The sequence below is a fragment of the Sesamum indicum genome, linkage group LG8, assembly GCF_000512975.1.
Source record: "Sesamum indicum cultivar Zhongzhi No. 13 linkage group LG8, S_indicum_v1.0, whole genome shotgun sequence".
NCBI lineage: Eukaryota > Viridiplantae > Streptophyta > Magnoliopsida > Lamiales > Pedaliaceae > Sesamum > Sesamum indicum.
In genome coordinates, this window is record NC_026152.1 from 17,960,163 (window position 1) to 18,097,416 (window position 137,254).

The following is a 137,254-nucleotide window of genomic DNA, read 5'->3' on the forward strand; positions in this document are numbered from 1 at the left end:
AGCAAGAGGACCAATTTTGTACTGTAACAAAAGGAAAGATGCAGAAATAAGGATAGGATTGTGACTTGGTGATCTTTTCTTTTCATTTTGATTAAAAAAATAAAATAAAAGTCGGAGCAGTCTCTACTCTAATCACCATCACGGATCAAGATATATCATTAAAATTATAGATCACTTATAGAAGTACTTACAGATTGCTCATCAATACGACCCTCAAATCAAACAACGAATTGAGCCCATAATCATTTAGTTGAAAGTGATTCGTTCTTACCGATTGAACCAATAAATAAATACGATTGTGAGGTTGGATGCCGAAAATGGTTATTATATGGGCTCAAGTAAACTTGAGCTTTAGGCAAACATTACATCAGCCCACTAGCTGCAAAATTCAAGGGAAATAGAGTGATGATTGTGGGTGCAGACAACAATGTCGCTGGATCACAACAAGGTTTCTTTCAGTTTAAGGTATATGTGCAAGAATGGGAGAGTGCTCAAAAGGTTATTGCTTCATTTCCTTCTATACAGAGCACAATCAGCCAAGCAGGTCTTTTGAAATCTTGTCAAAGATGATCAATGCTGCCTGAATTGTGTGATTGCATCTTAGGATGTATTACATGCTGGAAACCGAAATTTATCAGTTTTCATGTTAGAAAACATTTGTATCAAGACAGGAGCTCTGAACGGATGCATTCATCAAGAAGATCAGTACGTACAAATCGATTTATTTTTCATGATTTTTATCAGATATTATAATTCTCGATTATTTTGGGTCGAAATTTAGATGGTTGATGTTGCGGAATTAAAAGGGATTTTGGGTTTACTAATAATCAGTAAAATTTTGAACGTTCAATTAAGAGAGCTCGAAATTAATAATGATTTCTTTATTCTTTCTTTAGTAGAAATGTAGAATTACTAAGGATTGATGGTCAATCTTTTGGAAAAGTACTCTCCAAGACTGAATCAGTGAAAATCTGAAAAAATATGTAAGAAAATCTTAAGTGTTAGATTAAATGAATAAAAGATGTACATGGAATTGTAAAATAATCTTTTAGATTGTGATATTTAACGGAAATATCTATTTATTTGGGGAGACATGCTTCTAATTATTTTCTGATATATTATATGATTTATTTATTCACTTTTGGTTTTAAGACAAGTATTGATTAAATAAATCTATTTTTAAATTTTAGTAATTCACCAATAATAGAACCCAATATTTTTTATTAGCAGTATATCGATCACAAATTATAATTACACCATGAATTTCAAACATTAATAGTTAATATAATAATTATCAATAGCTACTATTGTAATAGACCAACAACTATTATTAAAGAAAATTAACACTTACGGATATGATGAGACTCAAACTCACTATATCATATGACTTCGATAAAACCCTAAAAGAAAAGGACAAGACACAGACAAATGTGGTAATTCTTGTTGCAGAAGCAATTGTGTGATTTAAGAAATTGAAGCCACTTATGTTGACCAATTTGCCCTTTTGGAGGGTTACATAAATATGATTGGATGCTGGAATTTATGTATGATTCCAAATTGGGATCAAACGTCCCTTTATTACCACTTGCCTGTTTGCAATTATTATGTATGATTAAAGACCAACATAAAATTCAATAATTATTGCAAAAAACGATTAAGATTCAAGAATCAAGGTGGATGTTACTTGCGTGGGCAATAATTCAATTATAATATAATTTAATTACATTATAAATAAAAATATTAGTATTTCATTCATATTATATCGTATTTTGATAAAACGATTTACTATTTACATAAATTGCATGAAATTATTTAGGAATCAGATGTAAATACACGACAGGTTGAGAGTATAATTATTACCTGATTGTCTTTGAACAGTGCAATCCACTCATAATAAATACATGAAATTCTTGAGAAACTATAGAGTAAATTATAGCTAAATAATAATATTAATTAATGATATTATAATTAATAATAATGATATTTTACTTTTTATTTATTTTGGTTTCTTCAATTTTAATTTATCCTCAATTTCCTATCCTTGAAGAAATCTAACATCATTAACATTCACATTTAGTTGCGAATGAAATGAATGTCCTAACTTCCAATTTTGCCATTTTTTCTATTTCAAAAAAAATGTGTGACCTCTATCTATAATAACTAATCGCTGCCGCATGTTATTTTTGTATTTATATAATAAATAATTATTTATATTTTAAAATATATTATAAATAAGAATCAAATATATAAACCAACAATGAGATAAAATAGAATTAATTTAGATATTTTATCGATAAATAATAAAATATATCATAAGAGGCCATTTTATTACGTTTTATAGTTTAGAGATGTAAACGTACTTTATGCATAGTTCAGGGATGCAAAGTGTATTTAAACCTAAAAAGAAAAAAAAATTTATCGTATCAATTTTTGAATACCCAGTCTACCTTTTATTTTATTTTTTTATAAAAAAAATTGATCAAATTAATAATTTTAATATTTTTTAATAATCTTATAATTATATTTTTCCCCTCTTAACTATCCATTACTTCACATTAATCTCTGACCTTACTTCTTCATATTTTATTACAATTTGTTCTTCTTATAATTTTTCACCAAGATTCTTTTTATGTTCTCGTGGGAACTGCATGCCACGTTAACTAGTTATTTAAGCTACAAGACTAATATTTATTAAATTACGGAAATGTGTTGGAGCTTGGGCTTGGCGAATGATTCTATTCCAAAGCCCAACCATACTTATGGTTGAGCCCAATTAGTAAACTTGGGCTAAATTATAATATAGGCCCATTCCCTTAATTTTTAGGGTAAATGCAAAAAGTAATTTAAATCGAATAGGGTATATATAATTATTACAAATTATTATTAATTTAAAAAGATCAATTTTTTTATTATTATAACTATTGATGATTCAACTAGACCTAATATCATATAGAATTAATTCAATTAAAAAAAAAATTCCTAATTGGAGCCAATAAAGCTATAGGCCCTACAATACAAAAATGCTGAGTTCGAGTATGCTAAATAATGGTATATATTTATTTTTTCTCTAAGTTGAATTTTTTGATATTTTTAATTTGAATGTATTAAATAATGTAACGGGTCATGTTTTATAAAAGAAAATATCGGAATTTTATTTATTTATGATCTGAACCTCAATTAATTAATTTACCCTTGTCCTTTTTTTTTTTTTTTTGTTACAAATGTTTTCTTATAAAAAAAAGGATAAATTTCAATTTGTAGTATGCAACGTGTGTAATGAAATGAGTGCTATAATTCCCATTCTTACACATACAAATCCCACTCAATAACGCTAAATAGCATGAAATAATTGTTGTCTTTTTCCCCCCCAACTTTACAATTATTCCTCCAAAATGATCAAATTGTTGTATTATATATATATATATTACATGCCCACATTTTTTACTTAATTCTCCAATACACTCTTTTGATGGTGGATTTGATGACACATTGGGGTACCGTTGGGCAAACGATTGGCCAAAAGTCTAAATACCCCAACTTACTATTACATTAGATGGGTTATTCTGATATAATCCAAATTCTTTCCTCTCATGATTTGTTGAATATTGAAGTGTTTGAGGATGTAATAAGAAGAATCAAAATCAGAAGCCTGTGTCACGTTGCTATTGATTTAATCAAACGAAAAATTGATTGTATGATGTGTTGTATTAAGATGTTGATAAGTATTCCTACATAAATATAACTCATAACTCTAAATTAATATACTTATATTATTTTTGTTTAGGACAAATTCCAATTCATACTAAAATTTTTTAGAAAAAAATAATATTAGCATTCACAGTGTCCTGAATTTTTATCTATATAAAATTCAATTTCTTCTCAAGATTGCTACGCATTTATACCGCCAACTTTTCTTTTCTTCCTTTTTCTCTTCATTTCAATTCAATGGCTCCTTTAAAACATTCTCTTCTCATCTGCCTCACCGTGCTCTGCATCATTCTGCTACATTCGGGGCCCGTTTTTGCTCAGCAAAAACCCGTTTTCGCCTGCGACGTGACGGACAATCCAGGGCTGAAGAATTTCAGATTCTGTGATCTGTCACTGGGCCTGAAAACCCGAGTTGATGATCTGGTGAGCAGGCTGACATTGCAGGAGAAAATCGGGTGGCTCGTCAGTGGTTCAGAGGGAGTTAGCAGGCTTGGAATTCCGGACTACCAGTGGTGGTCTGAGGCTTTACATGGAGTCTCCTACGGCGGGCCTGGAACCAAGTTTTCCAGCCCCATCCCGGCTGCTACTATCTTTCCTCAGGTCATTCTAACTGCCTCAACGTTCAACGATTCCTTGTTCGAGACCATTGCAAAGGTAGTCTGTTCTTGATGCATTAGTTTTTGATCCTATATATGCTGTCTTGAATAATCTTACAAGATCATAGTCATGTTAGATATACTAAGTCTTGAAGAGTTATGATGCCTGCAGGTGGTTTCCACTGAGGCAAGAGCGATGTACAACGCTGGATTAGCAGGGCTGACATTCTTTTCCCCGAATATCAACATATTTCGGGACCCCAGATGGGGTCGAGGCCAAGAAACTCCCGGAGAAGACCCCCTGCTTTCCAGCAACTACGGCGCAGCTTATGTAAGAGGTCTGCAACGGACAGACGACGGTGACGAAGAAAGACTTAAGGTTGCTGGTTGCTGCAAGCATTACATTGCTTATGATTTGGATAACTGGAAAGGGATCCAGAGATACAGTTTCAATGCTGTGGTACTACTTGAAAATGGACCATATACCTATCTTGTTGATTCAAATTCTCCCTCCTTTGTTTTCCTAATGCAATCATCGATGGGATGTATTTTTTTTCGTTACACGAATTAGGTAACACAGCAAGATTTGGAGGACACGTACATGCCGCCATTCAAGAGCTGTGTTCTTTATGGAGATCCTGCCAGCGTGATGTGTTCGTATAATCAAGTGAATGGTAAGCCAACGTGTGGCAATCCTGAGCTGTTGGTTGGTGTGGTTCGAGGCCAATGGAAATTGAACGGGTATCTGTTGTAATTCTAAATCTTGAAGTTCTTATATACAGCATAGAAGAGAATATAACATTCGAAACTATGGTTGCTCGTGTTTTTGGTTGCTGTAGGTACATAGTTTCGGATTTCGATTCGCTGAATGAGATGTTCAATTCCCAACATTATACCAAAACTCCTGAGGAGACTGCTGCTTTGGCTATGAATTCAGGCCTGTATTTGGTCTTGAAGCTTTTATGATACAGAATGAAGAAAAAGGACTTGACTGATAGCTTGGCATAAAGGACATGATGATCTTAACTTTCTTCGTGCAGGCGTGGATCTGAACTGTGGATCTTTTCTGAGAAATCATGCTCAAGCTGCAGTAGATCGTGGACTTCTGAGCGTGACGGCTATCGACAGAGCTGTGTCAAACAATTTTGCCACATTGATGAGATTGGGGTTCTTTGATGGGGACCCAAGCAAACAACTTTACGGAAATCTTGGCCCCGAAGATGTGTGCACCCCAGGAAATCAAGAACTTGCACTTGAAGTTGCAAGACAAGGGATTGTTTTGCTCAAGAACACTGATAGCTCACTGCCCTTATCCCCTCAGGCCATCAAGTCCTTGGCTGTGATCGGCCCCAACGCTAATGCAACCCACACCATGCTTGGAGATTATGAAGGTAGTTGGACATTCTTCTTGTTGTGAATATTGATGACAAATTTAGTATTTCTCACTTGAGTTTGGAGCAATTTGCAGGTGTACCTTGTAAGTACACGACTCCATTGCAGAGCCTAACAGCCTCTGTCCCGACAGTATATCAGCCAGGATGTGAAGACGTTTTGTGTGGCAGTGCTCAAGTAGAAGATGCCAAGAAAATTGCATCCACAGCTGATGCTGTAGTTATAATTGTGGGTTCAGATCTATCTATCGAGACAGAGACCGTGGACAGGGTGAATATAACTCTTCCAGGACAGCAACAAACTTTGGTAACTGAGGTTGCAGAAGTGTCTAAAGGGCCTGTAATTCTTGTCATTATGTCTGGAGGGAGCATGGATGTACAGTTCGCGAAATACAATCCAAAAATTACTAGCATTCTCTGGGTTGGCTTCCCTGGAGAAGCTGGTGGAGCAGCAATTGCAGATGTGATCTTTGGACAATACAATCCAAGTAAGCCTTCCTAATCAACTTTTCTTCCTAAAACAATCTAGCAAGACTGTTGACACTTTCACAATACTGCAGGTGGAAGACTAACTATGACTTGGTACCCACAATCATATGTAGAAAAGGTTGAAATGACAGACATGAATATGAGGCCTGACCCTGCCAGAGGGTACCCTGGTCGAACATATCGTTTCTACAACGGACCTACGGTCTTCAATTTTGGAGATGGGCTCAGCTACTCTCAATTCAATCACCAGTTAGTTACAGCTCCAACGCTCGTCTCCATCCCACTGGAAGAAGGGCATGTTTGTCAATCGTCAACATGTAGGTCCATCAACCCTGTTGAGCAGAGCTGCAAGAATGCATCCATCGACGTTCATCTGAGAGTCAAAAACGTAGGAAACTACAGCGGAAGTCACACTGTTCTCTTGTTCTCAAGTCCCCCACAGGTTCATAATGCACCTCGGAAACACTTGATAGGATACCAGAAGCTGCATTTGACACCACAGGCAGAAGGGCTGGTTAGATTCAATATCGATGTTTGCAAGCATTTGAGCATTGTGGATGAAAACGGCAACCAGAAGGTGGCGTTGGGAGAGTATATTCTTCATATAGGAAGCCTCATGCATTCTTTGCATGTGGTGATTTGAAGGAAAGAGAGGAAAGGAAGGGAAGGGAAAAATACACAAGATTGGATTGAAGAAGAAGAAATAATTCAATATAATTGTCACAAGTTTGTTCTTGCATTGATTCCTTGCAATGCCAACTTGTGTAATGATATTATGAAAAAATAAGTGATGCGATGGTTCTTACACGTTCATTGCCACTTTTCTTTCAGTTCCGAATTATTGTTTCATGTCTGCAGATGCAAATAAAGTATATAACTACTGGATTGAGAATTAGTTTATAATAGAAGCATTTTGGACGTGATAAACTAATACTAAAGTTTATAAACTATCTGAACTAATCAGAAAATAGATAAGGAATCAACAATGAATGCATTCTCTAGTTTAGCATCTAAAAGACAATCTGCAAAAAGCTATGTATGGATCTCAACATGAAGGCAAATCATGGGGTGGGGGAAGTAGTCTAGTTTGAGCTGTGTCCCCATTTCTCACTACTATAATTGTACTCATTCCCCAGCTTTGATGCCTCTCCAAATGGCAGTGCATGAACCAAACCCCTGCACATCATAAACCAAATTTGCATGGTTATACTTAGGTTTGAATCTTCTGGCACAATATAATTCTTCCAACATGCCTTAGATGACACCAAGCCATAGCACCACTGAAGTATTTCAACATGGGAGAAAATATTTAAAACTAACTCACCTGGATTATCTGCCCTGAATCTGATGGCAACCCAACCGTTATTAGGGATGCCTACCGTTGTCTCCTGAGGAGGGTCAACAAGATTATACCCCAAAGGGTCCTTTTCCGGGTCAAAGTTCCCAAATCCCCACCCCACGACATAGAAGCCATACCCATGTAAGTGAATTGGATGGTTATCACTGGCCAGCACATTAGTCCCCTGCAAAATCAGCTCAACACTAGCATTGTACTCCAAGACCAAAGCCCTGGTCCCAAAATCCGGTGTAAGAAGATTATCAGGCAAGTTCTTGCCTGTATAATCAAACTTCACAGGAGGATTTCTCGGAAAGTTCCCCTCGAAAACACCACGGATGTGATGGTAATAAGCTTGCAGGATGTCAACTGAAGGCTGGACAAAACTAACGTTGTTCAAACTGGCAGAGAACCTTTTGCCAAATGGACCCTTGCACGAATTTCCCCTGCAGTCGATCAGGTTGACAGAAACTGTGAAAAAAAGATGAGTGTCAACCTTAAGTGGAACATCAATAGGGTGCTCTCTGCTAGCCAGGCTTCTCAATCTCCTCGAAAATTCAGTCGATGCTTGTGTGGAGTTATAAGGAGGGAGTCGAGGAAAAATAGGAGACGAAGAATGATCGGATGCTCTTCCATACTGCAAAATCCCTGTCGTTGTAGTCTTGTCAAAACCGGCTCCAAATGCACTTGAATAAGCTCTAGCAGCCATGTAATATAAATGACTAGACTGTTGATCTGCTTCCAACAAAACGTCCATCGACTGGCCTGGAGTGATCATGATGTAGTCCGTTTGAAACGGTTGCGTGTAGAATCCATCCGTTCCCACCAAGGTAAGTTTGTGTTGCGCGACGGAGAAGAAGACGTTTTCGTCCATGACAGCGCTGACTATTCTGAGGAGATATCTTTCTCCATGCTTCACATTCATTCTAAAAGTTTCTACAGAAGTAGAGGTGAATTAATGAGGCTTTCAAAGGGGACATACTAGTGCAAACAAAGTTGGATTACCTTGTTTGGAGCATGGATACAGATCACCAGGTTGTCCATTGATAGTGTAAGCATCAGACAGTATTGGTTCTCCTCCAGTCTTATTTGCATTTCCTGGTATGTCCATCACGTTCTTTTTCCACCATTCCCCTGCTTACCAGATTTGCAATATTTAAATGCATTAGAGAGCTATATCCCTTTTTATATTTATAAGTTAATTACAATGATCTTTCCGGAAGTTTTATTAACACTAGCCGATGTCACCGTGGTCTTGTCATCGTCACCTTCACCCCATTATATATGTCCTTTCATATCATATACTCCACAAATTAATTTCCTAATCTCAAGCAGTTTTTATAACATCATGAATGCCATAAAACCAATCTGGTACACTTGATATAACTTCACAAAGTTTAATAATTTTTAATCCTTAATTTAGTCTAATTTGCATGGCAGTCGGATCAAATTACCTAGAATAATGGGAACCTCAGCATAAGGCTTAGGAAAAGGATAACTAGTCCCAGGCTTTGGATATACAATGATCATTCCATGTACAGTTGCTCTTGCCCACCCACTGTGTGCATGCCACCACATAGTTCCTTCTTCTGTTGTCAATTGAACATTATAAGTGAACTTCTCCCCTGGCCTAATAGGACACTGGTTAACATACTCCGCACCGTCCGACCATGGATTTCTCGGCTGTCTCACTCCATGCCTGAAAAAGGACATTCAAACCTCAAAATTTCAACAACTTTGAAAAATTCTTGTCTGAAACAGGACAGACACAATCTGAACTCTGCTGCATCAGCACAATACAGAATCGATGAAAAATGCATGTACCAGTGAAGTGTTATATTGTATTTAGCCTTGTTGTGGAACTGGATGATCAATCTATCCCCTCTGCTAGCTGTTAGAGTCGGGCCGGGGAACTTTCCGTTCACCGTCAGGATTTTCTTTGTGCTGCACAGCCTAGTGTATGAACTTGACTTCACCTGCAGCAATGAGGCTTTAAGCATACGTGATCAAGAAGAGGATGAATGGTTGCTGAGACATACAAAAGCTGTACCACAAATCTATGGTGATGAATTCTGCCATAAGCACTTTGAACAAGAACTGCCAGAGTGAACACGACAGCCAACATTCCTGCAGGCTTTGGACAGTTGTTGACTCCCATCTTCATCATTTTCACAGAAGTATTCCTGTTTCTCTTGAAGGAATGTTCTGATTTTGAATGTCCAGCTTTTTCCATGCTGTTATTACCTGCCATCATTTAATGTGATTCTTACTTCCTTTTCTATTTGAAATAAGTGATGAAATTTTGAATGAAAATTCAGTGCATGATGGCAAGAATCCAATCATTTATTACAATGCAGTAACTGAATAATTGAGTATTGTTATGCAATAAGGAAAGTGGATATCAACTATCCCTTGACTACCAAGTTTGCATTTCAATTGGTATATTTTAAATTTTTAATAAGAAATCGTTGAATTTGTTTGTAAAGGGCCCTTTGCCCAAATTATGTAATTTTGACCCAATATTGAAATTTCATAAATTTGAATTTTCTTTTTGTAGTGTAGAAATTTCTCATAATTGCTATTATAGGATAGTAGATTTATTATTAACCAAAATAAATTGGATGAGTTACTAAGTTGAATAAATCTTGCCAAATCTAATTATAAGCACTATTTCTTAGAGCTGGACATGTATAACCAAATCTACCAAAAAAAAAAAAAAAGAAACAAAATCAATTACAAGCAAACATTTTCGAGCTCGAGTCGAGCGAGCCTAAATATTTTTGTTTGAAAGTTCTCGAGGTGCCCATTAAAAAAAAAAAAAACGTTCCCTAATAGGCTCACGAGTTTTTTTCTATTTTTAATATTCGAATTAGTAATAATAATTATATCATGAATCTCAATAATAATAATTATTATCGATTAATGTATCAATTATCACTGTATAATATTCATAATTAACTAATAATTATTATTGCAATAAACACCTCTCCACATAGATGGAAAGGAATTTGAAATTATTATTATTATTCTTTGTAAATTCATTGTTATTTAAAGATATATAGTAATGTTGATTGATATCATATATGAATATTTTGCATATTTTATAAAATAAATGTTTATTATATTCAATATTTGGAATTGAAGTTATGTCATCGTACCATTGTTTAGATAAGTAAAAAGGTGTCCCTTTAATTTTCAAAGTAAATAAATTAAATTTTGTGTCATTTTTTTTAATTTTTTTTTGGGAGCGAAGAATAATAAAATATCATATCAATTACGGCTTTTTTGAACAACCAAAAAAATATAAAATCATGCTTAAGAAAAATATTTCTCAAACTCATACTTACATTATTTATTTATTTTTTTTAAAAAAGGGATACAGTTTTAATTATTAATATATATATTTTGACTTAGGAGGTCATTTTTTTTTTTCATTTCTTTCAACTAAAATGGTGATTGGGAATGTGGGAAAAGTGAAAACAGCTTTCACCATCGGCGTCGGTTCCATTTGCATACTGGCGGCGGCGCGTGGTGGGTCCACCACCGCTCGTGCGATTTGACCCGCTTTCTCATGTCAAAGTACTCCCTTAACCAAAAATAGTTGTACCCTCTTTTCTAAAAATAAAATTTGTTATTATATCTATAAAAAATGTATCATATCAATTATTAAGTACTCAATTTTATTTTTAATATTTTTTTTATTAGAATAATAATTTTAATATTTTTAATAATATTATAATTATAATTGTATTTATCCCAATCCACTACTTCCCGTTTTCATTTCATATTTTTTATCATAAACTTCTAAATTTTAATAAATTCATAATTATAATTTTTTTTTTATTATTCCACGTTTCTTTCTTCTCACGGACGTCATATCCCCTCACATATCAATTGTTTCTTTTAACAATTTTTTTTCTCTTTATCTCGCACCATAGCTTTTTTTAATATACTCATGGGAACTGTGTAGAACGACTAATAGTCTAACATATTTTAAATTTAAACATAAATTTTATATTAATATTATAAATCAAGAAATATAATTAAAGTAAACAAAAAAAATACGAAACTACTATAAAATAAAAGATAATAACCTGTGAGTTTAGTATTTCCAAATGCTTAATTTTTGGGTAAGATATGAGGGAGCCCGTTCTAGCAAAATAAAATTCAGAAGAGATTTAAAAAACTAAATTTATTTATTTATACAGTATTGTCTTTTATTTAAATATTTTAATTACTTATTTTTAAATAAAATTCAATATTTTATAAACTTTAAAAACATCTTCGTGTTGAGTTTAATGAAGTCATCAAACCTGCAATTGCATGGTGTATAGGATTAGGATTAATTATTCTATATTTTGGTGCCAAACTTAGAAGACACGTTCCGTTTTCATTTAATAACCAACGCTACTCAAATAGCAATAATAGATGATATAATATACTAAAATTGACTATATATGAAAGAATGCATCGTGATTTTAATTATCAATCATCAATATCATCAATAATATCAAATATGTATAATTAATTAAGAATTATTGTTATAATAATTCCATAAATACTATTATAATGGATTAGTGTCTCCAGATTGATAGGACTCTAACCCATAACCCCACCTTTCGATTTAAGACTAAAAATGCAAAAATGTGGTTAAGGAGTAGAATTAACTTTGAAATCTTGAACCCTAAAAGATATTCGAATTGAAGATGGGGAATTTGTCCCATACACATCCACTCTTCTAAGAAGAAAAAAATAAAAAATGAATTGAAAAGAAGAAAAGTGAGTGAGGTGTGAGGTGCTCAATCCAGTTCTTGTTCTTGTTTTTTTTGGGTCTTTTGCTCTGTCAGTGCTATAGAATAATGCAACTGGTGGTAAGTGGCAGTGAAAGGAAGAGAGAACCTTTGACTGAGCATTAATCCATTCTTCCTTTTTCTTTGCCAAGATTTTCAACCCCACCCACTCCCCAGCTCCACCATTTTTCTCTCTTTCACGGACCGTTGAATGCTGCATCCTCAAATATTTTACTCGAGAAATATCGAATTCCACTATCAGATTAAAGAAACAGAGAAAGGAAAAGGGAACAGCCCGTCTTTTATTCTTTTCTCTTTCTTTAGTTGTTTGCATTCTTCAAAAATCAACTCTGATTTACATCACTGCTTTTGTTTTCTTCTTCTGCTGCGGTTTCTGTTTTCTTTTTTTGACTTGTGATATCAGTTCTTGCTTCTTGGGGCTGGTTCAGCTCAGCTCAGTTTTGTGGGGTTCTGATCAACAGCTTTTATTTATTCCCCTTTTCCTATTTTGCTTTGTTTTCTTTGATTTTGTTTAATTTGGTGGGGTGGATGATTATGTAGCGTTGAGTTACGGAAGTGGGAGTTTAGTGTAGGATTTAATGAAGAATTTAGGTTTTTAGGTGGTAAGTGTTTCATGGATCGGTCAATTCCCACGATCTTGTACTCGGGTTTTCTATGCTTTGTGCTGGTCTTAACGATATTTTCGCGGGTTTCTGCAAACGCGGAAGGTTTGTGTTTTGGTTTGTTATTATTGTTCCTCCATTGTTTTGTTTTTAGTTGTTTATCTCTGATTAGGTTTTCACTTTCTCTATTGGGGAACTTGATGTAATGGGTATACGTTGACTTGAACTGAGTTCAACTGAATGGTAAAATTTGCTTATGTTAAAATTAGAATTTTTTGGATTTTGTGATCAGTGCGCTGAGCTAAGACTGGTAAAGGAATTATTCTCCTTACGGATATGGAGTAAATTCCTGACTTTGATTTATAGAACGTCAGATCACAAATAAAGATATAATTGCAGTGATTAGGTGAAATTCGGAATAAATTCTCTTGATTTTTCTTGATGCTGCCTTGTGACATGTAACTGACTGTGAATTTTTTTTGGAGGAAACTGTTGTTTCTGTGATTCATACAGTTGTGCTGTTTTTTTGTAACTTAACTGGAATATTCAAATTAAACCATGTCTGAAAGCTGTGTTGGTGCAGGCGATGCCTTGAATGCCCTAAAGAGCAATTTGGCAGATCCTAATAATGTTCTTGGGAGTTGGGATCCGACCCTTGTCAATCCTTGCACTTGGTTTCACGTCACATGCAATAGCGACAATAGTGTTACACGAGTGTAAACTTGCTTTTATATCTCATTCTAGTGGAGCTGCTTTATTTCCATAGAAAGTAGGACCATCAAATTATTGAATATTTTTGTGTTTGTCTATGCACAGTGATCTTGGCAATGCCAATTTGTCTGGTCAACTGGTTCCACAGCTTGGTCAGCTCCCGAATTTACAGTACTTGTAAGTCACAATTTTTCAGACTAAAGTTCACCTTGTTATATTTATGCTAGTCTTTGTCATGTTAATTCTTACTCCATAGCTTCTACATATTAATTCACGACTTCCTTTCCACTATTTGCTTTAATTTTCAAGGATAAAAAGGTTCTATTATTTGTGTGAAACTTAGGTTTCTCTTCATGGGAAAAATTATTGTCTTACTCTTATATTTCTGTTAATTCTACAATATGTTTCCTTTTGTTCACTTGAATGAAGAAAGCTATGCCTTTAGATACGATTCTTTTCCAGTACTTACTCATACTGGAGTGAGTCTCACAGTGACATTTATTGAATTTCTGTTGTAAAGCTCTCGCCCGTTTTAACTTAATAGACAGCAGGAGTTTATGCTTTAGTATGTTAAGAAGGAATACTGGGAAGAAAATATAGCAACTAAGAAGAATGATAAGAAAGAGGAATACCACGAACATATGTTTGAACGTTTTGTGGAGACTTTCCATTAGTTAAGCCCTTTTTATGAGCTAAGCCGCATGCGATTTGTTCATAATTCTGTAAAGTGAAGCTCTTGCCTTCATGGAGAAAATGGTAACATTCTCCCATATCATGTGTGTGGATAAGGCATTGATTCTTGCTGGTTGGAATAGACCAGTTTTGGGCCAATGTTTTATGCTTCAACACATTGTCACCATAGTTTTCTACGCTAGATTGTTGGATGTAGTCCCTACTGGAATAGATCACAAAAGCTATTTGTTACTGGCTAAGGTGGTGGAAGATTAGTTTTGTATTTGTGGTGGCTGAACGTGCTGCGGAGATCACTTGATCGATGGTTGGGTCCGGAAACCATCCTGATTTAGAAAGATTTTCGAACTAGTCAGAACAGACTCCTACTATGAATTTGTATAGCATACTTTTACATCCTTTCTCATGCAAGTGGTTGACATTTGAACTTCACCTACATGCTGACTCAATATTCAATAATAAGGTCATGGCTGGATCTACAACATGCATGAACTTATGGGCAGAGTTCAGCATGTGTTCAGTACATGACTGTTACTAATGCTGCAAGAGAGGCGTAAGAGCAGTATTCTTGAAAGGTCTGTAAGTGTGGAATTCCTGACCTGTCTATACAGTAATTATGATGTTGCTATCTGATTACTCACGGTACCAGTCTGTTCATAGATTGTATAATTGGACCGCCGCCCTTCTTGTTATATGTTTTACATTCAGTCTTGGTGGTCTGAGAAAGAACCAAGATATTATGACGGTCAATGATAAAGAAAAAAGATGAAAGAGGAAATTTAATCTCCTAATTCTGCAAAAATAAATACCATCAGTGTGCCCATCTGACATTGAACTGAATTAGGACATCTAGTGTCCAACTGTACAACTACATCCAAGAGTAAAGTAAAAGTTAACTATGATATTATGTTAAATCCTAAATGACACTTATAGAGATGTATATTTTATTAGATTCCCAGATGTGACTCAGAGTTGAAGCTATCATGCTATAGACGATAGGTTCAACTTTACGTGTCTGCAGCTCTGTCTTTATCTCTGAATTTTACTTACATATCATCTGAAAAATCCCCCCTCTCCCGTCCCCAACCCCAAACAAAAAGAGAAAGAACAAAATCTCTCACTCTCTTTTTCTCTCTTCTCGCAGGGAACTTTACAGTAACAATATAAGTGGAAGAATTCCTAATGAGCTCGGAAACTTAACAAACTTGGTGAGCTTGGATCTTTATCTGAACAGCCTCAGTGGTCCAATCCCTGACACATTGGGCAAGCTTCAGAAACTGCGTTTCTTGTATGGGTTTCTCTTTTTCTCGTTCCTACTTGTGTATATTTGTCTTTACGTTTTCTTGAGATCCTTTTGCTTCTTAATGTGTATGTTTTCCATCTGGAAATAGGTGACATACAGTCTACGGGTAGAAGTGTTGAAGTCTTTCCTTCCATGCTTCATGGAAAATTATTTTCTTAAACTTCATTTGAGTAGTGAATTTAGAAGGATGAGAAAAATGGAAACCACTGTTGTTCCTTTGTGACTATTAAGTTTGAGTTGACTTTCGCCTTCATTATGTAATTTGTATTTCCAGTTTAGTTATTTAGTGTCTAGTTTCCTATGCATAGAAAATTGTGCCAAATTTCACTATTATTGCATTGCCCTCATGCCAAAAGATCGACTTTAAGTTGGTAGGAATTGCTTAAAAAGAGAAATCAACAGTGGTAGACAATTTTCATGTGTATTATTAATTGTTAAGATTTCTTCACTTTTTTGTAAGTTGCTAGTCGGATGCTACGATCAATCTTGTAAGAAGGGCTTTTATTGCAGAGCATGACTACTTCTGATAGCAAAAAAGATAATTGGCAAATGGGGATAATAAATGCTTAGGGAAAGGGAAATGAAAATAGTTTCCTGCAATGCAGATTGCCGGTGACACTTTTACCATACAACTGGAAGAAATACCTGAAAATTAAGCATTTGGTTTTCACCTTATTTATGTCAAAAGAAATTGAGGAAGTTGCAAAACACAAGGCAGAGGCTGCCTGAGTTCTATGTTACCCCTCTCAGGTAGATGGTGGATGGCTATGCTATGTGTAATGACAGCAACTGCATCAGCTTCTCTTTGGATTTGTTTGTTTTCTTTTGAAGCTTAACAATGTATTTTTACCCCATGTACTACATAGGAGGCTCAATAATAACAGTTTGAGTGGAGAAATTCCCAGGTCTCTGACTACCATCTTCACACTTCAAGTCCTGTGAGTAGGAAATCAATAAATTTCTTTTATCTGGTGATTTTTACTTTTTTTGTCTTTTGATGAAACAAATTCATTTCTTATTTAAAAATGCAGCGATCTTTCAAATAACCAACTCACGGGAAAAATTCCGGTCAATGGATCCTTTCAGCTTTTCACACCTATCAGGTTTATGACATTTCATTTGCTTTTACTGAGGTAGACAGATTGATTGGTATTGGTGTTATTGCTGATTTCTTCATTCCTTTCAGTTTTGCCAATAATCGCTTGGAGCCTCTCCCTGCATCTCCACCTCCTCCAGTTCAACCAACAACTCCATCTCCTTCTCGAGGTTTGGCAGCCATCTTTGCCTCAACTCTATTAGTTTCCTGACCCATTCTAGAAGGAAAATGGAACTTTAATCAAGTAGATGAATACAACATCACTAGATTATTTTGGTACTGGATCTAGAAATATATGCGTAGTGCTACTAAGATTCTGTAAAATGCATTCACCTGAACACTTTTCTTCAATGAATATAGTACCATTGTGGAATTTGATTTACTATGTGAAAGAATAATATAAGCTTATGAATGAATTGCATTTGTAGTTGGAAACAGTGCTACTGGAGCTATTGCTGGAGGGGTTGCTGCTGGAGCCGCCCTTCTATTTGCTGCTCCTGCAATTGCACTTGCATGGTACCGAAGAAGGAAGCCACAGGACCATTTCTTTGACGTTCCTGGTCAGTTGATCAAGAATTGGCTTTTTTAAAAGTTGACATACATCATATGATCTCAATTTTCACTTAGTTTTGTATTTAAATTGCAGCGGAGGAGGATCCAGAAGTTCATCTGGGACAGCTCAAAAGATTCTCTCTACGTGAACTACAAGTTGCAACAGATAATTTTAGCAATAAAAATATTCTTGGTAGAGGCGGATTTGGTAAGGTTTACAAAGGCCGGTTAGCTGATGGTTCTCTAGTAGCAGTCAAAAGACTAAAAGAGGAACGTACTCAAGGTGGAGAGCTGCAGTTCCAAACAGAAGTAGAAATGATCAGCATGGCCGTGCATCGAAATTTACTTCGCCTGCGTGGCTTTTGCATGACACCAACAGAGAGGCTCCTTGTTTATCCTTTTATGGTCAATGGAAGTGTTGCATCATGCTTAAGAGGTAGGCTTCATCTGCTTTTGGAATTTCTTTTACTGTACTTGGTCATCTATTTTTGTAGGGATTATTTTTTAGAATGATCATCCTAGAAGTAACTGTTTTACATCATAACCTGACCAACTGCAGCTGATCTAGACTGGTATAAATGTCAGATTTGTTCAATTTGGATTATCCTCACTATCAATATGAGAAGCTTGAATTGACTGTATAATACTAATGTTGATTTTGCTAATACTATACCCGATATACTACTCAAGATGTTCTTTTTTCAAGTGATTCACATGTTCTATAGCAGCTTGAGTAGCTTAAAAAATTCAGAATGTTGTTTGGTTATCCATACAACTGTATAGACAAAAGCAACCCCATTCCAGAACATAAATGCCAAGGAAGTTTTTGGCATCTTTCCCTGATCCGCGATGTGCTATTCTCTTCCTATCCATGTTTTGTTTCAACTATATTATTTCTCCTCTCCCACTCCAACTTTACTCCCCAATTTTTTCTTCAACCATGCAATTTCATATATTAGATCCAGATAGCAGATATACACATTCAAATAATTGAGAAAAATGTGCTATCCCATAATTATGTTATATATTGAAAATTTAAGCTCACAAATTGGGTGTGCGACCAGCACCATTAGTGATATATGGCGGTTTAACAGCATAATTATATTTCTGTTCCGTCATATTTTCCAATAGTACAATTTTGTCCTTTTGGTTCAGTCCTTGTCACTATTTGTTCCTAATACTGACAAACTCATCCTCGCCAACTATTAAGAATTGCTATTGCAGTTACAGAAATGCAATGGAATAGAACTATAAAAAGTTTGAAATGTTTAAGGATGAAAAAGTTTGTATGTAAATGTGCGTTGCAGTTCAAACTAACCATTTTTGTTTAATAATGAAAATGAGGGGCTAAGTTTGATTGGAGCTGGGACATGGATTAACATTTCACTGGCAGCAAAATAAGGGATAAGAAGTGTAATTATTCTGCAATTTAAACAGTTGCTTTTCTAGCTAGCTGTAAGAAGAATGTGCCATTCAACTGTTATTGGTATGCCTGTCTGTGGAAGCAACTGGGTGAATTTCTTGCAGCCTTGTTTTTTATTTAGATATATATAGAGGGATTGTGGATTTCCTCATCCTCCACAAGTCAATATTAGTTCATAAGATGGTGTATTTTATTTCACCAGTCCACTATCAATTTAGAATTATGTCAATCTTTGAGACCTACCAATTCTTCAGCTGTTCTTTGGGTTTCTGGTCCATGTGGAAATTACTTGTGTGATAATATAAAATGCCTCTACCAACACCCACATTCACCAGTCATATGAAATAGCACCAATTCCATCAACATCTCCAGGTTTTTCAGCTTTTATGCAATTCTACTCTCATGCAGTGGTGCCGTATGTGTGTGTGCCCATGAAGTGGCAAAGTTGTTGAACAAGGTAGTGCATAAAATTCTGTATGCATATTGGTTATGGTGATGGTTGAAGTGGATAATATTTGTGTTAATTTGCTATATTGTATCAATGTGGTAATGCTGCTGATATGCTATTGTCCAAGTAGTATAGACTTCTGCAGTATCACTCGAATAGGTCCACTATGGCCTTCTGGCTTGTATTATTTCTGATGGACTGTTTGATGCATTGTGCTAGAACGACCTGAATCACAGCCTCCACTTGATTGGGCAATAAGGAAACGCATAGCACTCGGGTCTGCAAGGGGACTTGCTTATTTGCATGATCATTGTGACCCGAAAATTATTCATCGTGATGTCAAAGCTGCAAATATATTGTTGGATGAGGACTTTGAGGCAGTCGTTGGTGACTTTGGGTTAGCTAAACTCATGGACTACAAGGATACACATGTTACCACAGCTGTACGTGGAACAATTGGTCATATAGCTCCTGAGTACCTCTCTACTGGTAAATCTTCAGAGAAAACTGATGTTTTTGGTTACGGTGTCATGCTTCTTGAGCTTATCACTGGCCAGAGGGCATTTGATCTTGCTCGGCTTGCCAATGACGATGATGTTATGTTACTAGATTGGGTAAGCATTGACATTTCAGAAGCACCCTCATACTCTTTTGTTTCTATAAGCTTCTCTTACTCGGTCTCTGTTAAAAAATAGAAAGTGAAATGCTCATGCTGTATTGTGGTTATGATTTTCTCTTTTGCTTCCCTCACAGACTTCATCATTTTGAACTTCCGATTTCAGTTACTGCATCATGACCTCTCTGAATTGATTAATGCGAAAATATTTGTACTGATTCAGGTCAAGGGACTTCTAAAGGAGAAAAAGTTGGAAACATTAGTTGATGCAGATCTTCAGGGTAATTACATTGATGAAGAGGTGGAGCAGTTGATTCAAGTTGCTCTACTCTGCACACAGAGCTCTCCAATGGAGCGCCCCAAGATGTCGGAAGTTGTCCGAATGCTGGAAGGTGATGGCCTGGCCGAGAGGTGGGAAGAGTGGCAAAAGGAAGAAATGTTTCGTCAAGAGTTCAGTCACACACATCACCCCAACACCGATTGGATAATTGCTGATTCCACTTCTAATATCCGACCTGATGAACTGTCTGGGCCTAGATGATCTTTGGTTGTTCAGTTCTACGGTGCACATTCGAAACTCTAGGCGGCCCTCCATCTTTGATTGATATTTTTTTGTATATGATTTATTTCTTTTCTCTATCTTTTTTCTTCCGTTTTGTTTTTTCCGCTTTGTTAGCATTCCAGTTTTCATTATGTTCCAGAATTTTGATGATAAGGGAAGGTCTATATTCTGTAGGTCACTTTCAGGTGCGATCAAATCCATTGCAGGTATGGTGGTGGAAGCACCAATGTTTTTTTTTTTTCTTAAACATTTACCAGTGTACTCCATTCTTATGTGTGGAATAGCTAAAGGTTGTTAATAAATAATAAGCAGGTTCATTTTGTTAGGGGGCAAAGATGCTATTCAGCAATTTTTATGAGAACAAAGTTCTCACTTTTTATTAGGGATTGCACTAACAAAGAATCACAGGTCTTTTGTGGATCAAACTTCACAGTCAATTTGGGAATGTGGGTTTATGGCCGTCCAATTGCAAGTTGCAACAACGTTATTTCCCAAATATTATGTATTTTATGTCGCTCTAACAATCAAGAGTTTCAAATAATTTTTTCCATCCAAGAATTTCAATTCAATCATCATGCCTGCCCAAGCAAGAGGTACGCATTGTACACAATAATAACTCAATATCATCTCATATTTGAATCTTACATTTCAATTTTACAAGCCCCGCATTATCAATAAGTACATTCGACATCTTCTGAATGATGGCAAAGATCTGATAAGATGATCTTACTGCCTGCATCACATTTTACACCTCTTCTAACCCACACTCATAACGACATCCAACCAATCTATATAGGACATACTCCTGAATAATGGCAAAGACCTGATACGATAGTCTTACTGCCTGCATTACATTTTACACCACTACGTGACCCAACACAACCAAGAAAATGGTAACAATAACAATACAACACCATGAGGCACTCAATTACTTGGAAAACGAAAACTCCGGCCTGTCTCCAGACCACCTAGTCTGATTGATGAAATATCTCCAACCAAAAGGGAACTTGCTAAAGCGTCACAACTGGAAGCAGATGAAAGAATGTGATCCAACATAACACAAAAGCCTGATCTCCTCCTTGCACTGAAACAAAATTGTAGTTGTACCTTTTGCGGGAAAAATAGAACCAAAAAGTTCACGTACAGAGTGTTTGTAATTTCTGTTCTCGCAAACGGGGGGAAGGCTTCACTTTCTGCTGCTTGTTCCAGCCCGTGGTTTGCCTTTCACCTCAGCCTCCTGCCATGAATAACAGAAGATAATAATAATGTGCAAACTTGCAGCAGTAAACAGTTGTGAGGTCAAATAAAAGAATGTCAAACATAATTCAAAATGATAAAAAGAAGGTACCTGGGGCAGATGTAGGTAAATATAGGTCTTTGCTGTTGATGGATTATGATTTTCAGCACCCTTGCTCCAATCATAACATACCTGAACTTGGAACAGTAGACAATTCAAATCCAGACATATCTCAATTTATTGAATTACTGATATTAATAACAATGCAAGTTCTTTGTTCCTTTTTTCTCCCCTTAATGAATTTCAAGACATGATAATGGATATATTTTATTGAACAAGTAGCCAAGACATACCGCATATGCAAATATTGAACCATCGTTGTTGAAAGTGCTGCAAGGTATTGGCTGATTGCACCTCAGCATAGCCTAGAGAATGATGAAATAACTAACAGTATTGGGATGGATGTCTGTATAGAGAGTTGCATAGAACAAAATGAAAACTGAAGCATATGTTATATATACCTTAAGCCTCTGTTTGCTATCTTTGTCCCAAAAGTTAAAGGCTCCATCAGATCCAGCAGTGGCAAAAGTGTGATGTATCTGATGTGCAGCAATAGAAGATTGTTTAGCGGAGAAGTATAGAACTAGTAGGACATGTGACACAGAAAAACAACTTTTTCATTAAGACTTCTTCAGAAATTACAGAATGTTAGAAATTTGTGAACGCAGGAATATGATCAAAATCTTTCCCAAAAGCTTAAGAAAAACGCAAGACAACTTGTTAGGTTAAGAGTTGAGAGGGAATAGATAACTGAAACAATTATGAGACTTTCTTTTCAGTGAATTATGAAACACTGCATTTATAGAGAATCCTATCTATTTATCATGCATTAAAGTCCATTGATGAAAAAATAATATCTATTAGATTAATACACAGATTGCTAGTATAATTTGAACCCACAACCTCAAGTCTAGGACCAGCTTTGCCAAGTGAACTGGCCTCCATTGGAATTGAGAGTATTCAGTTTCGCAGTTCTCAAGAGTCAGCATTAACTTTGACTTCCAAAAAACAAGAGAGATAAGAATTTATGTTGGCAATTTTCTTCTAATAGAACAAGTGAAAACACACAGCAAAACTCTGATGCTGTTTTTGGTTGTACATTTTATGAACCTCTGTTTTTGGTTAAGCTGATGGTGTTATCTGAAGTGTAACTCATGAAAACAAGAAAGGGTGAGAAACCGGTACAACCTCCATTTCATAAGAGACCAGAAACACTACTCCAGTATATAATACATTGTAAATGATCAGAATCAGATAAAAAGATGCATGGAGTCATGGACCATTCTGCAATCGATTCAATATAGAATACTGGATGGTGGACAAAAGGCTCAGTATGATATTCTTTTCCTGATAAGGAGGGGGCAATAGCCCTTTGGTACATCAAGGCGAACAGAAATTATATAAGTGATTAAAAGATTTTAGGCCACTAACAACTTCAAAATTTCACCCAGGCTCCCTTAAGCGAGAACTCGAGAAGTGAAAGGAAGAGAAAAGGCTGAAAAGCTGGAATGCCAAAACATCTAGCTCAATGAACATTTAAATAAAACAACTTACAGGATGAAAATTCAGTGAATTCACGGAGTAAATGTCATTGCCGTCTCTGTGGCACTTGAAAGTAAAGTTTTTACTTGATTGTGAATCATCAAGATGGTGTACACCGACTCTCCCTTCAATTGAGCCAACCTACAAACATATTGTCAAATCTGGCAGTATTGGTGATGAACTAATTCACTATAAATAGTGATTGGATTAACAATAATGCAACCTAAGAATAGGTTTCTGATCATTTAATGTTAAAGTTTGAAGTATCCCCAAACATGCATGGAACACAGTGAAATTAGTAAAACTGAACATCTCAGCAAGCTAAACAAAGTCAAAAAGCAAAGAGCATCAGACCGATTAAGAGAGATTTATTCTTCCTGTTCTCAGTTCCAGAAAATCTATAAGATTAAGTACTCTATCATGTAATGTCTTCAGAGCATCAACAAGCCTCTTAAAGAAATAAAATGATTGAGGAACAGGTGATTGTTTTCTGTAATCTTGTCCTTCCTTTTCTGTTAGACCTGAATTGCTTAGCTGGTGATGAAGAATCAATAAAGGACCATTTTGTCCGGTAGGTAAGAATTTGCCTTCATCCTCATTTGTTGTCAATTTTAGAAAACAAAAATATCTCTCTGTTAGCTTCGTAGGCAAAATAAAGAGAATTCAAGAGAAAGGAAAGACCATAGAATGATATACTTCCCAGCATACATGTGGACATACTTGAAAGTTACCAAGTAAACGCATTGAAAATTGCAAAGCACGATATATTACTCGATCAAATTTGTACTATAGTGAAACATACAAAGCAGCGAAGCTTAAACAACCATATTTAAAATATAATATTATATCACTCATTAGTGTACTTATGTGTCAAAATCCAAATGCAAATGGAAATATCAGTAGTTGAGTTGAATAGGAATAAAGATGCAATTTTTTGCATTGTATTGTTGCCCTAGATCATACCAAATTGGATGCATTCAATTAAGATTGACACCAAAGAAAAGACTCAAGTCTCGGCATAGGCAGACATCTTCATACTTTAATGTTATGCCAATAGTAACATCATTATAAGTGCCACCCAAGCTAAATGACAATAAAGCATAATAGATACTTATGCAGACAAAGACTATTCGCATAATAATTTCCACGGATAGGAAAACTTACTAAGAAGCCTTGCTGATCAGGGAAAGCAGCTAAGCACCTAGTCTGGTACTTCAGCGGTGACACGACTCTCTTAAACTCCGACTGCCATATCCCAGAAGGAGTTGATCATGTTTGCAGAACTCAGTACCCCAAAAATCTCATGGCATATTTACTACGATTTATCAATCAAAGATATGTAAAGCTCAGAAATATATACAAAATCCAACTCCTCTTCTGTTTTCAGCCTCGGAGGAAAGAAACTAAAATAACAAAGACTATGCAAGAGGTATTTTGGGCTTTCCGAATAGTTATCCCAGTCTTGTATATACAAAAGCATCAGAACAGCTGCAGACAAGTACAGCCTAGAACAGAAAAAATGGTAAAGGAAACTTAAAAGATTGTCATACATAGTTTGAAGGATATTCAATGTTCTATCAACCATCTATTAAACGACTTACTAAGGCATTAAAAAAAATACAAGATCTGAATCAACACACTATTAATATAATTGTAGAACTTGACATTTGAATATAGTATTGGCAAGCATATGTCGCTGCTTTCTAAAATGAGCTCAACCGATACCTCACACTCTTTTGCACTTCATGAAACATATTAGAATAAGCACAAAGTCAAACATAAAGTAGAATACCTGAGGGTTCTGCAGGTTGAAAACTATAAGATTTCTATCAGCAGTGCCAACAACCATAAGAGGATGTCTAACAGTAAGCGCATAGCAGCGTTCGGGAAGCTGTTGCACCCAAGTGGGATTTTGCTGTCTCAGATCCCAATACCTAAAAATAAATACCAGTTTTACCAAGAGTAAAGCTCACCTTTCTATGTGTAAGAAAATTGCATGTAAGAGAGGACAGGTCAGATTGCTACAGGCCTAACTAGAGGTGGAAGTGAAAATATTCACGGTGAAGATGTTAACAAAAGTTAATATTGTTGGCCTGGAAAGAATAAGTGTCCAATAATCCTCCCTGGATCACTATATCAAATATAAACTTAGTTTTGATAAAATAAGATGTAAAAGCCCAGAAGTGTCGTAAATGAACCGGGGAGGAGATAGAACCACTAAATAAGATAAGAAAGCATTAGTCTGGATACGTATAAAGTCTCACAACAAAGAAACTATCCACTAGCCCCTTCCTCTTCAACTATACATGCATTGTAAGAGGCGCAAAAAAACACAACATAATAAATAAATATAGAAGAGCAATAGATCTTGATAGTGGACAAAGGAATGACATTAAGAGAATAAAATAAAAAGTTAACAGTGAGAATCAAATATAAAAATACATGAAGCAACAGAAAATGCCCAAAGATTATTCTCTTGTAACAAGATTACATTCTGTTGCTGAGCTACATAGATATAATGTGAATGAAGCTTTTTTGCAACGGATAGAATCCTTCTTCAAGATATATCCCTCTTTTACATGTATATTACAGAAGGGCATGCCTCTCATATCTAGATGCCTGATAGGGATTGATCGTGGTTTAAAGTGAGTGGAAGCGCTTTGGAATTGACACACACATTAAATCAAAACAAGCAGCTTAAATGATTCTATAATCTCGTAGTAACTATAAAAGGCATAGACAAACTACCTAAGTGTCTTGTCCCAGCTTCCTGTGACTAAGAGATTCATTTCCGGGATCCAAGCAAGCTCTTTCACTGGAGCATCATGCATGGCCACAGTCACGGGTTGGCCACCAGATAATAATGGCCACATTTTAACTTGTTTGTCACAGCCTCCAGAAAAGACAGTTGTCCCATCATCCTTCCAAGTTGAACATAAGACCTGCCAAAATTCCAGAATAAATAACTATGGGGACAACCAAATCATTTGAGTATAACCAGAAGGCTATATTGATGACGTATTACCGGATGGTCATGTGAAATTGATGCCTTAGGAACAGTGCTGACACTGGTTCCTGATTTCATTACCTCCCAACATCTTACCTAAAAAGAATTTCATAATTATACCAAGTTAGCTCTTTGGACAATTAAAGCAACAAAGGAAGCTTCTTTGTGGAACTCCCCTCACCACGTCCACCATAAAAGACAACATCACAACAAACACGAAGAAAAGCTTCACATGATGAGAATTCCTAATTTGGGGCTCATATAGACCAACAAAGCTTATAAGGAACTGGAATAATAAATATCTAATTTAGTACGAAAATTTGATGTGCATTGCCTTCAAATGAAGCCAACACGGCTTTTGAAATAATACACTGCAGGAAGCTCCCAAGAACTGCACTCAATTTCATGAATTTCAATCCCTTTTTACATTAATAACGGCCTTGCGCCAGATAAGATCAAAACAGAAGGAAACTAACAAGCAACCACATCCATTAAACTTTAGGGGAAAAAAGAAAATGGACAGAAGGAAGAAAACAGAAATTGAACACAAAACTGGCGAAAACGAAATTACCTGATTATCCCACGAAGTAGCAACCAAAAAATTGGCCTTAGGACTAAAGCTCAGGCTCGATACTGAATCACTTGGCGGTTGTACCACCTTCAGCAAAGCGCCCCCCCAAAAAGAAAAAATTAAAATGGGGAAAAAGAGCAAAACTCGAACTCCACAGAATGCGGAATGTAGAAACCCGGTGAGAAAGTAAATTGCAGTTAAAAATGCTCAAATTTCCCAAGAAAAGAATCACATTACCTCAGTTGAACGGTTCGGGTTTACGTTCGTCGAAGCAGCGCCGAACGTGGCCATATCGTTAAACCCTAAATCCTAACTAATAGGACAATAAAGCTACAGAATATTCAGAGCTTACTTCTCAGAGATGAGAATGACCAAAAATCCAGCACCGCATTCACTGTGTGTTGTTTGTGTATTTGTATGAAAAAGGTTTCAGTGAGAGAAGACCGGTAAGCGAACCGCAACATACTGCGTTGGGAAAAAGCTATGAATTATATGTAATTTTCCATCTAATTAAGAAAAAAACCACAGAAACAATTTAAAAGTTAATAATTAATATAAAATTAATGTGTTGTGCCAAAATTTGATATGGAAAAAGTTTTCTGCACCCACAAAATCCAGTTTTTGGGTAGGGTCGGACTCAGACCCAATATTTTTTTACATTTATTTTTTCTGTAAATTATACTAGTTAATTTAAATTTATTTATTTTATTTTTATTTTTTCATAATATATCAATAAATTTAGAATGATTGGGATCAATTCGCAAATAACTCTTTTTTGATAGAATTTTTTTTAATATTATATCCTTTATTATGTCATTTACAAAATAATCTTATGAAAATATCAAATCTACATATTTAATAGCAATCGAATTTAATATTATAAAACTTTAAAATTTAATTTTATCACTTCAGATCTTCAAAATATGATATATTCGGATTTATAAATCGCACAAAATTTTTTATGTGTAGCTAATTTAAAATAAATATCAACATCAATTTGGTATCTTTATATTATAAAAGAGGATTTCAAATTTGAATGTAATATTTAATATAGGGTTAAATGCAATTTGTCTGATTGTGATATGTGAATGAGCAAATACCCTGTGACAAAAAAAAGAATTAGCAAATTAACTCCATGTGATTTCAAAAATAAAGCAAATTACCCTCGTATCAATGGTTTAGATATAAGGTAATTTGCTTCATTTTCCAAATCACAGAGAATAATTTGCTATTTTATTTTTTACAGAATTTTTTTTTACTGATTTCTCGTATCACATAAAGTAAATTGCATTTTTTCGCATTCAATACATGACTCCGTTTTCTTACATAGATAAATAAACCACTAAGTTTGCCTCTCCTTTAATTAATTCAATTATTACGGACGGGTTTTGTGCACGTCCATCCAACAATTTCATGGTATTAACAAGTTCTCAACCACGCTTTTTTCTTGTTTTTCTACCATTTCTTGATTACTATTTAAGTCAATAATATGAAAATGTAAAACAAAAATAATATGCAAGTGGGTTGCATGAAATTTTCAAGTAATCGCCCCCAAGTTCCATGCACACGTTGTCTTATCAAAAAAGTTACTAGAGCTGGCTTTTCGGATGCCTGCGTTCCAAATAGCGATTTTCTCTCATTTTAATAGCTCAAAAGGTACGTGTGGGTAATTTGTTGACTCAATGAATAATTCTTGACTATATTTCCCAAATTATATTGGAATATTAATTATAGGATGTTCACACATTCATGCAAATTTGAATCTTTAAGAATGCAGGTTTATGCCTGAACCCTTGGTCTTTCTATATAATTTGTGTGAAAAATGTCAAACGTTCATGTTTTCTGCTGAAATTTCTTTATGGGTCAATGAAATTTAGGAGCAGATGCTGTTCTTGGAAACATTTTTGTTTATATTTGTTGCCCTTTATTTAATTTTCTGTGACATTTGAACAGACATATTTTTATGCCAAGAAGAGAAAAAGTCAGTACATTCATGCATATGTATATGTTTTTGTTGTTTTAGGTTTTCGTCTGAGAAAAGAAAAAGTCAATTTTTCTTCCTAGTTTTTACATATTTTAATTCAAAAAAGTAGGCGAGGTGGGGTGCTTTGTTCTACACGTTGTTATATAATGTCTTCTTATCATCAAATGTTGTCGTTTCTGGGCATGTTTGTTTAGTTTATATTTTCTTGGAAAGGCCTGGTATTTTCTTGCCTTTTTCTCAGGTTGGTGGAGCTGTAATGAAATTTGGTTAAGTTAGTCAGAAGTTCTATTGAAGTTTAATGAAAGTTTTCCACATCTAAGTTGTTTAATGAAAGTCAGGCATGCTTGGTTTCTGTGAATAGAGAAACAGGTGTTGGAGTTGTCAAAGATCCTCACTTTCTTATTAACTGTGTGCAAGTGGACTAGAATCTATTATGAAAGTTTAGGCCTCTAATGTTGTCCAATACTCTAATAATGTCCAAAATCAGAAAAGTACGTCGTTCTGTCTGTCTGAATATTTTTTGTGATTGATTTTCTTGGTTCTATGGAAATTGGAGGACAAAAACAAATTGCCTTGACATTTCTAACGAGGAAGATGCATTTGTTTTTGAAGTGTGATTCCTTCTGTCAATGTCAAACGTAGATTGATGTGGTCAGTTCCACACGACACGAATTCTCTTCATAGTGTGGCTGGTTACGGATATATAGGTCATTGACATTGGGCGATGTGAGGGCTGTGTTAGTAGGCTAATTGTTAAAAAACTTGGGGTGGGCTGGGAGGATATGCAGATCTCCTACTTGTGCATATATACTTATGAAAAAAGTAGTATAAAATGCGAGTAAAGAAGGGGTTCTTACTCCATTATATCCCAGATTAGACTACGAAAAGAAGGTAGTTTGCGTTTTCCAGAGAATGCCAATGATCTCTCCCTGTAATTGTTCTTTGCCAAAAACCATCAATTGTTGTGGATTGTGAGATTCGTTAGCAAGAAAATATGCTGCTTTGTTTCCTTCACGTAAAACGTCTGTCAACTTCATTTCCATTTTGGTTCTGCAAAATAACAGGCTTTGGAAAGAAATTAGGTAAGAGTTCTTGCAACTACTAGTCTAAATTTCTAATTACTTAAACATAGTCCAACGGTTGCTATCAAGAAAAGAGACCATGAAGTCTGCACGGTTTCACACACGGCGATATGAATGATGCATGGGCATGTGTTCCTTTCACACATGATGCGTGGATGTAAGTTGATAGTGACACCATCTCTAATCATGAGTATAAATTTCACATGCAGCTTGTACGACATGATCGTAGCCTCTGAGAGTACTGTGTAGATACTAGTAAGCAGAAAAGATGTGGAAGATTTTCTCCTTCAGTTTGATGCCCTGCAAAACTCTTTTGCAGACTAGAGCTAGGTAATGTGTTGGATTGGCCTTTACTTTGTTAATGATTGTGATTTCTTGCTTACAATTGCCTCCGTCATCACTCATTGATATGAACTGGTTTTGGTGCAGTCTAACTGTGCAGGAGACTGAAAATGGTATGTACTAACATTAATCTGGTGTAAAAAAATTTTACGTTAATTCTCCCTTCTCCGGTCATAGTTCTTAAATGGTTGCAACGATTTCATGCAGTTACTGATTTTCGTACAAAAGTTTCCCGTAATCCCAAAATGGAGATGCTACGGTGCAACTATTTGTTCCCTGAGGTTCTACACTCATCCTGTCCTACAAATTTGATTCTTGAAATTCATTCATGCTTTAGTATTCACGTTATAATAAGCCTTTTTGGCTGTTTTGTATGAGTGTATGTTCCTTTACTGTATTCAGACTAGCTAAATAATCAGCTGAAGATTAGTTCTTAACAGCTAGTTGTTATCGTGAATCTGAAGTTAATCTGTACTACAGATCTCCGCCCGAGAAGCTCAACACTTGAAAAAGTATCCTAATGCAGAAGTTATAAGCCTTGGAATTGGTGACACCACAGAGCCATTGCCAGATATCGTAGCTTCAAGCATGGCTAATGTAAGTTTCGCTATACTCCATCAGGAAAGGTTTCTGTCTATGTGCTAAACTTCATTCATCAACTGACTGCACAAGTGATAACTATATAATACATCCTTCTTGAGAAAATGGTCATTAATTATGTCTTAATTTCATCAAGTATGAGCGTAGATTAAGGAAGAGAACATAATGGAATGTTTTAGTTGCTTGCATTAAGAAAGAAGTCGAGTATTCAATAATTTCAAATTATTGTCTTACAGACATTCTGTATTTGCAGTATGCATACAAACTTGCAACACCTGCAGGCTATAGAGGGTATGGAGCTGAACAAGGGAGCAAGGTATCAAATGACGAACTGAGTCTAACCTACTTCTATGCACTGTATATATTGTTGATGCGTCTATCTGCAGTTTTAAGTTGGTAGGCCTTCGATTTAATACAGTTCAAATGCAGGAACTAAGAAAACGAATTTCAGAAACACTTTACAAAGATATGGGCATAAAGGACACAGAAGTATTCATATCAGATGGTGCACAGTGTGATATTTCTCGTCTTCAGGTATCAGCATTCAGTGTAGTTGGAGGTGTACTGGTTTATCATGTTCTAAGAGTTTACTGTCAATGGGACTGTATGAAATTCTTGAAACAACATGATTCAACTCAATGATCTCTGCTGTCAATATACACAGGTACTGATTCTCATTTCTTGTGTTTTTGTTGCAGTTGCTCTTTGGTGCCAACATGTCCATAGCAGTTCAAGATCCTACATTTCCGGTAACACTATGAAGCTTCATTTCTTTACTGTTTAATTTTATATTGAAGAAATAATATAGTATCATGGACTCATGAATATGCAGCAACTCTGGTAGTCAAAACTTTCATTTAAACCATGTCAAATGCTTATGAGAAACCAGGAAGAACTCATTTCTGTGTGTTAATCACTTATTTATATTGAAACTGGAACTTCAGAGTTACTCTTTCAGTTTCACCTACTGTGAAATTCAGGCATATGTAGACTCAGGCGTCATAATCGGCCAGACTGGTGATGTTGAGAAAGAATCAGGGAGTTATCAGAAGATTGAGTACATGACATGTGGACCTCAGAATAGTTTCTTCCCTGACCTCTCAAAAACAGCACGAACAGACATTATTTTCTTCTGCAATCCAAACAATCCAACCGGCCATGCAGCATCTTGGCAGCAACTAGAACGACTAGTGCAGTTTGCACAAGAGAACGGGTCGATTATTGTGTATGACGCAGCCTATGCAGTCTATATCACAGAGGGAAGACCTCGATCAATATATGAAATTCCTGGTGCCAGAAAGGTAAAGATATTGCTTGAAATTCTATGTTTCTTAGGCAAGGCTGCAACTCTTCTGCTCTGATGTAGAAGTTTTCACTGCAACAGGTTGCTATTGAAGTCTCATCCTTCTCCAAGATTGTTGGATTCACAGGGGTTCGTCTCGGTTGGACTGTGGTACCTGAGGAGCTCTTGTACTCAAATGGATTCCCTGTCATAAAGGACTTCAATCGCATAGTCTGCACCTGCTTTAACGGTGCTTCCAGGATAGCTCAGGCTGGCGGGCTGACTGCTTTATCCCCAGAAGGCTTCAAGGTGAGTTTCCAACACCAAATACAACATTAATTTGGATGCAAGTGCACATCATTCTGTTGCTTGGAATCGATTTTCATGTCCTAATCTTGGCCTACATGGACAACATCTCTCTTCAGGCTGTACTCTCTCTTGCTGATTACTACAAAGAGAATGCAGAGATACTGTTGGAAACTTTTAGATTACTAGGATTAAGAGCTTATGGAGGCATAAACGCGCCTTATCTTTGGGTACATTTTCCAGGTTCTAATTCTTGGGATGTGTTCAATGAAATCCTTGAGAAAACACACATTATAACAGTTCCAGGGAGTGGGTTTGGTCCAGCAGGCAAAGAGTTCATCAGGGTCACTGCTTTTGGCCACAGGGAAAAGATTTTGGAAGCTTCAAAGAGGCTGAGAAGGCTTCTCTCGTAGACACCTGGATGTTATATACAGAACTTTTTCTAGAGTTAACAGAAAGTTATGAATATATTTTGTATTGATCCTGTGGATAGTTGTCCAATTATGATTTTGCTACAAGCAATGTACACATGTGAATAAAAGGAATAAATATTTAATTTATCTGAACCTTCTGCAAGACTATTTGAGACTGCTGACATGAAATTTGAATTATGATCCTTGGTTTACATTTTATTTTGTTGATGCAAGTTCTCATTTCATTGGTCATTGCTTCAAACAAATGAACCATCTCTTCCAGTTAAACTTAGACAGGATGTACTAGAACAAGATCAAAATACCACTGGTTTCGCGAAAGCAACTTAAAGACGTAAGGGGCAGATAGATCAACATTTTCATGAAAGATCAAGCAAACAAGAATCCCAGCCAATATCCACACGAGGAGTCAGGACTCCTCGTTGCTTAGAGGAGATCACCAAAATTTTTGTAATCTGCTCAACTCTAATCGAGATATATGGTATAACTAAACATTCATGAATGGATCAATCTACTTCAACAGGTACCAGAAGCAGAATATTTATATTGCATTTGTAGAAGATATTATATATTTAGACATAATCAACAGTATATTTACGTGTATATTTACCACTGCAAGGTGCAGTAGATACAAGAGTCATAAATTACTTCAAGGCTCATTAACTGACCTACCCAAGCAGCAAACCAAGATTAGGAAAAGGTAGATCAACAAAATCTCTTACTAGCGCTAGATATTGAGGATTTGACAGCTAACAAGCTCAGCAGATCCAGCAATCCTACTGGCAATGACTTTCCAAATACTCCCGGAGGATTCTAACACATTTTGAGAAAGTTCTTCCAAGGATTCGCCAAAAGTAGCAGATGAGGTAGATGGTGCGGAATCAAGTTGATGTTGCCTGTCAGCTTGCATAACCAAGATATTGTGGTTTACATCTTTAGTTACCACATTTAACTTTCCGAGAAAACTGGAAAGTAAGTATGGAGATTCTGAATCGGTGAGGTCAGGAATAGGTACATCTCCTTCAATGGTCTTCCAAGCATCATCTTGGTGATCGTACACTTTGATCCTAGCACTATCAAGAGAACTAGAAGGATCCAATGCATACAAGTCCCCTTCAACAGTGACACTTAATTTAGTTCCTGCCTGCTTAGCTGGCCAACCCTCTCCCATACCAACGGGCATTTCAGCCCATGAATCTGTCTCTGGATCATAGACTTCTCCTCCAACATCAACAAAGAAGGGCCAGCAATATAGACTTTGAGGAACATATAGTTTCCCCCTATATGATGTCATTCCAGTTGCAATAGGCTTGAGCAGGTCAGCTAGAAAGGCAGTTGGTAGTACCTGTGCTTTTGAAAACGGCATGCTAGGTATCTCTGTCCATATACCAGAGCGGGGATCGAAAACCTCTGCTGATTGAAGAGGAGTCAGTCCACCTCGACCACGAGTAACACCTCCGACAACATAAAGCTTGTTGTTTAAGACACCCGTCTTACAATAAGCTCGGCCAATGGACATGGGAGTCACTTCGCTCCAAGCATTTACAGTTGGATCATAACGCCAGACGGATTTCATGGCTGATGCCCTGCAAAATCCACCCATGACGTAGAGGCAGCCATCAACAGCTCCTATAGCACAACCACAAAATGGAATTTCATCCAATGCATCTCTCCTCCCAAGCCAGCCTCTTATGGTATCTGCAATAATGCTCGAACCAACCATGTGCCACAAACGAAGGCCAGAGAGACCCCTTCTCATCCCATCTTCAGCAGAGACATTTGGCATCAGAGGCAAACGTTGCCATATACGGGAAACTGGGTCCAGGGCATGCCAGACGAGCTTTTCACCACCAAGCTTAGTCAAAATGTAGAGCCACTCCTCTGTTGTGCCTAGTTCTTTTCTCAATTGATAAAGTTCTCCACTCATTAGAGCAGCTTTCCAGCTTCTTGAGACCAGTTTAGCATTGAAATGACAAATTCTTGGGAGTCTGGCAAGAATCTGAATTGATATCTCATCAGGAAGGCTAGGAATCAGTCGTGGATTCTCATCCCAAAAGCTAGACGATGTCTTCTGTCTCTTAGAAGCCTCGCTTTGAGACACCTCAAAGGGCTCAGTCGCTTTATGATTATTCAAACTCAACCTAGCTCCCATTGGTGATAATTTCTTCACCTCCTATAAAGTGAAAGGCGCCAGTGCCCACCGAGTTTGCTTCACTCTTCTACTTTATGTGCAATTCCATGTTCTTGATAATTCAGATAACCAACAGCAAATCATTATTCACAGTAGATAGAAGAAAGTTCAGAGAACAAGAAAGAAAAAATATCAAGAAGCATAACTAGAAATCAGATCCAATGACCACCCTCATGGAATAGACAAGTTGTTCCTGGATGTGTTTGTTTCAAGTAGGTGTCTTGATACAGGCAAAAAACCCGCCTAATTCCTTGTCAACATTGACTATTTATGAAGGCCAGATCACATAGCAGATAAAATGGAATACAAACATCCATAACAAAAACTACTAAAAATCTCCAATACACTATTTCAGATGCCTTATGATGACAGAAGTGCAAAGTATTTGCTAAAAGAGAAAGTCATAATATAGAAAATTACCTTTTGGAAACTGCATAACACAAAAAACAATTAGAAACTAGAATAGATTTTTTCAATACACTCAGTCATGAAGTCAACATGATATCAGAATTCAGAATTCCCAGTTAAATTCTGCAGGGAAAAAAAAAACAAAAACCGAAGAGAAATAATCAAACACCTCAAAGTTAATAGCAACCAAAATTCAGAACCCAAAAACTCTAATCCGCTGCATCAAACAAATATAGCACACTCACCATAAAAAAAATTATCAAGATTTAGCTTTCACCCGCCTACATTTCTTTAACGATTGAAAACAAAATCACAAATTTCTGAGAAAACGAAGACAGCCCAGATGAAAAATCTCGGAAATGAAATTCCCCAAGAATCAAAAAAGCAAATCAGACTCCCAATCAAACAATAATCCAACCCCACATCCGCAAACCCCAAAAATAGAACAGAAAAATGATCAAATTTTAGAAGAATCGTTCCTTTACCTGGTTACAGATGATAACAAAAACAACCCACAAAATTCAAGAATCTTAAGGAGAAGTTATGAGATATTCAGAGCGAAAAGGAGTCTGAAGTTAACATGTGGTTGTGTTCAGATTCTTGTAATTGGGCAAAAATCCAAGGAGAAGGGACCCTTCCCTCTTCGACAGACTCTCTGCGGAGATTTTGCCTTCAAGCTATTATTGATTTTTTCTTGCGGCTGCGTACCGCAATCACATGATTCATCGTAATGCAAATTTTGCATTAGATAATAATTATGTTTTTAATGGATTTTTCCAATTTCATAAATGTTCAATTAACATAATATCAGAAAGAAAGACTTTTTGTTATGACTCAAAACAGTGTAACTAGGAGGAGGATATGCACTTGGACGTGTTGAAGTTTTGCATAGTTGTAAATTGATCCCTCAACTCTTATATATTACTTATTACAACCAAATAATACCTAATAATAACTTGGGATAATCAGTCCGCTCTTTAATGTTTGGTAAAATTATATAGATTCTTATAGTTTGAAAAATTATATTTAGTATTCCTAATGTTTGTTTCCATCCAATAAATAGATCCATCAATTAGTAAATTCACGAAATTTGTTGATAGAAAAAATAAAATATAATGAAAATCTATATTTATTCCCAATTGACTTATTACAAATTTATTGTATGTTAAATAATTTACTTTTCACTAAACGACTCTTATGCATCTTTACAAGATAACGCATGTGATGAGGTATATCTTCACCCTCATAATGATAATTTGGCAAAAAAAATATTTATTTAGCTTACAATAAATCTATAATAAGTCAATTGAGTGTTAAATATGATTAAATTTTTTTATTGATTTCAACAAGTTTCGTAAGTTTTACTAATGGACTGATTTATTTGTTAGATGAAAACAAACATTGAAAATAATAGATTTAATTCTTGAAACTATAGAGAATTTATATGTAATTATACCACGCTTCATTGGAGGAAAATGCAATTTTGGGCATTCCATCATTATGACCCTGTCTACTTAACAAAGTCAATAATAGGAATTTTAAATGAATAAATGTCCAAATTAAAGAGAGATTAATTTGAATTAATTAAGGTGCACAAGGTACAAGGGGGGATGCCTTAATTACACATGTATTAGAGTTTGGTACAAGTTTGACTAATTAATAATTAATCTTTTTTTTCCCTTTCCTTTTATTGATTATTATCCATTAATTATTACCTTCTAGACTCTCAATTGGACTATAAAATTGGACATATTGTCATTTGGAGACCTAAATTATTAAATAATGACTTACCAAATAAAATATAGCCATCTCACTTTGGTATCACCAAAAAACTATTTTATAATTTATTTAAAAAAAATCAATAATATCTCTCAAGTACATAAAACGATAATATCATATTTCTAGCTATTTGAGATGAGAAAATTTGCATATTATTGCTAATCATAATTGAATAAAAATCTATCCGCATACGGATTGAAATTTTTATTTCAAATTGTGATGTATTGTTTATTTAATTTAATATATACATACCACTTATGCAAATACTGTATTATTTATTGTATTCAAACCAAAATTTATATATGTCTCATTTTAAATATTAAATGAAATATTTCTAAGTGTGATATATATCTGTACTATTATATACTAAAAGGGAGAATTAGAAAGTAACTATTTTAGTTGGCAGAATATATATGGACTAAAATACCCTCAAATATATTTATTTATTTCAGAGAATAACCATTTATTTGGCCCATTTGATTTATTTTCATGCACTTTAAATTAATTTTTTTTAATCAATTTTGATTATTATTACATGATTGACTTGAAAAGACAAAAATGCCCAGGAATCAGGGTCCCATTATCGAACTGGTAAGGGACTTAAGTGGCCCGGGCCCCGGGTTCTACTGGGCTTATCTTTTGGGCCGATATCCCAATTCTAGAACAAACTAGCACGCTTTTATTTTGGTGCAGTGCGATTTTAGTTCGTTCTACTGAAAAACTGGAGCGAGCTCACTTGTATAATCGACTTTCGCCCACGGTTTAAGCTTCTGCGACTTCTGAGTGGAGTGATGAACGGAGATTCACGCAGTACAACTGTATAAAGCTGAACGTTGGAGTGGAATGTCTCCGGCCAAAGACTCCGTCGTTGCTTTGCCACGGACAAGAAAGCAGCGGAAGCGTTTCAAGCGAAAAGGTTTGCAGTTTCCAATTTCAACAAGTTAAAGAGGAAGAAGAATTCGAAGTTTTATGATTAGTTTGCCGTGTTGAAGGAGAATTTCGTGACCATGCGTTCGTTTTTTCTTGGTTTTGATAGTGAAAATCAAGGCAAAGAGGAGAGCCCAGAAGTTGGAGAAGCTGAAAGAAAGAGAAAATGTTACTCCGCTAGTGAAGAAGTACTGGCTTCAAAGATACGATCTTTTCTCCATGTACGATGTGGGCGTCAAACTGGATGAGGAAGGGTGGTTCTCTGTCACGCCGGAGGAGATTGCTGCCCGGCAGGCAGAACGGTGCGCCGGCGCTGGAGTTGTTATTGATGCCTTTGCGGGCGTAGGAGGAAATGCCATTCAGTTTGCCAAAGTGTGAGTTTTAAATACTGTAAGAGTAATTTATGCATAGACTGAGTGCAGAAGAGTTGGAGGTTTACACTTGATTACTCTGGCTAGTAACTATTTGTTATCTGTTCATTTAGTATATGGAATCGTGGGATTCTTGCTTTCAGTACTACGACCGCCTGATCAAAATTGCAGAAGAAGCTTGTAACCAAGAATATCTGTTGGTTGATAAGGCATCAGGAATTTCTTTTATGTTTAGTCTTGTAGACGTGAACTAAGTTACAGTTGATGTTTATGGTTGGTGTCTTTGCTCTTTCATTTGTGATAGTCTCCTTTTCACACTGGCAATCTGATGCAGTAATTGGAGTAATACTTATCTACAACCCTTTTTCATTAATGTGGATGATTGGCCATTTGATTTCCATCGTATAGTTGGAACATAGAACAGGAGTGAAAATATTGTGAATCACCATACAATTCTCTCAGCTTGCCTCCTACATGCATTTTCCCATTGTTTTCCATTTACTTTTTAACAATAGACTAGCAATACAATTTTATTCAGGTTTTCGTGGCTGTTGAGTTGGCTTTGCTTGTAAATCAACATGCTTGTCGCCACCAGCACCGCCTGCCAACAACTCCAGGATTGCTAGCTTCAGCACTGGTGCTGCCAGCACTTCAACTTATGATGTCCACAATCACTTGATTAACACCATACTTGTATTGTCAGGTGTCATCGTGTTGTTGCTGTTGATGTTGACCCGAACAAGGTTCAATTGGCATTTCATAATGCTAAGATCTATGGTGTAGAAGATTGTATTGATTTTATCGTGGGGGACTTTTTCCAGCTTGCACCTTTCTTAAAGGTACTTCTTTTATAGCAACTCTGGTTCTGAAATTGATGTATGGGTGAACCATAACTAATGCTTAGATAACGTCTGAACTACTCCTTATCTAGGCTACAAAAAGACAGAACAATGCAGCTAATTTAGATTGTGTGATTGTTACACAATGGTTCACTTGTTACATATGGCATCTTGGTTTGGAGAGTATGATATTTAGAAATAACTAAAAGTGACTAGCCCAAAAATAGCTGATCTATATTCATAGTCTACGAGGCATCTATTCGTCTCCAATTTACCATTTATCTAACTTTTTGATGCTTGAATTTGTAGTGTTTCAGAAATAACAGCATTCTCTCTAAATTCACATTTCTGGTGACTTTTGTTAGGGAGATGTAGTGTTTCTTTCACCACCATGGGGGGGCCCATCATATAAAGCAAAAGAAAATTTTACTCTCGACTTACTGAAGCCAAAAGATGGGTATGTGATGATAACAGTTTCTTTACCAATCATCAACATGTTTATGATCAGTTAATCTTCATTTACATGTTCCGAATGTATGTATGCACACATTATTCAGCTTGCATTGATCTCGTGTGAGGTGCCGTTGCATGAATACTTTGGAATTTGAATGTGCCTGGAGGCTTTTGTAATGGAAACACCCTGCAGTTTTCTCTAACAATTCCCCATGTTTTTTTCTATTCACAGCTTGAATCTCAATTTGATAAAATCCCATATTCCTTAAGTTCTTATATATTTACTTGGGTTTTCATGGGATTTAGGCAATTTTCCATGTGACTTTGTTGAACTTTCTTCCGTTTTTTGTTTTCCTATGGCTAAGTTTTATAGTATTAAGCTGTATACCATGTTTTGCAGCCATTCCTTGTTCCAAGTTGCTCAGGCAATAACACCTAACATCATTATGTATTTGCCTCGCAATCTTGACATGCTCCAAGCAAGTGAGCTTTCATGGCTGTCTTCTCCTCCCTTGGATGTTGAGGTACATGTTCCTTTACTTCCTAATATGGGTTGGATGCCAATCAAAACACAGGCCCTCTTTCACGTCAAGCCTGGTTCTTCCTTTGCAGATTGAAGAAAATTTTGTAAGAGGGAACTCAAAGGGAATAACTCTGTACTTTGGGGACACTGCATTACATGGCTCGGTACTTAGCTTTCTTTGATTGATAGTTTGACAAATTTGCATTTTTCAGATAAATTAGAGTGGGAATGTCGACAAGAAAGTTAATAGTCTAATGTGTATATTTATTCATTTGCATAATTGACTGCTAATCAACCAAGAAACCACCACCCTTTTTGGTGAAAGTTACATTCTCCTTTGTTACTTGTATCTTTGGTTTGAAGAAACAGATTTCTTTAAATTTGATATGGAGAGAAAGACATTATAGGTGCGTCTGACAGGATGCATTGTAGACAAAGATTGTAACATCGGTGAATAAGATAGACAACTCCTCTTCAAGAGAAGATGTCTTAACTCCAGCATATCAATCAGTAGCCTGGGTACATATTCATCATGTTCACAATCAAGAACAAGTCTCTGTAGGCTGCGAAGCATGAATACTTAAATTGTGCTGAAGCCTTTGATGCCGAGCGCCAGGAACTTCAACAGAGTCGGACATACTATCTCAACTGGAGTCGTTCCCAGAAGTATGTCTCAGAAGTTCGGTTTCCGGCACTGATGCATGCATCGTTCTCTCATGGATGTAGCAAGTCAGATCCTACCATCAGAACAACTGCCTTTCACCAGAATAAGACTTCTGGTAATGATGTTATCTAATAGTCCTTACTCACTTCTTCCAAGCTATTGAGCATACTAAGCCTGACAAATCCCTCTGCAACCCACGGCTGTATTTCCTTATATATCATTATCTTCAGTAAGAATTCCCATGTAACAGAAGCATACTTTCTTAAATACAGCACTAATATTCAGTCAGATTTATGGACATGTGCGCTTGTTCAAGTTAACATGTGGTTATGCAGACAGAGAAAGAGAATCACCTTTTGTTTATAAAAGTAGTCCAATCAAACTATTAAGCCTTATAAAATCATCAACATGTTTATGACATATACATGCAATCGATGAATTTATAAGAATACATAAACTTCATCTGTTTTATTAACAAAATCATCATTAAAATAAAAAAAAAAAAGGTGATTGTTCAATTAGGGCCAGCCCACCTAGTTTTTGTGGACCAAGGGAGCACCGGCCTGTTATCCTTCCACTGCAAAGAGCGGGAGGTTTTCGCTGCTCTGTGAAACCAGCCTGACGCATTACCCTCCACTTTAAGAGCCATGAAGTCCAAACCTTCAACTTGAACCACATAGCCCAACTCACTGCTTGGAACGGGCAGGTCAATAATTAGCCACCTATGACCCAACTAGTTAGACTAGCTCAATGTCCAACCACCTTGTTGCCCCCACTTGGGTTACAAGCCCACGCAACTGAGCTCAACGAACAGCATTTGCAGTCTGCTTGCTTATCACTACATCTGATACTTGATTACCTAACAATGTGGGATGGATTATTATATATTCCCTAAAGTTAGTTATCTAATTATAAGAAATGGTTTTGATCTCCATTACATCTCGACTGGACTGTGGATTCATCGTTTGGGTAATGACTATAACTCATCAAAAGGGACATTCCTTCTGTGATCAATGTCAACGAGAATCGTTGTGCTGGTCGCTCGTTTTGCTTTCTTTTACCCATTAAAAAGAAAAGTAGAAACAGATAACCTCGACCCATATGGCCCCAATCCTGGCAAGTGAACTGTGTGTATTAATGACTATTGGATTTGACGTTTGCAAAAGCAGCCATAATTAGTGTCTAGGCTGAAACAGCATTGATGGTCAGAGGATATGCCTTAAAGCTCTGTCGTTCCATATTAAAATCCGGTAGCTGAGTTCAATTCTTGGGCATTTGCTGCTGCATGAGCAGATTGAAGGTGGTCCCTTAAACATGCATGAAAAGGAATTCAAAGGGCTGAGGCAGGCGGATTGCTGTTGTGTTTTCTCTGTTCGTCACTAGTGATTCATAATTGTGACTATGGTGGGGACTTGGCATTTTTAATAGGCTCTTTCTCAATTTAGTCTTGTCAATTTAAGTCATTATATGCAATTTTTTTTTGTTTAATACTTAATTAAAAATGTATAGACATACACGGGAAACTGCTAACGGCTCCATTACTTAAGCAATTCATGGCGCGATTACGTTAGAATTAAGTATTTTTTATCCAACGATCATTGTAGCATTTAACAGTCATGGGCTCATAACTAAAGGATGTCGAGTGGGCCTACGCAAGCAAGAATTTGCTGCTTGTCTTGGGCAAACTTTACAGCATGTACCCCACTTTCATCGAACTCACAATGTCTTATTGCTTTCAAGGTGGTCCTAATTCAGCCCTTGGGAAATAAATCTTCAAGTTATTACAGACAAAATTTAAGTCAATTCTCACAATGTCCACAACCCTATTGTACAAAAACATTTCATAAATAACATGTGTATATAACGTGTAATAAGAAATGCAATACTAAATTAAAATAAACATAATGTTGGGTCACTAAAAGGCTCAACATCATCTCCGGTGTACGCGAGTGTGTTGGGTGCATAAATATAAATATAAGTATATATCTATCAAAAGTAAATAATACTATCCAAAAGTTCCTATCGTACTTGGGAGTATTTGTAAGGACTTAAAACAAGCGTTTATAAACTTATTAATGAAAATAAACAAAATTAATATTCTTACTTTATCTATTTTTGAACTGATTAAATTAAATTAATTTAAATCAAAACTTATAAGCATCTCCCCACTAACTTCTGCAGCTTATTGATAAAATTATAAATATTAAATTATTCTAAACACTCAAACTTACTTTTTTCACTCATAATTTTTATTTTTAAATACTCTTGATTTTTTATTATTTTTTAATTTATAATTTTCTCTATTACTTATTACCATCGCAAAAGTCGAAATTATTGTAAATACCCATTTAGGATAACGTAAAAGAAGATAATTAATTTGGGACATTTTGATTCCAAAATTTCCTTTTCAATGTAATTATGAGAAATTAAGTCAGGACAGCTACTGAGGACTCATAATTCATGCATTACTGCCGGTTTTCAGTCCCCATCCTGAAATAATTACATTAGCGGTATATCACCCATGCATCATTAACTTCTGTGCTTTTATTACCATGCACATTAACTTACACATACTCATCATATATCCGCAATGTCACATTTTCATGATGCCCAACAAATTCTAATTTGGATCCAATTCTAGTGATCTATTTTAAGTTAATTATGTGATAGTGAATTATATTCATTATATAATCATTGTGCAATATAAAAATGTATGATGAATTATATAGTAAATGTAATAATACTTATCATGTGGCCAATCGAGTCTCTATTCAGACCAATTCGAGTCAATTATTTTTACATTGTCGATACAAAATATAGCTCGTCTAAAGGGATATATACGGGAGCAAATGGATGTTGAGTTGTTACATCGTACGTAATAATGTCATTTTTTACTTTAATATTCATTATATTCTCTACCAGCAGTTTGCAGGGTAACATGAATTTTTGCAAAATATATAACCTTTTTCACCCAATTCATAAAGACACACCATTACTCCTCAAACAAACACACAGAAAACACACTAGAGCCTCATCCTTATGTCCACTACATTTAATAACAACCTCAAAAAACATTGCTAGGTGCTATAACACACACACACACACACACTATATCTAGCACTAATTGCATTCTTCTTAACACACACACACACACAGAGAGAGAGAGAGAGAGAGAGAGAGAGAGAGAGAAACAATGGCGATGAAGATGAAGACAGCCAAGAAAATGAAGGGTTTCATGTGTCACTCTCATGCATCAACTGCAGTTTGCATGAGCCAAGACAACCGGTCAGTGGTCGTGCCAGACAGAACGCTCGTCGATCATGTCAGACTCATCAACAGCACCAACTACGTTCGACTAGGGGAACAACAACGTCGACGCTCGATTAGTCACTCCTCGTCGGTCGGGACGAGAGCATTTCCTGTTTGTCTGAAAACAGATCAAGAAAAGGTGGCTCAAGAAGCTACTACTACTACTACTTCACTAGCAATATCTGGTCATGACAATGTCTTTCAGGTTATTTTTCCATCTTTTTGCACTCTATCATAATTAACTTCCGAGTTCCTCACAAATCATATTCTTGTTTGGAGAAAACCATATTATAACAAATATTAATATATATGCTGATTATTTTTATTGAATTATATGACAAATATATTACGTACGCTATATAATTAATTCGAATTTGGCCAAACGAAATTCGGGGTTAGAATTTATTTATTTATTTTTTGGGATTGGATGAGGATTAGGATAATTAGGTGATAATTGTTTGGTGGCATGCAGGTGGTTGTGATGAGAGTGTCGATTCACTGTCAAGGGTGTGCTGGTAAAGTTAAGAAGCATCTGTCCAAAATGGAAGGTAAATTTTTGAAATAATTTTGTAACTCAATAGTTAATACGTTGTTTATTTATTTTATTTAATTGGGATTATATTAAAGCTTTTTCTATATAGATCAATTATTTCTCAATCATCAAGAATTCAAAAAGCTGACAAATTTTAATTTGTTGGTAGGACAACATATAAATAGTACATATGTTATACTGGTTGTCTTGATGCATATATACATATGAAGCAGATGACAGCAAACAAATTTCTAAAAATAGCAAAAATGGATTCAAAGTATCAGTTTGACAGTCAGACTACTGAGACATTTTACCCTTAATTTCTGAGTAAACATACATAGCTGTCCTGGGACTCCTGTCTTTCTTAATCCGGTCGGTCAGGTAAAACCAATTTGGACTACTACATATATAGGACACAGGTGGTTGATTTTGTACAGATCCTTACATCATTTATGGAAACTTTTGGGCACAATTCAAATTTTGAAATGATTCTTTGCAACTAAAAATAAAAGAGACTTGACACTATTATGATTTTGGGATGGTCTTGAAAATAACACTACTTTTTTCTTTTTATTTGCGAGAATTTAAATGTCGAATATCATATCTTTCTGTTTGGTAACATAATTTAATATTTTATTGGTATTTATACTCGTCTCTTTTGAAAATATGCCAATTAAGATGTATGCAGCGTTATTACCCATTACGTCATCTAAATATATTTTTTGATATTTTATTTTATTATAATATGTATTTCAATAAAATCAAATGTGTGTCTATATCGATGTATGTAAACCACTTATCTAAATGTAATTTCCATTGGTTTATGATATATAACAAACACAAGTACTTGTGAAAGAATTATTACAGTAAGTAACGTCGGAATTTGAATTATTGAAGGGGTGACGTCATTCAGCATTGATCTAGAGAGCAAGAGGGTGACTGTGATGGGACACGTGTCACCATCTGGGGTGCTGGAGAGCATATCAAAGGTGAAGAAGGCAGAATTCTGGGCGTGTTGATGAATTCTATTTCAATGTGTTCTATGGAAGAGAGGGAGTGGCCAAATACCAAAGTTTGAGTTAAGAGGGATTGCTTTTGTTCTAATAATAATAATATGTTTACTTCTGTGCTACCCCTCACAATCAAATTCATCTACTGATTTTTTATATTAATGTATATATATATACATATATTCTCATGCTTATTTAATTTATTTAGATAAATTAATACAAATTGTTAAATCTATAACGAATATAATCCAACAGTTCATAATTTAAAAATTGTTGCTTTGGGAGGAGATCGATTTACTATAAGCGACATGTATGGTGAATATCGACCGATCATTCTTGTAAAGGGATCTTATAGTGAGGCACTAAATGAACAAACTCTTGAAGATAGCATAGCCGACTCTTACGTTTTAGAGTTCCAAGATAGGAACTGAACGATCGGTGTGGGGTCAGGACGGCCTACGTTAGGCCTGCGTGTTCATCATGAGGATTTGTGCTGATGAGGCGTTGGCCCATGAGCATACTTTCTATGAAATGTGTTACGAAATTGAATCGATGTAGAAATGAGTTTGAGCTGCAACGATGATTTCTGAATCGATTATAATTAGTGATTTTGGTTTAATTTACGTCTCAATGGACTGCGTCAAATGCTTGTACCAAAGGGTCAGGATTGCTCACAGAAAGCTACAGAGGGAAAAGAAAAAGTAAAGAATTTTTGTTTACTTTCACTCTACAATTTTTAGTACTTGAGGTGAAAAGTGAAAAGGCCAGAAACTTGAAAAGCCAGTCAAACTATGAGGGTTAGTCCAAAACTAAAACTCTTACATCATTTTCCTTTTACATCAACAAATGTATCGTATGATTCCATTAAGGTGAAAAGAAGGTATTGTTTTGCATCCGGACAAGGAACCATCACCAACAAGTTCAAAAGGATTAAGGTTGCTGTTTTATTTTGATTTCTAATTTAATTATACTATATATGCAGCATATATTTGTGATCAATGATAATTATCAACCAATCAATGTTATAATTTAATCAGCATTATCCATTTCTCTCCATGACTTCATATGAATCTGTCTTTTCCTCCCTCCAAACAGTATAATATACATTTGGCATGTCAATGATCTGCTAGTCTTCATCATCTTACCTCAAATCTTATCATAGTCTGCACTTATCAAAATAGATGAGCCTTACTTCTCTCTTACCAGACAACAATTGAAGCCACAAATCATTACCAAAGACTGCGCCCCGTCTCCATCGTTCTCCTTTTTTGAATGCAACAAGTGGTTGTCCTCAAAGGGTCTTTGGCAGTTCAGAAAACTGAAGAGTCACTACACTCGCCACAGCTGACTGAGATGTCGCATTTTACGTATTATTTTGTTCATTGCGAGCCGTTAATATTAATGGATGGGAATATCACAGACTTTGAAACTTCAGCATACTAATTTGTGGAACTAAACGAAGGGCGGTAGAGTAGTTGTGCACTTGGATTTCAAATATGTTATCAGTTGCTAAAGTCAACTTATTCAGATTATAGTTTATGCTATAGATTAGTACTGTCCTCAATAATTCATGATTAAATAGTCGTGTCGACGTTAACTTAACTACTTATAATACCGAAGACCGTATGCCCTTTAGGGAAATTTGAATGTAGGTTTTTATGTGGACTAGATTCATTCCTATCTGGGATGACATGTCTTTCCATCATGTTCTTCTCTAGTTGACTTTAGATTCTTGCAGCTTATATAAGCTATAGTTTCTGCATCATCTGTCATGTACTGATAGAGTATTTCAGTCGCAAGTTCCTCCAGGTGATAAAGTCTTGCATGAATTTGCAGCATTCTTGGAACCATTTCAACATTTAAACGTGAAATATTCTTACTATTAGTAATGAAGATCAAGTGCATAAAAATATTTTCGTATCGACCTTTTTTAGCTTAAGGTCATATATCTGTATTCTTGAATATTGTGATCATTGATCTGTTTTTGTTTCTTTTTTCTTCACAGTTGATCTGTTTCTCCGCCGCAATGACTGGGAACCGTGTTGCGGATGAGTCCGACACTGCGAATGCAGTGTCTTCACGTCGCCATGCAGATAGCACGCCGTATGTTCACAAGGTGGGAGTGCCCCCCAAGCAGAGCTTGTTTAAGGAGTTTAAATTTACTTTCAAGGAGACTTTCTTCCATGATGACCCGTTGCGGCCTTTCAAGGACCAACCAAAGTCGAAGCAGTTGTGGCTGGGAATCCAGGCCGTTTTCCCAATTCTTGAGTGGGGAAGAAGGTACAAGCTTTCCATGTTCAAAGGTGATCTCATTGCTGGACTTACCATTGCAAGTCTCTGTATCCCTCAGGTACTCAAGAATTTCTCGGAACTGATTCTTGTTTGCTCCTCAAGCTCCCTTTGTCCATTTCTTACATTTCTTGATTTTCAGGATATTGGATATTCAAAACTTGCAAATATGGATTCCCAGTTTGGGCTGTGTAAGTTTCAATGCAGAAACTTAGCACTATTTAGCACAAATCAAACAGTCTGATCACACCTTAATTTTGTGCCCAATTGCAGACAGTAGTTTCATTCCACCCCTGATTTATGCCATCATGGGCAGCTCAAGAGATATTGCCATCGGCCCAGTTGCTGTGGTGTCCCTCTTGCTCGGGAGTATGCTTCAGGAGGAGATTGATCCCAGGAACAAACACGAGTATGAACGGCTCGCATTTACAGCTACATTCTTTGCTGGAGTTACTCAGTTCGTCCTAGGATTTTTCAGGTCTTGTTCTTTCTTTGTTGTCATTGCATGAGAAAGAATCATCAGCCAATCTCATGTCATACATAACGTTCTTGCTGGATTTCCTGTCTGGTTTCAGACTGGGATTCTTGATCGACTTCCTGTCCCATGCTGCCATCGTTGGGTTCATGGCTGGAGCAGCCATCACCATCAGCCTTCAACAGCTCAAAGGTTTGCTCGGCATGAAGACTTTCACCAAGAAATCAGACATAGTTTCCGTTATGCGGTCTGTCTGGACCAACGTGCATCATGGGGTAAGAATCATTATGCAAAAACACAATCGCACTTAAGCTCTTCCATAATACAGCTTCATTTTTTATCATCTTAAACTGGCCTCTTTTTATGACAGTGGAATTGGCAGACTATAATCATAGGAGTTGCGTTCTTGATTTTCCTGCTCCTCGCCAAGTACATTGTATGAAATACCAACTCTGGCTGATTTTCCTAATTCAGCTTAATTATTCCCATGAACCCCAGGATTAGTTTTTTTCTTGGAATATCAGGGAAAAACGAAGAAGAAACTGTTCTGGGTTCCTGCTATTGCGCCATTGATTTCAGTTATCATTTCAACCTTCTTTGTTTTCATCACCCATGCAGAGAAGAAAGGAGTCCAAATTGTGAGTATTTCAATTGCATCGATAATTCAGAAACACTCATGCAACTCAAGCTAACAAACCTTTTTACGATGTCTGAAGGTGAACCATATTGAAAGAGGAATCAATCCTCCATCTGTGAGTGAAATACATTTCACTGGCAGTTATATGACGAAAGGTTTAAGAATCGGTGTCGTTGCAGGGATGATCGCCCTTACGGTACAGTGCTAAAAAGACAACAAAATTCTAACTCAACTCTCATTCCTGGTGTAATATTATTACATCAGTAAAACTGATCAAACATTAATATACATATGCCATAGGAAGCTGTAGCAATTGGTAGAACCTTTGCAGCAATGAAGGACTATCACTTGGATGGTAACAAGGAAATGGTGGCGTTAGGCACGATGAACATTGTTGGCTCCATGACTTCTTGTTACGTAGCCACAGGTAAGTTAGAAAAATAGGTTTACACGAATGCGTTTCTCTAAAATTTTTTCAATATCGGAATTGCACCTGATTTCTCAAATCCTGACAGGTTCTTTTTCACGTTCGGCTGTGAACTACATGGCTGGATGCAACACGGCCGTCTCCAACATCGTAATGTCTTGTGTTGTTTTGCTAACACTGGAAGTGATCACCCCACTTTTCAAGTACACCCCCAATGCCATTCTGGCCTCCATCATCATATCAGCTGTGGTGGGATTATTCGACTACCAGGCGATGATTCTCATATGGAAGATCGATAAGTTCGATTTTGTTGCTTGCATGGGAGCCTTCTTTGGCGTTGTCTTTGCCTCTGTTGAGATAGGCCTTTTGATCGCTGTAAGTGAAACCATAAGCAGTTAAAACTAATTTAAGAATCTTATAAGTTTATACCAAACACTTTACAACATGTTACAAGCTCTCAAAACATCTTATAATATATTTCGAAGAGTTTATAAGCTCACCAAGCATCATTGAACGCTTCCTGCAATTCAACAGGTTGCTATATCTTTCGCCAAGATTCTTCTCCAGGTCACGAGGCCACGAACTGCAGTTCTGGGTCGAATTCCAAGGACTACAGTTTACAGGAACATTCAGCAGTACCCGGAAGCAATAAAAGTTCCAGGAGTTCTGATTGTGAGAGTCGATTCTGCAATCTATTTTTCCAACTCCAATTACATCAGGGAGAGGTATGTATGTATATATATATATATATATATATATATATATGTTGATCCACTCTAGAGTCTAGAACTTTTATTGCAAAACACACGCTACATATACACCTTGGAATTTTCCATTGCTGGCCGTAACGGCTGCAAAAACTTGGTAAGTGCAGGATACTGAGATTGCTCAACGACGAAGAGGAACTACTGAAAGAAAACAACGAAGCAAGAATTCAGTATCTGATCATTGAAATGTCGCGTATGGATCATTCTTGGCTTCATTTCAGGCAACTTTTCTGCTCTTACATTATTGGTGAAACTGAGACTAAAGCTTTTCTGTTTCTGTTTCAGCTGTAACTGACATAGACACAAGTGGGATTCATGCCCTTGAAGATTTACATAAGAGTCTAAAAAAGAGACATACACAGGTAAAATTAGTCTCTGGCAATTCACCTAAATCTTCACACACGTCATACATACACTGTATGATACAGCACCCAATCAGAATTTACCTTGATCTGTTGTGATTATCGGCATGCAGCTTGTTCTTGCAAATCCAGGGCAAGTAGTGCTGGACAAGCTCCACTCGTCTGACTTTGCCAACATGGTCGGAGACGACAAGATTTTCCTCACTGTTGGAGATGCTGTCATGACTTTGGCACCTAAGATGGAGCCTTAGATCATTTTTATCGACCCTATGGCAATATGCAACTGATTTGTGTATTGAGGAAGAAGATTCTAAATATTTATTGGACTTAGGAAACTAGTTTTACTCTATTCTGGAGGTGGTGTCCATGTGTCCAGAAACTCCGCAACTGTACATATTTTTCCTTGCATATTCTCCTGATTTCATCCCCTTTCTCTGGCTCTGTGTAGTCCAAGTTGAAGTAATAGCCTTTGATGTGCCAGGCACGACAGCGAAACAAATCCATCCAATAAGGAATTTTGCACTTGGTAATTAAAATAATTTTAATATAAGACTGGTATGAGTACTACCAACACTTGGAAAACCATGGGATGCTAAGAGTATAATAAGTAAATCAAACATCCATCGTGCATACAGCAGTCAGCACAAAGTCTCATCTCCAACACTAACAAGAAGTAGCCCAGATCGGCTCTATGTACCTGTGCTCTCGACATATATAATCTAAAAGGACTAGCAACACAATTTAACTCTTACTAAATAAGCAACATCACTAGAATTAATCACACGAGAATAGACCAATTTCAGAAAAAAAGGACCGCCATACGCTCTCAGAACAAGGCAAACGATACAGCAGCAACCATGGTAAGCACGAACGACCCGATGGAGGTGGTCAGTGTGGAGGAACCTGAGCTACCAGGAGCTGGTGCTGGAGCAGCTTCATTAGCTCCAATGCCGGTGGTTGGAGCCCCGGCAATGGAGCTTGGAGACAGTGCCAATGGAGAAAGAGCTGTAGCAGACAGCAAACAATCATGTTAGGAGATCTGTTGTATGTAATAAGCTTTGTTCTCAAGAAGAAATGCAGTAAAAGACAACACAGCTTGGAAATCAGGCCTGAATTCAAGTATACTGCAAAATATCAAATTCAAATACATTGATCAACTCATGCGCTATCCAGAAGAAATGCATATACCTTCTTCAAGTCATTTAGTTCGGAAACAATGATTTATAAGCAATTTGCTTACAAAAGACACTATAAGTCGAGCTGATAACTTATAGTGGTTTCTGCCGGGGTATAAATTAAGAGGGCGTACCTAAAAGGACAAGATTAAGTGCGTGCATACAATAGTTTCTGCTCTTATTGAAGGAAAAATTGCACGCTCGGTTGTATTAAGGATCGAGATGGGAAAAATAAAAAGTTAAAAGTGACCCAAAAATAAAAGATTAAAGTGGGAGCATCATGGGGGAAAAAGCTTATCATTGACAATATACCAATAAACTGTAAAAATAAATTGCCGGGAAGAAACATACAACTTTTGGCCTAAATAAACTTAATTTAGGCAGCCCAAAATTAGATGTTGTCAAAAAAAATAAAAAAAACGCTTCTCAGTTTATTTTCAAAAGAAAACCGACAAGCACTTAAAAAAAGTTATTTCAAACAACTCTTAAATTAACATCAGCATTGCTCACAAGCACCAGAGTTTCTCAAAAGTGGGAGCCCAATAGTACAATGAATTTTAACCAGTTGTGAAATCCCCAGACAAAGGAAAAAAAACAAAGGCAGTTAACTGATACAATCACAAGAGACCTATAAATGACATGGGCCTTCACAAATATTAGGCCCGCTTTCCTATATTATCAAGGAAGGCATCAATAAATGACAGAACTACACAATCACGTGAAGACATCAAGGTCTCCAGAAGCAGATAATGAAGACAGAACTGAGTAAATAAAAGATACCTGAAATTAAACTAAACCAAGAAAATTGAACATTCCAGACACATCATCATAATAAATTCACTCCATTCGCAGACAGAAACCAAGAAGCAAAGGGGAAATAGAAAAGAAATGCTGATATAATTACAAACATGACCAAGATTTTAATTCTAAAAAATTTACAGTGATTTAGAAAGAGAGAAAGGAAAAAAATTGTTTCCAAGAACTGACATCTTGTACTCTTTACTGTATCATATTCGATTAAATATAAAACTGATTCTATATTGCGAATTTTAACGATAAACTCGTATCAGTGAGATACGAACATGTTATGGGGATAAATTAGAGGAAGTTGACAAGATTTGTATGTACCTGGGGCAGCGCCAATGCCAGTGCTTACTGTAGAAAAGAGAAAATAAGGAAGAAACAAAGAACACTGTGTTAATTTCAACATGCATAGGAATAAAATATTTTTAGATCATTTGTTTTTAACACACACAGAGGGTGAGGGAGAGAAGCTCGTAACTAGAAATGAGTATTCCACAATCTAGAAAGTGAATTTTTTCTCCTATGAAAAGAGAGGAAAAAAAAAAAACCAAAAATACAGCCACCTTTAATTACATTCTCAGGAAATCAGAAAGTCCTAAACTCAAGAATAACTAAGAAAGCTTTTGGAGGAAAAAATTGAAATAAATAAAGAAAACCCAGATCATCAAACCATGAACGATAAAGAACTGAAGCTAAACAAACTTACGGCCGCAGTTGCTAATGGAAGGTGCAGAAACATGGCAGGCAGCATGCAGCCCCAACGCCTTGCTCACATTCAGAGTGACCCCCAACTGCGCGCTGTTCTTAAACGCCTCGCAAAGGCACTCCGCGTCGGTTTTGAGCACAGTCTTGAGCCCCGAACAGCACGTGCCCTCCGGCTTCTTCGACGTGCTTCCCGCCGTCACGTAAGACAAACAGTCCGCCATGTTCAAGACCAGACTCGAGCAATCCACCGCCGGGGCCGGGGCCGAATGGCCTGCAGCGGAGACGAAAACTGCTGCGGAAAAAGCAAAAAACATGCAGAAGAGAGGGAATCTAAAGGCCACTGCCATTTTTGAGAGACTCTGAAGTTGAGAGAGAGTGGAAAACTGCAAGAATTTAGACTGGAGGGGGTTCAATTCAAAGGTGATGAGGGGGTGGGGGCTTCTGTTGTGTTGTATGCTATATGTAAGAAGGGGCGGGAAATGGGAATAGTGGAAAAAGCAAGGGTATAATGGGAATGTGAGTGGGGACACGTGGAGGGCAGGTGTGGAAAGAGGTCTGCGGTTCTGCCATCGATTTTAGGGTTCTACCTTGGAGTGAGAATTTGGGGAGTTCAAAATAATGATGGCTGTGACACTCCAGACAGACCCCACATTTTTTAATTATAAAACTAATATTGTATTTATTTATTTATTTAATACATAAATAAAAAGAATAATTTAATTTAAGTATTCTTTTTGAGATTTTATGCACTTCACATAAATTTTTTATAATTCGATTAATTACATTTATTATCCTTAACGTTTGTTCTTATTTAACTAACAGATATTTAAATTAGTTAAAATTAATGAAATTTGCTGATATTAGAAAAAAATTAAACAAATATTCATATTTATCCACAATTAAATTATAATTAATTTATTATAAGTTAAACAAATTTTTAAATTAAACTACTTTTATAAATGTGAAAATCTACCTCCTCACATGCATTAGTTTGTAAAAATTTATAAAAGTAGTTTGGTCAGAAAAAAATTTGTATGACATACATAAGTTAGTAATAAGTCAATTAGAATAAATATGAGTTTTCACTCAATTTTTTTTTTGCTAATACCAATATGTTCAATAAATTTTAATTAATAGATAAATCTGTTTATTAGATAAAAATAAACATGAATAGTATTATAATTATTTCTTAAATAAAATGTGAAATCTAACATGTTTTTCCGTTTCGATAACTTTACTTGACCTTCAATTATACTGTACCAATATTTGTGTCGATTGTTCAAATATTTAATATATTCACGAGTAATAAAAATAATTTCAGCGTCAAGATCATTAATAACTCATACTCAAAATTCATAAAATTAATATTTCGACGTCTTATATTATATTAATAATTATACGGTGCGAATTTTTTTCCCCATAAAATCAAAGGTAAAATAGAAGAGATTCTCATGTGATTTGACTTAATTATAAATATTCTCTTATTGTTTAAAAATTATAAATACTATTTATAATTTTTTTAAATAATTAAAAATATTTTGTAATTATGATAAATTAAGGGAGCCAATTGCAATTTTATTTGTATTTTTAAGAGGAATAAAATGGTGGTGGTGCAATAGTGCAGTGAATATATTCCTTGGGAACATTCTAGAATTCTTTTCTCTATCTTTATTCTTTCTTCCTTTCTTAGACGCCACACGCTATCTTCAGAATCGTGCTTTCAATTTCCAGATGTCTGGATGCTTTTTGAGCCATGTATGTATGTATGTATGCATGCATGCATGATCTCCCCCTCCTGGAAGAGTATATGATTCCCCTTTTCATTGCTATGGTTCATCAAAGTTCACTCATTAATGGAATTCTGTTAACTTTACTCAACTCTTGACCGTGCTATGTTGATGAGATCAATACCTAAGCTGATTGTTCAGTTATCTGATATGTTCATAGTTAAACACAAACGTATAGCCAATAGTCCTACCCGCTTTCTTCTTGGAAAAAAGAAAGAAGGGTGGTAAAAGGTGGGGGGGCCTCCGTTTCGTGCTCCGTCCATCGACTCCCAACAAAAAATGAACTGACTTTTTGGAAAGTCGTCAACTTTTTTCCAGCTATTCTTGCTTGTTAAGGTAACTCAAGATCTTTTTATTGCAAATTTTCGTGTTCCTGCTCGTATTGTATTTTACATATACACGTTGCGATGTAAAAATATACGCCAATTGTGATCACGTGGAATGTGTTTCCATTGATCTGGAACCATTGCATGCATATTACACATGAGGGAGGCTACAATGCATTATCTTGTAATCATGTCAATATGACTTATTGACATATGATTTTGAAGTTGCGTTCGGATGGAAGGATTTAAATTTAAGGAAAAAGATTTGACGAAAGGACTAAACTCAGTTGAATTCGTTGGAATGGTTTGAAAATAACTCAAAATAGGAATTTAAAAATTTAAAATCCATCATAATATGACATTATCAGACAAGCTTAATCGATTTGTTATTATGAATGTAATATCATTTGCTCCGAATCTATTAAGCCAAACGCAACCTGATAGAACAAGAGTCCAAAGATGGCTAGTATTGTCTGTCAGCATGTCACTAAGAACACAAACATCATACAGTAAATGTGGAAAAGAGCAAATCTCTACTGCTCTAGCTAACAGAGATTCTAACCCCAAGGGGCTGTACTAACAATGACCGTCAGCGACAAGGATTCTGAACGACTTCATTACAAAGAATATCATCCAAACCAAACAACTTAAGTTATGACATAGCGGATTTCCAACTGATCGATGTGATGAACGTAACAAAGGACATGTTGCCAATGAGCACCAAGTAGTTTAGAAAATTGAAGATTCAAAAGTTTGAAACACTAACTGTATTCACAAAGATGGAGCAAGAGAAGATGCAGATGGAGAACTGAGTCACATCGTTTGAGGAGTGGACTGTCTTTGGACAATAGATACAATAACAGCCACATCGTCAAGCTTCCCACCAGTGTATCCAGCAAAACCGGCTGCTTGAGCTTCATCAGCGAATGGACTTCTCCCAGACATAGAACTACCAACATCTTGTGCTTTTGTTGCCAACAACTCTGCAATTTCCTGAAAGTTTTGATAAAAACCGTGAATCACGGACTGCGATGATTTTGACATGCACCCTAAGAATTCATGGATTCGTATTCTTAAATAATGTCCAATTTAAAATCGGCGAATTACCTAAGATGGAAACTTTTACTAAATTTAAGACGGAAATTATGGTGAGCTCTGCCTCACATTTACAAACATTTAATTAACATCTAATTCTTTCATTTCACCAACCAAACAAACAAACAGACACTTATTCTCAAGGATTCAAGATTTTTATCTTTTTTGTATGTTTTGCTCACTTGTGTGCAGCTTGTAGAGAATCATTTTTCTCCTCTAGGAAACTGCATATTTTCTGCAAGAACTACTGTACCTCCAGCTTTTTATCAGCTGCAAGTGAATTCACGACTATTGACGAAATTTCTTGGTCATATAAATTGTCGAGAAGTCCATCGGTTGCAGTGATGATCATATCATCTTCCTCTAAATCAACTCTGTACAACTGAAGCCAAAAGAAATCGAAAAAATAGTAACCACAATTCACGCAACAACTAATACAACTTTTACCCCTTTTTTTCCTAAATGCAATTCTTTTTTATAGTTTAGACAGAGCATACCTCAGCAAGATGAGAGGGGTCGTCGCCTGTTTCAATTCGCTTCGTGAAATGAAATGCATGGACCATAGGTGAAGATCTCTTGTAAACAGCACCATGCCGCAGAACAATAAATCCTGAGTCTCCAACATTGGCCACATGAAGATCCTGACCAACAAGTTGAGCAATCAAAACTGTTGAGGGCCCAGGATAGTGTGTTTCAGCAACACTGAGATTAAGCAATTCCATGGGATTGTTTAATGAATCTCCATTGTGATCAGCGATGAACTTTTCACAGTTTTTCATGAGCTCTCGAGCATAAACTCCTTGTTTGGTCCCTAAAGAGAAAGAACAGCATAATAGTTATCTTGACGTATTTTACTATTTTAGGATGCTGACTCAATTGGGATATCAAGAATTTTCTTCAGGATAAAACTGCCTTGTGTGAACTCACTGGCTGAAACTGGTTAATAGTTCAAAGACAGAAAACTTTCAAGAGTGGAAGATGCTAGAGAATTACAGTAAGTACTATGAGGATGGATACCTTCCAGTGACCACTGACCAACTCCATCAGCTACACCTAGCCATGTTTGACCAGCAATGAAATACGCATCCTCTCCACCTGTCAACACCTGGAATTTATTATTTTTTGAATTACTCACTCATACTGTTGTGACAACAGAAAGATAACTAACTAGTCACATTTTCAGTAAGAAATTTCCATTTAGTCCATATGTTGGCTAAAGCACTTAACTGGTTGATACAGCTGCAACAATTCCGTCTTCTCGATTTACACTTTAAACCATGCAAACTCAAACTTATGTATACATATATTATATATGTCAATAGTTTTAATAAAATGGACCTGAAACTTCCATCAGTGGCATATCTAGGAAAAAATTTAGGCTACTTTATTGCTGCTTGGTTTGATCCCTGTCCGTCTAGCATTAAATAAACCGATCTCTTGTAACTTAAATTATTTTAAGAAATGAAGATCAAACTTTTAAAACGCACAAAGAAACGAGAAGGAAATGAATGGAAATCAATCCCTGTGTTTTATTGATGTTGCAATAAGTTTTCACTAGGGGCATTATCTTTCTCAGACGGGTGCCAGCAAATGCCATAAGTAGTAAACCGGTGTCAGTTTCTAGTTCATGTTTAGCCCCTAGCCTCTAATAGAAACATTTTGGACTCACTTAAAGAAGTGGTTGCATAACATGGTTGAACTCTGAAATGGAGGCTAGAGTAAGAAGGAAATGGTCATGAGATACCTTAGAAGGATGCGGCAACAAAGCAGCACCGGAAGATAAAACAAAGTTCGTTTGCAAGATTTCCTGGCTGTTAAGAGCAATGTATCAGATGTCCACACATCTGATAAGGTGTTATTATCATGCAGAAATATTAGACATCAACTACCAAAGTAATCTTCTGAGGAATGGTATTCAATGACTTTGCACTCCCAAAAGTAGATACAATAAAACAAGTGATCAGATGTCAGATACAGGGTTTCAGTGATTAGCGGAGAATGCCTGGTTATCAATAATACAATGGATCACAAAAATGCAGGAAAGCAGATAAGGGCCGTGCCCAGGGACAAACCTCTCTGTAGCAGATTCAGTAGATTTCAGCTCTGTCAGTTCATGTCCTGATGCTTCTACAAGTTTACGACTCTGCAGATTGTCATTGACTTCTGTCCCTTCTGATTCGAGAATTAAGTTCTGAGGTACGTCATTAAGCTGTAAATATATTTTTGTAAGCACTCAGATTCTTTGTATGAGGGTAAAACAGATTACTTTTTTCTCAATGCTCAAATATCAATAGGATCAGTGGGCCAACTGCAAAATATCAAACATAAAATCTTCAAGTTATGAATAGGAACAGATGATGTGGATGTATTGCTAAATGATTGGTCATTTCCAGTACCATCACTATCTCTTCTAAGTCATATAAGTTGTAGGTGACATGTAGTTATAGTTATAGGATGGAGCCTAAAGAATTTTGGTGAGCACAGACTCAACATTTCTTAGTCCTGGTTTGTTTTACTAAATTCATGCTTTTAGCTAAAAGAACTAATGTGCACATTGCCAAATAAATGAGACAATTATGATATGGTATGTGTTTGAGACTTGTCAAATGGTTCAACTAACCACTGTTAGGCTCTCAGCTCCATCATCTTCCGCAGATTCTTCCGAAATGTCAGTACCAGTTTCCTCATCAAGCATCGGTTCAGCTTTCAACTGAGGAGACACAGTATTTAAGGGGATCACAGCACTTTCGCTTCCATCTTCAACAATCTCGTTCAGCACCCCACTCTCAGTTCCGGACTCCTCAGCCTCATTGGGAATAGGAGGGTATTTGGCCTCAGTGTCATTCATGTCATTTTCATTGCTATCACTATCTACCACAGTTGTCATCCCAAGGGCCCCAGTTTGATTCATTTCACTGTCACCTCCCTTTCCCTTTGTCAAATCTTGCACCCGAGCTTGCAAATTCTGATCCTCAATCTCTTGAGACAAACTTATAGCTGTTTGTGACTGAGGGGGCGGAGACTCCAAGTCATTTTCTATACTTTCTCTACCACCTTCAACGCTTTCGTTTTGCATCTCGCTTTCCAAATTCTGATGTTCAGAATCTGCAGATGCATCCGTAGTAAGAACACTCTCTATACTAGCCTGAAAAACATCATTGTCAGGTACAGCAGTAATTGGCTTGGGCATTAAGGAAATCAATGTGGTTGACTCAGCAGTATCCCTTTCCAACAATTCCACCTCAGTACTAATATTCTCCATTTCAGAACTCTTGCCAAGTATGGAGGCATCCGTTGGACTTGAATCCCCACATTCCTCATTCAGAACTTCCTCCACGTTTCCAGTGTGCTCCATGACAAAACCAGGAGTAGAAGTAACGCCAACAGTCTCCTCTTCCAATACTTCCACCGTAGCAACACTATTCCCATTTTCAGAATTCTCATCAAGTATAGAAGCCTTGGCCACCAGACTTGAATCCTCATGCTCCCCATTCAGATCTTCCTCCACATTCCCGACATGCTCTATGTCAATATCAGGCGGAGAAATAACTTCTATATCTTTACTTGAATTCAAAACGGGCAATTCACTGTCATTTGAACCTTCCAATAATTTCTCACGCGAGTCATTGTCTACTTGAATGACACTAATGCTTCCACTGCTAATAACTATTGAATCAGTCCGATCAGCCACCTCAGTCAAGCCAGAGCTGGTTACCTCTCTATCTGCTTTCTTCACAATTACCTCTGCTTCATGATCACCGTCCAAAACCTTCACCACAGTATATCCGTCTTCCCCTTCCCTTTCTATCTCCTCCTTCACAGTCTTGGACTCTTCCATTTTCACATTTTTTGCAGCTTCACTTGGATCCCCAAACCGAAACAAAAGACTACCATCCGCATGCTCTGCCAAGACAATCAACAAAAACCAGAAGATCACAAACAAGAATTCCACAAAAAACTGGAGCTTTATTTCTTTTCCAATTTTACTTTTGCTGAGGTCCTCGCATTGTCACCCGAGTTCCATTCACCAAGAAACAAAAAACAAACCACCAAGAGAACAAGAAAGCAAGAAGCAGATTAACAAATAGCAGGAACAAACAAACTCCAAGAAAAACTAAAAGAAAAGGCCTATATTACCATAATTCAACAGAAAGGAAATCACATAAGACTGTAAAAAACAAGAATGTGAGGACAACGATGAGGAGCAAAAGGCATACCGTGAGTTGAAATGACATCAAAGTTTGGAGAAGAGGGTCTGGAGAACAGAGTGAGATGAAGTGGTCTTCTTTTTATTCCATTAATTCTTAAACTGTGGGAGGGAACAAGTGCAGAAGAACAGTAATGCTTTGGAGCCAAAAACAAATGAAATTTAAAGTTGGTGTTAAGAGATTGAAAATCCAAGAAACTGCAGAAAAGATCAGCCATTGCTGCTGCTGACAAAAGGGCTGTTGAGTGTATGTTACATAATTACAAGGAGAAAATTATTATTAGTGGTATGTGGAGAGTTTCTGCTGAGTTTGGGAAAATCTGTGTGTGTGTGGATGGAGAGAAGAGGCGAAAAATTTAAGGGCTGTTTGTGTTTGGAACAAGTGGATAAAGAGAGAAGGTCTGGAAAGAGCTATTTCTGTCTACAAAATAACATATTACGTGCAATTTCATGGCAAATAATATCAGTCTTCGCTTGGAAAACTCTATTATTTTTTCAAAGGCTGAAATACATTTTTTACCTTGTAAAATTTAGTTTAATTATAACTACAATATATTTATTTGAAAATTTATGCATATTAATTTTTTCTTTTTTTAGTCTAATTACACTATATCCTCTATAAAAATATAATATAACGTTTTTTCCCCAAAAATCTTTCAAAATAACACTTACATTCTTTAATAACTTTTCGTTTATAATTATCCACCTTTCTATTAGAGTCTGAACAAAAAATATGGACGTCAACAAAAAAATTTATATAAACTTTACCTTTCATTTATATAAAAATAATATACATAAAGTTATAATAGTGTAATAATAATAAATTATTATTCTTAAATTATAATTATTGCATAACAAATAACTATCATGAATGAAAAAACCAATCATTTTTTAATTTTGAATCTTGGATGTTTGGAGATAGTATTTATCTTGATGTCGGACACGTGGTTCCAAGATTTATGCCAACACGATAGTCGCAAATCAAGAAATTAGTGACTTATGTTTTTTACCAGCCAGATCTAGCTGGCATATGACCGCATTGGCGCCCTTTTTAGGGTGAGCTAACACTTTGTCCGTAGATTAATGTTGACACATCGTTTGCAGTGGATGGGCCGTGGGCTTGTTGATTTGGACTTGTGACCGAGACTGGGTTGGTTCGCCTGACGTTCAGCTCACTGACAACAAGTGGGCTAGCAAGGTTTGGGTTTGTTGCCATAAACATCCGGTATCATTGTCAATAAATTGTACAGAAAGCTAAATAAAAAGTAAAATTAGAAATTTATGTCAATATTTTACTAAAATGTTAATATTTTTCGTCCAAACTTCAACATAAATGATACAATTTTAAACAAAAAGTACCAGTATAATTTCAAAATAAAAAATTAGAAAAATTATAATTTTACATTTTCAAGAGAGATCTAAATTAAATCAACCCTAATTTTAAAAATGGGTTTAATGAATTTATCCCCATGTGATATTGCAAATGATCAAATTACTCCTTGTAAAAATAAATAGCAATTTATGCCCCTGTATTTTGTGAAAAAAAAACCAATTTACCCCCTGTCTAGGGAGGTAAAATGCTTAATTTTAAAAAGTACGATGGGGTAAATTGCTATATTTTAAAAAATAAGGAGGTATAAATTGCTAATTTTTTTATAGAAAAATAATTTGCACATTTACAATATCACGGGCGATAAATTATAATTTTTCCCTTTAAAAACAGTGTGAACAGTGAAAGCGGGCATGATTCCGAATATTTTTGTAAGGCGAACATCAATTTTTAACAAAAATTTTACAACAAGATTAAGAAAGGAAAAGGAGACCAAAAACATTAAATTTTGTTGGTGGGATTGAAGTAGTAGCACGTCTGGCTATCAACAACTCTAGAACTGTGTACTTTGCTCATGTATTTTTGCACATCAATTCCCAACTCAGAGATACTGAAAATTAAGCCCAAAAAATCCCAAGAATTACGAGCCCTTCCAACACAAGAACTTGTTTGGATGAAGCTGTCCACGTGGATGGAACCCCTGTGGAAGGTGTGGATTAACATGCTGATCTCATTGGTCAGAAACCTATCCACTGGAGTTGCCTAGATTTTGTTCAAGATTTCACTTATCCTACTTGGCTCCCACACTGCTCTCCTTTTGATTCCCTTTAAGTCCAAACTCATAGCTACTGACTGTCTCTTAGATTTTGGCTTTCAAGCTCTAATTAGCTATATCTAGAGAGAAACAAGGATGGCTTCCACTTCTGCTGCATTGGTAAATGGCTTGGGATCTGCCTTCTTGACCGGTGGCAAGAAGAGCCAGGCCTTGTTGACCGCCCCCGTTGCCGCCAGGGCCGGCGGTGATGCGCCTACCAAGAGGTTCATCGTGGTGGCTGCCGCCCCAAAGAAGTCTTGGATCCCGGCTGTTAAGGGTGGTGGTAACTTGATTGACCCTGAGTGGCTGGATGGCTCGTAAGTCATTTTTCAATGTTTTTGTGATCTTTGATGAAATAGTTTCAATTGGTTGATGATTGTATGATGAACCAACTGCAGGCTCCCGGGCGACTACGGTTTCGACCCGCTAGGCCTAGGAAAGGATCCAGCGTTCTTGAAATGGTACAGGGAGGCTGAGCTGATCCATGGCCGCTGGGCGATGGCTGCTGTGGTTGGCATCTTTGTCGGCCAGGCATGGAGTGGCATCCCCTGGTTTGAGGCCGGTGCAGCTCCTGGCGCGGTCGCTCCATTCTCGTTTGGCACTCTCCTCGGGACTCAGCTCCTGCTCATGGGGTGGGTGGAGAGCAAGAGATGGGTGGATTTCTTCAACCCTGAGTCGCAGTCCGTGGAATGGGCTACTCCCTGGTCAAGAACTGCCGAGAATTTTGCGAATGCAACGGGTGATCAAGGGTACCCTGGCGGCAAATTCTTTGATCCCTTGAGCCTTGCTGGTACACTGAAGGATGGAGTTTACATCCCTGACACTGAAAAGCTGGAGAGATTGAAGGTTGCGGAGATTAAGCATGCTAGGATTGCCATGTTGGCCATGCTCATCTTCTACTTTGAGGCAGGGCAAGGGAAAACACCCCTTGGAGCCCTTGGCTTGTAAACTGTTGTATAAAGGAAAGTTGGCAATTTAGAGAGCAAAATTGGAGATGGATTGATCATTCATGCTTTGAGATTCCCCTCAAGAAAATCTATACTTCTGTAGTTTTTGTCCGATTACATACATTATTGCATAATGAACGAGTTATCATCAATTATATAACGATCATCAGTCACCAATCACGGTACAAGTAGAACAACACATATGCAACTAACAAGGCCTATGCATGTAAAGTTCACGATACATTAGGATGACCGTGAATGTCTTCAACTCAGAGGAAAGGAAAATCGATGAATTGGGAATTTGAGCAATACAAGTCTAAAATTTTGAGTTTTCGAATGAACATTAGTCTCCAGCTCCTAGACAATGGTAAAGCAGTCTTCATTCTCCGCATAATAAACATACAAGGATGAGAAAATAAAAAGGGAAGAGGAAAACTATCAATTGGTGTTGCAAAAATATGACGGTGTTCTGGTGCATCATTCGCTCCCCATAGCCATCAAGAATTCACCCTCGCAAACCACTTCGCCCCCTACATATGCTTTTCCTTCCATCTTTGCTATTCCAAAGCGTTTCTGCAGCTTGATGAGGTTCATTCTCATCACTAAGGTGTCTCCTGCAATTACTGGCTTTCTGAATCGCACTTTGTCAATTCCGGCAAAGAAGAAATTATCACGTGAACCTCCCACTTCTGGTTGTAGCATAACCAAGCCACCAACCTGAGCCATTGCCTATATAAAGCAGTAACACATTCATCAGTAAGTCCTGCGAAAACATACAAGCCTGGGACAAGAGGCGTTATGGGAAGTAACTTGGTGTACGAAACAGTAGTTACAGCATGCTACCACTATCACTATTCTCCATTAAATTTAAGCCAATAATAAAAAAAAATAACACTGCTACAATTAAACCTCACTTTTGAAGAATTATTATATTGAAAAGAAGCGACTTAGTCACCTAAATCTAGCTACGTGGCTGGACATCGGATCTTGCACTAAGCTCAAAAGAAGTCGAGTGTGGACTCAAACTTTACCTTCATCTAACTAGCTTTACGCACTTCATCATCTCACCTTAGTAGATAAGCATGCATCAACCACATGGTATTCACCAAGTAAACTTATTTAAGCAACTTTTCTCAATGGGAGAACTAGGACAAGAAATTAAACTCTGAAGCATTAGTCTCATTGAAAAACAAAGTATTATTTGTATAGTTCCTCTAAAAAGAGTAATTAACTTTCCTTCAAATATTAAACATTGTACTCCTCTCCCTCAAGCTTTCACTCATAGGCTGCCTAGATTTTTATAAGGCAATAGAGAACGAAATGAAATCACTAGAATAGGTGCACTCTGGAGGAGAAATAATGAATGACCCACAGATAGAAGGTTTTAAGCCATCTTACAACAGCTTTCCACTTTCTCCCCTGAATTGTTCATGTTCTAGGACAGATGATCAGATAGCATCCGGCAATGTGTGGTTAGACTTGAACTAAAAGCAACAAAGAAATATTTGAAGTCTCTTTTTATTTAGGAAAAGGGAATCTCAGAACTATCTCCAATGGAGATCTTTCACACAACATAAGTTATTCCCCATAACTCGTGTACAATTGTGTGTTCATGTAATTTGCACACAATTCAAAATTCAAGACAAATCCTTAAAATTGTGTGTTTTTTCCTCTATGACTTATTTATACACTAGCAATCACAATGCAATGTGTTTGGTACATCAAAGACTCCCAGCATTCAGACATATCAGACAATCATGATTAGCATGAAATGACATCAATCGTGCATGAACCACCCAACACCAATGCATTGGAGATGATTCAAACAACCATAATCACGCGCGATGAAAGAAAAGTTACTTTGTGGTCCAGATAAGAGTAATAAGCAATATGTGACATTTTTATCTTATTTTGGAAGAAACGTGATAGTTTACCTCAACCATTAGCACGCCAGGCATAATCGGCCTCTCAGGGAAGTGCCCAGGAAAGAAATTATCATTTATGGTCACATTCTTGATAGCCACAGCTGACACGCCAGGTTTGTACTCAATCACTCTATCCACAAGCAAAAACGGAAATCTACAACCCAAAACACAAAACCCAAATGATAAATCGAATCAACATTAACATAACATCCAAATGAACCCTTATCAAGATTAGCTCAGGCCGTCAATCGAACATGTTTACACTAACCGGTGAGGCAAAATTTCACGAATCTGATTAATGTCCATAACTGTGGGAAATGCAGGGTACTCTGAAAAAAGAAAAATCACAAAAACACATAAAACTCAAACCCATAAAAGTGAAGAAAACAAGACCAAAGAATCAAGATTTCATACTCAATTCAATTGGGGTTTCTGCAGAGTCGGGGGAGGGAGCGCAGTTGGCAATAAAGCTTTTGTGGGCCTTCTTGAAATGGGTCGAGACGACATGGGATCTGGAGATAACACGAGGTTCCTTCAAGGAAACAGAGAAAGGCAGAGGCGTATCAACGCTCTTCTTAGGATTTCTCGATGGTGAAGAAGTGAGAGATGATAACAAAGACTGGGAGATAACTGCGGAAGCCATTTTCGAGCGAATCCTGAGTCGAGAGATTTGTTTAAGTAGAATGCAGAGGTAGAAGAAGGTAGGGAGGACGACGTAAACGAGGTAGGAATTGGTTGGTTTTTTTAGGTGTATCCGCAGGCTGGAAGTCTGGCTCTGGCTAGTGAAATGAAGTGAAGTGGGCGGAGAAATTCATGAATTGGACAGCAGCAACAGCTACAAGGGTAAAGGCAATTTATGTAGTGCGATTGTTCCAATCTACAATTTATGTTATGGGGCTATCAACGTGGGAAATCAACAACTTCTCCCAACTCCTAAGCCTAAATCCATATCGCTATGTTTGTTTTTATTTTTAAGTTATTTTCGATACGAGTCAAAATATATTTAATGTTTGTCATCATTCAAAAACATCTTATCTAAGTATTTTAAATTGCTTTAGCATAAATACATACATATATATATACACATACATATACATAAATATATAAAAAAGACATGATTTGACTATGAATTGACAATAAAAAGTAATTTTTGTCTCCCAAAATACAACATTAAACATACAATACTTATTTTAAATTATCTTAAAAAACAAATCCAAACATACATACTATCTCTAATACACACTTATTTATCTTTATTTTTCTCTCTTTATTTCCACAAAATACAACAAAATACTCAAAAAACGAATCCAAACATTATGTATGTTTTTTTGAAGGAGAGTGATTGCATTGGTACCAACAAATGTTGCCACATACCCTATTTTTTAGAAATAGAGTATGTTGCGACACACCAAATAAATAAAAATATCAAATTTAACATCTTTTATATATATATAAAAATGGTTGGATAGTTGTGATGGTGGTGGTGGTGAATTGCATTTGGAACCAAAATATATATATATTTTAAATAAACATTGTGTGAAAAAACTATTAGATTAAATAAATGCATCAATTTTTATCTATACCAAATATTTAATTTCGTAATTAAAATTGAGATGGTTTTCTATCACTCAAATATAATGATCAATTTTTTTTATTAATTAGTTTTAAATGCAAACATTACATTAATGTGCAAGGGCAATTCGGTCATTTACAGGAGAGTCATAAAATTTATATATCCAGTAAATGAAAGGCTGTCCCGATCAACAGTGGTGGTCCATTGCACTGCAACACTTGCTCAAAGCCTCCCGTCTCCTCAACAGACTAAAAACTGATAAGCCTCAGAATATTCCCTTCACCGGAGAGGCGGAGCCTCACCGATCTCCTCCACCACCACCATGGACTTGAACTTCCACCTCCACGGAGGCTCTCCCTCCTCCTCCACCTCCTCTTCCGACCACCACCGCCGCCCCAACAACAATTCCTCTCCAACCCCCCCAAACGGCCACTCCTCTGACCCTATGCACTCCTGGTGGGAGTCCATCTCCAAAGCTCGCTCCCGCATCCACCTCCTCTCTTCTCTTTTGCCCTCTTCCCCTGATGATGAAGATCCTCTTTCATCCCTTGCCGACACCGACCGCCCTGCGCGTTCTCTTCTCCTCTCGTCCGCCGCCTACTCTTCTGTCTCCGCCGCCCTGTACTCTCCCTCATCCGGCTCTGGCGACGATCCTCTCTGCCACTGGCTTTATGATACTTATCTCTCCTCTGACCCTGACCTACGCCTCGTCGTTTTATCCTACCTCCCGCTTATCTCCTCCATCTACCTCCATCGTATCCACTATCCCCCGTTGGATATTCCAGTCTCTCTCTCCGGTTTCGAAGCTGTACTCTTAGCTCTCTACTCTTCCGAAACCAAAGCACGCAACGGCAAGCCTGTCACTATTACAATTCCTGATCTGTCTCAGCCCTCGCTCTATCACTCCCCTCGCAATCCTGTTAAATCTTCAAACCCTACTTCTAAGTCTAGTAAACCTTTGGTCGGGGTTCTGTCGCCTCCTTTGGAGCCGCAGATCGCTGTTAAATCCACTAAACGCGCCTGCATTGTTGGGGTTGCTCTCGATTGCTATTATAAGCAGATCTCCCAGATGCCCAGTTGGTCAAAGCTTGACTTCTGCAAGTTTGCTTCTGTTTGGGCTGGGCAGGATTGCCCTTGTACATCAGATTTCGACCAAAAACCTGAGAATTTTGTCGAAAAGAATGGCCGGTATGAGAATGACAATGGGTTTGGGGATGATATTAGGGTTGAGGCGGATGAGATTGAAAATGTGGCGGAAAGAGTCAAAGATTTGGATATTGTGGATGATAATTCAGCGGAAGTGGGAGGGAAGGATGCAAGAATTCCCCTGCCATGGGAATTATTGCAGCCCGTTTTGAGGATTTTAGGACATTGTTTGCTGGGGCCACTGAATGTAGAGGAGGTGAAGGATGCAGCATCAGTGGCAGTGCGGCGACTGTATGCTAGGGCTTCGCATGATCTGGTTCCACAAGCAATTCTTGCAACAAGGAGTTTGATTCAACTTGATATGGGGGCACGTGAAGCAGCCAAGGCAGCAGCTACAGCGGCTGCTAATGCTTCCGGTTCAAATGCTAACACTCCCAGTAAGGCCAAGAAACCCGAGATACTTTTGGTCTCCAAGTGAGAATTTATTGCGAGAATTTATGCGGTTTGTGTAAATCATGACTATTAGTATACATATAACTATATTATTTGTATCTACGACTATGAATGTGTTAACTTTGAAGAGATAGATGCACCCAAGATGCTTTGTAAGCCTATGATTTGCTATTAATTTGATTTCAATCAGTTCTCTTTGAAATTTTGTCGTTTGTTCTGGGCGTATTATTGTTACTATTGCTTATTCGGCTGTTTTGCCTGCGGGATACATGCATTCAAATGCTTTTTGTAACTTACTGAACTGCCTCATTTTAGGCATCATTGTTTCTGTGAAGCTAGATATCTTGACATGCTGGCCTCATTATATGTAAATTGCTTCAAGTCAGATTGATAATGAGCGAATGAATATAGTTTGTCTAGTTATGTTTTTTGTACCTCTTCTAGAACAATTGTCAACGAGCGGAAGCTCAAAACAAAAGGTAAGACAAAGGGAGATTGACACATTTCAATGGATAAGCCATTTTTTCTTGTTTTGGCATTGATACTGTAGGCAATAATGTGTTTCACCCTTTTCGCTTCTCAACTGTGAGTTTGGTATAGTTATTTGTCTTTCTATGAGGGATGAGTAACCCTATTCTGGTCCTTCTTGTATGTTCATCTGGTTGGCTTAAAGCATACTCTTCTAGGAGGTTAGAGGCCACTTTTAAGATTCTTTATATTTGAACAAGCTTGCCAAAACCTATCAATATTATAGCTAGTACGAACAGTTTTACTCTGTTCAGAAGTGCAAAACTAAAACCAAATGAGCTTTACATAACATTTGATATTCACATCAAGGACAAACCAGAACCATAGCCATCTAATGACAACTACAAATATTACATTTGTTTTGATGGCTATCTTTAGGACAACTAGACAAGCTAAGGGAATAATTCTGAGATAGTCCAGGATCCTTCTTCTGTACCGTATTTAAACTAAGAAGGGAGAAAGATCAATGAAAAATGGAGAAAATGGTAGTTTACTTAATGAGCTTCCTAACTTCCACTCTCTTGGAGCAATTTCTTACTGAACATTAGCGCATAGTAACTTTACTGGTTGAGGATTTGGTCTCACCGGAAGGGGTAAAAGTACAAAAGACGATAAAGTTTAGTGTCTGTTGATACCAGAAGGGTTAAAAGAACAAAAGATCTTAAAACTGAAGTTAATTAGTTCAGTGTCTATTGATATATCATATGCTGATTAAACTTGTTTTCTGCACTTATTTGGAGTAGAATAAATAGTGAAAGGAACGGGTTTAGCCAGAATTGCTACCTGGCTTGTAGAACTTGTTCAAAACTATCTCAGAGGAAGTAGATGTGATTAACTAACCAATATCACGAAACAAATTTTATGCTGAAACCATGCGGAGATTTTGGTACTTCCCAGAATACAAACCTTTAGTTTCTGATTAACACATTAGCCAGTCTATAGCTTGCTTGTGATGTGTCAAGCTGGAAATTCAAGATGTCGCATATGAAGGGATGTCCATAAAAACTGATTTTGATAATTGGAACAGGTGTTGGTTGTGGACTGCTAATAAAGGTATGCTGCGTGCAAATACTTGTGCTTAAGTATGAAATTGTGCAGTATCTTTTTCTTCTTGGTTTACGATTTTACATTCATACTGGATAAAGTTTCATTTCCAAAGCCTGAGGAGCTCTTGTTCGCGGGTAGTTAATTTATCCTTGTCTTAATATACGTATGTGGTTCTTTACATTCTAGTGGATGAACTCGGATCATTTCTGTTTCACCAGTTACCTTTGCTTGCTTGATATGTTCATCCAGAGCAGAACTTCTTGTCAATGACCTCCTCCTATACAGGAAGCTCTAGAGGAGAATTGAGCAAGCATTCCATGTTAAAACTGTGGAAGCTTTTGATTGAAATTCTTCATGGGAAAATGATTTAAGTTTGGTAAGAATTTAACTGGTTTTTAAATGGTATATTGTTGCAAGTTGTCTACGTAAGCAATATACGATCTTTGTGCCAGTTGTTTGACCATATCTAAATGATTTTACCATCAGAGACATGGAATTAGAATGTATGACTATTTATTTTGTTTCTTGTGTTTGGGGTTTGAAGTTTGCTCTTGTATTGGGTAGCAGTGACTATATATAGGTTTTTCTTCTTTTGATTAATATAAAAATATAAAAGGTCTATAAATCTGGAGAGAAAATGCTTCTTATGGATGTAAAAACTCGTTATCATTACAGGCAGACAGCATGATTATGATATGATGTAAATGTAATTTATGTATCTGTCTCTCCACCAAACAACGTGCATTGCACATCACCATAAACAACATTCATCGGCCTTTTCCGCTTGCTTTCTGTCAAATTTAATAAAATAATCCCATGTTTCATAGGATTCTGTCATAGGCTTGGCATCAACGTTCAACTAGCATAACTAATCAATCACACCTCCTAGGTTAGGAATTAGGATTTCAATCCAATCCCTAGAATTATGCTCCAAAATGCCCATATAATTGGTACTATTTGGTTATGACACATTTGATATATGTACCATAAAAAAAATTACAATAATTAAATATTATTTAATAAAAAAGAATTTTAAAAGAGAAAAAAATTAATTAAGAATAAATAACTATTTAAAAAAATAAGTTTTACTATTCATAAATAGTGGGGAAAATGTGGAAGTTGGTGGCCGAAAAAAGAGAAACAGATAGATCAAAAACAAAAAAGACATTAAAAACGTATTCTTTCTTAATATACAGGGTAGATAATCTATGTCTAAACTATTCAGGCGGCCAATTTTTTTATTAATTTTTTTTTAGCGACATCACGATTTTGAATTGTGGTGCCATTTTTTATAAAAAAAAAAAAAGTAATAATAATTTAAAGCACCGTGATCTTAGACCGTGGTGCTATCCCAATTTTAAAAAAATATAGAAATGCGTCAATTGGGTCTTAATAATCAATTAGGTCAGATAATCAATTGTCTTAATAATAAATTTTAATATTTTTATTAATATTGTGTACAAAAAAATAACAAAAGTAATATTGCGTCTTTATCAATATTGTGTACAAAAAATTGACAGTAATCATATCGCGTAACTTAATTGAAGTAACAATACCGAGCAAAAAGTTATTATTATTACAATGTATTTTTATAGGAAAAAAGTAATTTTAATTTAGTATGAATTTAACAATTATATTAATATTGCATACAAAAACAACAAAAAGATCAAATTGTTAGATAACAAGAAACAAAAAAGTTCTCTTATAAATGCTTCATTTGGACAGATAATTTAAATTTGAACGAATAATTTGAAAAAAATAATTTTAAATAACTTGGTATTAAATTGATTTAAAATCCATCAAAATATTACTAAAAATAGCTCGAATGAATAATTAAAGGATTGCAAATGCTTTGAAACATGGGATTGTATATCTAAACAATTGTGGCGGCTTTATTATTATGAATTTTAAAATTTTCATTTTAAATAAATCAGTCCAAACACACTATTATAATACTTATTTTGCACGACGAATGATAGAAAGAAAGAGGCAGATATACATCCACACAAAAAACAGACAAATTTGAAGCTTTTAATTTTTTAAACATTATTATTTCAAGAATAAGACATGTTAAAACATTAGGATCCATCTACGAGACTACAACAAAACATCATCTCTACTCAATTAACAGCAGAGCAAACCCTACGGATTTCACCATCACTTCCCGTCTTAACTTCCACATTGCTCATCTTCACCATCGACTTCCCGAACTCCACGTTGAACCTCAGCCCCAGCAATCCGCTTACTCCCAAATACCGCTGCACGAAGCTCTTCGTCGTTGAATCATCCGTCCACAGTTTCTGATCAGATTCCAGGATCCCCCGCCCGTTCCTCAGGAAGCTCTTCGTTGAATCATCCGTCCACAGTTTCTGATCAGATTCCAGGATCCCCCGCCCGTTCCTCAGATTGGAAAAGAACGAGCTGTCGAACCGGTTCTCGCTTCCGTTGTCCAGCCCCACTCGCCGGGAACCGTCGCCGTCCGCCGGACAGAGCGACTGAAGTGTGGCAAGGAAGGCTGCGTTTATGGAAGGGTCCGCGTCGCCGGTTGAAGTGAAGTTGTACAACCTGTACCGGAAGAACTGGCAAGCGGTGGTTCCGATGGTATGTCCACCTGCAGGGTTTTGAAAGGGTTGTATATATATCAGCATTTATATATATTAGGAATTCTGCAGGACCGATTGAGAAATTAACATTGAATTTTCTATTTCAAATCATATTTTATTTATTATTTTATTTAATATATACACGTGACATGCCCAATCTCTCCATAAATGAGCAAAATTCTAGTTCGGACCAGATTCGGTCGAACCTACACTAATTAAATGTCAATTGTAATATACTTGTCGTGTAATTAGTATACAATTCAAGAAAAGTGACCGAGTAAGTGGGATACATTTATTCTGTGATTTATTGGTTCGATCAAATTTGATCCAGACAAGATTTTTTTATGAAATAATTACTGTACACGTACATAATATATATATATATATATATGGTCTGTCACCATGAATATATATATCTATATATATATATATATAGTTTTTATGTGTAGGTGAAGAAAAAGAAAATTTAAGGTTGATATGAATAATTACGTACCAACAAGGGTGACAAGATCCTGAGTGTTGAGGCCTTTATCTTGAAACTTCTGCTTTTGCACGTCGATGGAGTCAGTAAAACCTGGCAAATTGGAAGTCTCACTCGCCAATGAAACCCGCCCGTCTCTCCGCCCCGTTGGCACCGCCCACCCCGGTCCACCAGCCTGCATGACCAATTCATAATCACTAAGAATTCTTGCTTGAAGGGACATGTACGTATAACTAAATTTTGAGCACGTAAATATGTGAAGATTTGAACTCACCAATATGACAGCATCGCGGGCAGCGAGAGCGAGAATGTCCGCGCAGGAGACAACGCCAGGGCACGCCGTCTCCAGCTGCTGCTTGGCGTCGTCTATAACTTCATATCCTCTGAGCAAAAGGTTGGGACCGGCTGTTTTCTCAGTGTTGGGACCGTCGATGAGGATGGAGCCATCACAACCCTGAACGAAGCAATCGTGGAAGTGCATTCTAAGCAACCCTGGCGCAACCGCCCGGTTGGAGCTAAAATGCGACCTAACGGTGGATTGAACTATGGACTCGACACGAGGGCACGACCTCGAGTAGAACCCCACCCTCGTGCCCTGCCCTACCGACAGCGCAAAGAAACTAGCTAGCGTGAGCAACAACGTAAGTAGAACCGAACTGAAGTAGTGATTATTCTCCATGTATGTAATAATTACCAACAATGTTGTATATATAATTAAATCACCGATGAAATTTTAAGTCTTGTATGATTGATGGTGGTGGTAGGGGTATTTATAAGTGGTGGAAAGTGGAAAGTGAAGTGGGGGCCAAATTGTGTGCCTGGAGAAGAAGTAAGCAAAGCCGGCTTCTAGGTTGGGTTTTTGGGCTAAAATTCAAAAGTTGAATGCATGATGGATGATGAGTTGGGAAGCAATTTCAATTGCAAATTGAAGGTGTGCTATTGCAGATGCTTTTTGCACTTTTATCTTGTGCTCAATTCCAATTAATTTGTTGATATGTATGCATACAACATACCTCTCTCTCTCTTCAAATGTTGACAGCTTGCAATTTTGTTTGGATAAAGAAGAAGGGAAGGAAACGATGAGGTAACACACCTTGAAACTTTTTGACTTTTACAAAAAAATTCAGCTGATATGGAGATATCATTTTCAAGAATAATTCATATTTCTGATTTAATTAATTAATTAAATCTTACACATCATCATGCATCATACTCCCATTATATGGCACACCAACTGCATGCACAATTGCGCCAACCCTTCGGCTATTTAATTCTTCTTATCTCTATTTTTAACATTATAATAAATTATATAACACATTCAATTAATATGAACAAACATATATATATATATATATGAAGAGTACGTGCATGGATGGATCTCCTTGTCCAAAATATTACATTATGATGTTTGGAGGGAATTAATTGCGTGTCCTAGATATGAAAATGTATTTAATTAATCATAGTTTATGTAGTAAGCCCATAGTGGAGATATATGGATGTGTATATTGCTCTAGCCATCTTGTTATCAATTACTACGTTGATTTAGAGTAGTCATAAATAATTAACATTTAATAATATGGGAGACAATTAGTAGTTGATTGGGATCATGATTTCAACCAAACATGCATCTTTTCTGGGTCAACATATTCTTTATTCCATTACTACTGTGTGTCTGATTCTTTCCATCACCATCAAAATATTTGTCTTCATAAAAATTGCATTTGGATCAAACGATTTTCGCAAATAATTTAAGAACAGAATTTCCGATATCAAAAAAATTTTAAAATTCATCAAAATTCGATAAAATATAATTTAAAAACTAAAAATTTTACAAATTTTTTATTTTTTTAAATTCATCGATCCAAATATAATATAAAATTTTTCAGATAATCAAAATTGGAATCCACTTTAAATTTTTTAACCAAAAAAAAAGCATAAAGCACTCAAGTCCTTGTGCTGTGTTGTTTCCTAGAAACTAATCAAGTTGTGGACTTGTCCACGTTTAGGCATCATCGGATGCATGCATATCAAAACATGCATTCCCCCACTCTATTTTTTTACACTTCATTTTATTCCTTTTACACATCATTTATTACTTTTTCTTTGTTTAGATTTCCAATTACAATATTTGTTCCTATATTTTCATATTATTATTATTAATTGTTTGTAGTGACGATTTAAAGTATAATTATTATTGTTGATAATTATATTGTGACATGGCTAAATTATTATTATTTAATATTTATAATAGATTTGTGGGGTAAAATGAGAAATCTCAAAATTATAATCATAATAGAAATGGATAATTCAATTGATTAGGGTTTGAGATTTGACTACAAACCTGAGGTACGTACGAGTACGACTAAATTAATCGACACGGAGTGACATCTGGCCGGGGTATGATCTTCCGCTGCCTTACGTCGCACTCGGAATAGTTGGTAGAAGCGCGTTTTGGGATACGCGTCTCTCCGTGAAAAAGTTGGCGCACTGATTAAGTCAACGTTGACCCTCACATTTGCATGGGATAATGAACACTTCGAAGTTGATATTTGCGTATCGACTAATACTGATGTTTTATGAATAGATTTGAATTTATATATGTGAATATAATTGAATATGGGCATATTTATTTTATTTTATATGCGTGTTTATCTTATTTTATATAAATTATTATTATTTATTTCAATCAAATTAATTTATTGGTTAAAATTAATGTAATTTATTTTTTTATGACGTAGTGTCCGAATCATTATATTATTTAAAAAATAAATAATAAAAATATCCAATAAATAATACGAGAAGCGCAACAAATCAAATTGTATTTGAGTTTGATTAGATTGAGAATCGAATTAAATTCAGTTACATTTTTTTTTTTCAAATTTGATAACGATTTCAAATAAAATTAAGTAATAATATTTTCAACTCCACACAGATTAGTTTACAACTTTACCTTAAATACTATTTTCTTTTTCTTGAGATTGAAGTAGCAATTCTATGATTACATCAGTATTTCAATAAATTGAGTTATTAGGTAAGACATCGGTCAATCAATACATCAATATAACTAAGAATTATGAAATAATAAATAATAATAAATTCATATAAAGTGGGATAAATACCTATATTTTTAATGGAACTCGAATTAGTGCATAAGACACTAACTTTAACCATTAGACTAAGACATCGTTGCTTATGAAGACAATAAACTCACATAAAGTGAGACATATACACATATGTTTGGTGAAACTTGAACCTATAAACCTTAATTAAATCATAAAATTCTCAACTTTAACCGGTAAACTAAGACATCGTAATTATTAAATAGTATATGTTTGGCAATAATTAAGTGATGGGGTGAGTCCCATGTTAATTTATATGGCAGAGTAAGGTACATAAATATATATATATATATATAGTGCTTAGTCCCCAAACCTATTTGTTTAAGCAAACCAAACAAAACCAAGACAAATTCAAAAAGCACAACTTCTTCTTCACCTACTGTTGCAGAAAGTTCCTCCACAGCCTCCACCAAACTCACTTTTTTTCTTTCTTTTTTTTTGTTTTTTTTTTTATGATACAATTCATTTACATCATTCACTAGATTTAAATATTGGAAGCTAATTAAATACATTAATAATTCTCAAATTAAATACTACAACTCAGTTTTGTCACCTCATATTGTATAGTTCGTTCATTTGATGTTCAGTCCAGTTCAACTTAATTTTGAATTTTCGTTATAATCTTTTATATTATAATGTATTTTTTTTACTCATTAATGAAATTTATATGAAAATATTTCGAGATATATATATATATATATTTATATTCATAAGTGAATAAACTATAAAATAGAACTGCCTGTTTTTATACAAACAAATAATTATGCAAGTCGCTTGTAAATTGATGTGAATACGGAAATAGCAAGATATTATGATACAAGCACAACAAAGCCTCTAGACCTATCGGAGTGAATTTTTTTATTTCAAATTTTACTTTATGTTTATTCTAATTATCATATACAAACTATGTATGTAAATACTATGTTATTTATTTAAAAATTATATGTGATATATAGATATTAAATATAATAGAAGATTTAAAGAGTACAAATCCAGTTCAAACTCAAACCTACAGTTATGCTCGCTTTATAGGGCTTAATGCAATTTACTCACTTGTCATATTGCAAATAAGTAAATGACCCTCTTATGAAAAAATAATAGCAATTTATCTCTATTTATTTTTAAAATAAAAAAGTTTACCTTATGTATTTTTATAATATCATAAGAGGGTTGTTTGCAATTTTCACTAGCTTTATATGATAAATCATTATATCAAAGTAATGAAATGTTATTTGTATTGATGAGAGCGGAAGCCGTAGGAATGAAATGATAATTATAAAAATATTAAATGAAGAATTGAACCAATAATCAAGACTGTTTGGTCTCATTCATATTTTAGAAGAGGTGATATCAAATATATATATATTAAATATAACATCAATGCATTACTATATTTTAGAATTATTTTACTAATTAAACACAATTAGCTGATTACTATTATTAAGCACTACAGATGGTTATGGGCTTAAAGGGCCCTTTTCAAAAATTGTCCCCCAGATAAAAGTCCATCAACTCACATCTTTCTGCTTCTTTAAACAAAAGATCAAACAATGGATCCATAATAAAAGCAAATAACTCCAAACATGGCATTTTAATATATATCTCCATGCTTACAAGATAATTATGATACTGTATAAGTTTTAATAAACTCTTGTAATTTCACCACATAATTCACAAACTCACCAGTAATAGTAACAATGTTATTTTATCTAAATACCTCAAGAACATATAATTTGAACAAATCAAATATCATAAATACAAATTCAACATCATCTTCATGTGCTTCCAACTTTTGAATCACAACCACTCATATTCATATCATGGCGATCTCTTCAATCCGATGCCTCTTATTTATCACCAAAAAAAAAACTACTTGAGTTCCGGAGTAGATCATGCCGAATGTCACTGGGCATGATGTTTACGTAATTTTGGCAACAGGCCCAGTCAAGAAGAGTCATTGATTTTTATGACAACAATTCACATAACACAAACCATGTAGACAACAGGGAGAAAATAACTAAAAGGGATAGCAGAAAAGAAGCCGTTCAAACAATGCAGCCATACTACTTCCTTGGATACTCAGCTCAAAACTCACAACTCAGCTTGTTCCAAAGTTTCTTGTTTTACTTCCACAAGGTTGAACTCACAGCTGTCCTTGAATCCCAAGGGAATATCTACAAATCCCCCTTAACAGTTACTATATCACTCTTCTTGCCATGTTCTGCTCAATCTCATTCACCCCATTGCGCTATGAGATCCTCCAATTTCTTCACTTTCCTTCTTGTTATGGCCCTTCTGGTCCCACACGAACGCACCGCCGCGGAGGATGACTCAAGTGGCTTCCGTGGATACGAGAGAGATGCTCTTTTGGCTCTCAAGGAGGGCTTCAATAGCTCGTTCCTTAATCGGAATTGGACCGGCATCATGTGTTACATGAATGAAGCACCTTATTGGCATGGCATCCAATGCGTCAACGGCAGAGTTACTGGCATAATCTTGGAGAGCATGGGGATCAGTGGAGAAATCAAGACAGATGCATTAGCCAATCTTACTGAATTATCACTTCTCAGCTTCAAGAACAATTCAGTATCTGGGAATCTGATGGACTTTGCTAATAATCCCAAGTTGAGAAAGATCGACTTATCTGACAACAAATTTCAGGACCAGATCCCATCATCTCTTCTCTATCTTCATTCCCTTGAATCACTCCTGCTTCAGGAGAACAATTTAACAGGTCCAATTCCAGGATTCAACCAATCCAGTTTAAAAACATTTAATGTGTCTCAAAACAATCTATCAGGGCCAATACCAGAAACCAAAACCCTTCAATCTTTTGGCCTTTCTTCTTATCTTGGTAACGAAAAGCTATGTGGTCCTCCAACTCGATCATTGTGCAATACCACAATTGCTTTATCTCAATCCAAAAGTGAAAACTTGGGCATCAAAAGCGACGGTCCACCCTTCGGAACCATTCTAGTGGTGGTTAATGTGATTGTGCTGGTAGTACTTATGTTCCTCTTCATCATATACTACAAGAAATACAAGAAGCTCAAAGCAGAGATGAAGGCCAAAAACCTCTTGCCTAAAGATGAAGAGCACGACAGCACAATCGTGGACCGAGCCATGGAAAAGAGAAACCGCGAAATCGAAATGGGAAAGCTCATTTTCGTGGAGAACAACGGACCAAGATTCGAGCTAGACGATCTGTTGAAAGCATCGGCTGAAGGATTAGGCCACGGAAACTTTGGGAATTGCTACAAGGCCATGCTGGACGTTGGGCCAGTTGTGGTTGTGAAACGCCTAAAGGACTTGAAGCCTTTGAGCAGTGAAGAATTTACGAGACAAATCAGAGCGATTGCTGATCAGAAGCACCCAAATTTAATGCCTCTTCTTGGCTATTTCTACTCCAAGGATGAGAAGCTCTTCCTGTACAGATTTGCAGCCCATGGAAATATCTACAATCGACTGCACGGTAATCTTGTTTTGATTCCCATGTACTTTCACAAATTTTTTCTCGATACCCGAATCAGCCAAAAATGCTCACGGTTTGCCCTAAACTTCAGGAGGAAGAGGAACACGGAACAGAGTCCCCTTCCGGTGGAGCTCGCGGCTCGCCGTCGCTCGCGGCGTGGCAAGAGCCCTGGAGCACCTACACCTCAGCACCCGATCACAAACCACCGCTCCCCACGGCAACCTCAAATCCTCCAATGTTCTCCTAGACGAGAACGACGAAGTCCTTGTCACCGACTACGGCCTATCCTCCCTCATCGCTCTCCCCATCGCCGCCCAGCGCATGGTCTCCTTCAAAACCCCCGAGTACCAATCCCACAAAAGAATCTCGAAAAAATCCGACGTCTGGAGCTACGGCAGCCTGCTTCTCGAGCTTTTGACGGGGAGAATTCCGGCGCATTCCGCACCGCCTGGAACCAACGGCGTGGACCTCAGTGGATGGGTCCACCGCGCGGTGAGAGAGGAGTGGACGGCGGAGATATTTGATCCTGAAATCGCGGTGCAGAGGGGGGCGAACCAGGGGATGCTGAGGCTGATGAAGATCGCGATGAGATGCTGCGAGAAGTCACCGGAGAAGCGGCCGGAGATTAGCCAGGTGGTGGCGGAGGTGGAGGAGGTGAAGGTTGCGGTTGATTCAGAGGACGAGGAGTTCTCGTATTCGTCGTTGGATCCATCAGTGACGGATGAATCGTTATCTGCGACGGCGTCAGCGGCAATTGCAGATGATCGGAGATGATTTTTGAAGGTCTAATATATGGCGGGAGCATAATTCCATTTTGGTCCCTCGTCTTTGCCACTAATTTAATTTCAGTCCTTTTAGTTTAACTCTCATTAAATTTAATTTCTCATGCTTTTATTTGTATTAAAAAAATAATTATAGTCCTTTAAATTTTGTTTACTACTAAATCCTCATTTACGTTGTTGTATGAAATAAATGGGAATTAGGATAAATTGAGATTAAATCTAGATTATAATTAAGTACTAATTAAAAACTCAACATTTATTAATTATATTGTCTTGAAAATATATCTGTACTAATACATGCCAAAAATCTCGACACAGCGCCCCACCTCGAATTGAACACCCACATAAAATAAAATTCAATTTTCTCGGAATCAGGGTATATTAAAAGTTTAGCAAAAACGACTCAAAGAATGGTGTTATTATTATTATTCTTTTTCTGTAAATCTTACAATATACATAAAATAAAATTACGTATTTATACGTAAATACGTACGTACATATAATTGATAAATTATTTTGTATTTCAAAATATTAATATGAATAATGGGGTATTATTCGTGCACCGTACGGAGTAGCCAATGGATAAAAAAAAAAAAGAGTGTACTTGCGTAACATGTGTTGAAATCCAATGGACTGAAGACTGAAGTAGTGGTGCATAAGTCCAAATCCAGATGAATAATTAATGGGTCCCCCCCACACCCATGGTTTTGGGAATTTATTTCAACCTGGATTTCTCCAAACCACTGGCTCTAAATTATTGTCTAATTCTACCTCTCACTCACTAAATAAATGGAAATAACCCCACTTTTATGGATCTTTGTGTCTCCCATAATATTGTGAATTTAAATTAAAATTTTAATCCAACTATACGTATGTTTTGATTTGTATATATATTTAAAATAATTAAAATTTTGTTTCTTACAAGTACTAATATTTTTTTTATGAATTATATTAGAAATTTTTTTCTGATAGATTTGCGGGTTTCCCTCCTATTTTTCCATTATCGAAAAAAAAACAATGGATAAGATTGAAGTAAATCTTAGATCCTGATTTTTACTAATATTTTTTTAGGTATTAATTATTTATATTCTTAGATCTTAGATACTCTCACATGACACGACCTTTTAATATTATTATTTAATATATGTTCTTATATGCGGAAAAAGTGAAATCAGATACTTGGAATTGCTATTCATTACAATAGAAAAGTTGAGAGAAAACCGACCACTAATATGCATTGTTTCTCTTAGGAAGAGTTTTCCTAATTTTTAAATGATCGACGCATTTAATTAAATTAAATCGATCACATAATAAATAAAATATATTTATTAAATAATTAATTATTTTTTTTAAACTGTATACTAAATACCCAATAAATATAATATATTTACTTTATAATTAATTGAGACATAACAAAAACAGAGGATGGAACTAGAATTTGGGATACCACTAGTACTAGTTACCTAGAAAACTGAAGCAGGAATAAAGAAAAATGAGAAGGTGAGTAGTGAGGGTGATGAGAAATGGGAATCTATGTGGGAATGAGGCGACCGACCACAGCACAAAGAAAAAACAAGAGACACTGGAGGGATGGGACGTTGGAATGGAAGTGAAAACCATCAAACCCAACAGCACCTGCAATTCCAGGCCTCTATAAATACCAATTATTCACTCACTCATTCATTCATAACAACAACGTCTTCATATACATACATACATACATACATACACACTAGTGTTTCAAATTCAGACAACAGAAGCAAGTAAAGATGGGCAGAAGAAATGTAGGTGAATCCCCTCTGGAGAGGTCTACTTTGGTTTCTCTCGACCAAAAGCTCGCCCTCGCCAAACGTTGTTCTCATGGTATCTCTGTCTATCTATCTGCCACTTGTTTTTGCTTCATATCACTCCCGCAGTGCTTAAAATTGGGTGGTTTTGATTGCAGAGGGTGTTGTGGCAGGAGCCAAGGCAGCAGTTGTTGCCACTATTGCTACTGCAATCCCAACTGTATGTTTATTTTTTGGGTCTGAATTCTTATGGGGTTTTTGTTGTTGAAGTATTTAATTTAAAAAATAAAGATAAAATATTGCAGTTGGCAAGTGTAAGAATGGTGCCATGGGCAAAAGCGAACCTGAATCCGACAGCACAGGCTTTGATCATATCGACGGTGGCGGGAATGGCGTATTTCATAGTGGCTGATAAGACTGTCCTCGCAACCGCACGTCGCAACTCCTTCAACTCCCCAGATTTTTAGTAGTTTCAGATATTTGTTAGTTATCATATCATCTTCTTCTTTTTGAAAGAAGCGATTACTATATATGTAACCTTTTAATCCTCATCAACCATTCTGCATGCAAAATAATAATTATAAATTTACTCTATTTCTTTTTTTCGATAAATGTAAATTTCAGTACAATACAAGCAAAGACATACATACGTACATGATTGGTGTACGTAGATGCAACTATTTCAATTCAACTTTATAATTTGAAATATTAATAATATTCATAAAAATTGCTTTATTAATTTTAATAATAATATATAATTAAATGTTTCGTCAAAACTCATTCATGTATTCTATATATTGTATAGTTTAATTTTCGCTGAATCAATAGTATAAATCAGTAGTGGTTACATTTGCATAAAATGGAAATTATTTGACGAATTAATTTAAATACAAAATTAATATTAACTACACCAGATGCTGAAGAATGATGTATTTTTATTACAAGTTTGTCTGCAAAACTAAGTGAAGAACATTAAACTATCAAAGAAGTTGCTAATTATGCGGAACAAATTCAATTTAATTCAGCCGAGACCAGGTTTACAAATCCATCATTTGTGAGTTGGCAATTTTGTTCCAGATACAATACCCGATTGAATCGATAGCCCATGGGTCAGGGCCCGATCCAATTCTCATTTATCGCCCGACAACAAATGGGTCAAATCCAAGTAGCCCGCATAATTAAATGATCCTTCAGAAATTCCCAAGGTGCTAGCCGGAAAAAGGAAGCCAAGCCAGGTCAAAGATGCGCACTGCTTCAGTTTCCGGATTCTCAACTATCATCTTCACCAACACCCCTATCAAAGCTATTACCAGAAGGTTATCATTCTCTGTGTGTGTGTGTGTGCGCGCGCGCGCGGATGTATATCCCCAGTTTCATCTCAGTCATGTGTTCTGTATGATTTATTGACACAATGAGAGGAGTTTGGCTTGATTGCCATAGCATAATCGCGGTTTAGAACTGGAGCTTTGGAGTTGGAATGCATATATAAGGGGACTTCCTGTTTGATTCGTTTCTCTTTTAGTTCCCTTAATTATCATCTTGTGTCCTTTCATCTCCAAGTACTCTGGATTTACATGTTAGTAAATCCGATTATTAGTTTATATTCCTGGCTAAAAGGAATTTGTGGTTGTTAAACGAACAGAGTGTAGGCCATGTGCCATTAGGCATGTTCTTGGTGCTCTCAAGTTAGAGCTGGTTATGCCTGTTTTATATGAATTCCTTTGAGTGGCTTATTCCTATTTTTGTTATGCTAACTGCATGATTTATTCCTTTGGTTATTTGTTAATATAAAATCAAGGGTCTTCGGTTAGACTGTTAATGTGATTAGAATGTAGTGATGGATCTTGGTATCTCATGCAGGGAGTGTCTGCTTCGTTTTGAATGGCTAATAAGAAGGATTTCAACTTCAGCTTGGTCAGCTGAAGCCACATTGCTTATGCGTTTCATGAGTCGTTTTGGGTATGGAAGCCAGAGAAAGCATCATTTGGAGCAATTTCTTCCGCAGTTGTCATATGGCTGTAGTTTGGTGAATGCGATGTCTGTTAAAAGTTCATGTATTTTTGCACCTCGGAATATTTCTACACCAAGGGGATATGCTAGAGACACAACTAATGCATCTATTGAGCTGAAGACAGATGAAGATGTTATCAGATTCGACATTGGTGATCAGAGTGGTGAAGGAGGGTCTTTAAAGAAAGCAAAGAAAACTGTGAAAAAGGACAACATTTCAAGAAAGGCAAAGCTAAATGAACTTAGGTTTTATCGGTTGAAAGCAAAGAAGAAAATGAATTCCCCAAATCCTGAAGTTAGAATAAGATACAAGCTTGAAAAGGTTAGCAGACAGCGCTTCACGAAAGTCACCTTCACCTTCTTTGTGCTGCCGGTTTTCTCTAATGCTTAATGTTGATACTTGTTAGCGTTTTCCATTTTTTCATGATTTGTAATTTGTATTTCTCTCAGGCCAAAAGAAAAGAAGCATGGTTGATTGAGAAACTGAGGAAATATGAGGTGCCTAAAGCGCCACCTGAAACCTATGATCCTGAAATATTGACTGAAGAGGAAAGGTTTTATCTAAAGCGTACTGGTGAGAAAAAGAAACATTATGTTCCAGTTGGAAGACGGGGAGTATTTGGGGGTGTTGTTCTTAATATGCATCTTCATTGGAAGAAACACGAGACTGTAAAAGTCATTTGCAAACCTTGCAAACCTGGGCAAGTGAATCAATATGCTGAGGAACTTGCTAGGCTGAGCAAAGGCATTATTATCGACATAAAGCCAAATAATACAATAATATTCTACCGGGGGAAGAATTATGTTCAACCAGATGTTATGTTACCTCTTGATACTCTATCCAAAGCAAAGGTATGAACTGGTCTTGATTGATAATGCGTCTCCCAATTTATGTGTACGGTATTCTAATTAGGATGTTCAGCTCAGATCTTGCGTATCTGGCCACAACTTTTATGATATAAATATATAAGATGAGTCGTAATATTAGTTTTAATCTAAGTTGAACATGACCCTGAATCCTCAGATCCTGAAAAAATTCTCATTGGTATGTTTCAAAAGAGCAAGAATAGTTGTAACAAAAACCATATTGAAATGACAAATCTGATGATAATTTAATGGTCCATGTGTTTATTTAAGACATTTTGTGATTGAATTTTCCTTTATATGATTCAGACATTTGTTCTAATTGCAGGCTCTGGAAAAATATCGATATGAGCAGTCCTTAGAGCATACTAGTATGTTTATTGAGAAGTTGGAGAATGAACTGGAAGAATATCATGAATATATCGTTCGGTATAAAAAAAGAGAAAATCTGACATAGAGGAGTCAAAAGGGATACTGCTGCTTATCTTCTGCATTGTGCATTTTTTGTAAGTATGTGAGCATTTGACTGATGTTATCTGTAAGTTGATTGATATTTATGCTTTACAATTATGTTTTTCTTCTTTCATACTACTTCAGGTTTGCAGTTGTTAGATTATCGTTCGCCTTATTTTGAAACAGAGCAATTTTCAGTTTTTAGTTTTTGAAACAATAATTAAAGTGAAAACATGTTTCTTTATATGTATTTCCATTGAAAATATATTGATTTGACACTACAGTTCAATCTAAAATATAATCTCATTAACTAATCCAAACACATTCTCATTTCATATGAGAACCTATACAAAATTGAAAAAGCATCTTTTTCACTGAAAATGAAAACACAAGCAAACCGGGTTTCTCTTCTACAATTGTACATGCATGGCTCATCCCTCTGTTTTTTGGAAGTTAAACATATTAAATTGGAGAGTCAGAACGATGCTCTTTACTATAATTATGTTGGAGGAACAGGAAAACTGAGACAATAGAGTAAAATAAGAGCAAAAATGTCATCCTTGTACTTTTAATTGCTACTGTTTACTGTGATACATATCTCACTTCACATCTTAAATTCAGCAATTTCTTTGTCTTGTATTAAAGTGGACCTGAGTTCCAGTACTGTCACACTTTGCGGTTAATATGATACAAATAATGCCTTTCAAAGTCATCAATGTTGATCTCCCTAATGCTTGGTCTGTTTGCCCAGCATCTCCACATTTCCAGATTTGGAAAAGTGTATAAATATTGATCACAGGACATAAATGAAGAGTCCCTATAGTGCGAAATAGTTGTCTGGAGTGGTTTGCTTAAAGTTTTGGTGAGGACTTACTGGCAAAGTAAAATGGACAATAAAGACTATGAAGCTTCCTGTTGTAGGATGCTGCAATAAGGAGAAACACGGTTTACTTCAGTCACCAAAAGCGGCTCAATGCAATCTATGTTCGTGTTTCACCAAATCAAGTGGCTCATCAACTAATCTTGTTTATAGCAGCAAGCATCTCTTGTTTTCTAGCACACAGGTTCTGATCTAGTTATTACTTTTTCAACAGGATTCAGTGCCATGGAGTATGAAAGAGCGTCTTCTCTGTTTTGCGACCCACCATCAGCTCCAAAGTCTTGAGGCTTCTGATACTGGTACGCCGGCAAATAAAATTGGAATACATAATAATATTTTCTTTCATGCTTGAGAATTTTATACTCTGTTGGGCCATTGGATGATATCAGTTTGGATTTCATCATGTCTTTTTGTGACACCCCTTCCATAATCACATTCAATTTTCATAAAATTCATCCCTATTAGGTAACTCATCTTTCATCAATATTTATAAAAATCTCAAATGAATAAAATGCTAAAACAAATTTTTGGTATGACATTATTGTATCTATGAAGCTAGAGCTCCCGACTTAAGATGACGGTGCTGATCCACCTATACAGCTGACAATTGCCTTATGATCAATCTCTTGAAGAAAAAACATTGCAAATTTTATGAGTTGCCAACTCAGTAAGTAATAGCTCATTAGCCTGCCTATATATACACATATAGGCATGTATAAACCCAATTTCATTCCACGACCACAATCAACCAATAGTCTTTTTATAGTCACGAAGTTGCAATTTCAATAACACCAATCAATGGATACTACTTGTCACACTATTTCATGAAATCACGAAGTAATAATGCCAATAGTCAAGCGAAATCAATATCAGAATCAAACACTATCCACAACATGATTTATACATCATTAAAGTTTAATTCTCCTAATTATTAATTATCTCCTTTGGGCTCCGCTTAGCCTAACTGAATCATATTAAATGGTTTTGCCAGCTCTGATTATCTGAATCAATATCATACAATCAACAACACAATGTACCCATCGTATGTGATATTTCACACTCGCCAAGTGTGTAGCAATCCCAACACAGGACATCACTCCGAACATGGCACCCTCATACCACCCCGATTTGTAGCTAACAACATAGGATATTTTCTGCTACACTGAATACCCCGGTACCCTATATATTCATTTTTCTCATATCATATACCGCATCATCATGACAGCACATAGCTCGTCATCAATCACATCACATCATCGTAAACCATTGAATATGCCTTAGATTAGGTAAGCCATTTGTTCATATCAATAATCCATTCATGTTTTAACAACTCCATAATTCAACTCCATTCGACACAAATCTCAGTGTATCATTTGCACAATGACTACTTCATAATTTAACTCCAGTTAAGCATCAAATAGAAATATGTCAAAATCATTTACAACAACTCAATCATTCAATTTCATTCAACAACGCAATCAATCAATTAGAAGCATGTCACAATCATCTCCATAATTCAACTTTATTCACCATATATATCACACAACTATATATAAAACATATAACAACTATTTCACGAGACAACCATATAATTCAGTTAAGCACATGACAATTTCTGATCAAGTTCACAGATAAATAAGTAGATACATATATATATATATATATCAATTAATCATACTATCTCACTTTCCCCAACTATTTAAATAGTAGAGTGATGTGCACAATCCTGAACATTGTTCTCGTGTCCTATATATATATATATATATAACAATTATGTACTTCTATATCTATATATTATATTAAGGCTCTACTATTATTCAACTTTTTACTCATCTCCAAGAACTTATTATATCAAATAAATTTCTACTCAAACCCAAAATATTATATACATCATCACACCACTTACCCATATTATGCTAATAATTGATAATTATGTGTTAGGATCTGAGGATGTTAGACTAGTACTGTTTGAGCCTGGTTCCATTCTAGCAGTTGTTGTGAGAATTACCATATAAAAGTAGTTCTATGGAATCACATTTAGGAAGAACTTGAATTCTTTTGCAGGATTTTATCTCTGCAATATAGGCTGGGCGAGGTCAAATATTTCTTCTCAGAATTTGAGAGATTGATCTTTGGACTGCCAATAATTGCGCAAAGAGGAGTTGGAAATCTTGTTCATAGTTCAATAGAATTTTCAAGGTTCCAATACTCAATCAATGCTAAGTTGAATTTTCTTATCTGTAACTGATATTGAAAGAAATCTGATCGAACTTTCATCCTGCAGAATCATCATCGGGTTTGCCCTCTTGCTGCTGATTCCCATATCGACACCCTAACATTATCTTGATTCAGGCTGATTACTTAACCAAGGTATGAGATCATAGAAAATGAGCTGATATATCAAGATCCCCTTTCTATATGCTTAACCTGGTAAACTTGTGGTGCTATTTGCTTTCTGCTTCACCGACCTGATTATTTTCCTCCGCGCAAACTTCATGAAGTGCCAGTCTTGATATTGAGTTATTTTTTTCTTTTCCATTGAAAGGGCTCAAAATTTTTGGATTATTTACAAGAAAGAAATAATAAACTGGGGGGAAAACCTTTTTTCTAGCGGGTAGATAAAATAATTCACCCTTGAACTAAGATAGGAAATGGGTCTTGAAGTGGTAATATATTAAAGTATAATGTAAAACTGAGAAGTATTCTACACCTTTAAATATTCGTAATGATTTTTGTTTTTTGTCCAAAAAGTAATTCATCAATAAATTTGCGGAAAACTTATTTCTTTTTCTAGAAAACATGTGTGATGATCCGGGGCATCAGGTAGAGCAATACAGTGTACATCATAAACAAGTACATATCATACTGTTTGATTCGAGCAAGATAGTTATTTATGTGAGTTGGGAATGGCTGCTGTGGGTGTGGACAGTTAATAGATAGGAAAGAATTATGGAATTTGGGAGTAGTAAAGTACATGTAATTCCAAGTACATTTTATTTATTATTACATACATAGATAGATGCACGCACTGGTTTCCCCTTTACATTGATGCAGCAGCAGAGCAGCAGACCACCTCACTCACTCACTCCCTCCTCAATTCTCAGAAAAGCTGAGGTACAAGATATACCAAATCTCTGTCTCCTTTCGATACATCAACTAGACGCTTCCACTGTCCCTCAGATGAGATGGACCCCTCCCTCATTCTGCAATCTGCTTACGCCACGTGTCCTCCTCCTATCCCCTCTTCCCTTTCTTCAAGGGAGAAGAAATATTTGAGGGGTTTGTTTTTTTCAATGTTCCCCTACAGTAACCCATTGCTCAAGAAATTCTTGCTGATCTTTTCCTTTTACTTTTCTAGATATATATTCTGTTTTTTTGTATTATTAAAATTTGATATCACACTACTAATAACTAAATAAAATCCTATATAAATAGGAAATGTAAGCTGAAATGGGTTAAGCCGAACGCATTGTTCTGACATTATGAATGACTCTGGTTTATAATTATGATTAATTAATATTGGGCAAACAAAATTAATGCAAAAAATTTTTAGTATTTGTCATTTTAAATTAATATTTATCATAATTTTTAGTTATGGTACGACAAACTTTTTGGCATCACTTGCAAAATGGCTAATGTCGGACATGTGCTATATTTTTTTTTCATTATTTTTTAATCATGATAATTAATCATAACAAAATATTATACTTTTTCAAGTGTTTTCAATTATTCAATGAGACATGCTTTGATTTAGAAATGCGTAAGGCCAAACGATATATGTAATTTTCTGAAAACAGACAAAATTGGCTCCTAAAACGAACTTGTTTGGATGTATTAATTTAAATGCAAAGTAAAAGTGATGTTGGGGTGAGTTTGAGCAAGATTTTTTCTGATTGGTACAGAAATGTGTGAAAAGTGGAGTCTTGTTGATGCATTTTCTCTCGTATATAGATCTTTGGTGTGAGCATCATTTTGCAAAATAAAAATTCGGACAATCTTAAATAACAGCAAAGACTCAAACTCAATGGGAAAAGGGAAGTTGGAATATGATGATGAGGATGAGATTTGTGTTGTTGCAATGAGTTATGACAGGACAAGAGGAGGAGGATACAGAAAGCGGGGGGGGGGGGGGTCCGAACCCGGTTGCTTTCTGACACCCATCACCACCACCACCAAATAATGCCCATTGGGTAAAAAGAGCACCAACTTCTGAATGAATCTCAACATTCAAAATCAAATTTGGACACACACAGAGAGAGTAAAATTGAGGCCTGTAATAATAATAATAATAATAATAATAATAGGTAGTGTGAACTGTGAAGCAAAGCAAAGGAAGGGTATGAAGGGTGTAGGTGGATTGATGTGGTCAAATGATGCTTTGCTTATGCTTATTAGTCATGTATGTATGGTATGAATAATTACTGTCAATCCACATCTTATTAACTGTTAAATAAACATGTCATTATCCATGTGGATGAAACCATATCATTTTTTAATGAACAAATTCAGACTCTAAATTCACGTTTTCCCAACTCTCTCACTCATCACATATACGATAAAAAGATAATTCAAAATCTTTCTAATAATTTAAAGGGTAAACTGTTTATTAAAAGAATTATTACACTCTTCACTCATAATATTTGGTGTAATTACATGTATATCTTCTAATGCTTTGAAAAATTACATCCAACACTCCTAAAATTTGCTTTCGTCTAACAAATAAGTATTTATATTAGTCAAAACTCATTAAATTTTTTTATATTAATAAAAAAAATTGAATATATCCCCAGTTGATTTATTGTAGATTGAATAAATCATTTTATGATCAAATTACTCTCGTACGTCTTCGCATATTAATGCATGTGAGGAGTTATATTTTTATCGTTATAAGGGTAGTTTGTTCAGGAAAAAATTGACCTACAATAAGTCAATAATAATTCATTCGAGGACAAGCGTCATTTTTTATTCAATTTTTTTTGTTAATATCAGTAAATTTAATAGTTTTTTATTAACGAATGAACCCATTTGTGAGGCAAAAGCAAATTTAAAAAATATTATATATAATTTTTCAAACTATACCGAATTTATGTATAATTATACTAAACTTATTAAACTATTATAATTTGTTTTGTAAGATAGCGAAACAAATAAAGTTGATAAATATGAGATTATGAGTTTGGGCATTTAGGGTTGAGATGAAGAAGAGTGTATGGGAATTGAAGCAGGAGGGAGGGAGAAATAGGAATAATTTCCTGATACATGTTGTCCTGTAAGAAAAAACCTGTAAAGATGACCTGTTCAGTTTCCATGTATATATAGGCAGCAAATACATATACCCTACCACCTAGATCCTATCACCGCTTCGCCTAAACAAGCCAACAACCCCACATACCCCCCACCCCCACCCCCCACCGCACTCTGTTTCTTTCTTTCTTCTTCTTCATCTTCCTGCCATAATTTTCTTCTCTCTTTGTTGTTAGAAAAAGAATAAATAAATCGGATGATGATGAGTGATAGAGAGAGTCCCAAAAAGCCAACTTTGAATAACAAGAAAAAGAAGAAGAAGAGAGGTGGTGCTAAGAGGAAAATGACCCTTGAGCAGACAGTGGCTTACAAAGCAGTCAATGAATGGGTTTCCTTGGACCAGTCAAATAGTGCTTGTGTTGATGCGTTTCTTGATGATGATGATTTTGGGGTTCAGTGCTACAGACCAAAGGAAAAGCTTGTCTTTGAGTTTCATTGTCACACAACATGCAGTGATGGATTCTTGTCCCCTACCAAGCTTGTTGAGAGAGCACATCAAAAAGGGGTGAGCTTTCGTGTTTTTTGTTTTGGGTTTTAACTGCTTTATTTTGCTATCAATAGAGATGGTTGGTGGTCTGTGTGTGTTGCATGGTGCTGCTTATCTTTTTCATCTGTGATTGTTTTAATCGTAAATGAATGATCTTTGTGGGAAGGTTTGATGATTTCAATACTGTAACATTCTTCTTTTCTTTCTTTGTTCTTCTTTTTTGAATTTATGTTGGACTTTTGGCTGTGTTCAGATGGCAGAGTTGTTGTTGCCTCTTTGGATGAGTAATGTAATAGATAGGCCTTGTAATTATATTTGATAATTTATGATTACTTTTGCTAAATTTAGTTTTTGAATACTGCAACACACTATTGATTGCTCAAGGGAAAAAAGTTACATTTTCTCGGAAGTTATAATGCTTAAGGGTTACCAGAAAGTGCCTGTTCTAGTTCATTTTCAAGAGCACGATTTGTGCATTTATCATAATATGTTGCCTTTTTATTCAAGAAAACATTTACTCTGAAAGTGGTTTCAGCTCCCGAAGTTTTGAAGTCGGTCGAGCGGGAAAGTAAATGGAACTCGGCAGTGTAATGGATAATATTTTCAGAAAGGTATTTGAAGTTTGCTGTCTTCACATGGGAGACAAATAACAGTGGCTTGTCTATGTGTATTTCAATTGCCGACGTGTGTAGAACAGGATTATATGGTAAGAACAGTAAAAGTGTACTATATGAACTGGACAGGTTTTTTCGAACTTGTGAGAGAGTTCATCTATTCGTCACCCTTTACCAAGTAACATATTCTAGTTCCACAATTTTAGGTGAAGTTGAAAATTTCACCCATTTATTCCCTCTTATTCATCATCTCGTCTTCGGTTAACACCTGCCTAAGCTGCATTGACAAGTTTGCGCTGTACAAGTTTCCTTGGCCCTGCAGCTCTCTTATTTCAGCTGATTTTGTCTGAAATTTTTGAGTTCATTCTACTGATGCTCAACATTTCTGCTTTATGGATAACTTGCAAGTTAGTGATGAATAGAATCTTGAGACGTAATTACTGATCTATGTTTACCGAAGGATTTACTGGCTGTTTGCAAGTGGAATATCAGGGATGCAAGAAAATGTGAAAATATAATAGGGGTGATTATTTATTTACTTGGGTTTGAGGAACAATACCAGAGTTCTGTCTGAAATCCACACTACAATGGTCCATTATATGTGTTCAGCATGTCAGTCGGAAATTAATTATGGCCTCCTACAGCTTTTTGTAGATAAGGCCGAGAAAGCATTTTAGAGTAAAATTAGAATGTTCTAGAGCAGTTGGGACATCGTCGAGGTCCAAGACATTCATATAATAGACGAACAAAGATAGTTCAACTAATTCAGATTATTCTATGGCTGATTTTATGTACTTGGTGTAAGCTGACACAATTGAGAAATTTCTTTATAGATTTTCCTTATCCACATTGTGCCTACAGTTCCCACAATGCCAGAGTTGGATAGGGAGGTGTCCTGCTCTTAAATCTTTTTCTCTCTGTGTGTTTTCTGCCTCAGCTATGAGCTAATGCATTTGTGTGTAGCAAGAGCAAGGTAATTTTTGAGTCTTCCACAGTCTGAGTAAAGTTTTAATATGCACTTGCGGCACGTTAACTTCTCAGGTCCACTGCATCAATTCCCTGGTTTGCTCTTCACATATGCAAATATTTGTTGATAAGCATGTCCAAGGCAATAAATAAGCTTGTAGCATTATATTTTAGTAAATCGTCCTTGCTCAGGTAAATAATCACTTGCACCCTTCCCCCAAAAGAAAGAATATAAAATTACATAAACAGACTTTTATTGTTCAAAAAATTGTTTCAACGTATTATTGATGTGAAAATGCCATCCTTCAGTCTGACTTGATAGTAACTTGAACTCCAGTAACACTGGACCATTTGGTTGCTTTTCTGTACCATGGGACGACAGCTGATTAATTTGTCTTCCCCTTGTTTGTAATCTGGTTTAAAGAAATTAGCTCCCCCAATTCATTTGTTTTCTCTCGTATAGTATCAAGCTTGTTTAATCATCCTGCACCTTTCGAGGAATCTGGAAAACAAATGAAAGTGACGACTCCTTGACTTAGTCTTGTAGTCCAAGTGAAAATAACTAATTGCGGTTATGGGATCTGTAAGGAGAATGTGGAAAGACTAGCAAAGGAATTTTTCTGAAGCTGAAATCTATCGCCTGATTTTTGTTGTTCCCAAGTAATTAGCCAAGTATCGTTTCTGTTTTATGTGTAATCAATTTTGCATATGTGATTATCCATCACCTAGTGGCAAGCTGGTGATATCTTTCAAACCTCCTGCTAGCAGTTTGTTTATATATTATGTGTTGAGAATCAATTCATGATTCTCAACATTGTGTGTCAAAAAGATCTTCCCTGTTGTTTCTTTTTGGAGATCAGTCTTTCTGTTCCATGTGAAGTTCTGAATTTAAAAAGTTTGGTTTAGGTAATGGTGCTTCTGGAATCTTAAAATAAAATCAGAACTATGATGCTGATTTCTTTCCTTATGAGCTATTCTTTTTGGGTAAATTAGAAAGGGATTGATTGTTTAAGGGTATGTCCAGAACAGGTGAAAGTCCTGGCTTTGACGGATCATGATACAATGTCTGGCGTCCCTGAAGCCATGGAAGCAGCTCGCAGATTTGGCATGAAAATCATTCCTGGTGTTGAAATCAGTACAATCTTCTACTCAAGGTTAGCATTTCCATCGGGTCAAGTTCTTTTTGCTTGACATGATAACTGAACATTTGCTAATTGGTTTGGTTTTCTTTTCTCCACAAGTAAATGGGATATCTTAAACCCTTGGGATTGTCTTGTGAATTCACTTATAATGTTATGCTTTGTGGTTTCTTTTGCACTTTTAGCCTCTGTGATTGCTTGATCTTTCCATGTACATAAGTATGACACTAAAACAGGATTCTGTAATTTTTTAATCCTATCTGTAAATCTATTCTTGATGTTTGTTAAATGACTGGCAGAGGGGACTCAGGGCCAGAAGAACCCGTTCACATCCTTGCCTATTACAGCAGTTGTGGGCCTACAAAATCTGGGGCATTGGAGAAGTTTCTAGGGGATATTCGGGATGGGCGATTCCTACGTGCAAAGAACATTGTCTCAAAATTGAACAAACTTAAGCTGCCCGTAAAATGGGAGAACGTAACAAAGATCGCAGGAAAAGGCGTTGCTCCTGGAAGGCTTCATATTGCTCGTGCTATGCTCGAAGCAGGACATGTTGAAAATCTGAAACAAGCTTTTGCTCGATATCTTTATGATGGTGGACCTGCTTATTCCACGTAATATTTTTTCTGGCAATTAGGTTTTCGACAGTGGGCATCTGTGTGTTTCTGAGAGCAATGGGTAAATATTTGTTTGGCTCTCAATTGTTTCAGGGGAAGTGAGCCTGTTGCAGAGGAGACAGTGAAATTAATACATGAAACAGGGGGTGTTGCAGTATTGGCGCACCCATGGGCACTGAAAAATCCTGCTGCTATAATCAGAAGACTGAAGGACGCAGGCCTGCATGGTGTAGAGGCTTATAGAAGTGATGGCAAATTGTCAGGTTGGTAATTCTTCTCTTTTTTACTTTTGAAAGTCAGCTTCTATTTTCAAGCAAACTGTTTTACTTTCCTTTATTTAACTTTATGCTTATGAACCAGAAGGCAGACGTTTGAATAGAACGCATGTAGCTTTCCTCAGGCTGGAATGTGTTAGCTCAGTCCTACCAAGTAGGCTAGTCAGAGCATCAGAAAAATAGAAAAGTGTCCACAAGTCAGTAGTTGTGACTTTGATGCTAACCAATTGTCAGTTTTGAGGGAAATCGCTGTACATTAAGTAAATGCCATACCAAGTAAAAATGACAGAAGACCTCTAGCAATAATTGACTGGGCTGCATCTATTTGGATAGTATTTAAGCCTGAACATACTACCGGCAAGAAGAAAGAAAACATGGTCTAATGGTTCTCGGAAATTTTTTGAAATGTCTCTGGATAGTATTTCAACCTAAAGAATCTGAGTTTCGTGGAGTAATTTTTGTGTCCTTGTCAATGAGCTCTTGCGCTAGCTTTCTTTTGATAATTTGATCGAACACTTGTCTGGATGCAACTGCAGCATACTGTGATTTAGCTGATGCACACGATCTTCTGAAGCTTGGAGGATCCGATTATCATGGAAGAGGGGGGCAACAAGAATCGGATGTGGGAAGTACTAGTGTTCCTGTTTTAAATGTGCATGAATTCCTTAAGGTGGCTCGACCAATCTGGTGCAATGCCATCCTGGACATCCTCAAAAACTACATCAAAGATCCTTCCGATTCAAATCTGCAACATATTATCAAATTTGGAAAGACCAAGGTCTCCAAAACTAATTCACCTTTCGGCAGCCCCAGTGAGTTGATCAATCAGTGTTTGTCGTCATGGCTGTCAAAAGAAGAAAGAGATAATGCGGAGTTCGAGACGATCAAGTTGGAGCTCACCCGGATATCAGCTGCCCAGGCAGAGTTGGCAGTAAGTAATTAATTTCTCATTGGGTACTTTTGTTCTTTCTCCTCCCACACATCAAAGGTGACAAGATTAGTTTTTGTCTATACATTTTGGAGGCTATTGACCAAAGAGAGTTTTCAGAGGACATAGGTTTCTTTTTCTTTGATTATTATTATCATTCATGCATTCGTTTTAAAACAACTTGTAATTATAGTTTTGAACTTCGCTGAATAGTGTTTCTCTTCAAACTAGAAGTGAATCAACTGTGGAGGCAGAAATTCTCTTGTTATAGTGTTTCTTATAAAACCACAGATCCTCGTTTCATTAGTTGGAATTTTTACACCAGTTCTAAGAGTATGCAGTCAGATTGTGTCCTTACAAGCATCTCTGTATCAAAAAGCTTCTAAGATTTATCAAGGTTTCCATATTACTTTCACACTTTCACCAGTTAGACACTTGAAAACTGAAGTTAACACAAGCTAGGTTAAAAACAAATTCACATACTACAGTATAAACAATGTGAGGACACAATGGGAAAATTGTTGCAAAAGACCACGAATTTGAAGATCAATATGGAGTTGACATGTTGCAGCATCATCAATCAAACTCTTACGTGAGAATTGAAGCCTCATTCTGAGCTTGTTGGACTACAGAATTTCCTGCTGGCTATGTGCCTTCTAAACTGAGAGCTCAAGGTGACAGCACAGAATACCAGTGGAAATGGCCTTCAGCTGCTGTTTTTCTTCTTTTTCTGTGTTCCATTATAAGTTAGTGTTCTCATCTGAGTTTCCCGATTTCGCTTTTCTTCCGTATTGCCTTCTGACCATGGTAAATGAAGGAATCTACAATTCCAGCAACTGTGAATATGCCTGGCCAAGAGAATTAAAACAGGAGTTACGGCAAAAGCGTCCTAATTATCGTATTGGTGACTGTAGAAAATTTGTATCTCTCCACTTCTCACTGAAAGATGCGCAAATTTTCACTTTATATTGTATACTGTATCAATTCCAAGGAAGAGTTTGAGGAAGTAAAATGGAAAATACACACAACTCAATGGAACAGTTTCTTTTGGGGGCTGGGTGTGAGTGGGGAGTGGAAACATATTTTAACTCGACTCTTCATTGTATAATGCACTTAGGATCTCCCTCATCTACCTACCATATAGCATTTCAGTTCCCGACAAAGAAAGATATTCAGATACAGCAAAAGCATCCTAATTATCGTATTGGTGAGTGTAGATAATTTGTATCTCTCCACTTCTCACTGAAAGATGCGCAAATTTTCACTTTATATCGTATACTGTATCAAATCCAAGGAAGAGTTTGAGGAAGTAAAATGGAAAATACACACAACTCAATGGGACAGTTTCTTTTGGAGGCTGGGTGTGAGTGGGGAGTGGAAACATATTTTAACTCGACTCTTCATTGTATAATCCACTTAGGACCTATGATATATATTAAACTTTGATTCCCACTTATTCTTCCTCTCAAGCACACACACAAAAACACATCCAATACAGAAAAGGGGACAAACAATTTTGCAGACCAGTCTAACCAGCCAATTCCGGTTTACGAAGACAAAGTACTTCAAACTTGCATGTAATAAGAATTGGAGGATGCAGATGGAAAAAAAATATCAGATTTACCTCCCACTATGGCACAGATATGTGTCAGGAAGTGTAGGAATGGCGTATGAGCCTCTGCGAAAGTCACCTGTAACAAGCAAACAAATTTACATCAATCTACATCAGTAACTCAAGCTAATCCTTAAGAACCAGAAAATGCTGATATTCTTGCAAGACTTGGATACTTCTATAGTATCCATGCCACATCATGTTCACTTGTGTATTAATTTTTGCATCAAACTTATGCAACCCAATAACTAAATCCAACAAAGTGCCTTGACATAAGATAAATATGCAGAATTTCATGTTAAGCTCTTTGTTCAAGAGTTTTACTTGGATGTCTATTTGATATCTGCCACTAAAGACACACTACTAACCTTTATAGGAGAAAGGTCATAAAAGAAGAAAACTCCAGGAGGGGATCTGAAATCCACTTCAGAACTCTTATAATGCTCAGTAACTGAGAACTGCAAAAGCAGTAATGTCTTATAACAAGAAAAGACAAACTGATCCGGGTGAGATTTTCCACTTTTAAAGCCGTAAGTACCTGATTTGACTCAATGGTATGGCCTCTAATATTGGTGTATATGGTTGGAACCACCTGCAAAATTCAGGAACACCTCAGACACTTCTGCTTCTTAAACTTTCAGAATGCAGCCATATTGCTTTCAAATTAGCAGGCCATATAATTGCAGCCACAATTGTTCTTGCAATAGCTAAAGTAAAACCACAACCATATTCATCATTTTCGCTCCATCAGATTCCTTTTAGAAATGAAATGTGGAGGAGTTGCCTATCATAGTGGTTGATCCTAGGCACACATGGTTCATATAATAATTTTGGAGCCTGTCCCCAGCCAGAGCCTGCACTTTATAGGGCACAGGCCAAAGTTTTACTCTCTATCTAAACCCTACATTGACTTGAACCATGCTTTAACGAGGACAAGAAAAAGGTTGAGAAATAAGGATGAAGGAAAGCGAGAACTAGCTAACGATATCATCACCTTAAGCAAAAAATGACGAGAAAATAATAGGGCCACAGGTAATATATACAATTAAATGGCCTAACAAGGACTATTACAGAGTTGTTACAAATTAAATCTATTTTATTAGTCATGGGTGGATTCTAAAAAAAAGAACCATAGATGAACTTTACTACAGCGCCAAAGGAAGTTTCACCATCACTAGGAATGTGTAGTAGCCAGGTTAGTAATTAGTATCATTCAAGGAGCTATATGTTTAGATATGCTTACAAACATGAGGACAACATAGAGGGTTCATGACAGTATGTATGATGGAAGAGTGAGAATCACATGCTCGGTATTGGGGGGCGATGAGGAGTGGGGTTAACATATAGCCTGAGAAGCCTGACCTTGGTAAAATACTGATACACTCCATTTGGATTTTCTTGTACCCATTGCACCCTGAATATGAACAGAAACATGCATCAATACTCGTGAGTACAAAATAACAGAAAACAGATAACTTTCCTATTCATCAGCATCTCTCAAGGTTTTGTTTGACAGTAACTGTGAACAAGGACACATATATGTCATGAAAATAATTAAATATAAGTTACAATCTATAAAAATTGAAGCAATGACAGACTCAACAGCATCTTCCACTGACTTCCAACTTTGCCCTCAGGACGTTAATTCCAAAAATTAATTGCATTTGCTGCAGTTTTGCATCTGTGATAGATTAAAAATGTTCAGAGTCATGAATAAAGATTACCCATCCAATGGATTTACAATTCCAGGAATGGAATCTCCAAATGATAACTTGTTAATCTTGTGGCTTATCTGCACAGCCCGACAAAAACAGTGAAATTATCAGTGTAAAGAATTTATTGTCAAAGACGAACTGTATAGTAAGGATTGCATAATGGAAATGGTTGACACAGATTTTAAAATGAGAATAGTAAATCATCTGTAATGGGAAATTAGACAAGTCCTTACATTATAATTTTCTGTTTGTAAAGCCAACAAGTCAAGCAGATGCGCATTTTGATGAAAGCTTCTACCAGGGGCGAAGTGAAAATTCCCAGCCACTTTGTTAACCTCCAGAGATCCATGTATATTACATCCTTCACCAACTTCCTCTTTCACTTTTTGAACAAAACCTTCTCTTTTGCACTAAATAATTTAAATCACATTAGAAGAAAGAATCATTTAATGACAGAAGTAAGAGAAACAAATGACAGTGCACATGAAAAGGTTTTGGTCTCTTCTAGATGGTTGAACAAATGCTCAGATATGAACACGATATGCCACCATTTTCCATCAATATTTGCACAGCCATCTAGATGGATCATTTGTACTTTACACCAAGAATAATTTCTGAAACAAAACGCTGACTACAACAAACAAACATTTATTAGTCAAATACATCAAAGTTATTCCAACTATAAGCATTGGATCTTCCTCCAATATCCAAAAGTGAAGTCCATGTTCACCTTTTGCTTCTCTATAGTAATTTAAAATGCTTAATTGCATGTTGTCTGGTGTACAGAAATACAAAACCAAACTTAATTAGGCATGGTAGTTCAATAAAACATATCCTAAAGACTGCCAAGATAAAATGCTCTTTAGTATAGCTTCCTAAAGCAGATTTTCCCTTTATCAGAACTATAGAGGAGCAAAATGATTACAGAATCATTTTGAGTAAGTAACGACTGGCTGCACAACTTTATCACGGTGCTTCATGACCTAGACCCAGTAAAATCTTGACTAATTACCATAGACTGAAGTTCCAAAGCCTTCGAGTGCGGGGTATAACCCCATTTGGCAACTTCAGAACGTGACATCTAATGGATAAAGGTAACGACTATCGCATGCTGCAATGTTGAGAGACCATTGGCATCCAAATAGGTGCCAAATGATGATAAAAATAGTACTTAAGAAGTAAAGACTGTCATGAGACACCCATTGGATAAATCATTAGGATTATTAAAAAGAAAGAAATTCTTAATGAAAAGGTAAGGTGTCCTAAAAATTCCTGCAATTGAGTACAAGAAGGTGTATTAGTATCATGAGTCAAAGCATTTACTCAACTGCGACCTCCAAAAAAAACATTTTATTCATTGTATGACAAGTAGAACCATTTTATTCAATTTCAATCAAGACCTCTAAGAAGACGTGAGATTATTTTCTTGTGTTCAAGGAAGATACCTTTTGCACTAATTCTGATTGCTCAATTGAGATATAAAGAGAAAAGATTAAGATGGTATCCGACCAACCTGATCAATCAAATCTGTATTTGTCAATCCCCAACCTCTTTTTCGATATGCTTCACGGACTTCTTCACAGGAGTTACAACAGTCATCATCAGACTGCAAAGAAAAGAAAAAAGATTAGCCAGGAATCAACCTGCAAGCATCTAAGATGATTGGTGCAGCACGCGAACATAGTGATCTCAACAGCAGCAAATTCAGGAAAATGTACATACTAAAAGATGTCATTCAGAAAGGGCCAAGGGGTTAATCTCTTTTTCAAGAGTCCTACCTCTACAGTTGAATCAAACTATGCATAATCCCACAAAGTATTCTTTAAATCCAGGCTATCCAGCCAGATTCTTGAATATTTACCTTGCAACAATCTAATGCATCCTATGTTCTCAGGTACTGGGGTTCTAATAGAAAAAGTGAAGAATAAATTAAATGAAAGCCATTTTCTAAGCACTTTTCTTAATCCTCTGAAAGATAATTTTATATAATGATAAATTTGCAATCCATGCAAGCATAAATGTGCCGATTGACATAATACATCTCTTTCCATTCTAGAAAGAATGAAAATATGCTGGCGGTAGATGCAAGGGGAAAATTAGTTAAATATCATTATCGAAGCCTTTCTTCTTTTTCCTGTTCCAATTTGCGAATAGGATAGATTTTTGCAAATAATTCCTCTATGAGACAGTCCAGTAATTTATCAGGTTAATGACATTAATAAGGGAAAAGGATAAGTAGGATTCTAAACCAAAACATATGTCAATCTAGGCCAGGCAGTTGCAGCATGTTAACAAAAATAGATTCAAGAACATTAAATGGCAGATTATCCAAGTTATCTGTGTCTCGCTCACTTTAAAAATGTAATTAACCAATAGAGGTAGACACTTAAAACATATAGAAATACCGTTTCTGCACCATAACATGAACCACAGTATGTCTCATTGTGCTCAAGCCTGCCACCATGTCTCTGCAAAGGCCTCTCAATCTGAAATTAACATAATAAGAAACGACAAAATGAGGGAGTGAACGAGTGTGAGGGCACGTATATAAGAGAGAGAAAGAGAGAAGACTAGCAAACTAGACAAATATAGAAATACATAAGGGCTCTACAGACAAAATAGTTGGTGGAAGATAAAACCAATCTAACACACAGCAACGGGTATTATTATCTCTAAAATGATATTCCGGATAAACAAATGTAGCATAAGAAGTTCAGACTAGAAAGTTTCTAGATGTGCTACTGGAGCACCCATAAAGGTTTGAATGCAGCATAAGAAAAATGATCAAGATCATATATTTGGTAAGATTCAGTTCAAGCACCAATTACAGCAAAACTCCCAATTGCACCTGATGCTATCGACTATATATCAGATGATAATTTTTCATCTCAGACAAAGCACGACTGTAATATTTTTAAATGGCATGTCTACGTGAGCTTATGTCTATTGTCAGCTGAATGGACCTATAAACAGAGTGAATTCAAAGTCCTGCACAAATGATGATAACCATCACCTCAGAATCAGAGCCACAAGTAAGAAACATATAGACAAGAGACCAAATTTGATTAAACTCCTGGCTGACAAGAATCAGTGTTAATTTTGAAACATGGACTAGTCTGTCCAAACACTGACTTAGCAACCCAAAACCCTTTTGCTTCCATGGCTTTGCGGCAAATAAATTCTAGCATTACCCCTTTATCAACAATGTATTCAGATGAAATATAGCTGTATATGCAAGCTGTTAAAGAAACATTACATAGTTCCTTATTTATCATTAATTCTACCAAGAGTACAGAGGAAAATTACAAATTTACTTTATCATTTAGGAAATTCCCTGACATCAATTGAGACCTCAAAATTTCCACCAGTCTAATCTGAAGAAGCGAAATCGTAGTCCACCTGCCTCTTTCTAGAGACATGATTAGTTTCTTATGTTCATGCAGCTAAGTCTAGTGCATGTGACAACAAACAACCAGCAAGGTGTTGCACATGGTAATGACTACAGCAGTCAGCATTGGCACAACAAGACATATTATTAGGTAATTTAATTGTGCATATTCGGTGCCACATGAATCTTGTCCACAAATGATGATATCACAGTTCATCAGCAGTCCACGTAAGCAGCAATACCATCTTTTGCCATTCAAAGAAAGAAGACATAACGACTGAATCTTACTTTTTACAACCTTATACATGTAACAAGGTTAAAAAAGAAACTTGCCAAAATAGCTCAGCATTCTAAATGAAGCCACACGAAAAGGTGGAGTGCAGCACTAATGGTCCGATATCATTCATTGTCTTGTTCATTTAGTAATACAATATTTAATATTCTTCTTTCTCTTGACAGAAATATAGCAGAAGTCACTCATGGTAGTCTAAGATGAGAAAAAGGAGACATGATAGCTCATATACAAATGCAACACAAGTTATCGTTCCACTTACCTTGGGTGCACCAATTCCTTCTTGTCTCACTTCTATCACGTTACCATGAGAATCAATTCGTTTCTTGAATATATCGTGCTTCTGCAAGTTAATGAAGCATACGCAACGAATGCATCAGAAAATCATACAAGCTCAGAATGACTGTTTGAGATCAAACAGCAAAAGCAAGAGTAACACAATAAATAACATTTTCAAACAATCAAAACAAACTGCAGAAGTCGAAATGCATCACATACTATGTCCAGATGCCGCTCTCCACTTATATCCATGGTATCAAGACTCAGCAGCGTACATGGAATGGCAGGAAAGGTCACATCAAACTGCATTCAAATTCAGATGCACAGGAGTATATCTTTAGATTTTATTGAACAAACTGAAACCAAAAATGAGTATTACTGCCGATGATCAAGCTTCAATCAAAATGAAAAGTGAATACGAACTACCACACACATATAATGTTCTGAATTTCATTAACTGGGTAATGATAAAGAACCACACCCTAGTCAATCTGGGTAGACTAAACTACTTGCACCACAAAATTCACCTTCCACAAGATAGGAGCTATGAGCACTATATCATAAATTGAGTTTGAGAAACGATTCTAAAGTATTTTTAAGAAGACAGTTATCTCACATTGATACGTAATTTTCCTCCCCTTGACGTGTCCACCACAAGCTTTGTATCTGTAACTGTGTGGAGGTATAATCCTGCAAATGAAGAGACCCATGAATATGATATCCAATTTAAAGTAGAACAAAAGTGAAACTTCAAATATAACAGATTCAGGATATTGTTTTCGGCATATATCAGACATGTCTCTTAAATTATTGTATGATATTACCACTCAGAAATATATTGGAGTTTTCTTAGCCTTAAGGAAGAGCAAACACATTTTTCGTAAGACCACGTGAGAAGAACACTTCAATGGAGTTCTTTTTTATTTAAGATACAAAACTTCCACTGATGCCATACAAGATTCAAAACAAAGATCAATATACTCTGAGGAACAAGAGTAAGATTAACCAAGACAAATTCATCTTGAGATATAGCTTCAAGAAATTATTTTGAAGACTATTATTTTCCAGACCAAAATACTTGAAGAAACTTGCCAAGACCTCATCTCTACTCTGAAAAATTTCAGCAATTTAAGTGTGAGAGAAAGTAAGCACTATAAAAATGAATTGGGTGTGAAGCATTATTGTTTGCTTGGTTTTCTATGTAGAAGATTTCATCAAATCAATCATCACAATACACTGGATACCAAGTCTAGTATATTCCTAATGAGTAATGACTTATTTTCTTGTCCTATCACATTGCACTGTAGCTAGACGAAAAAAATGGCTGGTCAGCATCGTTTAGTCCAATTCAGCTTTTCAACATCTTAATTTGCAAGGCAAACAGGTCATTACATGTCTTTATATTTCTTGTTTCCTTCTCAACTATTTCCGTGATACTAGTATAAGAGTACATATTTCTTGGCCCTTTAACTTATATACCGATCTAATTAGTTTTAATACCCGCACACAACCAGAGACCTTAAATACCGTGAATTTTCCTGACTCCTTGCTTAATTTCGATTTACATTTACCTTCCTAAAATAGTAGCTCCACAAGAAGACCTCAAGATATGCCATAAAATGTCCTTATGTGGTATCATACTGGAGAATTCTGTCAATTTATAAATGTTAATTGCAAGAACAAATAATAGATTTTAGCGCCTTCATATACAAAACTAAGGAAACACCACTAGAATAAGCTCGAATCTGTAAAAAGCCAAAAGTAGATGTATTAATCACGTTGGAAATCATGTACAAAATAATCTTGATGAAGCCACAGAATTCCTACTTCACAGATATCAGTCCAAGAACTAATTCCAAAACTCCTATTCAGAAGATTGATATAACGCCACCCAGATCTACATATACAAATTTCACATCTCCCCTTCCTCTCAAAGTCCCACCAATACATCACTTAGTAGTTCTTCCCTACTTCACCATTACCACTGTCAGCATTCACAGAGAAATATTTCAAAATTTAAAGCAGTAGCCCCACAAAATAAGAGACAGTATCGAAATTAACATTAGATACCACCCAACCAGAGACACACAAACGTCCCAGCATTTTCAAGAACCTGGAAGAGAACTAAGAAATAGCAGCACAAATATACAGCAAATTAGATAACAGTAGTATAAAGTTGAAGAATACATACTGAACTCAGAGAGGAAAAGCAAAGCAATGACGATAGAAGAAACAAGCGTGATAACGCCACCGGAGGCCGTACGGCTGGAGAAATCCTCGTTGATTTTCGGGTAGGCATCCAAATTCCGCAGCTTATTGTACACCTTCTCCATGAATACTACATACAAAACCTAGTATTTCTCTACGTATATCCACCCCAGACCAAGAATTCCTAATTTGTTTTTCTTGATTTATATTTTCCTTCGGACAACGTGAATTCTTGACGGCTCGAAAGGCCAAGGACGGCAACGGAGAAAGAAAAAGAGGGTTCGAGTTTTGACCCTGGCGAACGTTCGTTTCTTTACGTACCTCTTTTGTCCGCGTGTGGTGTGGTTGGGTGGGAAGGGGGGGGATCTGAAGGAACAAGGAAAGAGACAACCTTCGGGTTATACAAAGGAACAGTAAAAGGTTTGAAGTTTGGTACAACTTCTTTGTATTTCCTTATATTTTTTAATATCAAATTATCAAGGATTTGGGAAATGATACCGATACGAAATACATTTATATACGCTATCTATCAATTCAAAATCATACGAATGTAAGTATACCCATGTATATACGTTTCTTTTATGTATGCAATTTGGTAAATGAGTCAGATGGTATTTCGCTTAACTATTACAAAATAGTTAATAACCTTTTTTTAGAAAAAGAGATCACAAGCTGAAAAAAAAATAAAATCAGAAGCTTAACTTTAAAAAAATAAGTGGTTCATGACTTATTTGTTGGAACTCTAATAAGTTCCTTTAAATTAATTACAACAATGTATAAGATTTATCGTTTTAATTTATTCAAACACTTGAAGAATTTAATTTCAAAAGAAAATACAATTTTGTAGAATATATAAAGCTGTAAGAACTTTCAAATAAGTGTAGCCAAATGCTTTAAGTCCGATTAATCCGATAAAAATAAAATAATAAGATGGAAAACTGCAAGTTAATAAAGGAGAGTGTGATCCCTAACTAAACAAACAAAAAGACTTTTGATTTGTTCTAGTTTTTGGTTCTATTATGTGGGATAATTATACTTTGCAATCCCAATCTATAATTGATCTATGAAAACAACCTCTTACAGTTAGGGGGGAATCAAATAATAATATTAATATTTTGGAAAGTGTATATATAATTTTTTGAAAGATATAATTTATCTGTGTAAATAATATTGAGATGTATGGTACATAAATGTACATTATTCAAGAGGTGGATGTTCTTGTAAACAAACCATAGATAAAAAAACGTAACTATTATTATCCCTAATTATTTTGGTTTCTATTTGTATGTTGATGCAAACAAGTAGTGACATATCTATTCCCACCTTGGTAATATTTCTTCTTCTTACCCCCCCCCCCCCCCCCCCCCCCCCCGAGGAATACTCTACGATTGTTATTCAGTAATTCATTTGACAATTTATATACGATGCAAAGCTAAATTCCATTCCATTCGTTCAGCTTCATTTGATCCAGCTTCACCATTTTGCAGATACGTCGCAGGTTTGCTTTTTATCAGATAGTTCATCTTCCCAGACTTAGACAACTTCTTGTTGCTGAAAATGGACGTCTCTTTGAGGTATAGCTTAGAGATAAAACCATAGGTTCCAACTACCATTCAAGCATGGTGTCGTTCGCTAATTGAGACCCCCCCCGGCGAGGAATACTCTACGATTGTTATTCAGTAATTCATTTGACAATTTATATACGATGCAAAGCTAAATTCCATTCGTCGATTTCAGCTTCATTTGATCCAGCTTCACCATTTTGCAGATACGTCGCAGGTTTGCTTTTTATCAGATAGTTCATCTTCCCAGACTTAGACAACTTCTTGTTGCTGAAAATGGACGTCTCTTTGAGGTATAGCTTAGAGATAAAACCATAGGTTCCAACTACCATTCAAGCATGGTGTCGTTCGCTAATTGAGAAATTCAGACTCTGTTCTCAAACCCTCTTTCACCCAACTCCAACGAACAAAGATGTTGCGGTAGGAGAGTACGTTTACCTTCAAATTATGTAATTTGGAAATGGTATGGAACGTTTCATCCAGAATGAGAAACTGATGTTGCTTTGAGGATAGATCCCCCGAGGATAAGTCAGCATGTCAGTAACTTTAGTTTGTCCTGGTAGTTAAAGTCAATTGGATTGTGTATAATGACCATGGAGACAGTATTAACCAGGATTTGGAATTACAGAGGTAAAAAAAAATCTGTAAATGTGTGAAACATTAAACAGCTTATCATGTAAACTGTTACCAGAATCGCCCCAACAGAGTTGAAACCAGAAACTCAAGGTATATGGCATCTGAAAATTTGGAGTGACTGTGCTTGTATGCTTGAGGCCTCTCCTATAGCTCACTCACAACACTTGTAACGTGGCCGAAATGAGATTCCCTCATAGCACTTGCACTCAGCGGTCAGAGAGCTTCTCTATTTCTGAGGCAGCTTCTTCACAATTAACCAAATTATCGACTACTATGGGTGGACTTGTGAGAGATCCATGGACCTATTCATAATACAAGAATATACTGACGTTAAAAGATCACATGGTTATCATTAATAAGATTTTGGAAGGACTTGCATCAAATGAAACATTACCGCGCCGGGTGACTTGAAAGGCAATGAATCATGGGCAGGTACTGCATGTGATTCTGAAGGTCTGTGAAATAATAAGTGCGCAATTGAACGGTCTATAGGATTTGTATCTGTTTCCATATCCATGAAACTGGTGCATCCAAAATGAAAATCGTCAAGAGATATTCGATTAGTACAGAACTTCATGAGACAGGGCAGAAAGCATTGTCGATTTTTGCAGCTTAGCCCTGCTGAAGACTGATTTTTGCATATGTTGAGAAGATAGATTAATAAATGATTCTTGCTACATGGTTGCAAGAAAACATGGATAATGAAATCAGGAAAGAGGTTACGTACTGATTTGTTCCTTCAGCCAGGAATGCTCCACTGGCGTCTCTTTCTTCCCCACAACCACCATTGAACTTTGCATGGTTATGTCTTTGCTCAGCACTCCGTGCCAGACGGTACAAACTGTCCCTTATGCATAACTTTGTTCTCAAATCCAACTAATCCAAGAATGTCAAGACACAATTAGTTTCAACGCATTTGAATAAGTGACAAGACAGAGCACTGTTAGTTTAGAAGAGAATGTAGACTTCCTACTCTACCAAGACAGGAATGTATAACAGGATAGAGCACTGCGGATCTGGTGCTAAAGCCTATAATAGAATTTGGATTAAATGAACCATGAACCATCTCTCCTAGGCACTTTAAGTTTAATGATATGTAATAATTTTAGGGCAATTCTACAAATGCTTTTATGAGCTGTCTCTTATTAAGAACCACTCTCATGCATTTCAGATGGTCTTCCAACATCTCATGTTAGTCATTTCTCTAAGAAAACTACCCATGCTGAATTTTATCAAATTACCAGGCAAGAGTTTATCTGCACTACAACTGTGAACCTAGGGCACTGCCTCTAGGACATTAGCACTAGGCATGATTTTGGTGTATTCAAATGCCTGGACAAATCTATAAAGTCAATTAATATAGAACATTCACTAAAGCAGCACATAAAACATGGTTTCATCTTACAACAAAATGACAGACTATGATAATATCACACAGGCATGAATGGGAAATGTCAGGAGTTCATTAGAGCATACTTTGTATAAAGAAAATGCAGCAGTGCACCTCTTTGGATGAAGTTAGCATTTACATTCAGACAATACTCATAAATTAAATGCAAAGCAACTGGGCATACAACATTTTGAAGGAATTATATATAACCAGAAAAAGTAGGTTGACTGACACCAAGTTTAAGCAAATAGATGAACTGAATATGCAAACTGGACTAGGTTATGTCCACTAGGATTGACAAGAACTCCAAAAAGAGAAGCCAGCAGAGCAACAAATTTGTCCCACTGCATCTCAACCAACTAACCCCAGAGACCTTTACACATTTCGATACAAACAGATTTGTCCTTCATGGGAACAACTTTATAATTGCACCTTGATCAGGCATGCAGAAAGATAAACTTGTATTATTACTCAGTTATTAGAGCAACTTTTTACAGCGTTGAGGAGGAAGTTATACCTGTTCCATAACAAGCTGAAGCTGGCGAAAACTGGCTGCTTCCAGTGAAATATCATTCACGCCCGGACTCATAGTTGAGCTTTCTTGTATATTTGAGGAACCTAATTCTGTAGGAATCACAAAGCTCACTCCTTCAATATCACTATGATTCTCAACTTTATCTCCATAACAGTGGACTTGTTTTCCTGTCGAGCCAGGATCACCTATGGCTGCCTGCACCATCACATTTGCATTCTTAAGACTACTAGTACCAGAAGATCGACTGCTATGACGACTATGTAGCTTCTCTCTTTTTCCACGCCCTGCTGGAGCAGTCACCTGAAATGGAGAGTCATGAGAACTCTCCATGGTCGGCAACTGATTGGATGTATTGGACGAATTCCTTGGTGAAGGGGATGTTAAGTCATTATTCTCAGATTTGACACCAGATATATTTGGATTTACAGAAGTTGGATCGGACAACTGGGTATTATCTGAAGGCAGATAAGACAGAGGATTCTGTAAATAATTATAGGAATCTGGACTAGAAGCTTGTTGCTGTAAAGCCTGATGAGTAGTGGCCTCAGATGGGAGCTGCACAACTTCATTGGAAGGGTTATTCATATAACTGAAACTACCATTTCCGAAGTAGTGCTCTTTTCTCTTCCCCACAGACTGGTTCTGTAACTTAAAGTGTTTTTTGTGCTCGTTTACCTGCCAAGCGTCACATACAAATTAAAGTATACTGTTTGAAGAAACTCTGAAGATGTGCACATCATGTTTCAAGTCTGACATGCATATACAACTATAAACACAACATAGCAATTGATATTTCTCTGCCTGCAACGATGCAATCCTTCCACAGAAATGGTCGAGGAAGAAACTAGTGGAGAAGCAAGACATATTGGATCAAGGTGCAAAAATAAACATATGAAATTCATCATCCACAGAAAGCATAAACAAGAATTCTACTAATGAAACCAACTCCCAGCAAAAAACTGACCTCAGTCGTAAACAGCGGTACCAAATTACTCGTTGAACATTTAGTAAGTCTCAAAAGAATGCGAAGCTATGGTTCAGATCACAGACGTATACTGACCTGTTTTTTATGGATAAACCCATCTTCTGTCTCAGCACTAGCCAGTCCATTCACAAAAGACGCATACAAATCTGATTTCTCTGAGGTCCAAGAAGTGTCTTTGTAGCTGACATGTGCACTAGTCATGGCGGAATCGTTAACAGAATAGGTCCTAGAGGAATCATGATTTTCTGAAATAGTTTCCACCAGATTTGACTCAGGACATGGAAACCTATTAACATCTGCGTTCACAACATCTCCAGACCCACCTATATTATCTGTTGATGAAAACCAACCCAACTCGTCTTCTTTACTGGCCCCAAGTCCAAATGTTGAATCGCAACTCCTGCAACACAGGACACGTTTGTGATCAGAAACCATATGATAAGAATGAAAACCACAATGATGAAAAAATTCAGCATTACCTAAACATCCTGTCAACATCTTCAAAGTTTCCTATTTCAGGCCAACCATAATACAAGAAATCACTTGAATCTTTGTCCTCGGTGTTATCAAAGAACTCGAGATTATTGCCAGTGTGTGTTATGTCACCAAGAGGGTAATTGAAAGAGTTGTTATCAACTGTAGTGGTCTTGTCACCAAGAAGGGTATCATTTCCACAAACTTCACTACCTTTCTTGTCTGCATTATTCCTCTTGAGGGCATGACTTGATGATGTGGCATTCTCAGAAGCTAAACTTGATGCTTCTTTAATTGAGGCGCTGTCAGACGAAGAATGAAATATGTCACTTGGTCCGTGGGGCCATGAATCTTTATCCAACATCATGTTCCTTCTTTTACTCAAAGATGAAAAATCCTGTAGTTCTCTTCCCTGATCAACATATCTAGCTGTAGTTCTATCTCTGATATGATTTGAAATACTAGTTGTTTCACGGCAAAGTTTCTTGTGGCTATCACCCAGAATGGAATGATAACCTGGTTGTTCAGATTCTGGGTGGGGCACTAAACGATCATCGGTATGGCATAACTCATCCCAAACTATGTCTTCAAACTGTAACAGCAGTTGCAGAATTTTAGCTGTGATAACTGCAGCCGCTTCCATAAAATGAGTGAACCAAATCAACCAATACTACAACTTAAATATTTAGCAAACATTGAAGAAGAAGTGACTCATGAGTGATGCCTTGATGGAATCACAAACCATTATTAAAGTGAATTCCAAACTTGTTCAATTGTTTTAAGACCACCACAGAATTAGCTGAAAGATAGCACTGAGCGTTAAGTTTTAAACTCAGCAAATAATCTGAATAGAGCGTGAATTCAAACCTTGAACAGGCACATTAAATAAGATATTTCCCAGTGTTTTAGTCACGGTGCAAGAAATAAATCGTCATTAATATAATAACATTGTTTATTGCATCCTTCCAGGGTTTATGCATACCAACGACAGATGCACTTGTGGGGACTTATCCTGGACCTATTACCCTGCCTGAATACATGAAAATGGCCGAGTCCAGATTGACAAATATGAGCTAACAATGACTTAATTGATCAGTCAGCCACAGTATCAGCCATTTTTTAGATGGAAAACATCATAAACTCCCCATTGCATTTGCCACATACTTATCGTATGTTATCTATTGTCCACGACTTATCCAAAAGCATAAGGTCACACGAATATCTAGAACTAGCACCAGAAAGTCAGCTTTGACATGATCTTTAAAGATCCTGGGGAATTCTTCAATGTCATGTCTATCTAATAATTGGCGTACGTAAAGAAGAAAAATTTGTGTGTGTGTGTGTGGTGGGAGCAGAACAATAAGATATAATCATCATATTGTTAATAATATTTTTATTGTCACAAGCCAAAATTCCACCAATTCCTGATCGTGACACTATAATCAAATCAAAAGTATATTCTTCTCAAATTTGTAGAAAGTTTCAAAATAAAGATAATGCACTAGATAAGTAACCTCCAAGTATAATTTGCGAAGAAGCACCTTACTTTTTTGAGTTTCCTAAATTGCTGAGTGAGGGATTCACATAGATATGACCTAAAAAAAACTAATTTAGCCAATTAGAAATAAATCGGAAGATGATAAGTTGAAATATATTTTTCCTAAGACATACAAATGCAAAAACGAGCTATGCCTACTTTGTCAACAGACATGCTTATTTTGACTCATAGCAAGGCCAACTTAGCTTGTCTTGGAGATATTTTCCAAGAACAATGAACATGTTTTACATGTGAAGGCAAATTCCATGAAACGTTACAATTTGTGGCCAACTTTCTATATATCCTAAAAAATCAAACGAAAATTACACATGTGACAACACAGTAAATGAACATTTACTTTGTGCATCATGCTTATACTTCAATGGAGCAGTGCCTTCATAATTCACTCAGAATCTTTATAGGTAAAACTAACAACCAAGAAAAAGCACCCATGTGCATATTGTAAATAATAGTTCTTTCCTTGGTGGCTTGAGTCATGTGCATGCCATCTTGACAAAACGATATTGAAAAATGAGAACTTACCTCATACATGCACAATTCTGACATTACTTCAAGCATTCAGCCGACACCAGAACTGTTTGAAGTTTCCATCAGTTTTATATACAAATCCTTCCTTTGCCTCCGTTCACCAAATCCACCAAGAAACAAGCAAATCGAGAAATATTAGAATCCAACAACAAAGAATTTGCAAGCAGGAAAAATAGAACTCACTCAGACGCACCAAAGACACAAGCCATATTCTATGCTACATCAATTTATAAACTGTCCAATTCAGACAAACAACAGGAAAGTAAAGAATACCTACTTGCTGATGAAACATAGGATATCAGAAAACGAACTAAAGAAGAATAAATCTGAACTCTCGCACCACACCTTGAGATTAAATCAGAACAACCTCAAGCAATAGAAAAAGGCAGATAAAGTCGAATTAAAAATAACCAAAAGTAGGAAAGGAAAAACAAACGATGTCTACTTGCTAAGCAAACCAGAGGTTAGGCATGACTTCCCAAGGAAATAAAATAACTGAATCTCTTCTAACAAGAAAATTATCGAAATTAAGAAAGAGTTCGGATAGCTCATGTAAAGCAACTAATTGGTTCCAAAGCATTGAAAATTGAGCTCCCCTAGTATCAAGGTTAAAATTCTTTTTTTGAGGGGGAAAAGAAAAAAAAAAGTAATTAGTAGAATTTATCTTCAAGCTTCAATCTTTTACCATTTGATCTCAATTTCAGACCAACCGTATAAATCTTGCACTACAAACCAAATCCAAATAGCTAAACAACAAGTAAACAGCTAAAACTGAGAGCTAACACCCTACTAACTGAAGCTCGCCGGAAAACTCACCGGAAAACCAGTAAAACGCCAGAAAATCCAACAAAAATTGACCGGAGACGAAATCCGAAAACTTCAGTCCACAAAACCACCAGCTAGCAACCCTAGGTAAGATTCTTCGGAATCCAAAATCTCGGAGGTTCGAGAGAGAGAGAGAGAGAGAGAACAACAACCCTTTTGGAAATGAGCTTTGGCAGAGAAAATTTCTCTTGGTTTTTATTTTATTTTTAATTTTCTGAGGAATAATTAATAGTTAGTTAATAATAAAAAAATGGGAGGAGTGGAGGGACCGCCACGTGGCCAGGAAATCAATACGGAGGCGGCAGAGTGACGGGTGGGTATCACAACTCGTGGACAAAAGGCCGGGTTGAGATACGATCTCTTTCTGCACTCTCATTGGTCCACGTCCCTTTTAGGGTTCCCGGGTTGACACGTGTTGATGGTCTCTACTATGTATTGGGCTTTGGAATAATAATTGGGCTTGGCCGTTTCTGCACTTGGACCATAATAAGCATTTTATTATCATTTTGGTTTTGGTGAACCCAGCAAAGATTAGGGTCACTAATTTTGACCTTCTTTTGCAATTTTTTTGAAATATAGTGTTAAAACTTATAAGTTAGTTTTAAAATATTTGAAATTTTTCTAGAAAATAAACTTACAAAATCAAAATAATATGTTAAAAATTTATAATTTTTTTCCAAAGAAAAGGATAAGGATTTGACTTTACCAAAATGCTACCACGTAGGGGCGCAAATAACCAAACACCCCAAAAACTTATGCATTTTCGTGTTGAATTCGAATTACATCATCAACCTTAACAATCGTGTGATAATTTCAGGATCGATTATTACATTGAATCATATAATTTGCTCATAAATATGAATACAAAAGACATCAAATGTTGGGTATCTTCATTTGCAGCTATTAGGTGGAACCAACAATAGCAAGCCCAAAGGAATCAAATACTCTAATCAACTATTACAGCAAAATATGGGCTATAAAATCCTTAATATTACTGACTAATATTACAAGAAAATATTAACATATATTTACAGATCTTAGAATACATAAACTAGTAAAAGAGAACAAGAAAATTATTAGGTTCAGATGTCAGATCCGATGACGGGTAGCCCACAGCCACCAAGTCAGACCACTAAAAAACTCGTTCGCAGGGGACCTCAAAACCCAAATCAACCTTTTAGGTTTCTACTTAAAATATAGTTCACGAAAAACACTGTAAAATAGGAGAAATGGAGAAGAAGAGTTTTGTTCTATCTGTTAGATATACCAGAAACAGTGAAGAAGTATTTTATCGAGAAGGGCCATTAATGGCGGTGAGAGAGTAGGGCGGTGAAGGTAGAAATCGAGGAGGGAAGACAATGGTGTGGATTACAGAGAAAAACTAGTTGTGCTTGCTTGTGAGATGTATTTCATCTCATTCCATCCGATCAAGTCAATATTTGTGTTTGATTGTAAGAAATGTGCAAACTATTTCACTATCTAATTAATATATATATATAATTTTTTTTTATCTAATACGTTTATACCTCACATCAACTATTATTGTTATACTATTACTTCATATCTAATCACATACTCCAATAAGAATCTCATATCGACTAGACAAATTCCATCTTGTTTTTCCTCATTAAGATGAGATGAAATCACTAACGATCAGAACGTCTTTATTCCCATCATCATTAGCCATTTTTCTCCAAAAGAACCTCAACTTCCAAATATTTTTAAATTCTACATTATGGTCATTGTGACATGTCTTGAAATTTTCGGGTCATGATCAAAATAACCAATCTATCTCTTTATATTTCTCAATGCTAATGTCTGGTTTATCGTACATTAACGTAATAAATGTTTTTCTTTTTAGACATCAGCACATAAATTTAATTTCATTGAACTATATTATAAATTAATATTATATTGATTTTGATGTCATATTTTTTTTATTTATCATTATATATTTTGAATCAATCCATGATATATTATTAGTAACTTTCAATAAGTCTGGACTTTGAGATATCACATTATTCCACATGTGTTAATGTACAAACGTGTACGTCTTGTAGTGATTGTTTCATACTCAAATTTCTAAAATTTTACTAACTATTCTTTTAATAATTCAAATTTCAAAATTCATTGGGAATTTTGCTGAATTGATGAGGGCAGCATTGACTTTCGACAAGAGGGTATATCCTTCCACTAATTAAGGTTCGGTTCCAAGATTTCGGCTTCTATTTTTGTCAGCTGTAAGAGAATGCAAGCAACTGTGAAGTGACTGAAATCTGACTTTATCTTCGGTTCAATGAACCAGGAGCTGGGTATTATCCCTTTCAAAAAAAGAAAAAATGGGTATTATGATCTTAAAATCAAAATAATAAATATAAAATTTCAGTAAAATATACTCTACAATTTGAATATACATGAAAATAGAAAAATATACTCGATTTTTTTATTCAAAAACTAAATTATTGAGATTATATAAAGTTGTAAGTAATTAATTATATGGGCTAATATCCATATATTGGCTGAAAAAATACATGTATTGTGCACGTGAAATGCTACTTCAAAAATTTTCAACCGATTATGAATTTATAGCCAGAATTGTTCTCAAAGTATCAATTTTTTAATTGCAATATCGAATTGTCACAATCAATCATAAATTATGGGGTAAATTACAATGAACTCCCCTAAAGTTTAAGGTAATTACAAATATTTCATTGTTGTTTGAAAAGCCCCCTAATTTTAATGACTGTATAACAATTAGTAGAATCCGTTAGTTTCAGTTAGGTTTTCATTTATCTTTTATTGTGAACTGATCAGAATACCCTTGTAAACAATGAATTGTAATTTTTTTAAAAAAAAATTCAGAATATATTTTTATAGACTAAGTGAATAAATTTCTTTTATAATTTTTAAAAAATTTTCATCCAACTAGTTCGATTTTGTAATTATTTAAAAAATAAAAAATATAGTAATAACAAAGTTGATAATTTCACCCATCTAAGGATTATATAATTTCAACAAATACCATGTGGGTATTTATAATTTTTAAAAAAATATTCGTAATTGTATCAAATTTTTTAAAAAAATTCGTTGTAATTTACATTTAATTATAATCAGGACAAAAATAATTAAGAACGTGCTCTCTTTTCCCGCCAATATTAACTAATTAAGATTTATGGTACTTAGTCTATAGACATATACACACATTCACATTCTTCAATCCCTAAATTTGACAAGGGCAAAAATGCCATTCTTGAATTTAGGGTTCCATTTGCTGACCTCCCGGCAAAAGTATGCGAGTACACAAACGAATTTCGCAGTAGAAAATTATATATTCAATCTCTTTCAACAATCAAATATAATTACAGCAGTAAAAATCTGAAAATTTGAAATTCAACAAAATTAATTACGAGGTGTTACAAACAGCTAAAAATTACAAGACGAGACAAACTTACTCACATAACTATACTTACTTCATCAATACAGAAGCTAGATTATCGGACCAAATCGATTTAAACACGAACTTGTTTGGGCTACTAGCTATCCATAACTTGATTACGAGGAGTGGTTTTGATTCACTCTACATTTCAGTGGGGTTGTGCAGACGGACTCGCTATTCGGAGCGACTCAAATTGAAAATTCAACAACGACTCGTATGATCACACACAGAAAGAATTATTGTGTTGGTCTTCGTGGTTACATACCACGCATATACAAAGGTGCTAATGCTGAATTCAAAGTTTATACACAAAAAATGAGTGCTTGTCTTCTGTCAAGGTAGCTACCTGATCGGGAAATTTTAATAGGACCCAATTTGGCCGAATCTGAACCAACCAATCGTATACCAAGTGTGATTGATTTGATTCGGCCAAACTCAGTCTGGGCAAGAATTTTCCCTACCCGATCATGATGATGACTTGGGGGGTTTGAAGTTGATGACCCTAAGAAAAGTGGGGAGACTGCAAGGCAACAAGATCCCACCCTGCCCATGATCAAATCCATACACATCTGCAGATTGTTGCAGCAGCTCCTGGAACTGAGGATTCTTCAAACATGAAATTGGGACAAAAAATCTCCTCATCTCCTCACCAACATACACCACAATGTGACCCTTTGGTGTCTTCTTCTTCTTGATCTTGTTCGTCCCATCACCTTGATCAAGATCATCATTGTTTCCTGCAGATGGGAATATTTTCCAGTAGTACTCATCAGCACCCATTCTATATATATATATATGGTTTTCTGCTACCTTAAGTTTACTCGATCGATCGATGATGGAAGCAAATTGTGCTCTATAGCTAATTCCCATAATGTATGTATTTATCTCTATATATAGGATTAGGGGTTTGAAAAAGTTAATGTACATGTGTTAATACAGTATTTACACAGTAGTTGAGGCATGCAGCAGAAAATGTTGACAACGTGGGGATATACATTGAAACTCTAGGATATGCACGCATGTCTGGAGGTGGAAAAGGCATGATGTATCATAGACGTAGGCGCGGTCCGATTTTTTTAGGTGTTTTGGTGTGATTTTGAACAATGAGGTATGAGAATGAAAAACACGTGGTTCAAAAGAAAACAATTTGCACAAGGAGGAGATGATGAGAGGGGATTAATTAGATTAGTACTATATACTATGTTAATAATTATTACATGCATGCATGCATGCATGGCCTGATTTGATTTTGGTGCTGATCATGCGACCCTTACCCACTTGGGACTGTAGTAACTATACATCCAAGGAGGACAAGGCAATTAGCAACAGGACTGTAAATCAATCCATCCTCAACTTGAGTCAGATTCTCTTTTAATTAGGTTTGTATAATTCTAGATATATATGCAGCTGAGCCTGAAGTTCCATGAAACGAAGGGTTTTATTATCTTTTTAATTAAGTGAGTCATCGAGCTAATTATATTATCTAAATTAATTCGTGTTACTTAAGTCATTTAATTAATTGGTTTTGGAGTGTTTGCAGTAACTTTATTTTCATGATGAAAATAAGTTATAGAGAAAGTTACGAGCAAAGTTGAGAAGGTGCGAAACAAAGGGTTAATAAATAAATCGAATTTCAGTATAAGTTGCAAATAGAAATACTCTTTTCAGTATAAGTTGCCAATAAAAATACTCTTTCAGTTTAGTTTTTTTAACAAGAAAATGATAAGCACTTAACTTTTTAGTCCACTTTAGATTTGGATGGAATGGTGATGACAAGCTTGTCCTTTCCAACTCAACGTCTTAATTAAACAATACAGTGAGCGAGGAATGGAGTAAGAAGGTGTTAGGCTAAGCTTATTCATCAAGAAGAAACACGGCGTGCACTATAAACTTGAGTTTCTCAAGGTATGTCCTCAAAAATCAAATCAACTTCGGTGCCAAACATTGAAGTGACAGAACAAGAATGATAATTCAATGAAAATTAACTATCAGTCCTTACAGTAGCAGAAAACTTGTGGTCGCATGTTGAGACACAGCCTCCCTTCCCTACTGCTACTGGGTTCCCACATACCCACAATGTCCTTAAACCACATGCAATAAAAAGATTTTGTCCTCAATTGCATTTGTCTTGTGGGTGTTTGGGAGCAATGCATTTCTTATCAATCATATATCCTTGATCGATTTTGTATAACAATATATAAAAGTGTTAATAGAGATAGGTGATGGGGTCCGATTCTCGCGTTTCATTTAATATAATAGAGGTCGGTGACGAGTCCCAACCTAACGCGTTCGGGTCGAATAGATCAGACCAGATATTTTATTTTACAAAATATTCTTGATCGTAATTACATGTGTATATTCAAAATCGATGTTTGGTTTGGTTTTTTAGCCCCAACGGGATGTAATCTTATTTCTTATTATAAATATTTTGAGTATACTATAGCTTTGGCACCCAAACATGGCAAATTGATTTGGGTGTAGGTTCTAGGGGATGCTAGGAAAAGCTTTTAAGGTGGTAAGGTTCTTACAGTGCACTCCTAACATTGATAATCTACCTTGGTGATAATGCATGCATGTGATACGAGACGTTTGGAACCTTAAAAAGAACACCCTTTGTAACAATGAACACTAAAAGAAGACTTTAGGACAAATTGTGAATCTTTTGACACATCCATAGGTAACTTTTAGAGGTCATTTGGAGAACAACCCTTCCCTTCAATGAAAAGATATTGCTATGCTGGTCCCCACTCTACAAAAATAAGGTTCATATAATCATATAAAGTATGTATGCTAAACCTGAAACCATACACATAATATAGCAACTGATAATTAAGGACAATCTTTTCACTTTTTTTCATCTGAGAATAATGTCTTAAGATTGAACATTTACGACTTTTACCAGAGCCTAGGTACAGTTCCCAGAACTATGAACAGTGAGCATTCCCTGTAAAGACTTCCTTACCATGAATACACGCATTTTTAACTAATAGAATGCTGGGAAAGCAACAATATTAATCAAGTAACATCCAATTGCCCGAATACAATGCTGCAAAAAGATCCCGCCTATATACACTGTACAGTCATAAGGTGAAGATCCCAGGAGCAACGATGTAAAAAGGTTATCAAGGTACATTGACAACAAAAGCAATACTACAAGTGCAGTGCTGTGCTTCAAAGCGAGTAGAAGCACAGTTGCTTTTCTTTACACTCTTCATGGGAAGTAAATAGCCGGTGTAACAAAATGTTTTTACGAGCAAAATTGACAAAAGATCGGCTCACTGGCAAAAGCATCAACGGACGGGGAAACAGGTTTTCGGTACATAGAGTCGAGGGGGAACGGAGGAGTCAGCTGAGAACAACAACAAATTGCTTACCCGAATCAAGATTGTACATCACCTCTTCAAAAGCTTGTGCGAGAAAATCCTCTTGGAATAGGGACTGTTGCGTGAGATCGCCTTGTATGATTCAATTGCATTAACTAAGGCGTTATGGAGAGGACCCTGAGAATCAAAAGCAATATGAATGTGTTTGGTCAAATAAGAGCAAGTTTTTTCATACTTCAAAATAAAAAGCCGAGTAGACACTTGATCTTGACGGGGAACAGCAGTAGCTATTTGCTATCACACTAGGGAAATTAGCAAATTGGGGGGAAAGATCTCAGAACACTGAACGAGGACAATAGATGAGTTTCCTAATGAATAAATTTAAACCTTTCAAGTTTTGGTCAAAAGATAACTACTTTCCCGGGGTTGTGCCTGTGTGTGAGGGGAAAAGGGGGTAATGCTTCGCATATAAACTCTTTCTTCCATAATGGTGGAGATGACTACTCGTTGGTGAGGATTTCAGTTGTTCCAAATTAAAGATAAATCAACATCTAATTTACACAATAAAAAGAGTGGTTTTGACCTTATAGTATTAATTGTAAGCCTATATATGATATAACCCATTGCTCCCAATTAGAATAATGAATCAGATCTGCACCAGAAAACCAATCAATAGCATAATATACCTCTGAAACACGGAGAGCTGTTTGAACAACATAATTTGCATGCGGGTCCTGAAGCAACTGCTCGAAGTAAGTGGCGGAGAGCAATTCGTTGATGATCTTTGACCGGGCTTCGTCGTCACACACCACAAGACACTTTTCGACGACGTGGCTGCTAAACTTTTGTGTAGAGAGATGCACGTAATTACCCTCAAACTGCGATGTCAATTTGGCTGTTGCAGATGGGATCTTAAGATCCAAAATAAACTGAACGACATAATTTCTGCATGCAAAAACTTGTGTCACTCCTTCAGGAGATATTATAACTATGGGCACAAACTCTATAAAGTAGGCAAAAATCTAAGAGGTAATAATCTAGATAAGTTGGGGCAGAGATTAGGCCATCCACTAAGATGTCATAACCAAGAAAATAACCCAACTTTTTTGGAAACTTTACAAAATTCAAGCTTTAAGAAAGATATGAAAGAGGTAAGGACCCTTATAATTATAAAAACTATAAGAGACCTCGCACTCCCGCACCTGGTCCTAGGAAAAACTATTCCAGTCATTAACTCGACCTGACAGCAAGGATGAAATTTCCAGCATGTTCATTCAACAAAATTCCCAGAGATTGTGAATAACTAACATAAATATAATCACGAATCTCGAAGAGAACTATAAGTCTGGGGTTTGGTCATCACAAACTTTTGACGTTGATACATTAAAAGCTTTAAGTGAAGTAAAGAAGAACAATCTCCTAGCAGAAACTGTAAATTTGTACCAACAAATACTGAAAAAAGAAGAAATCGGTAATATATATCAATTGATTAGGTTACCCATATGCATCTTGAGCAAGCAGAAGTCCGTTTGCTGAAATTTCCGCAACCAAATTTTCCCGAAGCTCTCCAGTGGAGTGGGTGATGCATCGTTGAAGAACACAGCATCCATGCTGATGCGTTGCAATATCAACACAGTACTTTGCAGCAGCAACAAAAATGAACTGTGAATGCAACGTTATAAAGTTAGATAAGAGTATAAACAGTTAACAGACTACAGTAAAACAACAAAAGTTTGTACTCAAATGATAATGGAACTCCTGTGCTCAAGGAAGTCAGAATGTTTCTATTTACATGATAATACAGATAGCACAGCATCAGTGCTAAGATTTTAAGAATTGGCATAACCCCTTTTAACATTGCCAGATTACTAAAGCCACTATAGGAACTAAGATCAAACAAATGAAAGTTGCATACAGAATAGAGCTGACAGCAATGCTATATGCATCCAAACTTAGCTGCCTGGCGATTGGACCATGATCATCTTATGGTCATATTGAGTGGAAATTTCCATCATTAACGGGAAAACTTGTACCTTCATTTGTAATTCCATACCTCTTCTATCCCTTATAACTATGTATAGAGTTTGGAGGTTGATTATTAGTACAGGATACTGTAGAGTCAACTTTTTCTCTGGAAAAAGAAAACTGAATTCTTTCCCAGGAAAGAACCTAATCAAGAAGATGATACTCGGTGTTAAAACAGAAATCTTATCATGCCAATTCATGCAAAAAAATGTAAAGTACAACTGACTCTTCAAATACCCAAGGGAAAGTTCAAGAAGAAAAGGAGTCTATTGAAAATTCAGGAATTCTAAATTTCTAAGCAGCAGGTATGCAAGCTTCAATCACCACTGTTAACAAATTTCTGCGTAAAGTACCCTTCAAAAGAACAACTATAGAACTGTTCTAAAAACCTCAGAAACTTAAAGTTGCAAAATACGGCATACAGTAAAAAACAAACAGAATACTTTAAGATGCATTAGCTTCAAACTTAAGGATCATTCAATTTTTTTTTATCAATAAAACAAGAACGACACAAGTGTGTTAAATAATAAGCCTGGAAGATGATGATAATGAGTCACCAATTGAGCTATAGGATAAAGAAAGCACCAGATGCGTGAATGGCCAATATTCTAAATACCTAAACTTCTAAGAGATGGATATAAAGAATATTTATGTTCCCGTTTGTTTCCAGTCCCACAACATATAAATATCTAAATAGGCTTCTTTAGCAATGATTCTTCTTTTTAGTGCCAGCACATTCTTTCTGGAATCTTAGACGTAGTTGGACAGTAACGGAAAGTGATGCAAAAGGTATCTTAAAAGTCAGTGTCAGAGGAGCTTCTTGTCTAAGCCCAACTGAGAGTTTTCATATTCATGTTGTTCTTATGATAAGTTTGGACGAAAATAGCGTCCATGTTCTTTTCTCAAACTTAGGTAAGTATCCTCGCTGTTTGTTGACTTGAGAATCCTGAAGAGAGTGACGAAGTGTGCAGAAGCAATCTAGATACATATCAACAACACTGCAGCATAGGAAAAAGTTGGAAAAGTAGTTATTATTAACTTGTGGGTGTAAACAAAAGAAAAAAAATTCATGCATGATTTAAAAGGTTGGTATATTTGTTTCTAACAGTGTCAACCATTTGAATGGTTTCTGTATAGTTTCAGATGTTTGTATTTGGATTGCAGAACCTTGTTTCTGATACATGGTATACGGTCTTTTACAAGACAAAAGAGCCACTATCCAAAGCAGATAAAAAAATTTCGGTGTTGCTCATCATTTTCATGTGTGTATCAGTAATATCTAACAGAAAATTGAACATAGATATCTTTGATTGAGTACTGAGAGAACAACTAAAGATTAGGCTGCAATCATCTAACTGTGTGTTAAAGCATATTTAAAAGATTGTAGGAAGAAATAGGGAGAGGTAGACTTAACTGATTACCACTTAACAATAGGAGTTTAGCAACAACGATTGTAGCCATTAATCATATTTAGAAGATAACAGAAAGGAACAGCTAAAACCCAATTTCAGATGCAAGTGGATCAGATTGCAGGATGTTGGTTCTCTTGCTCAACTCTATATATTTGAATCATTGTAGTAGTTCAACTGACTTGAAATACTATTACATACAATGATGCAGGAAACAAGCTACATAAAATAATATGGCACAGTAGACATCTGCACTATACGGAGGTGATGTTGTGATGCCTAACCACGATAGGTATTTAGACCATGATAAGCAAAAGAGCAACACAAGTAATATGATGAATGATATATAGGTGTATCACACATCAAAAACATCGAGTTCAAGAAAGATTTCAAGATGAGTAACTACCTTACTATCTTCGGTAGTAAAGCATTGCAAGCACCTTTGAACAACATGATTACCATTCAAGTCTTTGATGAGGGCAAGAAATCCAGGTTCAAGGGCTGAAATAACTAGCGATATCTGCTGCCTTATTTTAAGCGTCTCAATCAACTTCTGCACCACCCGAGTTCTGGTACAAAAAGAACAAAATGTTAAATGGACTGCACTATGCTAAAGCAAAGTGAAATGTAAAGAACATACCCATGTGTATTTAGGGAGATCCTAACAAGCTCCCCTGGCTCCTGTGTCACCCTCAGCATTATGTGCATTCTCTGCTCTTCATTGCACACTTCCAACAATTTTTGCATGAGATAATTTCCAAATGGATTCATCATAAGCTCAACTACATGATCGATTATCTCATTGAATATTATCTGCACGTCCTGAGAAGTTCCTTCATCAAACATCCTTTGCAAGAATCTGCAACCATGCTGATCCTTTGCAATGTGATATATGTATCCTTGAGCTTCTGCGAGGGAGCTACACTTTGATGGCAAGGAGAAAGGAAAAAACATCTTAGGACTCCGGGAACCGTCTTGCACTGCAGCAACATGTAGACAGCTATCAAGCTGCGACCTCTTTTCTTGAGGCTTGCCAGCAACACTATCATGATGAAGACCCTTTGTAGTATTCTGGCCTCTTGAACGAGCTTGTTCCCTGTTCATCCCATAATTTATACCTTCCCCCTGAATGATCAAACTATCCTCTCTGGCAAAGGCTTCAACACTCCCTTGAGGCACTCTAACATGGAGATTGTTTCTTCCGTTAAGCAATGGCGGCCGGTAATGAAGTAAATCTTCTTCATTATAAGGTGGGATCAAGTGCGCCAGCTGAACCACATTAGGCGGATAACAAGCATCCCTAGCTTCAATCAGATTCATTCCGTTTCGTGAAGCATAGAAGAAAGAGTCACCAAGTGAAGGCCTCAAAGTGGAGGATACATCCGATAATGCAAATCCCATTGGAAAATTGTTGTTGGCCAACAGATTACCTCTACAAAATTGAGGACTCAATCCGGAGTTGCCAAAATCTGACCGAGATAACAATCCATCAAACCGACCAGGAGAAGACCGTGATCTTGACAAACTAACAATTCTTGGATCATGCTGCATTTCCACCAGTTCAGAACCAACCTCCCCCTCAAAATTCATAGGTCCTCTAGGAACAGAGAGATTAAATCCCCCATAATCCGGAAAATACTTCCTATAGTTATCAGACGTTCCGTATTTCTCAAAATTCACCCGCATAGCCCCATTCGGGGATCGATCACAAGGTTGGACACCGTTCAGGAATATGGGGACGCCCTCTCGCTCATCACTAATGTACATTTTACTAAAATTCCTAGGCAAATTAAAATCATCAAACACATTGCTCCCCCCATTTTCCTTGTTGGAATCCAACCAGAATCCATTCCCAGAAATCAAATGGGTTTTGAGCTCTTCAAATTGCGGTGGGGATGGCGATCCAATGTCAGACAGTGAACGCCCACCACCGGAGAACAAACTTGAGGAAGAGCCATCAGATTGCAAAGAAAACCCACTCACAGGGGAAGATGCACATGCATACTTATGCTTCAGAAGTTCATCACCATACATACCATTCACATGACTCTGACTCTGACCATGCCCATGAACATTCATTTTCTGAGTCACACATGATGCATGACCATAACCATGATCAACAAGATTATTGTGTTGATGATGATGGGCATCGCCAAGTGCGGGATGAAGATTCAATGATGATGTTGCATGAGGGATCTCACCCAGTAACATTTCCAGCTCATCATCATCCTTCATTGTTTCTACACTCTTCTTCTCAATCTTCACTCCCTCAAACATCAAAACACACAAACAAAAACAACACCTCACAGAACCAGCAAAATCCAAGGGGGAAAAAAAACAAAAAAACAAAATACAACACAAGATTTTCACAACAGAGCCAATAGAAACAATGCAATAATCAAAATACCCACATCGAAGAAACGATCAAAGCAGCGAGAACCCATGAGAGAGAATACCGATTTTTAGCATCTGGGTTGCTCTCAGAACACCAAAAGTCCTAATCATAAATACGGAAAAGTGGGGTCTCAGGACGGTGAAATTTCAAAAGCAATTCCATTTTGTTTTCGCTCAACAGAAACTGAAAAAAATTAAAATTGATTTCCTTTCTTTTTTTTCTTTCCTTCTTTTAGCTCATTTGGGTTTTGGGTTTCCCTTTTTCTTTTTTTTGTGTTTTTGGAAAAAGAGTTGGTGAAGCATGCAAAGATGAATGGATTGCATATATGGTTTACATACACATGTACTGTATAGTATATATCATACACCCACACACACACACACACTCACACACTCTGGTACAGTCTCACGCCATTAAAGCTGGAGAAAAGGAACAGCCTCTCTCTCTCTCCTCTCACTCTCTCTCTCTCTTTCTCTCTCTAATTCTTGCGCTACATACACCACTCTCTATATATAGAGACAGAGAGAGATCTTTACAGTAAAACACCAAAAAAAAATAAAAAACCAAAAAAGAATTGCGAAATTATACTGAGCTGGCGACACTCGCAGACGCACAGACACTACTACACTGTTTCCATCAAACGTTGTACCTCATAAATAAGTTAATTCCCTGCTATATCATTTTAAATAAATTAATTTAAATCCTCATGTATTTATACACTAATTAAAAATAATGATGAGATTAAGAACATAATTAATCCAAAAAGATCATCTTAAGGGAAGCGTATACAACACGTTCGAAGTTGTCAGGTCTCACACCCCATCATTCTGCCCAAACCTTTTCTATAAATCTCAATTTTTTTATTTAAATATATATATATATATTATTATTTCTTAATATTAATATAATTAGCATAATAATACAAAAATAAAATAAATTAAAATTTTCATTCTTGTAATTTACTGTTCAATTCAAGATCTTAACAAACCTTCCCCATTCTTCTCCACCTTTATCGGTTGGAGATTTTAATGGGATTTAAGTATACTGTGAAATGACCAAAGTACCCTAGTATTTTTTGTTTTTATTTTTAGATCTTTTTTTTGCAATAAATGTTTGTTATTATTCTATCAACAATTACATTCTTTTTCAACTATTTTATGTCTATTTATACGTCGTCTCGTTGAAAATATACTCCAATCGTTTTAAGACAACTATGCTTATTTTCAATATTTTTATTTATTAAATAAAATTAAATAAAGCATTTTAACTCATGTTCGAGCCTCATTAAATACCAATAAATATTAGGTAAGGTACTCATGTCACTATTAAAAATATTTTGAATGTTTATTTGACCGTTTCTTGTGAGTACATATTTCTATTTTATTACTAACATTGAATATACTCGCATCAAATTTTGAACCACATAAAAAAATAGAGCATTTTTATTACATTTATTGTAAAATTAAAATAAATCTACAATGTCCAATTGTTGTGTTTTAATAAGAATGTATTTCTTTTTTTTTTTTTTGATCAACGGCATGTTATTTTACAAATTGATGTATAGTACACGAGCATCCGTAATACAACATATTAATTTATCAATATTAAATTATTTTTCTTTTAAAATTTTTAAATAATATAGTCATTTAATATAATATCATAGTGAGATCAAATTAAAGATCGTGTATTCAGATTTTATCGTCATCCATTTATGGAAAAAAATAAAAAGAAAATTTCAAATGTAGGATTTGCACGTGATAGAATGTGTTTATATATTAATATTAGATGATATAATCGTTTAACACACAATCGTTCAGCTACCACGGAAAGAAAATTTACAATATTCACAATAAAATTTCTCAAAACAATAACCACCTAATTAATTATCAAAGCTTTTAAAAACACTAAAAAAGGCAAAAGTTAGAGACTAAAGTTGCTTGATTGTGAAGTACCTCATGGGAATCAAACTAAGTGGAAAATTATGTGTTTTTTTTTTTTGTTTTTTTTTTTGGTGTTAAAGAAACCCAAATCAAAGTATGAAATTAAATTTGAGTGTTCCACTAATTTTCTTTAAATTAAGGTTAAAAAGAAAAAAAAAATAAAAATGGTATGGTTGATGGAGCATGTGGTGTCACAATCCAAGTCATTATCAATAGGGCATTATGGTTTTGCCAGGTCATGCAGAGGCCCAAAAATGGTTTGGTGCTAAACACCATTGTACATGTGAAAACCCACACATATTTTGCTTTATGTCCAATTGTCTATGTTGCATATTTATTTGCTTTCTATTTTTGGACACAAGAGTGGTTGAGGGGTTAAAGGGGTTTGCTCTCTATGTCAAGGGGAATCCTATTCTTTTTATTTCTACATTTTAGGACAAAATTGCATGGTTGGATTATCATCCTACAATACAAGCAATCTCATTACTCATCACAACCTCATTGCATTTTAATAAAGTTATAGCTTGATGGGAAATAATATTTTTTTGTCCCACAATTTAAGAATTTTTTTTTATTTTTAATTACATTGATTACGAGATTTTCATTTTTAGTCCTTTAATTTTGAAAAAGTAGCATTATTTGTCCCAGGGCGTCTTTTCATTAGATGCTTAATAAAAAAGACCACATGGTCGTTAAATGCATGAGACTAAAAGTGTTACTTTTTTAAAAGTTATGGGATAAAACGTGATAATCCCATGACCAATGAGACAAAAAAAATATAGACTCTAACGATTATTTGCAAGCACGTGGCATTTTATGTTAATATATCTAATGAAAGGTGTTATAAGATAGAAAATTTACCTTTTAGAAGTTATATGATCAAAAGTGAGAATCGTGTAACTATTTGGGTCAGAAGTAAAAAAATCTTAAATTATGGAATAAAAAATGTTATTTTCCCTATAGTGTTATTATGGACCCGTGGTGACAGATTTAGAGGGTGTTTGGCTAAGCTCATATTAAATTATGGAATAAAAAATATAAATAATATTCCACATCATATTCGTGTAAACATATTAAGCTCTTTCCTCCATACAGTACATAACACAATAAAAATTAGAATTAAATACACTTTTTCGCTCATGAATTATACATTTTGTCTCATTTACACTCACAAAATATGAAAGGTAATAAAGATACTCCTGATAATTGGCATTGATAGGACAAAAAATACCCTTCTCACTTACTCTTATATATTTTTATTTAACTTCCTAAAATATGTTTTATTAAAATATCTCCCCCAAACTTTTTTTAGTGGTTTAAAATTTTAGTCATATTTTATTTTAAAAAAAATTATAATTTATATTTTTTTATAAATTATGGAACATAAAAAATATTTACAAGCTCAATCTTTATAAATATATTTAGAAAGTAAATAAATTATATTAAAAAGTACATGTAAATATGTGTCAATACATAATGCATATAATATTATACAAAAAGTATATTACATCACTTATAAATTTTTATTCAATTACATATCCATATAATAAAAATATATCATATCATTACTTAAAAAGATATAAAATATTATATTAATATATTATAGATTTGCATATTTTACAGTATATATATATATATGTTCAATATAATATTTTAAATTCATATTGATAATTTATTTTTTAAAAAATACAATATATGTAACAACACAAGCAAAATTTATGTAAATTTCTTACTAATTATGTAAAAAATATAAGAGTTCTAAATTTATGGAGTTTATACAGATTCTATACTCAGTATAAAAATCATAAATTTTGGGTAGTGTTTCTTTTAAATAAAAGATTTATAATAATTCAGATTATACTTAGGATAATGATTGCAATAGAGATATTTCAGGGGTATAATAATAATTCATTTTCATCATAAAAAATAGTGTATATCATGAGGGGCTATTTTGTTACATTTTATAGTTTAAGGGTGTAAATGCACTTTATAAATAGTATAGGGGTGCAAAGTATATTTAACCCTAAAAATTATCGTGAATATTTAATCTTGACGTATCTAAAAATGTACCCATAAAAAAAGTTACACAAATAGTTGAAAATTAAAGGGAAAAAAAAAGGAATAATTAGGAAATAATTAATTATAATTTGAAGTATTTGTAAATAATTGTGGTATTTGTGGAAAGATATGTTTTTATTCCATCTTAATCATAAAGGTTGAGGAGTGGCTTTTTGGGCCCAGAACAGATCCAAGTGACAGAGGCTATGAGGAGTATCCAATGCACACCCACCACGTGTCCATAATTAAACAGATGCCGATATTAACGTGAAAAACCCCCTCATCTCATCTTCCGGGTTGATTTGTGTTTATCACCACATCTCTCACACTCTGACCAACAACTTCTTATTATTGTTTCAATATCATCATCATCATCATTATCATTTCTTTTATATTCTAAGTAATAGTGACATTATATTTCATTGAATGTTTTTGGTATTAATATTACCTATACTATTATTTTTTATTAATTATTGGCATTCTTCAAACTCATTTATGATAATTATTTAAGAGACGTTTCAGTAGAAATAATCGTTAAACTTGTTTTATTATGAGTAGCGTTATTCGTAGATTTTGGTTTAGTCGGTGGAAGGATTCTAAATTTACGAATGTCGGGGATTAAGTATTATTAAAAAAAATTATATTTTATAAAATGAGCGTCATCAATATATTGATTATTTATATGTATTTAGTAGTAACTTATGATTAATTGACGATTACTAATAAAATGGATAAATAATTATTATTACATCATATAAAAACCAAAACATTAATTAGATTTGAACTCACGACTTTGTAATAAAAAAACTGTAATTTTGCCACTGGAGTTCGGGCTTATGCATATCATAGAATATGAATAACAATGGGGTAAGTCTGTCGGACTCGAAATCAGCCTCACCAAATTTAGCAAAATCAGACACCAATCTACTCCGCTCCAAACCCATCGACTCTGGATCTGGAGAGTCTAATAACATACAACTAAAAATAAAATAAATTGAATTAATCAATTAAAAAGACTGAATCATTATTTACAAGTCTATTTGTGCACATATCATCTCAGCTATAAAATACAGAAGTAGTGATATTATATATTTTACTAAAGAAGATGCATTGATTAACTAAAACTATGAGGAAATTAGGGCATCAATAGTTAATGGTACTTGGACCAATCCCAAGTTGGTATACCATAGGCCATAATTAATTAGCATAAGCTACTCAATTATTGCATTGAAATATGCAAAATAAATTCACCATATTTAAATATTTATTAGAAGCAATGATGTGTTGTTAGACATGCATTAGGCTGCCCATAAGAAGCTTCACCTCCACAAATCATTCCACTTATGATTGTGTCCAACTTTATTTCTTATGCAATTTCTATGCCCATCATCATAAATATGCACACACCATGCCCTTTCCATACTCTTTTAAATGAGTTGGTAAGTATTCTTGGAAATAATATTTTCTTTAAATAAAAATAATTCAATATGCAAATTTATACTTTTTATCTACAATTATTTGATAATTGCAAATATTTATGATGATTCTTAACTATGGTTAAAGTATTGGTCATAATTTTTATTTATGGTTAAGGTTTTAGTCGTGTCTCTTGAAATAAAAATCAATATTTGTTATGTGTGTTTTGTGATTGGAATTTTAAACAGTTTTTTATATAAGTGTAACGGAGATAAATTAGGGTATTTTGGAGTTGTAATACTCAAAATTAAAAAAATATTAGTAGTAAGAATAAGAAGAAAAAGAAAAAGAAAATACAAGTCTTATATTTCATACAAAGAAAAGGAAATAAGAAACAAGGAAAGAAAAGAAGTAAGAGTAGTCGCACGACTTTGAAAAGCGTTTTTAGTGATTAATAATTCAGAACTGTCTATGAGTATAAACAATTGCGTGGAGCCAAAAGAGTAGAAAAGACAATGGAGGAGAGAGAGAAAGAGAAGGGGAAAGTGAGCGAGAGATGGACGGCAGCCATCGCCAATTTGACGGAAATGTCGTCGAATCTCGACTCTTTACAGAAGCTGCTGATTAAGAAATCCGTTTACGTTGACGATGAAACCTTCGCCAAAGCATCCCTTAGCTCCGAACAAGCTCGCACCATCAAGGTTGTTTTTCCTCTGCTTATTTGTGGTTTGTATGAAGCAACAGTCGTCAAGCTCTGTACTTTGACTTTAATGCAGTTAATTTTCTGCTAAGAGCTGATTTCTGCGGTGTCTCGTTGATTTGTTGTGTGGATTATGATTGGTTTTGGATTTCTTCTGAGGCCCTGCCTGATGGGTGAAAGGGTCGTTAGAAGTCTGTGTTGTCTATTGCATTTAGATTTTGGGTAAATTTTATACCTCTTGGTTCCATGCCATCTTTGCGAAACTTGATTGCATTGGGTTTTTCTGGGTTATGGACAGGCCCGTCCTGACAGTTTGGTGGCCTAGGGCGAGTAAGAAAAAAGAGGCCCTGCATATATAAAAAAGAGGCCACCAAACTGTGATGAACTGATGATCGAGAAGTCCGATTGAGGATTTGAGACGGTGCTATAGAGAAATATTGAATAAGAAGTCATATGATATGAAATGTTTGTTTGTCTGTCCATGTATAAAGAAATGCGATGAGTTTTTTTTTTAATTCCTTATATATGTATATTCCACTACTTTGGACTGGAGACCTCCCTGAGGGTTGGGTCCTAGGCGCCCACCCTCAGGAACGGGCCTGGTTATGGACTTCTGGTGCAATTTGAAGTTCGAATTGGGTAGAATGTATAGTGGTTCATGATTCTGTTCTAATCTATGGATTATACTTGATATATTGGTTTACAGAGGGACAATTTATTGTGACGGATTGGTATAATGTTGTTTAAAGTTACAGTTATGGTGAATTAGAAGTGAACTGTGGTTCTTTGTCTCACTGTTTCAGTTGATACCATGAATAGAAGTTAGTAATGATTTGCCATGAAAGGTGCTGGTTGCAAATTTCTCCTTGTTACATCAATGACCTGCACTAGCTATATGTGCATGTGTATGTTGGTTTCTCTGTGAAACTTCAAATGAACCCACATGCCAGTTTTCAAGTTTAGGATGCTGAATATTCTTTTTACTAAAATTTGTTGCTGGTTATTATTTATATCATGTAATGTTGTCTAGTTACTATGATAAGTCACGAATCATGTTGAGGAGATTGCATGATCCAAACTGTTTATGACTGTAGGTTCTTGAGCAAAGGGTTGAGACTTTAGAACGAGAACTTGATGCTGCCATATCGGGTGCTGCCCATGCTCGGACTGAAAAACGTCAGGCTGAGGCACTACAGAAAGCCGCTGAACTGCAAGCCCAGGAAATTTTAAAAGAACTTGAAAACACATCGAGTATGTTTATTTGCTTCCTGTTATTATGAGTGCAAAAAGGGAATTTTTCTTTTTCCACTTGATAGAACTTTTCATTGCTTGACATTCTAAACCATTAGGTTATTCCATGATTTTGTAGCAGGCAATGCATCATTAGTGACTTAGCCAAATTATCGATGCGGTGTTTTTCAGTCTTCGATAATCTGGCAATTATGTTAGTTATGGTTATGCGTGGCGTTAACTTGAAAAACAGGAAGTTAAGCCTACCTTATGCTCTAAGGGTTTAGTCACTAAACTTAGCGAAACTAAACATCATGTATAAAAAAATTGAATTCCAGCTCTTATCCAGGTAACTGTAAATCAGAAGAGCTTGCTACTGGGTTATTCTCTGGAGTCTGAATATTGTTTTGAGCATATCTGATTGCTATTTGGACGCATCAGCGATTTACTGTTTCCGTTTTGATCAGATGCTGTGGATTCTCCACTGCTGGTTAGATATGCAATCAGATATGCTCTGTTTTTCAGAATTAACCCAACAGTCTCTCTTGGACTGGATTCAGGATCATCCAGTCCACATAAATAGATAATTCAATGGCCTATTCTATCTCTTGAATGTTCAGAATTAAAGTCCTTTGGCCAATATAACGTGCCATGCCACCCCAGTGATCATGAAGAATTACAAATTCTTTGTTTTGCCTTCCTAACCTCATGCTTATTGTGCTCAACTGAAATGAACAGTTATGTCATGCTCAGTTTTTGTTCTCTGATTCATCTGATCCCAACATGAGGATGAATTGAATGCAGTCGATAATCAACAACCAGGGTGGGCTCCAATCGTGAGCCATCAATAACTGAACCATTCAGATTCCAGGAAACTTGCGGGTTGTAACAATTTAGCGTGGATCAAGTTCAAAATTTACTGTTGATAACCTTATTGTTCCATTGATCTACAAGCTCAGTACTGTTTTTTGGACAGAACAAAAGACTTTCATTGCTAAATTATATAACCTGTAGTACATAGCACATTTGCAAGTCGTACAACAGATTGGCTCATGTCTCAAAGAAACTTTTGATAATTGCATTTGGGATTTGGGTTTATCATTTACTGTTCCATTGGTTAATGTAAATTCTTTCTGTTGCAGAAGTATTTGATCTCCACATGGAAGAGCTGCGTGCAAAGCAAGAGGAGATTTCTAAGCGGGACAAAGAGATAAAGCTTCTTGAAGCTATAATACAAACACTTGGTGGCAGAGAATCACTCCCTGCATAAGCCTAAATTCCTCTCCTGGAAGTCTGTTTTGTATAGATAATGGGGCAATCTGTGCAGAAATTATGCATTCTTGATGTCACAATTCTCAGTTGAGCCTACTTGAGCTCGACCTCTGAATTAAATATGTACATTTCAAATTATATTAGTGTGACGAGTCCTTTTCCCATTTATCGCCCTTTTAACTTTATATTGCATTATTATGTCTACTATTTTGACACGGACCATATATTTTAGGGGTGTAAAATGTATTTAATCCTTAATTTTCTTATTATGGTAGAATAGTTCAGTTGATTAATCAATTGTTATAATTAGTTCTTTGAACGGCGTCGTATGAAACAGACTGATACATGCTTTTCACTCGTTAAAGAAAATATTCGACTTTATACATTTGGAGCATTGGATTTGGTTGCGGCGTGAATAAAGTTTCAAATTAGATTCGAATTTGGGCTACGCCGACGGTCGGTCCGTAGATACAAACCCATCCCCACTCCACCGCCTTACCTGCTCCTCTGTCTCTCTCTCTCTCTCTCACACACACACAGACACACACACACGCAGACGCACGCGCACACGCACACGCACAGAGGAATCGGAGAATGGCAGAAGGGTCGTCGCGGAGCAACTTGAAGCGCTCTTTTATCGAAGACGATGAGTCTGACAAACCTCCTCCGTAATTATCCT

General features: G+C 35.9%; 24 protein-coding genes across 33 annotated transcripts in view; 14 read left to right on the forward strand and 10 right to left on the reverse strand.

Annotated features, from left to right (window-relative positions):
- LOC105169195 (beta-xylosidase/alpha-L-arabinofuranosidase 2-like) lies at positions 3,908-6,881 on the forward strand. The gene is made up of 7 exons (XM_011089537.2): positions 3,908-4,362; positions 4,477-4,764; positions 4,876-5,045; positions 5,144-5,241; positions 5,345-5,695; positions 5,773-6,183; positions 6,256-6,881. The coding sequence occupies exons 1-7, from the start codon at positions 3,946-3,948 to the stop codon at positions 6,825-6,827; spliced, it is 2,307 nt and encodes a 768-aa protein (XP_011087839.1). The 5' UTR covers positions 3,908-3,945; the 3' UTR covers positions 6,828-6,881.
- On the reverse strand, positions 7,070-9,680 carry LOC105169197 (laccase-14). The gene is made up of 6 exons (XM_011089538.2): positions 9,571-9,680; positions 9,345-9,496; positions 8,975-9,219; positions 8,526-8,654; positions 7,509-8,456; positions 7,070-7,360 (listed from the first exon to the last, which is right to left on the reverse strand). The coding sequence occupies exons 1-6, from the start codon at positions 9,676-9,678 to the stop codon at positions 7,230-7,232; spliced, it is 1,713 nt and encodes a 570-aa protein (XP_011087840.1). The 5' UTR covers positions 9,679-9,680; the 3' UTR covers positions 7,070-7,229.
- Positions 12,295-20,668, forward strand: LOC105169199 (BRASSINOSTEROID INSENSITIVE 1-associated receptor kinase 1). The gene is made up of 11 exons (XM_011089540.2): positions 12,295-13,038; positions 13,517-13,649; positions 13,750-13,821; positions 15,479-15,622; positions 16,504-16,575; positions 16,669-16,740; positions 16,824-16,903; positions 17,162-17,293; positions 17,380-17,721; positions 19,376-19,770; positions 19,996-20,668. The coding sequence occupies exons 1-11, from the start codon at positions 12,945-12,947 to the stop codon at positions 20,311-20,313; spliced, it is 1,854 nt and encodes a 617-aa protein (XP_011087842.1). The 5' UTR covers positions 12,295-12,944; the 3' UTR covers positions 20,314-20,668.
- Positions 20,945-27,230, reverse strand: LOC105169198 (protein RAE1). Of its 2 annotated transcripts, none has more exons than XR_002287528.1 (11): positions 26,989-27,230; positions 26,752-26,838; positions 26,199-26,276; positions 25,922-26,115; positions 24,966-25,107; positions 24,338-24,418; positions 23,186-23,314; positions 22,093-22,170; positions 21,925-22,015; positions 21,683-21,763; positions 20,945-21,571 (listed from the first exon to the last, which is right to left on the reverse strand). XR_002287528.1 is itself a non-coding variant. In XM_011089539.2 (11 exons), the coding sequence occupies exons 1-11, from the start codon at positions 27,040-27,042 to the stop codon at positions 21,521-21,523; spliced, it is 1,047 nt and encodes a 348-aa protein (XP_011087841.1). In that variant the 5' UTR covers positions 27,043-27,229; the 3' UTR covers positions 20,945-21,520. The 2 variants fall into 2 exon arrangements, 1 of the variants encoding a protein (XP_011087841.1); XM_011089539.2 differs by having other exon boundaries at positions 21,925-21,996; positions 26,989-27,229.
- Positions 28,279-33,463, forward strand: LOC105169200 (aminotransferase ALD1). The gene is made up of 11 exons (XM_011089542.2): positions 28,279-28,407; positions 30,027-30,147; positions 30,247-30,272; positions 30,367-30,440; positions 30,640-30,756; positions 31,013-31,075; positions 31,189-31,293; positions 31,458-31,508; positions 31,740-32,060; positions 32,144-32,350; positions 32,467-33,463. Exons 2-11 carry the CDS (start codon positions 30,086-30,088, stop codon positions 32,758-32,760), a joined length of 1,320 nt encoding a protein of 439 aa, XP_011087844.1. The 5' UTR covers positions 28,279-28,407; positions 30,027-30,085; the 3' UTR covers positions 32,761-33,463.
- On the reverse strand, positions 33,303-36,210 carry LOC105169201 (F-box/kelch-repeat protein At1g22040). Its single transcript, XM_011089543.2, has 2 exons — positions 35,863-36,210; positions 33,303-35,021 (listed from the first exon to the last, which is right to left on the reverse strand). Exon 2 carries the CDS (start codon positions 34,928-34,930, stop codon positions 33,506-33,508), a length of 1,425 nt encoding a protein of 474 aa, XP_011087845.1. The 5' UTR covers positions 34,931-35,021; positions 35,863-36,210; the 3' UTR covers positions 33,303-33,505.
- Positions 37,862-41,257, forward strand: LOC105169202 (trimethylguanosine synthase). Of its 3 annotated transcripts, none has more exons than XM_020695763.1 (7): positions 37,862-38,072; positions 38,193-38,457; positions 39,158-39,293; positions 39,659-39,750; positions 40,147-40,270; positions 40,359-40,433; positions 40,677-41,257. In XM_020695763.1, exons 1-7 carry the CDS (start codon positions 38,000-38,002, stop codon positions 40,725-40,727), a joined length of 816 nt encoding a protein of 271 aa, XP_020551422.1. In that variant the 5' UTR covers positions 37,862-37,999; the 3' UTR covers positions 40,728-41,257. The 3 variants fall into 3 exon arrangements, with proteins under 3 accessions (XP_020551422.1, XP_020551423.1, XP_011087846.1); XM_020695764.1 differs by having other exon boundaries at positions 40,690-41,257; XM_011089544.2 differs by lacking the exon at positions 40,677-41,257 and having other exon boundaries at positions 37,863-38,072; positions 40,359-40,593.
- Positions 43,938-45,906, forward strand: LOC105169203 (protein SODIUM POTASSIUM ROOT DEFECTIVE 2). Its single transcript, XM_011089545.2, has 3 exons — positions 43,938-44,447; positions 44,715-44,790; positions 45,672-45,906. Exons 1-3 carry the CDS (start codon positions 44,127-44,129, stop codon positions 45,791-45,793), a joined length of 519 nt encoding a protein of 172 aa, XP_011087847.1. The 5' UTR covers positions 43,938-44,126; the 3' UTR covers positions 45,794-45,906.
- LOC105169207 (sulfate transporter 1.3-like) lies at positions 47,531-51,534 on the forward strand. The gene is made up of 14 exons (XM_011089550.2): positions 47,531-47,593; positions 47,790-48,134; positions 48,216-48,264; positions 48,347-48,551; positions 48,649-48,823; positions 48,919-48,984; positions 49,073-49,186; positions 49,265-49,381; positions 49,486-49,612; positions 49,701-49,987; positions 50,147-50,337; positions 50,487-50,572; positions 50,665-50,741; positions 50,855-51,534. Exons 2-14 carry the CDS (start codon positions 47,811-47,813, stop codon positions 50,990-50,992), a joined length of 1,956 nt encoding a protein of 651 aa, XP_011087852.1. The 5' UTR covers positions 47,531-47,593; positions 47,790-47,810; the 3' UTR covers positions 50,993-51,534.
- On the reverse strand, positions 51,329-53,880 carry LOC105169205 (non-specific lipid-transfer protein-like protein At2g13820). Its single transcript, XM_011089548.2, has 3 exons — positions 53,427-53,880; positions 53,045-53,071; positions 51,329-51,746 (listed from the first exon to the last, which is right to left on the reverse strand). Exons 1-3 carry the CDS (start codon positions 53,770-53,772, stop codon positions 51,568-51,570), a joined length of 552 nt encoding a protein of 183 aa, XP_011087850.1. The 5' UTR covers positions 53,773-53,880; the 3' UTR covers positions 51,329-51,567.
- On the reverse strand, positions 55,980-61,245 carry LOC105169204 (probable protein phosphatase 2C 62). Of its 3 annotated transcripts, none has more exons than XM_011089546.2 (8): positions 60,851-61,244; positions 59,254-60,536; positions 58,706-58,842; positions 58,378-58,444; positions 57,651-57,738; positions 57,131-57,444; positions 56,887-57,015; positions 55,980-56,531 (listed from the first exon to the last, which is right to left on the reverse strand). In XM_011089546.2, exons 1-8 carry the CDS (start codon positions 61,056-61,058, stop codon positions 56,352-56,354), a joined length of 2,406 nt encoding a protein of 801 aa, XP_011087848.1. In that variant the 5' UTR covers positions 61,059-61,244; the 3' UTR covers positions 55,980-56,351. The 3 variants fall into 3 exon arrangements, 2 of the variants coding, with proteins under 2 accessions (XP_011087848.1, XP_011087849.1); XR_848395.2 differs by having other exon boundaries at positions 56,460-56,531; positions 56,816-57,015; XM_011089547.2 differs by lacking the exon at positions 56,887-57,015 and having other exon boundaries at positions 60,851-61,245.
- Positions 63,004-64,066, forward strand: LOC105169208 (chlorophyll a-b binding protein CP24 10A, chloroplastic). The gene is made up of 2 exons (XM_011089551.2): positions 63,004-63,301; positions 63,383-64,066. Exons 1-2 carry the CDS (start codon positions 63,081-63,083, stop codon positions 63,930-63,932), a joined length of 771 nt encoding a protein of 256 aa, XP_011087853.1. The 5' UTR covers positions 63,004-63,080; the 3' UTR covers positions 63,933-64,066.
- LOC105169209 (3-hydroxyacyl-[acyl-carrier-protein] dehydratase FabZ-like) lies at positions 64,201-66,713 on the reverse strand. The gene is made up of 4 exons (XM_011089553.2): positions 66,271-66,713; positions 66,125-66,185; positions 65,866-66,010; positions 64,201-64,660 (listed from the first exon to the last, which is right to left on the reverse strand). Exons 1-4 carry the CDS (start codon positions 66,497-66,499, stop codon positions 64,409-64,411), a joined length of 687 nt encoding a protein of 228 aa, XP_011087855.1. The 5' UTR covers positions 66,500-66,713; the 3' UTR covers positions 64,201-64,408.
- LOC105169210 lies at positions 67,606-69,240 on the forward strand. The gene has a single exon (XM_011089554.2). It carries the CDS (start codon positions 67,752-67,754, stop codon positions 69,051-69,053), a length of 1,302 nt encoding a protein of 433 aa, XP_011087856.1. The 5' UTR covers positions 67,606-67,751; the 3' UTR covers positions 69,054-69,240.
- LOC105169211 (cationic peroxidase 2-like) lies at positions 72,600-74,432 on the reverse strand. Of its 2 annotated transcripts, XM_011089556.2 has the most exons (4): positions 73,962-74,432; positions 73,700-73,862; positions 73,004-73,214; positions 72,600-72,934 (listed from the first exon to the last, which is right to left on the reverse strand). In XM_011089556.2, the coding sequence occupies exons 1-4, from the start codon at positions 74,364-74,366 to the stop codon at positions 72,724-72,726; spliced, it is 990 nt and encodes a 329-aa protein (XP_011087858.1). In that variant the 5' UTR covers positions 74,367-74,432; the 3' UTR covers positions 72,600-72,723. The 2 variants fall into 2 exon arrangements, with proteins under 2 accessions (XP_011087858.1, XP_011087857.1); XM_011089555.2 differs by having other exon boundaries at positions 72,600-73,214.
- On the forward strand, positions 78,472-81,221 carry LOC105169212 (probable inactive receptor kinase At2g26730). Its single transcript, XM_011089557.2, has 2 exons — positions 78,472-80,278; positions 80,370-81,221. Exons 1-2 carry the CDS (start codon positions 78,859-78,861, stop codon positions 81,050-81,052), a joined length of 2,103 nt encoding a protein of 700 aa, XP_011087859.1. The 5' UTR covers positions 78,472-78,858; the 3' UTR covers positions 81,053-81,221.
- On the forward strand, positions 82,732-83,442 carry LOC105169213 (early nodulin-93). Its single transcript, XM_011089558.2, has 3 exons — positions 82,732-82,923; positions 83,006-83,067; positions 83,153-83,442. Exons 1-3 carry the CDS (start codon positions 82,830-82,832, stop codon positions 83,312-83,314), a joined length of 318 nt encoding a protein of 105 aa, XP_011087860.1. The 5' UTR covers positions 82,732-82,829; the 3' UTR covers positions 83,315-83,442.
- LOC105169214 (uncharacterized CRM domain-containing protein At3g25440, chloroplastic) lies at positions 83,572-87,159 on the forward strand. Of its 3 annotated transcripts, none has more exons than XM_020696194.1 (5): positions 83,572-84,163; positions 84,708-85,179; positions 85,308-85,709; positions 86,050-86,227; positions 87,083-87,159. In XM_020696194.1, the coding sequence occupies exons 1-4, from the start codon at positions 84,090-84,092 to the stop codon at positions 86,176-86,178; spliced, it is 1,077 nt and encodes a 358-aa protein (XP_020551853.1). In that variant the 5' UTR covers positions 83,572-84,089; the 3' UTR covers positions 86,179-86,227; positions 87,083-87,159. The 3 variants fall into 3 exon arrangements, with proteins under 3 accessions (XP_020551853.1, XP_020551852.1, XP_020551854.1); XM_020696193.1 differs by lacking the exon at positions 87,083-87,159 and adding an exon at positions 86,926-87,060; XM_020696195.1 differs by lacking the exons at positions 83,572-84,163; positions 87,083-87,159 and adding exons at positions 84,297-84,423; positions 86,926-87,060.
- LOC105169217 (5'-3' exoribonuclease) lies at positions 89,218-97,720 on the forward strand. The gene is made up of 7 exons (XM_011089573.2): positions 89,218-89,253; positions 89,339-89,424; positions 92,535-92,863; positions 95,455-95,579; positions 95,864-96,178; positions 96,275-96,444; positions 96,993-97,720. Exons 3-7 carry the CDS (start codon positions 92,555-92,557, stop codon positions 97,397-97,399), a joined length of 1,326 nt encoding a protein of 441 aa, XP_011087875.1. The 5' UTR covers positions 89,218-89,253; positions 89,339-89,424; positions 92,535-92,554; the 3' UTR covers positions 97,400-97,720.
- On the reverse strand, positions 97,820-107,260 carry LOC105169218 (endoplasmic reticulum-Golgi intermediate compartment protein 3). Its single transcript, XM_011089574.2, has 13 exons — positions 106,862-107,260; positions 105,287-105,360; positions 104,890-104,973; positions 104,654-104,734; positions 103,117-103,197; positions 102,225-102,317; positions 100,945-101,121; positions 100,721-100,788; positions 100,359-100,410; positions 99,535-99,588; positions 99,365-99,454; positions 99,009-99,075; positions 97,820-98,232 (listed from the first exon to the last, which is right to left on the reverse strand). Exons 1-13 carry the CDS (start codon positions 107,001-107,003, stop codon positions 98,141-98,143), a joined length of 1,155 nt encoding a protein of 384 aa, XP_011087876.1. The 5' UTR covers positions 107,004-107,260; the 3' UTR covers positions 97,820-98,140.
- Positions 108,978-115,554, reverse strand: LOC105169219 (protein LNK1-like). 2 transcript variants are annotated; one of them, XM_011089576.2, is made up of 8 exons: positions 115,363-115,554; positions 114,541-114,637; positions 112,466-113,052; positions 112,062-112,386; positions 110,984-111,676; positions 109,804-109,952; positions 109,471-109,597; positions 108,978-109,378 (listed from the first exon to the last, which is right to left on the reverse strand). In XM_011089576.2, the coding sequence occupies exons 2-8, from the start codon at positions 114,574-114,576 to the stop codon at positions 109,283-109,285; spliced, it is 2,013 nt and encodes a 670-aa protein (XP_011087878.1). In that variant the 5' UTR covers positions 114,577-114,637; positions 115,363-115,554; the 3' UTR covers positions 108,978-109,282. The 2 variants fall into 2 exon arrangements, with proteins under 2 accessions (XP_011087878.1, XP_020551656.1); XM_020695997.1 differs by having other exon boundaries at positions 112,466-113,087.
- Positions 121,910-128,549, reverse strand: LOC105169220 (putative pumilio homolog 7, chloroplastic). The gene is made up of 5 exons (XM_011089577.2): positions 126,205-128,549; positions 125,971-126,133; positions 123,629-123,792; positions 122,817-123,075; positions 121,910-122,307 (listed from the first exon to the last, which is right to left on the reverse strand). The coding sequence occupies exons 1-5, from the start codon at positions 127,839-127,841 to the stop codon at positions 122,200-122,202; spliced, it is 2,331 nt and encodes a 776-aa protein (XP_011087879.1). The 5' UTR covers positions 127,842-128,549; the 3' UTR covers positions 121,910-122,199.
- Positions 133,857-136,743, forward strand: LOC105169221. Its single transcript, XM_011089578.2, has 3 exons — positions 133,857-134,074; positions 135,168-135,324; positions 136,446-136,743. The coding sequence occupies exons 1-3, from the start codon at positions 133,889-133,891 to the stop codon at positions 136,571-136,573; spliced, it is 471 nt and encodes a 156-aa protein (XP_011087880.1). The 5' UTR covers positions 133,857-133,888; the 3' UTR covers positions 136,574-136,743.
- The window catches only part of LOC105169222 (CD2 antigen cytoplasmic tail-binding protein 2), a 5,400-nt gene continuing 5,080 nt past the window's right edge, over positions 136,935-137,254 (forward strand). Inside the window, exon 1 of the mRNA XM_011089579.2 lies at positions 136,935-137,243. Within this exon, the coding sequence (XP_011087881.1) occupies positions 137,170-137,243 (74 nt within the window). The 5' untranslated portion in view covers positions 136,935-137,169. The remainder of the gene's footprint in view (positions 137,244-137,254) is intronic.

Excerpts from the sequence above, each read along its gene's own strand:
- LOC105169217 (XM_011089573.2), top strand. The coding sequence starts at position 92,555 with ATGATGATGAGTGATAGAGAGAGTCCCAAAAAGCCAACTTTGAATAAC. Across the intron at positions 92,864-95,454 it reads AGAGAGCACATCAAAAAGGG|GTGAAAGTCCTGGCTTTGAC; the intron begins GTGAGCTTTCGT and ends TGTCCAGAACAG. Across the intron at positions 96,179-96,274 it reads GGTGGACCTGCTTATTCCAC|GGGAAGTGAGCCTGTTGCAG; the intron begins GTAATATTTTTT and ends CAATTGTTTCAG.
- LOC105169211 (XM_011089555.2), bottom strand. The coding sequence starts at position 74,366 with ATGGAGAATAATCACTACTTCAGTTCGGTTCTACTTACGTTGTTGCTC. Across the intron at positions 73,863-73,961 it reads CCCGCGATGCTGTCATATTG|GCTGGTGGACCGGGGTGGGC; the intron begins GTGAGTTCAAAT and ends TTGGTCATGCAG. Across the intron at positions 73,215-73,699 it reads GGATCTTGTCACCCTTGTTG|GTGGACATACCATCGGAACC; the intron begins GTACGTAATTAT and ends AAAACCCTGCAG.
- LOC105169212 (XM_011089557.2), top strand. The coding sequence starts at position 78,859 with ATGCAGCCATACTACTTCCTTGGATACTCAGCTCAAAACTCACAACTC. Across the intron at positions 80,279-80,369 it reads TATCTACAATCGACTGCACG|GAGGAAGAGGAACACGGAAC; the intron begins GTAATCTTGTTT and ends CCTAAACTTCAG.
- LOC105169202 (XM_020695763.1), top strand. The coding sequence starts at position 38,000 with ATGTCTCCGGCCAAAGACTCCGTCGTTGCTTTGCCACGGACAAGAAAG. Across the intron at positions 39,294-39,658 it reads AGCTTGCACCTTTCTTAAAG|GGAGATGTAGTGTTTCTTTC; the intron begins GTACTTCTTTTA and ends GACTTTTGTTAG. Across the intron at positions 40,434-40,676 it reads ACACTGCATTACATGGCTCG|GTGCGTCTGACAGGATGCAT; the intron begins GTACTTAGCTTT and ends AAGACATTATAG.
- LOC105169208 (XM_011089551.2), top strand. The coding sequence starts at position 63,081 with ATGGCTTCCACTTCTGCTGCATTGGTAAATGGCTTGGGATCTGCCTTC. Across the intron at positions 63,302-63,382 it reads CCTGAGTGGCTGGATGGCTC|GCTCCCGGGCGACTACGGTT; the intron begins GTAAGTCATTTT and ends AACCAACTGCAG.
- LOC105169213 (XM_011089558.2), top strand. The coding sequence starts at position 82,830 with ATGGGCAGAAGAAATGTAGGTGAATCCCCTCTGGAGAGGTCTACTTTG. Across the intron at positions 82,924-83,005 it reads CGCCAAACGTTGTTCTCATG|AGGGTGTTGTGGCAGGAGCC; the intron begins GTATCTCTGTCT and ends TTTTGATTGCAG. Across the intron at positions 83,068-83,152 it reads TTGCTACTGCAATCCCAACT|TTGGCAAGTGTAAGAATGGT; the intron begins GTATGTTTATTT and ends AAAATATTGCAG.
- LOC105169203 (XM_011089545.2), top strand. The coding sequence starts at position 44,127 with ATGGCGATGAAGATGAAGACAGCCAAGAAAATGAAGGGTTTCATGTGT. Across the intron at positions 44,448-44,714 it reads GTCATGACAATGTCTTTCAG|GTGGTTGTGATGAGAGTGTC; the intron begins GTTATTTTTCCA and ends GGTGGCATGCAG. Across the intron at positions 44,791-45,671 it reads GCATCTGTCCAAAATGGAAG|GGGTGACGTCATTCAGCATT; the intron begins GTAAATTTTTGA and ends GAATTATTGAAG.
- LOC105169195 (XM_011089537.2), top strand. The coding sequence starts at position 3,946 with ATGGCTCCTTTAAAACATTCTCTTCTCATCTGCCTCACCGTGCTCTGC. Across the intron at positions 4,363-4,476 it reads TGTTCGAGACCATTGCAAAG|GTGGTTTCCACTGAGGCAAG; the intron begins GTAGTCTGTTCT and ends TGATGCCTGCAG. Across the intron at positions 5,696-5,772 it reads CATGCTTGGAGATTATGAAG|GTGTACCTTGTAAGTACACG; the intron begins GTAGTTGGACAT and ends AGCAATTTGCAG.
- LOC105169218 (XM_011089574.2), bottom strand. The coding sequence starts at position 107,003 with ATGGAGAAGGTGTACAATAAGCTGCGGAATTTGGATGCCTACCCGAAA. Across the intron at positions 103,198-104,653 it reads AAGGAATTGGTGCACCCAAG|ATTGAGAGGCCTTTGCAGAG; the intron begins GTAAGTGGAACG and ends TGTTAATTTCAG. Across the intron at positions 99,455-99,534 it reads ATACCATTGAGTCAAATCAG|TTCTCAGTTACTGAGCATTA; the intron begins GTACTTACGGCT and ends CTGCTTTTGCAG.
- LOC105169201 (XM_011089543.2), bottom strand. The coding sequence starts at position 34,930 with ATGGGAGCTAGGTTGAGTTTGAATAATCATAAAGCGACTGAGCCCTTT.
- LOC105169197 (XM_011089538.2), bottom strand. The coding sequence starts at position 9,678 with ATGGGAGTCAACAACTGTCCAAAGCCTGCAGGAATGTTGGCTGTCGTG. Across the intron at positions 9,497-9,570 it reads TTCATCACCATAGATTTGTG|GTGAAGTCAAGTTCATACAC; the intron begins GTACAGCTTTTG and ends TCATTGCTGCAG. Across the intron at positions 8,655-8,974 it reads TGAGGTTCCCATTATTCTAG|GGGAATGGTGGAAAAAGAAC; the intron begins GTAATTTGATCC and ends TCTGGTAAGCAG.
- LOC105169209 (XM_011089553.2), bottom strand. The coding sequence starts at position 66,499 with ATGGCTTCCGCAGTTATCTCCCAGTCTTTGTTATCATCTCTCACTTCT. Across the intron at positions 66,011-66,124 it reads CGTGAAATTTTGCCTCACCG|ATTTCCGTTTTTGCTTGTGG; the intron begins GTTAGTGTAAAC and ends TTTGGGTTGTAG. Across the intron at positions 64,661-65,865 it reads CTGGCGTGCTAATGGTTGAG|GCAATGGCTCAGGTTGGTGG; the intron begins GTAAACTATCAC and ends TGCTTTATATAG.
- LOC105169207 (XM_011089550.2), top strand. The coding sequence starts at position 47,811 with ATGACTGGGAACCGTGTTGCGGATGAGTCCGACACTGCGAATGCAGTG. Across the intron at positions 48,265-48,346 it reads GGATTCCCAGTTTGGGCTGT|ACAGTAGTTTCATTCCACCC; the intron begins GTAAGTTTCAAT and ends GCCCAATTGCAG. Across the intron at positions 50,573-50,664 it reads TCTGATCATTGAAATGTCGC|CTGTAACTGACATAGACACA; the intron begins GTATGGATCATT and ends TTTCTGTTTCAG.
- LOC105169205 (XM_011089548.2), bottom strand. The coding sequence starts at position 53,772 with ATGGCAGTGGCCTTTAGATTCCCTCTCTTCTGCATGTTTTTTGCTTTT. Across the intron at positions 53,072-53,426 it reads TTCCATTAGCAACTGCGGCC|TAAGCACTGGCATTGGCGCT; the intron begins GTAAGTTTGTTT and ends TCTTTTCTACAG. Across the intron at positions 51,747-53,044 it reads TGGCATTGGCGCTGCCCCAG|CTCTTTCTCCATTGGCACTG; the intron begins GTACATACAAAT and ends TGTCTGCTACAG.
- LOC105169199 (XM_011089540.2), top strand. The coding sequence starts at position 12,945 with ATGGATCGGTCAATTCCCACGATCTTGTACTCGGGTTTTCTATGCTTT. Across the intron at positions 16,741-16,823 it reads CAGCTTTTCACACCTATCAG|TTTTGCCAATAATCGCTTGG; the intron begins GTTTATGACATT and ends CATTCCTTTCAG. Across the intron at positions 19,771-19,995 it reads ATGTTATGTTACTAGATTGG|GTCAAGGGACTTCTAAAGGA; the intron begins GTAAGCATTGAC and ends GTACTGATTCAG.
- LOC105169204 (XM_011089546.2), bottom strand. The coding sequence starts at position 61,058 with ATGGCTGATCTTTTCTGCAGTTTCTTGGATTTTCAATCTCTTAACACC. Across the intron at positions 60,537-60,850 it reads TGATGTCATTTCAACTCACG|AGCATGCGGATGGTAGTCTT; the intron begins GTATGCCTTTTG and ends TTGTCTTGGCAG. Across the intron at positions 58,445-58,705 it reads ACTGAATCTGCTACAGAGAG|CCAGGAAATCTTGCAAACGA; the intron begins GTTTGTCCCTGG and ends TGCTCTTAACAG.
- LOC105169220 (XM_011089577.2), bottom strand. The coding sequence starts at position 127,841 with ATGTTTGAGGGAGTGAAGATTGAGAAGAAGAGTGTAGAAACAATGAAG. Across the intron at positions 126,134-126,204 it reads ATCTCCCTAAATACACATGG|AACTCGGGTGGTGCAGAAGT; the intron begins GTATGTTCTTTA and ends TTTTTGTACCAG. Across the intron at positions 123,793-125,970 it reads TTACTACCGAAGATAGTAAG|TTCATTTTTGTTGCTGCTGC; the intron begins GTAGTTACTCAT and ends TTGCATTCACAG.
- LOC105169198 (XM_011089539.2), bottom strand. The coding sequence starts at position 27,042 with ATGGCCACGTTCGGCGCTGCTTCGACGAACGTAAACCCGAACCGTTCA. Across the intron at positions 21,997-22,092 it reads ATAGCAAACAGAGGCTTAAG|GCTATGCTGAGGTGCAATCA; the intron begins GTATATATAACA and ends ATCATTCTCTAG. Across the intron at positions 21,764-21,924 it reads GTTCAATATTTGCATATGCG|GTATGTTATGATTGGAGCAA; the intron begins GTATGTCTTGGC and ends TTCCAAGTTCAG.
- LOC105169200 (XM_011089542.2), top strand. The coding sequence starts at position 30,086 with ATGTGGAAGATTTTCTCCTTCAGTTTGATGCCCTGCAAAACTCTTTTG. Across the intron at positions 31,294-31,457 it reads GTGATATTTCTCGTCTTCAG|TTGCTCTTTGGTGCCAACAT; the intron begins GTATCAGCATTC and ends TTTTTGTTGCAG. Across the intron at positions 31,509-31,739 it reads TTCAAGATCCTACATTTCCG|GCATATGTAGACTCAGGCGT; the intron begins GTAACACTATGA and ends TGTGAAATTCAG.
- LOC105169210 (XM_011089554.2), top strand. The coding sequence starts at position 67,752 with ATGGACTTGAACTTCCACCTCCACGGAGGCTCTCCCTCCTCCTCCACC.
- LOC105169219 (XM_011089576.2), bottom strand. The coding sequence starts at position 114,576 with ATGCTTGAAGTAATGTCAGAATTGTGCATGTATGAG. Across the intron at positions 112,387-112,465 it reads GATGTTGACAGGATGTTTAG|GAGTTGCGATTCAACATTTG; the intron begins GTAATGCTGAAT and ends CCTGTGTTGCAG. Across the intron at positions 109,598-109,803 it reads CTGGCTGAAGGAACAAATCA|TTTCATGGATATGGAAACAG; the intron begins GTACGTAACCTC and ends TGGATGCACCAG.
- LOC105169214 (XM_020696194.1), top strand. The coding sequence starts at position 84,090 with ATGCGCACTGCTTCAGTTTCCGGATTCTCAACTATCATCTTCACCAAC. Across the intron at positions 84,164-84,707 it reads ATCAAAGCTATTACCAGAAG|GGAGTGTCTGCTTCGTTTTG; the intron begins GTTATCATTCTC and ends TATCTCATGCAG. Across the intron at positions 85,180-85,307 it reads TAAGATACAAGCTTGAAAAG|GCCAAAAGAAAAGAAGCATG; the intron begins GTTAGCAGACAG and ends TATTTCTCTCAG.
- LOC105169221 (XM_011089578.2), top strand. The coding sequence starts at position 133,889 with ATGGAGGAGAGAGAGAAAGAGAAGGGGAAAGTGAGCGAGAGATGGACG. Across the intron at positions 134,075-135,167 it reads AACAAGCTCGCACCATCAAG|GTTCTTGAGCAAAGGGTTGA; the intron begins GTTGTTTTTCCT and ends TTATGACTGTAG. Across the intron at positions 135,325-136,445 it reads AGAACTTGAAAACACATCGA|AAGTATTTGATCTCCACATG; the intron begins GTATGTTTATTT and ends TTTCTGTTGCAG.